The 144,179-nt window shown below is 40.9% G+C and overlaps 1 protein-coding gene across 1 annotated transcript; it reads left to right on the top strand.

Annotated features, from left to right (window-relative positions):
* The first annotated feature begins 78,475 nt into the window (after positions 1–78,475).
* Positions 78,476–143,513, top strand: PTCH1 (patched 1). Its single transcript, XM_084225096.1, has 24 exons — positions 78,476–79,433; positions 80,954–81,146; positions 102,754–102,943; positions 104,225–104,294; positions 104,407–104,498; positions 105,919–106,117; positions 106,756–106,877; positions 108,189–108,336; positions 109,179–109,310; positions 109,611–109,766; positions 110,378–110,476; positions 111,738–111,863; positions 119,377–119,495; positions 121,407–121,806; positions 122,302–122,611; positions 127,838–127,980; positions 129,907–130,090; positions 131,575–131,855; positions 133,358–133,495; positions 135,445–135,587; positions 138,540–138,639; positions 139,981–140,235; positions 141,294–141,828; positions 143,314–143,513. Exons 1-23 carry the CDS (start codon positions 79,233–79,235, stop codon positions 141,825–141,827), a joined length of 4,335 nt encoding a protein of 1,444 aa, XP_084081222.1. The 5' UTR covers positions 78,476–79,232; the 3' UTR covers position 141,828; positions 143,314–143,513.
* Positions 143,514–144,179: the final 666 nt, after the last annotated feature.

The following is a 144,179-nucleotide window of genomic DNA, read 5'->3' as shown; positions in this document are numbered from 1 at the left end:
TTTTCACAGGAATTTTAGGTGTTTTCCGCAGAAATTAAGTGAATCAAAGCAGATATTTTTCACAACATTTGCTTAACCCAGAAGACATAGATAGAGCCAAGGTTTTAGTCCTCCATCTGAATCAGGCAGGTTTTCTGCACTGTAGATGGATATCCTGAATATTTTTCTCCAGTAATACAGCATATTACTCTGTGTAACTTGAAATACTCTTCTTTTTTTCCCCACTCATTTGAACTGGCACACATTTGAAAGTTTCATTTCTGTAATTTTTTTAAGTCTAAACAGACCACCTAAAAACATCTGACTGGTTCTAATGAATGCATTTTTTCTCTGAGTTTTCAATCTGTTGATTCATGTCCAGTAATCTCAATATTGTCAATGTCCTTTCACTAGGTATCCTGTTCATGTCAAAGGATCCTGTGGATAAGTTACAAAAGTTTTACCCCTGTGCTCCAATCATTTCAATTGGCTTTTAGTCAAATTAAAAATACAGTTTTAGTCAGCATTAAATTTGCTGTGTCTAATTTGGCTTAAGGCTGTATGTGAACAAGTCCTCTCATAGCAAGCACAAAGGTACTGTTTCACCAATCTTCTGTTTTATCCTAAAATCAGTTTTAACACACTTACTTTTCAGAACTGTGGAAGTACTAAAGGGTCATTAGGCATTTGAATAAAGGGGTCTTATCATTCAATTCATTAACTTCTGGAGAGGGAGGCTGTATCTTCTGTTTATGTTCAAGGAAATGAATGTCAAAGATTGCCATGTGTGTGGTGTAAATAAGAAAGGCCACCAGTGTAGAGCTTCCATTTTTGTGATGAGAACATAAAAGTCAGTTGCTTCTGCTCCAGAGGTGATATTTTACTTAGACATCTGCTCTGTTTGCAGAAAGAAGGCAAAACATCTTTTGTTACTGATTTGCAGACTGAGAGGGTTTGGACATCAATTAAATGTAAGCCTTTTGAAAGTCCTTCTATAAACCTTCATGTTTTACTGATAGACTGAGTAGTTCTTTGTTAAAATAAAATTTACATGAGAGACAGAGGAAGTAAAGCAAATAGAGGGTGTGAGTTATCATTAAAATAATTGCACTACATCCCTGGAGTACTTTGCTGCTCATCATTAATTTTCTTAGACTGTAATTTTACTATGAAAACTTTGCCATAGGGAATTATAACATGGTCTCTAAAGTATTAACCATAGAAGAAAGCAATTCTTGTATATGTTCACCGAGGGAAAAAAACACTATGAGTCTGGCTGTTCAGAGTAGCCAAGGGTGACAGAATTTTATAGGAAAAAATTTAAGGGATTTTGCATGATCCATTCTTCTTGATGTCTCCAAAACAAGGTCCTTATTCTTTGCAACAACTTTTGAATTAATAAAAGGAAAGCAAGCATTGAACATTGGGATTTCTATTACAATTATGTGGCTCAAATAACTGGCAATAAAGACAAAAACATTATACTTAGTTATTATATATTTACTCTACACCATCATCATGCAAATAATCTATAGAGTAAAGATTCTTTATGTAAAATTTACTTCAATCTCTGGACATGATTTACAAGGAAGTGGTAGATGCTTGTGTTCATTTGAACACAGACTTTGTAAAAATCCAAAAAGGAGCAGTCATTCAATGCATGCAAGAAACAGTTTGTAAGAATACTTGAATTTCAGGTCTTTGCTGCACCAGTCATCATGAGACTAAGAGTAACAGTTCCGATTTTTTGTTTCTATGCTGCAAGAATACTCTCTGCAGCTGTACTTAACTCCACTGTCAGTATCAGGACCACAAATAATTTTATTAGCAATTGTCTAACCAATATGTTCTCCATGTCCCTACTACTAATTCTGTTTGTAAAACTAAAATCAGCCTGGCTCTTTCATTCCTTGAACCTTTGAAAAATGACGCTAAAGTAGTATGAAAATAGAATTTTTATTCTAGTATCACCATTAAAATTGAAAGGATGCAACATAATCCAAAATCAAGCTCTTTAAAATTTCCCTTTTGCATTTGATGCAATATTTTATGTCGTTATGATACACAAAAGAATCTATTGCACTATAGAAAATACAGGCACATCAAACTACTTGTAAGATATTTTTAAGGATATTTTATTCTACTCATATCTCCTAATTTAAACAGTTCAGTCGAAGAAAGAAATACTAAATACAGAGAGAAGGCCTAAAAAAAAAAACACAATTGACTTTGCAGAAAGAGAATGTGCTAGAATAAAAAAAGTAAAATGAAGGCCATGGGACAATGACTTCTGATGCCTTAATGTCTGCCCCACTTGGTATTTTTAATGCAACTCAATAAAAAATTGAAACAGGTATAGTTTTATGTTGTGATGAACATATAGCAATACAATTGTGAGAGGTAATTAGTAATACTTACTGGTAAGCAATCTGACCTAAACAAAGACACCTATAAATGGTCTGCTGCAGTAAACTCACAACTATATGTTAGAAATAGATTATGTGTTTGTCATCTTTAAAAGTAATGAATATTACTTAATTAAAAAAAAAAAAAGCTCAGCATGTAATGCTCAACAAGCATATAGAAAACACTTGTGTTGTCCTTTTGAGGCATAAACATTCTTCAAAAAGGAGAGCAACAGACAAATATTTTTGTTTTCTTTAAAGAATAAAACTAATTTTATTTTCTATTGGGACTAGATAGAAACAATAATTATCACATGGGTAAAATTCATTTTCTTCTTCATATAGCTATCATACACACTTCCCCTTGAGAATTTCTCATTTATGGGAAAATGAAGTTACCTGAATTTCTTCTGCAAAACAGCAAGCAAACTGAAGTGTCCATATTGCCCATAAAAGAGGCAGCAAACTTAAGTGGATTTCCAGAAATTCTCAAGAATTTTACCAGTCTGTTCTACAGTCCTATACAATATATGTAAGTGGATAAATAGCCCTTTTTTCCCTATTCAACAATAACATGTTAATTAAGGTCTAAGTACATACAGAGAGCATTAATATTGACAACAGTGCAAGTGGCAGAATATTCCACTGTGAAGTTGTTTTTCAATGTTGCAAGTAGGGATAAATAATTTAATTTGTGATCTAAGTTTAATATGGAAATAACTGAGAAAGAATTGGCAGATAATGCTTTAAGACATTTTGCATATTTTCCTATTTTCTCCTTTTCCACTCTAAAGTGCTCAACTGAGTCTGAATTTGAGCTTTAAATGTCAAAGTGGTTTCATAGTAGATGGTGCAATGAATGGACAGTTCATGAGCTAGTTTTGAAACTACTTTAACACTGGGTCTTAATTTCTTGAACCAAACCAAAAGAGATTAAATGTTGTGTTTCTATTTCCAGTTTTTTTAAGTGGGTTAGGGGCCTTCTCCTTTGGAGCCGTTTCTAGTTACTCTCTGTTATTACTGCAACACGAATACTGCTGAGGATTGGGTTCAACTGGCATTCAAGTTCACAGTCCACATTGTGGTTGCTTGAAACTCTTTCTTTCCTTCAAGGATTATTTTTATTTAATTGCTAAAAGCCCACAAACTAACCATTTCAAAGGAGGAGATCTTTCTAATACAGAACAGTAAATTCCCCCATAAAAATGGAGTAAAAACAGTCTTATGTGTCTATAAGAACCTGAGGAGAGTTTAGGACCAAAGTAACTCACAGGCTTCACACTGCAGTGTTTTGCTTTCTTCGTGCAGAGGAAGGGAAAAAAGGTGCCATGGAAAAGAATTAAAGAGTTACTGTGTCTCTGTACACTTACAAAGTGGAGGGAAAGGCAGCTTACCTAGAAAGACCCAGAAATGTCTAGAATTAAAGCACAACAGATCCTGGACACACCTAATACAGTACGACTTTATTTTATGTTTTACTCAAGAGTGAACTGTGTCTTACTCAGTCAGCTAGAGAAAATTAAATTAGTTAGTACCTGATGGAAAAAAAGCATTAGAGACTGTCTCTCAGGCTCAGCAGTGTCTACAGAGAGGGCAAAGTTCCCCCGTCTGAATTACTTTGAATCCAGACAGTGAAGTGCTGTTTTACCAGCAAGACTGGTTTGCTGTGAACACAAGGACTGACATGCTACCAGCAGCAAAATCGCCAACTGTTTGTTTCTGTGTTTAAAAGGTTGGGGAAGCTTTCAAGAAACAATGAGTCCTGCCTTTCTACCCCAGCCTCAGGGAGTCTAGCAGCAAATTTGCCTACTTTACAGAATGTCAGTTCTGGGATAAGATGACTGAGTCCTGCATTGGCATACATGAGCTAAAGTAAACATAACTGTGGCACTTAGTATTTCCATTTAAATTTAAGTAAATGTTTTTGTTATGATGCTCATTTCCAAAACAATAAACCAGAAATTGTTGGAATATATGGAGAGTTGATTCTGATGTTAGTGTTTACAGAGGTAAAAAATTTGTATGTGCATTCTGTAAAAAAAGTTGTTATATCTCATCATTACCTCTCACTGGGCAGCACATCTCATTCTTTTGAAACTTTTGAGTGAGACCAGCATTTTTGTAGGTCTCACTATGACTAACTTGTGCTTAGCCAGGCAGAGCATTTTAAGAACTCCAGTTCCCAAACCACCCAAGAAATATCATGAAGAAGAGGAGAAAATTAAAAGCATTAGCTGCAAGTTAGGAGTTTCCATATATTGTCTTTGTGAATGTACATTGATCTCAAATATTGATGTCTGAGATGTTCTTTTCATGTCTAAGGCAGAAACTAAGTGTCCTGTGAACTGAAAAATGAGGGTTTAGAGGAAAAATGTTAAATAGCTCTCAATGGACATGGATGGCTGCTTTTAATTCCATGGAGGCAGGAGAGAATATCAATGTTGTCTATATTGAAATAATTAAGAATAGAAGATATTATTATAGTTGGTCTTAAATGCAGCAGTTCTAGCTTGAGTCTGCATTATTTCTGCAAGACACTGTAGTTGGAGTCCTGCCACTGGGAAATCTCCCAGCAGTTCATATGGCTACTGTTTTACTTTGCTTGGCTCAAAAGAAAGGAAAAAAAGCTGTGTGGAAAAATCATGGCTCGTAGGAGGAATTGCAGTGCCTCTGCAAACTCATGAAGTGTGGGGCCAGGTAATTATCTAGAAAAGCTGAGAAACATCAGCCAGCAAAGCAGAGCAGCTGCTGACATGCCATGCAGGAGCCGTGCTGTACACACCACCAAGATAAGTAGTGGGTGACTGTCACCTGGGGGAATAGGACACTTAGTTTCATGTCTACAGAGTGGTACAAGAGCCTCTGATCGCTGGTGGTTACCACCTGCAATGTAACAAAGAAGTCGCTAGGCACAAGGTTTTCCAGGCACTCCAAATCTATAGGGTAACACAGACCTGAGTATGTGAGTGACTTTGTATGGGCTTGTATGTGTTGGGTTTAACAGCTCCCTGATCAGAAGACCTGTGGTATTTAAATGCCACAAAGTGGATGGATTCTTATCATGAAACTGAAAGAGGGCGAGGTAGACATTTGAGGCCAAATCTTCAAAGCAATTTAATTGATACATTTTTCTCAGACTTTAAGACCGTTTTAGTTACAGGTCCTACTCAGAAAAATATCCTTACCTCATAGTCAGGATTAATTGCTTTCGTACTTACTGTTCTTTTCACAGTAAAACTATTAAAATTACTTAATAGTCAGCTAAATTTCAATAATTTCAGTTTGAATTTTTTATCAAAGACCATGGCTAAATTTATGTCTCTGTGATGTTTTCAAACCTTTTTTTTTGTTGTAATCTGTAGCTACTATTATGTATTTCAGGTTTCTTAAAGGGTAATTTCAGTGTGCATTTGTAAGGTGCATGGCCAGATGTTACAGACATAGTCATGGACCTTATGTCCAAACGCAAGGAGCCTGCAATGCCAGTGTACATGATTCAGTTTTTGCAAAAAGATTAAGCTTTTATATAAATACAGGAGTAGATGGAGGAATATAAATGAGAGACTTTTCCCATATCCCTTTTAGTAAACCTTAGGTTAGAGAACACCGCGTGTTCATCGTATAGTTCAAGTGTTTGCTGTCTGCTTTTAGCAGAACATGTTGAAAATGTGTCTCATCCTTATTAGAAAAATTAGTTTGTTCCAGGAAAAGTGCACTTATAAGCTGTCACTCTCTAGCAGAGATGTCAGACATCACCCACAAACTCAAATCAACCTACTTCCCAAAAACATGTCAGCAGAAGATGGGAGATTTTGTTTCCCACATTAGCACCATATAACACCTGCTGACCTGATCAGCTTTCCAAAATGGGAAATGCTCATTGGTCAGCAGCAGCTAAAAGGAGTTAAGAGCTGATGAACATGGGTTTACCATACGTAGGAAGTAGTGTCAGCAAAAGTCTGTACTGCTGGTGTGATGCTCCTTCAATTTGAAGAGGACCACCGCAGAAGGATTATGTGTTTGTAAGAAACATACTGTCCTGGATGAGAAGACTAGGAAAGGAATTTCTCACAACTCTTTTCTTTTTCTTCACCCAAATAGACTTTGTTTCTACAGAGGTGAGATTTTCTTCTGGTTTTCTTTTCATTGCTTTTATAATATTTCCAAAGACTACGAAACATATTATTTGTGCGTATTCAAATCCTCAAAAAAAAATTTTTCACAGCAAAAAACTTCTGAGACACCAACTTTTTTCCTCCCTTTTCAAAATGTTTGTATGAAAAAACAAAGCAAAACCAACCCACAAATTGCTCAGCACTCTTACAAATCTTCTTAGTAGGGCAAATGTCCCACCGGGTTCAGTGGGACATCATTGTGTGGTTTACTTTGGATTAATTTAAAAGGGATAGTGCAGGCAAATCATAACCAAAGTAGATTTCCAAAGAACATCTTGCTTGATGTAATCAAAATTTGTCATAGTTGTGCATGCAACAGAACATACAACAGTTTTGCCAGCCTGTGGGAAGAGTAAGCACCCTCTCACACTGAGGTTTGTAGCACTGTCAGATACTTAATATGTCATCACTTTAACCACTGCAGTGCCCAACTTTTAAGTACCTTAAGTACCTGCCCTGGAACACACTGTCCTACCTTTGGGTTTCTGGGTTTCCAAAAGTCATGCCTAAAATAAGAGAGAAGGGTGTGCAATCATTGAACTAGCAATAGCCACCATGCTGTACAGAGAAGGGGACCTTCCATTGTATTCTGCTAAAGATGCTCCAGTGTCAGGTAGGACAATTTAACAAGACTAGAAGCCAAGGATGTACCAAACAGAATTTCTCAGTCTTCTTGTAGCATAGGTGATGTATTGTTAAGCTGTTCCAAACTGCAAAGTTTCTCTAACCCAGAGACTGAGGGTGTGTCATACAAACTGCTCACTTCAGCTTAGTCTTAACAGAAATGAAACTGTCACATAAACTGAAGAAAAAGTTACACAGGAAAAATCTCTGCAAAGCAATAAAAGATATCTGTGACTTCATAAAACATAAAATCTTGTTTTGCCTCTAAATTTTTAGAATCTGAAGTGAAGGGAGAGCTACTGAAATTGATACAGATGCTGAAGGAGACCTGAAGGTACTAGGATGCCCTTTTTCTGCAAAGTCCATAAGAAATTGATTGGAAAACAGCCTGTTGACTTGTACAAAGCCAACTCAGAAAATATTAAATTCTTGACTTACTAATGCTGATTCCTGCAATGATCTCTAATTGCATATAAAGAGTAAGTATTTGACACACTACCTTTTGATTAGAGAGGGAGGAGAGGTCTCTTTAGGACTCAGTAATACCATAAGAATTGCCTCACATGTACCCAGAATTTACAACAGAACTTTGCCCATATTAATGACCTAAACTCTGAGCACCTCAGTGTAAGGAAACTCATTTCTCAGAAAGCTTAAGCATAACCAGTGTGAAAACCCTCTTTGGGTTTTCTTTCTTCCTGTCAGCTATAGAAAGTCTTGACTCATTTGCTGGTTCCTTTCTTTAGTGTTGGCTAGTGTTGCTTCTGTGTTTTCCATGCCCACAGGGAACAACTACTGTGGTCTGCACTGTGAGATACTGAGAAAACCTACAATATCCTTTCAAAGAGAAAAATTCACATGAATTTTTTCTAAAATTTGGTGATTTTGTAACTGTGAATTTGTTTTCTTAGGATTATTAAAATAAGATTTTCTTCTCTCAGATTCTTAGAAGAGGATCTTTTATTTGAAGACTTCTCTTTGTTAGTCTTAGCCATGTTGTAGACCAAGTTTGCTAGATAGTCAAGGCATACAGTTGGTTCATGTAAATTAAGACCAAGGGACCTGAAAACACCTTTAATTAAGAGGACTGTTGCACTTGAGTTGAAGGATTTTCAAAGTTGAGTAGATTTTAATAAAATCTTGGTTTCAGTGGTGATATTTAGAATATTGTTAGTGAGATTGTGCAAAAGCTTATCAATACAAGGATAAGGTTTGTCCTGTATATTTAGATCATACTGTCATACTTCTGAACACATGCAGCTCACGCATATTCGGATGAAAAATTCTGAGGAAATTGTTAGGTTTTGCTTGTATTTAACTCACTGTGTAACTCACAGCTATTTGTACATTCCTGAAGATTTTCATATTTTTTGAATAATTTTTGCTTCATTGCATAAAACTGTTTGTTCATGCAAAATAAACTACATTTCTAAGCTGTTTCTTTCTAAGCTGATATTTCCTAAGTAATTGCTTACTGCCCAAAAGCCAGAGCCTTGGAAAAATGTAGAGAGCAGATCTGGAAGTGGTGGCCTAAAGTCTGGGAACCAACCAATAAAGAGCATAATTCTCACTGGCAACAACCTTTACTGTCTTGTGACTGATGGTAGCTACTTCAATAGGCATTTAGTCAGCCTGTAAAGAGATAGGCTGTCTTTTTCCTACAATACTGCTTGCTGCCAAGCACTTCCTATGCTTCCTCCTGATGAAGTTGCCTGAATATGTCTACTGATAATTTCTCTTCAGAAAACATCACATTTTGGTATCACCTATGCTTAGCTCCCAAAGACTGTGACAGGTTTGTTCACACTGGTATATTTCCATGGAGGTTGAGCATTTGTTAATTTACTATATTTATGCAGACTTTTGTTGTCAGATGTTTTTCCTGTACTAATACTAAAAGCTCTGTTGCTCCGTTCACAAATTTAAAGGGAGAAAAAAGTGGCTTAACATTGCCTAAGGATTTCAGCCTTCATTTCCTAGTCTGTATTGTCCAGTCCACTACCAATCTCTTCTGTTCATATATCTTGCCCAAATTTTTCAACTGATTTTTAAGAAGGCTGTGGCAAGATGTACAAAATGTACTACCATATGATAGAAATTTTCCTTCCTTCCTTCCTTCCTTCCTTCCTTCCTTCCTTCCTTCCTTCCTTCCTTCCTTCCTTCCTTCCTTCCTTCCTTCCTTCCTTCCTTCCTTCCTTCCTTCCTTCCTTCCTTCCTTCCTTCCTTCCTTCCTTCCTTCCTTCCTTCCTTCCTTCCTTCCTTCCTTCCTTCCTTCCTTCCTTCCTTCCTTCCTTCCTTCCTTCCTTCCTTCCTTCCTTCCTTCCTTCCTTCCTTCCTTCCTTCCTTCCTTCCTTCCTTCCTTCCTTCCTTCCTTCCTTCCTTCCTTCCTTCCTTCCTTCCTTCCTTCCTTCCTTCCCTCCTTCCCTCCTTCCCTCCTCCTTCCTTCCTTCCTTCCTTCCCTCCTTCCTTCCTCCTTCCTTCCTTCCTTCCTTCCTTCCTTCCTTCCTTCCTTCCTTCCTTCCTTCCTTCCTTCCTTCCTTCCTTCCTTCCTTCCTTCCTTCCTTCCTTCCTTCCTTCCTTCCTTCCTTCCTTCCTCCTTCCTTCCTTCCTTCCTTCCTTCCTTCCTTCCTTCCTTCCTTCCTTCCTTCCTTCCTTCCTTCTTCCTTCCTTCCTTCTTTCCTTCCTTCCTTCCTTCCTTCCTTCCTTCCTTCCTTCCTTCCTTCCTTCCTTCCTTCCTTCCTTCCTTCCTTCCTTCCTTCCTTCCTTCCTTCCTTCCTTCCTTCCTTCCTTCCTTCCTTCCTTCCTTCCTTCCTTCCTTCCTTCCTTCCTTCCTTCCTTCCTTCCTTCCTTCCTTCCTTCCTTCCTTCCTTCCTTCCTTCCTTCCTTCCTTCCTTCCTTCCTTCCTTCCTTCCTTCCTTCCTTCCTTCCTTCCTTCCTTCCTTCCTTCCTTCCTTCCTTCCTTCCTTCCTTCCTTCCTTCCTTCCTTCCTTCCTTCCCTCCTTCCCTCCTTCCCTCCTTCCCTCCTTCCCTCCTTCCCTCCTTCCCTCCTTCCCTCCTTCCCTCCTTCCCTCCTTCCCTTCCTTCCTCCTTCCTTCCTTCCTTCCTTCCTTCCTTCCTTCCTTCCTTCCTTCCTTCCTTCCTTCCTTCCTTCCTTCCTTCCTTCCTTCCTTCCTTCCTTCCTTCCTTCCTTCCTTCCTTCCTTCCTTCCTTCCTTCCTTCCTTCCTTCCTTCCTTCCTTCCTTCCTTCCTTCCTTCCTTCCTTCCTTCCTTCCTTCCTTCCTTCCTTCCTTCCTTCCTTCCTTCCTTCCTTCCTTCCTTCCTTCCTTCCTTCCTTCCTTCCTTCCTTCCTTCCTTCCTTCCTTCCTTCCTTCCTTCCTTCCTTCCTTCCTTCCTTCCTTCCTTCCTTCCTTCCTTCCTTCCTTTCCTTCCTTCCTTTCCTTCCTTCCTTTCCTTCCTTTCCTTCCTTTCCTTCCTTTCCTTCCTTTCCTTCCTTTCCTTCCTTTCCTTCCTTTCCTTCCTTTCCTTCCTTTCCTTCCTTTCCTTCCTTTCCTTCCTTTCCTTCCTTTCCTTCCTTTTTTAAAGTCTACTCCCTTTTTGTCCAGTTCCTTTGGTCTCTCATTATGTACAATATATTAGAAAATCTCTCCATAAAAGTAATATACCAGCATCCTCAGTCAGCTCTTGAAGTGTCCACTTTCATGGTGATAAGAACCAGGACAGCCAGAGGAGCCCTGGTCTTTTATAGTCGGCTGTTTAAAGTACAGAATGTCTTCATGTCTCTATTGTGTGACAAACATAAAACAGTAATAGGCCTCACTTCAGAAAGCAATGTTAATTAAAAAAATATTTGTACCATTATTTTATTTGCTAATAAAAAGCAAAATGGAAAACTTGAGCCATTTGAAACACTACTGTATAAAAATAAACCTTGAGGAGTAGATCTAAACCTTCTCTCTAGTGTAAGCATTTAATTGATTGCTTTCAAACATTTTTAATAAGGATCTTTATGACAATCTGAAAAAAAACCCCCACAAACCTATGACACCAGGATTTCTCTGAAATAACTAAGTGGTCAAAAAGTAATCTTTAACTAGAAATGTTCTTCTAAGGTGTGGGGTTTTTCTCATAAGTATTATAAATCTCATTCTTTGAAAACAAATACTCATGTACCACAAGTAAAACATAGTCAGAGATGGGTTTGAATAGCAAACAGTGAAGTTCTATTCAGAAGAAAGTTAAAAAAAAAGCCAAAAAACAGACAGAATGTATCTACTCAAAACTTATACTCAAGAAATTTCATCTTTCAGAAAAGTTGTGTTTTCATGAGGGCTAAAAAAGATGTGTATGTGAGTAGTATTCTAATACCACTGCTCTTTATAATAGTAAGAGGCAATTTTACAATACAGACAAAATTTCTCTGACTTTATGGCTTAAACTCTCTTTCAAGTTTAGCATCTTCATTACTTGTAATAACATAAACCAAATTTAAAAAACAAAAAACCCCAGAAAAACAGAATCTTAGAACTTTTTTTTTTTTTAAAGAAAAGACCTTTAAGATGATTGAGCTCCAACACCCCTGCCATGGGCAGGGACACCTTATACCAGATTATTCAGAGTCACATGGAGCCTAGTCTTGAACATCTCCAAGAATAGAGACTCCACAACCTCTCTGGACAACCTCTCCAGTGACTCACCACACTCACAGTAAAGAATTTCTTCCTAATATCCAATCTAAACTTGCCATCTTTCAGTTGTTCTATCACTACATGCCCTTGTGAAAAGTCCCTCCCCAGCCTTCTTGCAGACCACTTTTTGGTACTGAAAGGCCAAAATAAGGTTTGTCTCTGTAGTGAATAACCCAGTCTTATGATTTCATAAGTCCTCGGATCAGCCTTGTGTCCCTCCTGTGGAATTGGTCCCACAGGTCAAAAGCCTTCCTTTTCTGGGGGCCCTGGAGCTGGATACAGTACTCCAAATAGAATAGAGAGTAAAGGGAGAGAACAGAGGGGAAGAATCACTTCCCTTGACCTGCTGGCCACTCCTTTTGATGCAGTTCAGGATGCAGTAGTTCTGGGCTGCAAGTGTACATTGCTGGGTTATGTCAACATTCTAGTAAACCAACACCTCTAAGTCTTCCTCTGCATATCTGCCATGACTTCATTAGCTGTCCAGCCTGTATTTGTGCCTGGTATTGCCCTGATACAAAGCCTGCACTTGGCTTTGTTGAGCTTCAGGAGATTTACACAGGCCCACCTCTCAAGCCTCCCAAGGTCCCTCTGGATGGCACCGCTTCCCTGGAGCGTGCCTGTATCACAGAGCTTGGTGTTGCCAGTGACCCTGTGTCACTGGCAAAGACACTGAACAGCACCAGTCCCAGTAGTGACCCTTGAGGAGACCACTCATAGCTGCTCTCCACTCCCTAGTCTTGGAGTGAGACCATCCAAGTCCTAATCCATCAAGTGGCACCTCCATAAATTCCATGTATTTCCCTTTTAGAGATGAGGATGTCATGTGGGACAATGCCCAGTGCTTTGCACAAGGTCAGACAACTGATATTTGCTCCTCTTCCCTACTCACTTAGTCGGTAACACCATCATAGGCAGCCACCAAATTTGTCTGGCATGATTTGCCCTTAGTGCAGCCATGCTGACTGTCACCACTCACCTCTTTATTTCACATGTGTCTTCACATTTCCAGGAGGATCTGCTCCATAATCTTGCTGGACCTTGAGGTGAAAAACTGCCCAGCCTCTAGCTCCACATGTCTTTGACTCTTCCCTATTAAAAATGGGTCTCAGATTTCCTCTTTTTCAGTCAGTGAGAACTTCACTACACTGTCATGACTTCTCAAAGATGATGGATAGTGGCTTAGCCATTTATTTGGTGAGCTCCCTCAGGACCCTCAGAAATATTTCATCAGGTTCTGTCAACTTGTGAAACTTCAGGTTCCTGAGATGTTTTTGAACCTGATCTTCTCCTAGAGCAGGCAGCTCTTCATTTTCCTGGTCCCTGCCTTTTCTTTCTGTCACTTGAACAATGTGACTGGTTCACTTGCCTGCGAATATTGAGACAAAACAGTTATCGAGTACATCAGCCCTCTCAACATCATGAGTAACCAGGACTCCTGTTTCCTTCTGGAGAGGGCAAACTTATTCCCTAGTCTACATTTTATCCCCACCATGCCTATAGGGGCTTTACTTGTTCCCCTTGACATCCCTGGCCACATTTACTTCTATCAGGGTTTAAGCTTTCCTAACGTGATTCTTGTCTGAAATTGTCCTGGACAGTTTCTGTGCATTCCTCCCACAATGTTTCCACTGTCTGTAAGCTTCCTTTTTGTATTTGACTTTGTCCAGGAGCTCTTTATTCATCCACACAGGCCTTCTAGCATTTTTACCTGACTTCCTCTTTGGAAGTTGCATGTTGGAATGCATTGCTCTTGAGCTTGGAGGAAATGATCATTAAATATCATCCAACTCTCTTGGGCTCCTCTTCCCTCCAAGGCTCAATCCCAATGCCACTCTATCAAGAAGGTCCTCCAAGAGGCCAAAGCCATCTCTATTGAAATCCTGTCTGCTCTCCTCTTTTCCCTAAGGATCCTGAACTCCACTGTTTCACAGTCACTGCAGCCCAGTTTGCCCTTGGGATTCACATTCCCTACCAGTCCCTTCTTGTTGGTGAGAATGAGGTCCAGCTTATTGCCTCTCCTCCTTGGCTCCTCTATCACTTGGAGAAGGAAATTGCCATCAGTGCATTCCAAGAACCTCCTGGATTGCTTATGCTCCATGGTGTTCTCCGTCCAACAGGGGTTTGAAGGTTCCTGAAGTGCCCCATGAGGATCAGGGCTTGTGAGCACGAGGCTGCTCATATACATCTGAAGCAAACCTCGTCAGCCCTGGCTCCTTGGTCAGGCAGCCTGTAGTACACCCCCACCATAAAATCACCTGTCCCTGCCCTCTCTTTAGTGCTAATCCAGGAGCTCTCAGTCACCTCATCATCCATTCCCAAGACGGAGCTGCAAGCACACCCACATCCATCCAGCGGATGACACTTCCTCCTCTTCTCCCCGGACAAGACTGCCAAGAGCAGACAGTCTGACAGAGACCATCAGGACTGCACCAATCCACCTGGGAAGGTAAACCCAGGGCTCAGAGCTACAGCAAGGCAGGCAGCTTGATAAGTCAAAACAGCTTCTCAGGTAAGGGCTCAGAACAAGGAGGGTACAGCAAGTCTGACTCTGGAAACCACACCAGCAATGAGACTTGCTCAGTGATCCCTGAGCAAGTTCACAGGGACAAAGCAGAAGTCAAACCCTGAAGTAAAGACTGGGAAGGGTCTGAAACAGCAAAGTGTATGGCTGAGCACTGGCACAGCTGCCATGGAGTTCAATTATCAACTGCCTGAACTTATCTGCAGCTCCCAAGCAAAGCAAGGAGCCCCTACGCTGCTTTTCCCCACTCATTCACACAACTTTTTACAACAGCCTCATCCCAGGCTACACAGAGAGGATGTCAGAGCAGAATCAGTCTTGAGCAGAGGCAGCCAAACATGTAACAGGGATAAAAAACCTAGTATACCAGGCCTCAGTAAAACTTTTGAAGGTGCACTGGACTCCCACAGGGAAAGTATTTCCTTTTCACATCATGAACTTTGTAACTTGTCCAGAAGAGCTTATTCATCCATATCTCCCACTTTGTCACTTTACAACAATGTAGTATAAACATACCTGAGGACAAGCAACTACATCAAAGAGTGATTTGAGGTGCAGAACTGGAAAAGAGCAGAAGTGACCAAAGAGCAGTTCTGGTTCAGTACATTTTCAGTGGCTTACTTGGTTGTTTGAAGTGCAGTATGTTCAGGTTTTATTTATCAGAACCAAGAGAAACAAAAACAATATCGTCGGTTAGAAAGGATCAGCTGCTGCAGTGGGAAGGGAATTTATTTCTGGAATCATTATATAGACAGGAGAAAGGAAAGGCTTCTTTTCTTGCACTTAATGTCTACTTCTTCCTGCTTTTTGGCAAAACCCCATTAGGTGGGAAGAAGGAAAACTGTCACAGAAAAAAGCCTGCGCCATGTTGCCCCAAGGTAGGACAGCAATCCCCATGCCTGAAGAAAAAGAACGTATTTCATATTTCCATAAGAGAGAAATCCTCAGGCTTATCTCTTCTCTTAGCAGGCCCAGCTTAGATATCCTCCTGCCATTTTCAGAAGCTGCAGCATGGGTAGATAAAGGTGGGGTAAGCCACACACAGTTCTGTCTCTCACAGTAGTGTTTAAGATACCTCATTTTCAACCTTGCAACTAAGCCAATAAAAAACATGTGAGCTGGACGTTCTTTTCAAAGTGATAAGGAGTAAGTTCTGAGAATGAGAGAAATTCAGCAACGAAGTCAGAAGTCTGTCAAAATTCAAGCTCAATTATTTTAGTTTTTTTAAAACTTACTCAGGATATTATATGTCATCAGAGACAAAGAAAACTAGATAGATGCAAGTCTCAGGGTAATGGTACTTCAGTAGTTCTACTGCCATGATGTGGACTACCTCTATGCAAATATAAACTAGTCTGCAGTGTGTAATTCTCACTTTGGAAATGTCATTTATTTCTTTGTTTCTCTATGGTGTATGAGCATATAGTTCCGTTCAGATAATATGGGGCAGCTAGATGATCTACAATGGATTGAAGCACAAATTAGAATTTTGCTTGTCTATAATGTAAAAGTGAAGCTCATCTGTCCCAACACTTTGATGACCAAAAGATTTTATATATCTTATATGCATGGATAAGTAGCTAGCAGTGTCCTCCTGTCCCTCTCAATTTCTATAATATGATGACCCCACACTAACACTTTGCTGAGAAAAATTCAAATAGCCATTTCAGCAAACCAGGTGCAGTCACGGGATGTGACTATTCTTTGTTAGACACATTTCAAGAATAGTTTTTAAACCAGCCAATGAGACTGGAAACAGACCTGCATGCATAAAATGAAAAATTCAAACTGAGCCTATAAACAGCTCTGTGTTTTTTATTTAGCTAATTTAATTACACGAACTTAAAACAGACTAAACAGCAACATTCTTCTATAACTTGATGTATTTTAGATGCTGTGAGTTTTTTCTTGTGGGAGAGAGAAGAGAGGCACACAGAGCTCTCTCTGAAGGCAATTAAATACTAATAACAGAGAGTGACATCATGCTGCATGACTTCTTCAATTAGAACACCAAGCCGTTTCTGACTTAATCATTCCCACTTGTTAATTTGTTCTCTAGAAGTCTTAGCAGACCTGCTTCTTGTCCCAATTTATAACAGGATTTCTGATTCTGGCACCTTTAAAACAGAATTTCAGTTGGATGCATCCTTCTACTAAAACAGAATCTTGTATTTTTTTCTACAGTAGAACAGGACATCGATAATTCACATGAAAAATTAATAAAAAGTAAATAAATTTCCATAAGTGCTTTCATTTGCTATTTAGCAAGAGGTGGGACTGAATCCCCCTTCTACTGAAACTAATAACAAGTTTTGCCACTGACTTCAGCAGAAAGCAAATTTAGCCCAGTTTATGCAAAATATTGTACAGCTCCCCAAGAAGGCTCCCCATACTGTTTGTAAGAAAATTGTGATTTTTTTACGTCTGATCATGTAAATTAAGTACTTGGGGGAAAAAAGGAGAATTTGTAACACTAAACATTTAAAGGATACTACCAGAGTAGGAATAACCAGGGACATTCCTATTAATTATGAGACAGTAACTATGTGTGTTGGGTCTTGCTATCCATAATTATTTTTCGTTCTCTAACCTGAAGATATTTCCCAATTTGTGTTCATATTTATGAATATCAACATGTTGTTGAAGGCTTCTATTTTTCAATCTTTTGTGCTCTAAATCTAAATGGCTGACATTTCAATTACCTGCTTCAAAGTAGTACAGCAACAAGTTTCTTTAAAAGTCATTAATACCTTTGGAAAGATAACTTCGACAACAAACTCTTGTTTTCCATCCTCAGAGCAGGTTTGACTTGTAGGAGGTAATTTTCCATTGAAGTCATTGTATACTATTGATTCCAAAATCCTTTCTAATAATCAACCAGGCTCTCTAATAGTTATTATAGCCCTTAATCTTGCATATGATTTTGACTGAATTGACAGTGTTTGTCAGGGTAATTGCTTACAAGGCTGTCAGAGCTATAACTGGGCCTGTGATGTGTACTGAGGTTAGTCTGAGCTGAAGGTGTCCTGGACAGTGTAACTGAAGACAAAAATTATAAATATTATGATTTTTTTGCAAAAAATGTTGAAAGAGAGGAAAGAAAGAAGAAAAGAGGAAAAATATAGGTGGTGAATAAACAACAAACATCAAAAAGAGAAAAAACCCCCCAAGATCTACAGCAGTTTTGGAGGGAATAAAATATATCATTGCATTGGAAAGGGATAATATGGTTTTAAAATATCTTTTCTCATGAAATTTTACAAGCTCAATATCTTTGAAATGAAATTCAGATAAATGCAAGAAAAATACTAGAATTTCAAGACCTCACCTGAGCTGAAGGCTCTATCTAGTTTTTTTAGAACATATTAGTTTCTTTTCTCTGTGAAATACTTCAGAAACTTAAGCCAATAAGCCCTCCATATAGCCAGGGAAAATATAGTGTATCCCTGTTTTACCCCTGAAGAAAATACACAGTATCCCTGTTTTACACCTGGATTAGGCCACAAGAAAATGATGCTTCAGAGCCAAATTAGAGATTTATAGTTTCTAGTTCTGTGCTCCGGCCATTGAATCACATCTCTCCATCCACCCATGACTATTAACAAACTGACTTCCAAATTAGCAGTGAAACACGATCTTGCAGTCCTGCTGCAGTGTCCCTCTTCCCACTTCTTCCTCTTCAGCAGAGTGCTCGCAGACTTTATTTCCTAGTGAAAGCTGAAATACCGGGGCCGACTCGGGGCGTGACATTAATGTGGAAAAGTCCCTGTGCGACAGAAGTGGTCCAGAGCTTTCTGCAGTGCAGAAGGTCGTGCATCTGGCATCTGCACCTGGCGAAAAGCTATTCAAAAGAAAACAGTGGAGCCATTTTCCAAGGGCTGCATGTGCACCTCCCACAGAGAGCTGCAGCTTCTGGCTCAGGATAGGGACAGGAACTCTGTACTTTTCCAGCAAGAGAAACTTATAAACGTATAACAATTTAGGTGCCTCTTTGTTACTAAGTATATTGGTCTGTTAGCCTGCTGTGCGTTACCTTTTTCCCAGTAAAAAATCTCTAGTACCCATCTTCATTTATTATCTTTCATTTCACAACTGAGTGTAGACACGGAAGTGAAAACGTTCCAGTTAGATCAACTAATGCTGAATTTTTCAGATTACTAAAACCTAATAATTCAATGAGCAGCTTCTAAAGATTTGACTAAATATTTTCTTCTATTTTTCTCTGTCTAATCACTTATTTTTATGTAGCCATTTTATTTCCATTTGACCCGTGTGGGAAAAATCCTCATCCCTTTGCTGTCAAAGGCAACAGTGAATATCTCCTTTTGCATTGAGGTTTTGCCACGTGCATGTGATAAGTGTGCAATGCTCAGTACCAAAGCGGCTTGCTATGTTAGAATATTCCAAATACACTGTCTTTCTCTCTGAGAGACAGATATCTGCTATATACTTCACAGCAACAAATTTTCTGGGACAGATGGAGAAATTGGTGTTTGAATAATTCCAGTGGAGTAATTAGAGTGACACAAGGACAAAGCATCTTTTTCAGGAGGCGAGAGCCACCCTGCCAGGATGTGAAGAAATTAAGATTTTACCATAGGAAGAAAACTAACATATTTGACTCCTTTCCTAGGCTTGCCATATCCTACAAGGAGTGTCATTGGTGGATCACAACTGGGTATTTTAATTTGGAAGAAAGTACAATCTACTGAGCAGAGATATACAACGTACTGTAATGTGAAGAAAGTACAAATCCTGACTTAGAAAAGCTCAGAATATAGGGGAGAGGAGAAGGAGGGAGGTGTATAGACAGAATGATGGACAGGTAGATTGGTTATAATAACAAATCACTTCGGGGCCACAGTTTTGAAAGACATTCTGTGAAACAAAAGTTTTTCTGACAAGTAGATGTCCTTGCAGAACACGGAGAAATTTTTTTCTGAGCAAATATCATAGTCTGTTGGGCTGACTGAGGTGAGGCCTGCCTCCAAGCCTTGGGGTCTGGATTCTCTCCCACTCACCACAGCTGCTGCTGGACTCAGGAGAAAGCCAGGCCCAGGTACTTAATTCCTGTTAATATAGCACATTAGAAAAATTGCATCCAGCTTTGCTGCCAAGGCAGAACCACAAGAAATTTTCCAGTTGTGCCAACTGGTATCAATCCCATCCTTCTCCTCCTTCATTAAGTTACAAGACAGTTATTAAGATCAGAGGACTGGGTTTGAAGAAGGTATTGGAAATGCCTGAGTCACCCAGAGCTTTGCCTGGGTTTGAGGTGCAGGTGCTGCAGTCCTGTTGGGTGCTGCTGGTGACACAGTTCAGCTGGCTCACCAGGTGACACTATAGCACTGTTTCTCAGCACAGCAGTGCACAGTGACAGAGTGTGTATGCATATTTGCCTTGAGATTACCCTTGTCTTACCTTTGACATGACAAAATTTGGGAATCTAGAGTAGAGAGGAGGAGCTGCCTTCAGAATGACCCAAGTGCTGGTGTCATCAGAAGACTTTTTGCCAAGTGGTGCGGGCTGTATGCTTCTGTAATCTAAAAGAAAATTATGATCTTTGAATTCCATCATATGCTTATGCGTGTTTTTTCTTCTGCTTTTGCACCTGAGATGCTGCACCAAGTAGAGGCTGCAAAACATGACATCTCTGAGAGCTTTGTGGGTTCTTAGTTAGTGGGAACCCACCAACTTAGGGAAATTTTGTAGACAAGCCTTTCGAGCTGGAAGGCATAAATGCATCAGCCTAACCAAAAGGATTTTCAAGTGCATCCAACAGCAGCTAGGCTGAGGCTTTTGTTGTTCCCCAAATGAACGAGGAAACCCTGATAGGGGAGGAAGGATAAGCTCTGCCATCCTTACTTGATTAGGTAGCTATTTTATTCACAGGCATGTAAGTTGCCAGTAGCAAGTTAAGAATTAGAGGACTTACGAGTTACAAACCTCATAAATGGAGCAATGAATTAGTGAATTAATATATTAGACTAGTCTACAAAGGGGATAGAGGCCCTATCTAAAATATTTGTATATTGCTTTACTAGAAAAAATTCCTAATTTATGGAATATCTTGTCTTTTAAATTTGAGATGCAAATGGACTGTGATAGTTGTTGCAATTTTCTATAACTGTTTCTATAACTGTTCTATATGAAAATATAAGCTGAAGGATTTAGAATAATAGAATCATACCTTGCATCTCAAGCTGCAAGGAATCCATAAGTACCACCAAGTCCAACACCCTACTCCTCACACCACTACCTAACATATTACCAAGAGTGTTGTCCAGACTCTCCTTGAGCTCTGACAGGCTTGGTGCCATGACCTCTTCCCTGGGGAGCCTGTTCCTGCCTCTTCTTCTTCAGGCAAAGAAGCTCTCCCTAATGTCCAGCCTAAATTTCCCTTGACTCATCTTTGTTCCATTTTCTCTTGACTTATTTCTGGTGGCTAGAGAGAGGAAATCATCACCTCTCACTCCACTGCCCCTCTGAGGAAGCTGCAGACTGCAATGGGACCACCTCTCAGCCATCTCTTCAAGCTGAACAAGTGACCTCAGCTGCTCCAAGTGACCTCAGCTGCTCCTCATAAGTCTTGCTTCTAGACCTTTCCAGCACCTCAGTCATCCTCCTCTGGACATAATTTTATTTCCTTATGTTGTGACACTCACAACTTCCCCCAGCCCTGGAGGTGAGGCTGTCCCAGCTCAGAGCAGAGCAGGACAATCCCCTCCCTTGCCCAGCTGGCAATGCTGTGCCTGGTGTCCCCCAGGACAGGGTTGGCCCTCCTGGCTGCCAGGGCACTGCTGACCCATGTTCAGCTTGTCATCAATCCAGGACCCAGGATCTCTTTCCCTGGGACTGCCCACTAGCCTCTGATCCCCCAGTTTGTAAATATAATGAGGATCCCCCACCCCAGGTGGAGAATCCATCACTTGGTAAATTGCATTCAGTTAATGATTACACAGATCTTTTTTCTATCCTGTTCTCTCTCCACCCTCAACAGAGTCTACAGCTCCTCCCACTTAGTAACACTGGCAACCTTAGTTAATGTACATTCAACTCCTCTGTCCAGATCATTTAAAAAACACTGGGGAGCACTGGCCCTAAACTTGAGCTCCGGGGAACTCCACTGGTGACTTCTCCACAAGCCCATTGAAACCTCCTTCACTACCTCATTTTGGACCAGACCTGTTCACCAGCTGTTCAACCATCCTGTTATAGACTTGTCTAGTTTATGTGCTTTGTGAGACAGTATCAAAAGCTTTGCCAAAATCCCAAACTGCCAATCTACTGGCTTCCCTTGGCCAGTTAGATGGGTAGGTTAGTCACAAGGAAATTAAGTTGGTTAAGACTTTCCCTTTGTGAGCCTGTCCTGTCTATGACCACTGAAGACTGCCTTGTCACTCAAATGTGTATCTATAAATCTCAGGAAAACCTTCTCCCTAATTTTGCCATGCAATAAAATGAAACTGACAGGACTGTATTTACCAGGGTCTTCCTTCTTACACTTTCGTGAAAATTGGGACACTTTATAGGATCACAGAGTTATAGAATGGTCCTGATTGAAAGGACCCTAAAATCATCTAGTCCAAAATCCCTGCCACGGACAGGGGCATCTTCCACTCGAGCAGGCTGCTCAAAGACCCATCCAGCCTGACTTTAAATACTTCCAGAGGTGGGGCATCCACCACTTCTCTTGGCCACATGTTCCTCACCACCCCCACAACTACCTCACGTTTGCCAGTTGAGTCTTCAGGCTGTTGAAAAGTAGTGGATCTGATGACATCAGCCAGACCTTTCAGTGCCCTGGGATGAGTTCCATCAGGCTCCATAGACTTACATGCATTCAGCTGGATCAGCAAGTCACAAACAAGTTCAGAGTTAACTGGGGGTTTGAATTCCTCCTGTTATCTTCCAGCTCTCCCAGCTCTGGGACCCATGCTCTGACTATTACAGTGGTGTTCATGTCAACAGTAAAGTTCCTATTGATGTCATTTGTGTCCAAGCATGTCCAGTAAAACCCACCTGGCTGCTGGATGGCATTTCACACACGCTATTGCCAGGAGCAGCCCAGGGGTGGTGGCCAGGACAAGAGCCAGGGCAGACCTCCCTGCTGAATTTTTGAGTTTGAACTTGGTCATGTCATGGACAAGGTGAAATCAGCTGCAGCAGCTCTTGCTTCTCAGAGAATGGTGTGAGGTGTTTGTCCGTCACCAAGGCCTCGTCTTCTCCAGACGTGGTTAATCTGATTCTCCTGCGGGTCACCTGTCACAGACCTCAGGGAGAGCTCCTGAAGTTGGGCATTTTTCTCTCCTCACACAAAATTCTCCTGAGTACGAAAAAACACAGTTTTGCCAAGCTTCCAAACATACAATTACCTAGTAATTAATGAAAGACTGGTTTTCTCATGTTGGCCTTCAAACTGAGTGAGTAATTAACTCTCCTGCTTTTGCTAAAAGGAGTATTTTCTCAGCTCCAAGTCAGACTTCAGACTGTGATTTATTTAGGGTTTTCACAAGAAGCCAGTGAGAAAAGAAGGATCCTAGAGTCACTGTAAATACATTTCCCAGATGTCTCACACTTCAGTTGGGATTTGTACAAATGGCCTTTGAGACTAAACGAACCCCACTTATCTGCAGTGCAAAGCTGCCTCTATTGCATTTTCTGTTTGTTACCACAAGCAGTAGAATGACAGTTTGATTACATTTATGATGTTTAAGGAGCCAGGACTTCCCTTCTGTTACCAGACGAAGAGAAATCACTTGCTTTGAAACAAAAGAGCCTGTAAGTTCATTTTTTGAGCCTTAATCAATAGCTCTTCATGAGTGTTTTTTTTTAGAGATTAGAGGAAATTATCTCAGGTTAAAGGTATGTGGTTATGCATTAGCATGAAAAAAAGTGGTATTCCACACTAGCACACCATTCAAGGACTGCAGTTAAAACCAAAAAGAGTAAGTGTCACCAAGCCATAATTTCTGTTCACAACTGCAAACTGATTGAAATGCATGACCTTCTTGTACTACGAGTAAGAGTCAGCCTTTCTCCAGAGGACGCAGCAAACCCAAGTAGTGAGACTCATAGAGCATGTAATTCGAGAAAGAAGTAATGAACTTAAAAGGAAATGTAATTCAAATAATGGCTGCAGTGTATTTTAAAATTAGAGTCTGCCTTCACTGCTGTTTCAGAGCTCCCACTGAAGTCTCTAAAGTAGGCAGCAAATAGCAGAAATATGGGGCTTGATCTTCAAGTGACTGCTACAGAAGGGACAAAACCTCTAACTAAATTCATAATGAAATGAGTATGTTCAGCAGGACATTTTCTGGAGAATGAATAAAGCATATCATTTGGTACTGATTTTAAGTGGTTAATCATATCAATAATTCTTTTGAATAGTCCTTCTGCTTATCAATCAGATTAATAATTTTTGGTGAGAAGAATAAATTCTGCTGGAATCAAAACAAAAATTCTCATCAGGAGAGGTAAGGCTGCATCCGTAAATGGCTTAATCCAGACAACCCTATCCATTTTATTTAGTATTTGTTGCCTCATGTCAAAATTTCTTCATGTCTGTGAGAAGGGAGGCAATGGTTGAAGAGGACTATGCAGGTGATAATCTTGATGAAGATTCTTGAGTCTTTTCCTCAGTTAATAAATCCAGCAGTGTCATCTCATAATGTCCTTTACTTTAACATGTCTTTCACGGTTTATCAAGCTGTTCATGATGGATGCATTCTTTCTGAGCATACTAAAACTATATACATATATTAAAATGCAGTTTAGTTATGATGTAATTCCCAGAGCAGGTAAGAATTTATTTGGTAATACCAGTGACATCTGTCTACTGATTTCCTCTTTTAATTTAACTCACAAAGTACTCCTTCCTTCAGAACTCATGAATGGCTGTTCAGCAGTCTGGTACTTATTTTATTAAGGAGAATAGTTTCTTAATAAAGAAGAAAAGTTAGAACTTCTAATTAGTTCAATTAGTTTCTAATTGGAATTAGTTTCAATTGTGATAAAACTTCAGATCTCAGAAAAAAGGCTCCCTTACAATAAAATTCTTTAAAAACCAAATTTTTTTAAAGACAATGGCAATTAACCCTGTTTTGAATTAACAAGAGTAGAGAGGAGAAAAGAACATGCAAAGGCACATCAGTTATACATTAACCTAATTTGGTTCCTGCAGGCCCTGGTCACAGTTGGCTAGTGACTTAAGTAGGGATAGGTATCAGTCATTCATGGGAATCTTAGCAAATATAGACTTACATATCTTGAAATGTAATTATATAATAATTATATATAAAATATATTACAAATATAATTATAAATGTAAATATCGTTCCTGCAATGAAAAAATACATAAAGCCTTGCAAGAGAAAAAACACTGAAGTTTTCCTGTAATTTGTGAGGCAACGCCGCTGCTTCTTCAGGCAAAAGCAGAGAAAGCAGCATACAATATACAATAATACTTTATTATATATTTTTGCATATATTTTCATTTGAATCTCGAGGAACTAACTATTGCAAATCTATCTAGAGGTACTAATTTTTTGGTTTCTTTGACTTGTTTCCAAGAAAAAAGAAGCAGGATTAAAATCATCATTACTTCCATGCGCAAATAATTGCCTCTGTTCCATATTTCAACTCCCTTTGAAGGTTAATTTATTATTTCCAAGATTGTCTATTTTAAAGATAAAGAAGTATATGACAGGAAGTTACTTTGGATTTAGCCAACAGATAGTCTCTACCAGATCTAGTTGTTCAAGTTAAAGATGACTTCTTTTTTACCTTCTGTTTTACTCTAACATGTTTCGCCAGAATTTCCCAAATCTCGGGAATGTCAGCAGTCAAGACATCAGCACCACCCACGCCTTTCCCCACCAAAGGGTCAGGGAGAGGATTGGAAGGGTAAAAGCCTTCATGGGCTGAGATAAATACAGTTTAATAGGGAAAGCAGAAGCTGTGCAAACAGGCAAAGCAAAGCAAGGAATTAATTCACTGCTGCCCATGGGCAGGCAGGTGTTCAGCCATCTCCAGGAGAGCAGGGCCCCATCACACATGACAGTGACTTGGGAAAACAAATGCCATCACTCCAAATGTTCCTCCTTTCTTCTTCATTCCCTCAGCTCTATAACCTGGGCATGACCTCATACAGTCTGGAATATCCCTCTGGTCAGTTCAGGTCACTGGTCCTGCCTGTGTTTCCTCCCAGCTCCCTGTGCCCCCCACAGCTTCCTCACCATCGTGGTATCCAAAAAAGCAGAAAAGGCCTTGGCTTTGTGCAAGCCCTGCCCTGCTCAGCAACAACCAAAACATCTCTCCATTATCAACCCTCTGTTCAGCACAAATCCAAAACTCAGCCCCATACCATCCACTGAGAAGGTTAACGCTACCCCAGCCCAGAGTAACATTTGTCTTCAGTCTATTCTGGGCAAAACCAGGCAGATAAACACCACCAGCCTATGAAAATTTGGCAAATAGGTGGTAGTGAAGAATCTGAGGTTATTATCATCAGTTGGAACCGTTGTTTATGAAATGAGTATTTAATCAGGAAGTGAGGAAAAGAGAAGGTTTAATATGTTTAAAGAAAAATGTTGTGAACCCGAAATCCTGCAATGATGCATTTTCAGTCCTGCAAAAGACACGCATGGCTTAGTGAAATTAAGTAGTTCCTGTGTTTTGCTGAGCCATGCGAAAAAGACAGGCACAACAGTACCTCAGCAAATACAAAGCATCATAAATTGTAAGTATAACTTGGGTTATCATAATAATTTTTTTGACATGACATCAACATAAACAAAATCCAATAGAACAATCTTCCTGAGATGTGCTAAACTGTTGTCCTTATTGCATAGTGTATGAGTAGTCGCAATAATTTTTTTACTCAGAGTTTAAGTGTCTTTTTGCTTAATAGCCATGCCAAAACCAATGGTAGTTTTCTTCTATTTTCTAATGTTTTTAAATTTTATTTCAAGGTATTAAAATATTTTACAAAATAGGTACTAACTGTGATCAGTTGAGGTTTTTATTTATTCAGTAATAAATCACACATTAAGGGCTGTGATTTTTTGCTATTATAGTTAGTTTCAGCTAGTTCAGATCACATTTGTTGCAGGTCCCAGATTATTTGAGCATGCAGCAATATTACTGACAAGAATACTTAAAATTCCAAACATAAATGTTCATCTCCATAAGTAGTTATGAATGGGACTTAAAAAGTTATTCTTTTGTACCAATGTTAGTTAGTTGTGTGAGTGATAATAGTAGGTAATAGAGATGAAGGGGAGATAATATAGACCAAAAGTAGAAGTTGCATGGTTTTATATTCAACCATTCATTTCAGTACAGTAGAACTATATGGCTATTTTAGAAACAGTTTCTCCATATTCTTAGGATTAAAAACTCTATATAAGGATAATCTGCAAAAAGGAACAGTCAGTCTGCAGTTTAGGAACACTGCCTGGAGCATGCAGGGTTGGTGCTATTCCTGATTATGAGCCACAGCTCAGAGCTGGCTTGTAGAGTGGCTGCTGGCAAGAGGTGACAACTTTATCAGTGCAAAAGTAAACCAGGGAAAAAAACTGGGTAAAGTCCTGTGAAACTTGCTTTGGGCAGGCTAGATGGAATGATCTCCAAAGTCCCCTTGTAACCTGAATGATTCTGTGATGCTGTGAATGTGCAAACCAAGCAGCAGTAGCCTTCCTCAAAACTATTCTAGACAATTCTACAGCAAAGCATTCTTCATTCCAAACTGCTTTTGTCAGCAGAGAGGTTTTGTTCTTTGAAAACATTTTGTGCTTGAAGTTGCCTTTTTAACCAAATTCAACGTTCTGTTTTGCAAGCTCCATTCCTTGAGGATATCACAGTAACCCTTTTGAGGGGTAAAACATTCTTAAAAGCATCCCCAAAAGTGTTTCTAATTAGAGCACACAGCAAGTAAATGCGTATTACAATCTCACTGAACTTTAAACATGTGAATAATCAACAGAGCAGTTCAGAAGGTGAAAGTTAAAATCATATTTAGGTGTTAGGTTTGGAATACAGTTCAGGAAGGCAAAGGGAAACAGCATCATTGGTCCACCTTTGAGTCTGAGGAATTGCAGTCTTTATTGTAAGGTAAACAGTTTGGCAATCTTAGTACATGAATGTTTGGTAGTCACAGGCTAGAAGTCCAGAAAGAGTTAGGAGGAACTTCTGCAAGGTTCTCTGAATAAGATACAGCTCCTTGCCATCAAAAGTTATGAGCTTTTCAAGCCTCCAGGAAAATTAGGCATGAAAGTGCATCAGAAACCTTGTTGGATACACTAAGGGAAAGAAAAAATGGATGTAAAACTTACACTGCTAATACAATGATATAAAATACAAGTTTACAGTGTCTTAAGACAAGAATGGAACTTGTATCCAGGAAACTAAATGAAAAAGGCTGAAAGATTATATAACTCCTCAGCGAATCCTTAAAATTCTAATAAATAGGATTAAGCCTGTGAATAACCTCATCTGGAATCATACAGCTCACATCCCTACAGTGGAACAGAAACTAATTCAGAGACCTGAAGTAGGACGTAATGTTTTGGAGAATGTGGCATATCAAAAGCCCCAACTCAGCCTTCCTCAAGAGGAAAGACAGGACAAACTGCTGTTCTCACAAAGTATTATTGTTTATTAGACTATCAAATTGTCTAAAAAGAACACTGCTATAGAGAAACCAACAGTGCTGTAAGCAGTTAATCCCAGCAGATCCCAAACTACTGTTTTGTCAGAAATAGTAGAACCATGATAGAGGTTTAGCAGTCTTCTGATTAATCTCCTGAACCTTTCTGAGTGAGCAATTGCTTTGTTTCCATCTGATGAGGGCAGATAGCTGTTGATTTTCACACTCTGAATAGGTTATCAGTAAGACAGAGGATTTCCTGGAAAGGCTGAGAAGCAAGATTGGGGGTCCAGCTTTGGTGTCACTGGATGCAAGACTGAGGTAGAACTTTGAGGTCTCTGGAAGGCCTGTGACCACTCAAAGGTTCAAAATGGGTGGATTTGGTCACTCAGCATCTCATAAAAAAATGTCTTCAGTCTGGGACTACAGTGAAGGTTAGACACCATAGTGTAGGAGGAAATCTAGGATAGACTCCTGAATTTTTACAAATATAGTTTTCACTTATAGACATATCAAAAATTGTTTGAATAAAGGAAAACAGAAAGGAAAAGAAAAACAAAAATTTCAGCTCACATAACATCCACATGGCAAAAACCCATCTGGCATTTATCTTTGTTATTAATTGACTTCACAGCTAAAGACTTCAAAGAGGGAAGTGTGGGAACTGGTAATAATGTTATTTCAAAATTTGTTTTCATTTAAACTCAAATCAATGTGCTATATTTAGAAATTTGCATAAAAATGGATTTAAATAAATAATTTCAGTCTTGTAGTGTTACTTTAAAAGGCTATCAAAACAGTCCTTCTTAATTTTGATAGGTTTCTTCTGTTTTCTTTTTTAGTTGTTGAAGTATTTTTCAAATGGACTTTCAGGTTTCTATTAAAAGAAAAAAAATGAGAATATTCTCTTCAGACTTTTGAAATATTTCATACTAGTTTATTTTGTTCTGCCTGCCCAGTCATTACATTCCAACGTTTCAGGGCAGACTGAGAGCCATTCACTTTCAGTGAAAATTTTATGAGATCTGTCTACATGGAATCCGCTTTCTAGAGGATGCTGTCAAACAATCTTTTAAAAAATAAATTCTAGAGATATTAGTGCTGACAAATATCTCTAGACATTTGTGCTGATTTGTGCCTCTTCTTTATTGGCTGATATCACCAAAATTTCTTGTCCATACCCTATGGATGTTCCATCTGATCTGTGCTCCTGCCTGATCAGTTATATCTTCCTTAGGCACAAGTGATTCTATCCTGCCAGTTCTGGAGCATTTCTTTGAAACTGGTTGTATATTATCTACAAAATAGGCCTGATTTTGTAATGTGTTCAAAAGGGAATGGCATACACTTAGCTTGCCTTTGTAAAGTTGCCTTTACTGAAGTAGGCTAGTACTGCTTGTTTTCAATTGCTTTTGTCTAATTTTGTTTCAGAAAGCCAAAACATGCCATTGTAATAGTAACAACCTTCATTTCCAAACCTTAAATTTTTAAAAATATGTATTTCCTTGGTTTTTACAAGGAAAGAAAAAAATCATCTTCAGTGAAAACATAAAAAGTTTCCAAGTCATAGCTTTACTGGAATTTAGAACGTGCAAAATTGCTTTAGAAGTTACTGTGCGTTTTCAACCTTAGTGGAAGTGTTGCATTGCAACTGCAAAATTCAAACATTTTATGTGATACAGTGTTATTATATAGTAAATTCTATGCTTTCCACTTTACAGATTTGAAATTAAAAAAATTAGATTCCACTTTGTCCCTGTGACAAGAACTACTCACAGAGCTTCTAGAAGTGTATTCCCCATGTGTCTGTGATGCATGCCAGAAACAGTAAATGAATGTCATTTATGGTGGCTGTGTTGTTATCTACAGTTACAGAGACCAGAGGATAAAGCTGTGCTTTTGAAAGTTTGTGAGAGGCTAAAAGTTTTGTTTTAGCTAGAAGGGGAAGGGTAAGAAACAGGTAACCCATGAGGGGTTTTAGAGGAGTGACTAGGATGTAAGTGTAAGCTAAAATTCAGAAAGAAAAAGCTTCAAAGAATTGCAGCATGTACAGTAGCTGCTGCCAATACTGTGGTGTATGTGTACAAACCCACACTGATATACAAACCCAGATTTTCAAGAGAATATCCAAGTCTGGGACTACATCTTTTATATCATCTGACCCCAACTGTCAGCACCACATAGGCGAAAATCTGGCCCCATGGCAAGCAGACAGCATACACACCACCCTGTTTTTGTTTTATTGCAGCTTCCAGATTAATTGATAGTGTGCAGATCACACTCATTTTTAGCAAAGGTTAAGAAAAAGGTGCTAGGATAATCCAGCTGAGTCCCAGTGAATGTCTGAGGCCCGTGGTCACAGCAAATGTGGGTGGGCAGTCCCAAGCTGTTTATGTATGCTGGCCAAGCGACACCACCAGGAGTGCTGCTGGAAACCAGATGAGAAAGCACAGCCAGCTCAGTGGTACAAGGAGTGTTTTCTCTGAAGGAAGTATTACAAGAAAAAGATACAAGTCAAAGTCCCATCATGTGTAACATTTTGAGACCTTTCCTGAGCTTTTGACAGACTGCTTTCAAAAAATGTTATTTGTCCAAAATCATAGTGATTAACAAAAAAACTACAGTGCAGCTCAGTGCAAAAGTAAAATAAATGGGAACTGTGGGGAAGTCTCCTATTATTTTAAAATGTGCTCATAAAATTTTAAGGTAGAAAGGCTAAAGGAGTTGTTTCTGGGGATAACATATTTCACAATGTTTTTGAGTTGTTAGCTTTTTCTCATATACTCCTTAGAAGAAAAAGGGGAGGGACAGAAAATCTCATTGAAACTGTATTTCTTCACAAAAAAAAAGGAAATAACAAAACTTTTCTCAGAATTCACATGAAAACAACTCCAATTGGGTATCTTTGAAAATTTCTTCTCTGGCTAATTAGGCATGAAGAAAGGAAGTGAACCAGCATTCTTTTGCTGATAGCATACCCATGCAGATGAGACTAAGCCACAGCCCTCAGTCAAAGGCACCTCTCTGGAAAGAGGACTCACTGGAGGGGACAGAGAATAAGGGATGGGTACGAATTTACTCTGTCACAGTACTCACACACTGGTATTTAAGTTCTGACATGGACAAAAAGTTAAACTTTCTAGAGAACAGGAGAGATAAAAGAAAATCAATCTCCAGGAGGTTAAGACTGCAGTCATAACTGAATTTATTATTTGACGAGGGAGTGAGCTTTCCTTTCCTTTCCTTTCCTTTCCTTTCCTTTCCTTTCCTTTCCTTTCCTTTCCTTTCCTTTCCTTTCCTTTCCTTTCCTTTCCTTTCCTTTCCTTTCCTTTCCTTTCCTTTCCTTTCCTTTCCTTTCCTTTCCTTTCCTTTCCTTTCCTTTCCTTTCCTTTCCTTTCCTTTCCTTTCCTTTCCTTTCCTTTCCTTTCCTTTCCTTTCCTTTCCTTTCCTTTCCTTTCCTTTCCTTTCCTTTCCTTTCCTTTCCTTTCCTTTCCTTTCCTTTCCTTTCCTTTCCTTTCCTTTCCTTTCCTTTCCTTTCCTTTCCTTTCCTTTCCTTTCCTTTCCTTTCCTTTCCTTTCCTTTCCTTTCCTTTCCTTTCCTTTCCTTTCCTTTCCTTTCCTTTCCTTTCCTTCCTGAACTTCCCTGAACTTCTCCTGAACTTCCCTGAACTTCCCTGAACTTCCTTTCCCTGAACCTTCCCTGAACTTCCCTTCCCTGAACTTCCCTTCCCTTCCCTGAACTTCCCTGAACTTCCCTTCCCTGAACTTCCCTTCCCTGAACTTCCCTTCCCTGAACTTCCCTTCCCTGAACTTCCCTTCCCTGAACTTCCCTTCCCTTGTCCTCTGAGCAAGTCACTCCATTTCCATATAAAAAAGAATTTTTAAGGGACGCAGAAAATGTATCATGCAAGTAATGATAAAAAAGGCCAGGGATTTAATTCTCAGAGAGGATTTCTTTTTTCCTAGGTGAGAAAATGTTTATATTGGATCTATATCAATATACATTTTAAGCTAGAATCGCACTAGTAGACTGTGGCTTCAGACTAGCTTAAAACTATTCCTCAGCTACTCTTTACTTGCCTTTAAAAGTAATCATTGGTAACAGAAAATTCTATTTGCAGAACCTGGGCTCCTGTGCTGGCTGAAATTCAGTGCAAGATAGCTGGCTTGGCTAATGCATGACCAAAAAAAAATTATTTAGCTATGTTGATGTTGCAGTGTTAATTGCAGTAAAATGAAAGAAGGAAAGTTTTCCTCAAAAAAGCAAATACATATTTCCTCAAGCATTTACTAGATAAGCAGATACATAAAATTAAGAATATTTTTACTTTCTTAATATCAGAAATTTCTGTAATTTCCATATTTCCACAGCCACATTTTGTTCATTTTAAAGAAACATTATAATCACAAAAGAAAAATTATATTTAAGAAGCTATAGGGAAACAGAACTCTGCAATTCTGAACACAAAAAAGCTGACGTGGACTTCTACACCTAGGCTAGAGGAGAATCATCCTGCATCACCAAAATGTGAATCAATGGCTACATTTTAGAGAGCTACTTTCTCAAAATAGGCCTGCCTTAGAAGTACTTTGGTAAGTCCTCATAGACTAATGAGCTGCTTTGCAATAAAATAGCTAGTTTGAAATTATAAGGCATACTAGGATTGTGTGTGGTGCAAAATGGTGGTGAAAGAGTAAAGATGCTGTGAAAATGACCATAGCAGGGCGTTAATCACCTATCATAATAGCAGTTGCACTCTCAGTGAAAGGCTGATGGAGACCACCAAGTGGAGAGGGGAAAAAAAAATCGCTCTTGATGAAAAACTTAATGGAAATAGTAAAGAATATATTTAATTTATAGTGATTGGAGATAGGATGAATTGAAATACTAATATTTACTACATTAACTTTTGTAAACAGCAATAAAACATCACAACAGGGGTTTGACAAAGCTTGCTTTTTTTTTTTTTTGCCTTTAAAAAGTGTAGATTAATTTCAATATTTGTTTGTATTTTCATTTATTGAAAAAGACTTTAGCAACTGACAGACTTGCATCTTCCATAATTCTGGAAGCAAGACATTCTTTGATAAGAAGCAGGTTTTCCCCTCTTAATATCCTTATTCTTTAAAATTGTGGGAAAAAAATTTAATTGTGGGAGAATCAGCAATGACACTGATAAAAATAAGAGGCTACAGGGAAAAAAAAATTGCTCAGTCTCTCTTTTTCTTCAGTCTTAAAAACAAATACTTGGCTTGTGAACACTAGGTAGGACTAGCCCAGATCCAGCACATAGAAGGCATCTTTCTAGAAACTCCAACGAACACTGAATTCTGAAGAAATGTCACAAGCCTCCAGAAAAAGTATGGCCCTTGTTTCATCACAAAAGCCCAACAGTCTAATTAGTAGCAATATTCTAATTAGTGGCAAATAGCGAGCCCCCTCATAGCCTCTCACCCATGGGAATAATTCATGCTCTGGAATGTGGAATCACTCCACAGCCACTAACTCTGCATCTAACCAAAGATGCTGCAAGTGCATCTTGGCTGGAGGTGCAGTTGTGCAGGCAGAATGTGCTGTTGAAACCAAGAGTGAAACATAAGATGAATGTCCTTATGCCAAAGGCTGGCAAGGGAATAAGCCAAGCTGAGGGGAGACCATGGAGAGCTGAGTGGTGGCTGTGAGGTGGAAAGGGTGAAATTCATCGAGTGGTCTTTAAGAAGGAGTTGCCCCTGTCCTGTGGAGGGTCATCCCCTGACCCAGACCTCTCTTGCAGGCTTAAAGACTCAGAATTAATCTAAATTGCTCTTTCACTGCTCTTTGCAATCCACTACAGTGGCCTGTTGCCTGGTTTTCTTAAAACCAGGTATTATTTTCTTAAAACCTGGCATTTTCTTAAAGTCACAACACTCTGATTCATTACAAGATGACACTGCAGAATGATGTCCATCTGCTCCTTCATTTTTGAAATAGAGGTTTAAAGACACATAGTCTGTCTTCTAAAGTCTTCTCAGGGAGACCCAGGGGCTTCCATGGAATGGTTACATGGAATATCAGCACCATACAGCAGAATCTACTGCTATTGGATCTGATTAATGTACCTGGTGTTTGTATCAGTCTTTCTGTTCCAGAAAAATAATGAAATCTAGCCACACTCCTTGCATAGTGCCAGGGCTTTGCTTATTTTCAATAATAATGTCTAGGACAAAGTAGATTTTTAATTGCATAGGAGTTCCATGCTGGGTAAAAGATACTGAGGTATTTAATATGATGTTTACATGAGACTAGAGTATAACCAGCATTTTGGTAATAGTTCTAAGCAGCACGTTTTTCTAATGTCCTTGATATCCGCAATCATGCACATTTATGCGTGATTCTATTGGTTAAAAGCAACACTACACATATCAAGGTGTCACTTTCTTTCCCTTCCTCTTTAGATCCTTTTCATAGAGACTTCCATGAATTAAAAGTTCAAAGTATTATCAAATCACTTAAAATGCACAGCCATGTAGGTAACTTCCTCTCTTTTGAGTAATTGTCAGTAGCAGCACCTCTTTCATAATTTTACATGAGACAGTATGTTATAATTATTTAGCCAAAAGTTAAAATTGTTGCCAAGATGGTGTTACTGTCATACATCACTTCCACATCTCCCTGCTGGCATTGCTTCCACAAGGACAGTGCTTGGACCAAACCTGGCCAACCCAAAAGATTCAGATGTTTAACAATGTGAGCAGGAGTCGGACTTCTACCGTTTGCAATTAGATGAATCTCTATTACACACAGTGACACAAAGGTAGTGTAGATTTATCCATAGTAATTCAGTGGAATTCAAACCTTAGAAACACTAAGGCAGTCTACAATCAAAGTACTGATTCAGTTCTGAAAGAGTAATATTAAAGAGAAAATATTACAATCTCACAATAAGCTGGAGGTGATTCCAAGAAAGAAGCTTGTTTAAAAATAGAGGTGTCATAAAAAATGATAGGCAGATAATTATTTCGAAGGACCCCAAAACCTGAGTTTCAGATTAAGCACAAACTTTAGCTTTTATCTAACAGTTACCTGACGCAAAGCTGATTTAATAATTTGAAATATATAGTTTACACATCTCATACAAAGGGATACCATATCTCATATATATTCAAGTATATATTAATCATTTTAAACCACACACCAAACTCCAGTCTATCATACTTTTCTTTAAGTTTGCCTATATGTTAGAATAATAAGATTCCAGAGTGTCAGTGTTAAATTACACTGCAAGTAAAATGTAGGTTTAAAAGATGTTATAATGAAATGAGATGTAAATCTACAGTTACAAAAATCTAAACATCAATTCAGTGGAGAAAAATCACAGCATTTTCTGGGATCAGAGAGGGTTTTGAATGTACAGTAGTTCATTTGTTAATGAATGCAGAATAGCCAGGAAATAAGAGACCTGTTTCATTATGGCTGCCCCCCAGTTTCTCAAACCCTTATATTGCAAGAGCATGAAGAGAATAAAAACTTCTTAAGCTGGTTGTCCTTTACTCTGAGACAGGATAATCTTTGAGAAACATTTTACGGTGCATCTTTTGAAGAAAAGTGCATTAGTCTTTACTGAAAAAACATTTGGTTGACCTTGAAAATAAAGCATTCATGGGAAGTATGAGCAGAAGTTTTCATTATTCCTTAAGCCCTCCCTTCAGAGAGACAAAAAATTCCTCCCTCCATTGCAGCTCCACAATACCCAGTTGCCAAGCAACTGATCTTTTATGGTGGATCTCCATGGCAACTGATGTAAACAAAATCATAAATCCCATTACCTAACTAATACTAAGGCTGTGCTATAAAAGGAGAAAGAATCATGCTGAAGTTTAAAGACATAATATATAAGAGTGACAATGAGATTAAAAAAAAAAAAAAAAGCTGTTGCTGAAATTATAGTTAATATGGTTCTTCTTACCAAACTTTCTCATTTTGCAATTTTCTGAAAGCCATTCCAAATAAATTTTCTCCTAATTTAGTAAGTGCATTTTCAGCATGATTATGCTGCATGAGGAAACCCCTGCACTTGACAGGTAAAACTGCAGTTACCATTAAGACCAGGCTGTGCATGGAAGAATTGTGCTAACATTGTCATAGTGAGTTGAAGAGCGTTTAGGGAGATAAAACAAAGCTGATGTTGACTGGTAAACCAGGGTGCCTAAGCAGGTTCCACCATTCTTGCCTGTGAGAAAGTCAAAATAGAAGTTACAACACAAAGTCTGACTTTGCTCTCAGTGAGAAATTCAGGCTGGTCAGAACCAGGTCAGAATTTAACACAAGCTCCTGGACTCTTCAGAAGGGTCTTAAAACTATGGCAAAAAGACCAGAACAAGGCAAAGCTCTGAACTATTCATGCAGCATTTTATCTCAGTGGTTGTAGCACCCACTTGGACACCCTCATCAACAAGCCATCTTAGCAGAGTCCTTTAAAGATAGAAAAAATGAAATTTTGTGTCTTTGAGTGGAAATAAGCTTCATTTGCATTTCTTTGTTCTACTTATTCTCTATTTCTATGCTTCCCTGTATATCACAGACCGCAAATACCTGGGGTTTTTCTCTTCTTAAAGGCCTCCTTCTCAATAGACTCTGTCTTTTAAATATCAGTCGGGCATGTGCACTCACAATCTCCCCTAAGATGGAACCTAGTTAGATCACTGACTTTGATTACAAATCCTGCATCTAAAAAGCGATCCATGGCTGGCACTTTTCTGACTGATTCTACTTTTAAATATGATCAGCTTGCAATACATACATACAGATCTGTGTATTCTCTTTTAAATCTGATCATAACACTTCTTTCTTGAGCAGTGTGTGTTCAGGTTATCCTTCCAAGAAGGAAACAAATTTTTGTACCCAAAATATACATCACGCTTTTCTTATCTGAATTTATAGTACAGATGAAGTGATCAACTTTAGAAACAAGTATATGATTTGTTTTACGTGTTTAACAATTGTTTTTCAGTACACAAAAGTTAAAACAACTGCAAACTAATAATAGCAGCAAGGGCATTACAGTTTTGAGTATATACAAATTATTCTAAAGTACTGACTATTCCTTGAGTGAACACCTGTAGTCTTTTAAAAGCTATAGACATTAATGGATTTTGCATGGAGGAAGCAATAAAAAAAGGAAAATTGTAATTTATAGACACCTTCCCTGGAAGAGTTTGTGTATTTCTTCTGTCCCTCATTGGCTCAAAGCAGTATCTTTTAAAATGGATTGCTGAATACTGAAGCAAGGATTGAAGAATCCATATGTTGAACCTTAGGTATGTATGCCCTAGGTCAAAAAATATACTTTTCAGATACATGTTACTGTATTATGGCATTCCATAGTTCAAATTGGACTAACCAGTACATTTCTTTTAGAAAAAAAGAGTTATGTACATTGAATGTTTCTTTTAGAGACAAAAGCCCTTTCAGAAATGTTAAGTGAAATTCACAATAGTCCTTGTCAATGATAAGTAAATCCTTTAGCAACTTTCTAGCCTCTAAAAACTTGTTTTGATAGTAACATAGACATACCAGAAATTCCCCCAAGTAGCTCTCTAGGTCTGCCTGAGGACCTAGAGAAGAATGAAGAATCTGGGTATTTCTGTAAGAATGTTGTGTAGTTTGTGTGGTCTCCCTTTATCAGTTAAATTACTCACTAATTGCTCCACAAATACAGTTTGAGTTAGAAAAGTATTGGAACAGCAAATCCTCAGAATCACAGAAAAATAGGATCACAGAAACATAGAATCAGACAATGGTTTGTGTTGAAAGGGACATGAAAGATCATGTAGTTCCAGCCCTCCTGCCATGGGCAGACACACCTTCCACTAGACCAGGTTGCTCAGAGTCCTCTGCAGCCCGGACTTGAACACCTCCAATGATGGGGAGCCCATAACCTCCCTGGATAACCTGTTGGAATGCCTCAATATCCTCACGTAAGGAATTTCTTCTTAATATTAATTTAAAACTGGCCTCTTTCAGCCTTAGGCCATTTCCTTTTGCCTTATCACTGCATGCTCTGTTGAAAAATCCCTCTCCAGCCACCTTCTAGGACCCTTTTAGGTTTTGGAAGGACGCCACAAGGTCTTCCTGGAGCCCTCTCTTCTCCATATTGAATGACCCCGACTGTCTCAACCTGTCTCCAGTATCCAAGTGGAGAGCAGTGGCAAGTGATGTCCTCAGGGGTCAGTCCTGGGACTGGGACTGTTCCACATCTCTGTGGGTGACACGGACAGTGGGGTTGAGTGCGCTCTCAGCAAGTTTGCTGATGACCCCAGCTGAGTGGTGCAGTCAACATACTCAAGGGAAAGGATGTCATCCAGAGGGACCCTGACAGACTTGAGGGGTGGGCCCATGCTAACCTCATGAGTAAGGCCAGGTGCCAGGTTCTGCTCCTGTACTAGGGCTATCCCAAACCCAGGCTGGGCTGAGAATGGATCAAGAGCAGTCCTCGAGCTGTTTCTGGAGGAAAAGCTCAATATAATTTGTACATATGCACTTACAGCCCAGGAGGCCAATTGTATCGTGGGCAGCATCCAGAGCAGTGGAATCAGCAGGGTGAGGGAGGGGACTTCCCCCCTCTGCTGTGCTCTTGTGAGACCCCATCTGGAGTGCTGTGCCCAATTCAGGGGCCCCCGACACAGGAATGACAAGAACCTGTTGGAAGGAGTCCAGAGGAGGCCACTAAGTTGATCAGAGGGCTGGAGCATCTCTGCTATGAAGACAGGCTGAGAGACTTCTGGTTATTTAGAGAAGAGCATGTTCTGTGGAGACTTTACAGCAGTCCCACAGTTAACTGGAACTCTTTGAATATGAACACCTAGCAAATTCCTAATTAACTAAGTGGTCCACCCAACAAGTCCACATTTTTCCAGTTTAGAGTAAAGGATGAAATGTGGGACAATGCCCAGTACTTAGCTCAAGGCCAGGTAGATGACATCTGTTGCCCTTCTTTCTTCCATCATTGATGTAACCCGGTCACAGAAGGTCACCAAATTTGTCAGGACATGTTGGCCGCCACCTTCTTATTTTTCATGTATTCTTATTGCTTTTTTTTTAAATCAGGCTCCAGTTTCCCCCTTTAAAGTCAGTGGGAACTTCACCAAATCACTGTGACTCTTCAACTATGATGGGCAGTAATTTAGCCACTTCCTTGGCCAGTTCCCTCAAGGCCCTCAGATGCATCTTATCAGATCCCAAGGAGTTGTGCACCTTCAGGTTGCTTAGATGTTTTTGAGCCTGATCTGCTCCTGTATAGGGCATTTCTTCATTTTCCCAATCTCTCTCTCCCTTTCTGCGACTTGGGCGGTGTGCGTGGAGCACTTGCTGGTGAAGACTGAGGTGAAAAAGTAATTGAGTACCTCAGCGTTCTCCATATCTTGGGTAACCAGGTTTCCCATATCCTTCCTGAGGAGACTTGCATTTTCCCCAGCCTTTCTTCTATTGCTAATATAGCTAAAGAACCTTTCTTATTATGCTCAATTTCCTTGGCCAGATTTACATCTGGCAGTGGTTTAGCTTTCCTAAACATCTCCATGGCTGTTCAGACAATTTCTTTGTATTGCTCCCAAGCTACCTTGCCTTCTTTTCATACTCAGTAATCTATCTGTTTGTGCTTAAATTTGTCCAAGGTCTCCTTGTTCATCCATGAAGACCTCCAGGCCTTTTGCCTGATTCTTCTTTGTAGGGATGCGCTACAAAACTTCGAAGTTCCAATATCATCCAGCTCTTTTGGGCCCCTCTTTCTTTCCAGGCTCTGTCCCATAGCACTCTACCGAGGGGATCCTTCAAGAGGCCAAAGTCAGCTCTCCTGAAATCCAGCATATTCATCTTGTTTCTTTCCCTCCTCATTGCCTCAGGTATCTCAAACTCCACGGTCTCATGGTCACTGCAGCCCAGCCTGCCCTTCAAATTCACATTCCCCACCAGGCCCTTCTTGTTGGTGAGAATGAGGTCCAGTTTATTGCCTCTCCTCCTTGGCTCCTCTATCACTTGGAGAAGGAAATTACCATCAGTGCATTCCAAGAACCTCCTGGATTGCTGAAGATCTGCTGTGTTCTCCCTGTAACAGGTATTGGGTGGTTGAAGCCCCCCGTGAGGACCAGGGCTTGTGAACATGAATCCGCTTCCATCCATTCATGGAGTGTCCCAACAACTCTGTCTCCCTGATCAGGCAGCCTGTAGCAGATCCCCACAATAAAATCCCCTGTCTCTGCCCTCCCTTCACTCCTAAGCCATAAACTCTCAGTCGGTTTATCATCCTTCCCCAGGTGGAGGTCCATGCACTCCAGATGGTGCTCCATGCTCTCCAGTCATATGTCTTCTCACTCTGCTTGGCTTTCTAACCACCGCTATGATGGATGAAGGTTTTTCTGACATTAGGTAAAGAACCTTCCACCTTCATAAATCAGTAAGAAATTGTAATAAGTGGTACTGGGTTCTCTAGACAAAGTAGCCAAATACTTACATTTCCACTTGCCTGCACATTGTTTGGATGAGAATAATTATAAAGTCACATAGCACCAATTGGCAGTTCCCTATACACAAAACCACCACAGAACTTGGCAAAAATCAACAGTTTCTGTTTCTGTGTGAGCCAGGGCTGGAAACATATTGATGCTGTAGATCACATATTTATTAGCAGACTAGGTGCAACATAAGGCTATCCTTTTGCAGTCTGGTCAGTACAAAAGGACTACACCTTTAAGTAAGTGTGGCATTCTCCCAGTATTTTGAAAGGCAATGAATAGTTTGGGGTCTTGGTGCTAAATTTGGGTCAGTATTACACTCTGCACTAGCTTCCAGTTTAACTAGAATACCTAGAAATGAAGTATCTGTGTCAGAACCTCTGTACATCTCACCTGTGCTGATGCACATGAATTAATAGAAGAGTAGAACAGAACCTGGAAGATATAATTCAAACAATGGCAAGTGAGGCACTGAGAAACACATGCATTAGGCGGAGAGCCACAGCATCAAAAACTCAGAGGCCCTTACAGTTTTCAAAATTATGAATTACTGTTCTTCATAAAAAGGAGAAGTATGTTTGTTATTTTGGTTGACTCAGACTCAGACTGCAGTCAGAAATATCTTGATTTCTTCATATTTAGGACTTTATTGCATATTCCTGCTCATTTGATTGGGAAAAATGTATTGACTTCATATGAAGGATGCTTGAAGGGGGTTGTCACCTTTCCTGCTACTATTATCCCCTCCACCAAGAGATCATTGGATACTACAAACAGGTGAGAAAATAATGTGGATTAATCATATCCTCCTGCCTTGCTGTAAGGTCAAACCCTGCCCTGCTAGTCATTCCCCAAGACCTCTTTTCTCCCCGTTGGTAAAATGGCACCGAAATTGTAACCTAGCAATGAAGCCCCCATGCTCACTGGGGACATTCATCGAAATTGGCATGTGGCTAATTCTTTTGGTGGATATAACTTTGCAAAACCCAAACTAAAACAGGAAATATTTCAGCCTTTGAGCCCCACTGCAGAAGGCTGAAAAGGAGAGGTTAGTCTGCCTTTCTGCAAAGCTGAATGGATCAAGCCTTGTATGACTTCTGTGTGCTCAAGTGCAGACCTCACAGGCAGGCGTGAGTGTACTGAAGATTCAGAGGATTATACAATTTGACATCTGCACCTCAAACCTGGCTGTACCACTGCAAATGTTTATGAAAACCCTAAATAAAAACCTTGTCTTCAGGGAAGCCCCAGCATGTCCAAGTAATTCCTTACAACTACCCTGCTCATTAGAAAATCCCACGGGACCAAAAAGAAAAAAAATGAGGAAAAATATTTGTAGAAATCTGTAATAAAGAATAGCCACTAAATTAATTCCTACCCTTTTGACATGTTCATTGTTCTCACTCAAATTTTGTGTTTAAAATTGTTGTCAAAGGGATTTTAAAAATAGAAATTATTTTTGTTCTTTTTTGTCAATTCAGTCATATCAGAAAAAAAATGTGTTGTTTATAGATAGATTTAAATATAGTAAGATTTAAATTATTTAAACCTTTTTAAAATTTAAGTAACAGTAATACCTCTGTAAGCTCAATTTCTAAATGCAACCAGATTGACACCATTATGTGTTCATCTGACTTCCTGGATGTCAAGGAGTTAAACTGTATTCTTACTCTCATGGTTAAATCAGCTTTGCTGCAGCTGTAAAACTTCTGCCTAGGAATGTAACTATGGTCAGCAGCAGAAATACCATATTAGTAACAGTTAACTTTACACACAGTCTTCACAAAGTTTGAAAAATCTCAACTTGTAATTGAGTATAGAGACAGTATATCTGTAGGGCATCACCAAGTACCATTTAGACTATCTCTTTAGAATTAATTGTGCCTCTCCAATGCTATAGAATAGACTGCTTATTTTAATTTGTTGCACGACAAGTTTGCCTCTAGAAAGTTTCCCCCTAGTGTCTTCTAAGTACTTTTTAAAATTATCTTAAGTTTTTCTAAGAATAGATCCGCCTTTTAATATTAGATGAATATTAGATGAAAATAGAAGGAAATGCTTGATCACACAGAACAAACTCTCTTTTGTATTCAAATTGCAATAACTATTCTGACCAGTCCCGAGAACAAACACTCCCTTAATAAATATTAGAACCCATCTTTTATGTCTCAGAGATGGACAGAAGAGGGAGTGGTTTGCCGTCATCTTTTTAAGAGTTTTTTGCCTAATCTCAAAGTGTCCTTTTAGCAATAAGGTAAAGGTGCTTTTGACCACTTTTTCCTATAAAGCTCAAGGGAACAGAAAGTAAGGTAAAAGGAACACACAAAATTCACAGACCAGTCTTTAATTCCAGAAATTAACCAAATTTCTGAAATTCACAGCATACAGCTAAGCTCTCAAATACCACTGCATTTTATTTCAGAAGAAACATGGAGGGTACTGCACAGCCTAAAGGTGATTGTCACAGACCAAGCATTAATCTCCAGAGAAATGTATCACACCTCCCACCAAAAAAACCAGGCAGACACACTATAAATCCAGATGGTTCCCAGATCAAGTAAGGTGAAAATATGTTCTGTTTCTTCCAGCACTTCAAGCGATTTGCTGGAAAGGAGGTGGTCTATTCAACTAAGATGAATGAAAATGAATACTGGTAACAACCAAATACAATTAAGAAAATATTTTTCATAGTCATAATTCCACTCCTGTCACTCAGAGGAGGTGTTCCCAGTTTTTCTGGAAAACTCCACCTGTTCAGTAGAGGTACTGATTTTGTGGTACTTTAAAACCTTCCTGTTTCTCTTTCCCCACTGTACAAGTATTAGCATTTTTTTTCTCTCCATTCCAACATATTGCTCTACTGTCTTATTTTCTCTCTGTGTTTGACTCAAGCATGCCTTGCTCAGTAGCAAGAGATGGCAGCCTTTCTTGCTCAGGTATTATATTAAGCAGCATTACCACAGTTAAGTAAAAGCAATTACACTAATTTTTAGTTAGGAAATTTATCAATTTCCCTGCTTCTTCTCAAACTTGCTGGAGGAATACTGGAACACAAGGTTTTGTCTACATTTTCCACCTGTAGCATGTCATATAGCGAGATAAGACCTTTTTCTATAGTCTTCCATGACAAAAATCTCTCTCTACGCTAAGAATAAACAGAGTATATTGGCTAGACTCATCTTAAGCACATACAGTTCGTATCAACATTTTAATATGTTTTTAAGTTTAAGACAGAAGCCCTAAATAACTGACTAATTCAGTAAATTACACCTCTGTATTTGCTTTCAAATGCTTTCAAGGGCAAGAATCTTTTCTTCTCTACCCCTCTTGCACAACTGCATAGTTCTGTGGTAGTGGGAGAAATGTTGGGATATGGCAGAATAAAAAGTGAGCGTGAGGCTACGAACTTAGCGGGATTTAAGAAAGGATTATACATTTATATGAATAATCAGACCATCCAAAGTTATTTTAAACAATAAAAATTAAAATAATATATCTTAATTCTTAATTTCTGATGGCAACCACTACGTACTTAAGAACTGTGTAAAAACTTTTACCAGTAAGAAGGTTACAGCAGAGTTATGTGACTAGCCTGCTGTAGCACTAATGTAATTTCTGTATTCCTTTATGGCTGTGCAATCAGGCCTGCTTTAGTTGCATCAGTGCCAGACTGCAGTTTGCCACCTAAAAAAACAAAAAGGATACAATTCTACCTTGAAGAGCTGTTATACTTTGGAACTACTAAACCAGTAAGGTTTTCTGCAGAAAAAGTGGCAAAAATGAATGTGATATGTGTACTGCAAATATAACAATACTTGCATTTTTTGCAAAGGAAAATTTTTTTTGGTGCTAAGTTCTAAAAGCCTCCTGTTCTCTTCTATAAACCGTCAGATTAGAAATAAGATAAAAAATAAAACAAGCAACAGAGTTAAAAGAAATTCAGCCTGGAAAAGAATTATACTCTTTCTCAGAGTCATAAACAACAAGAAATATTTGGTGGTTTTTTTCAAAAATAGTTCCATTTCAAAGATGTTTTGTGATTTCTGACAAAATTAGATTACAAAATCTTTTTTATTTTTCTGTACTCCCTCCTTAAAGAAGAGGGAAGCCAGAACAAATGAAAATACAAGTCACAAACACCTCCCAAAAATGCTTGCATAAGGCTTACTTATCTTTTAACTAGCATTTGTTAACCATGGATTAGTGGAACAGCCTCTTGTAATTATGGTTGCTGTACCATTTGTGGCTATCTTCATGAGGCCAGTGAATCTTTAAATTACAGGCTGACCACCCGGGAGCACAAGTATTGAATCAGCCACATCTCCATAGGCACCACATTTGGATGATTATCCCGAAAGATGACATGCTAACACACACATACACAACAAAGAAGGTTTATGCTCACAGCTTCAGAGTCACTTTCAGTCCCTGTAGTGGCTTTGAGTTCAATAAAACCAGGGTGGCCCCTGACATAAAGCGTTCCAATTTAGTATGGGGGAAATGGCTGTTGAAGATAGTCTTTGTTAAACACCGGGCATTCTGACAGCTATCACGGCATCCTTCGGCTATAACTCAGACACTGAGCTGCAGGGGCAGTCAGGAACTGGACCAAAGAAAAGAGGTTTGTTTGCTTAAAGGTTTGTTGTACACGTTTGGCTTGCTGTATATATTTGAAAGAGACGTACGTTTATGTTTCGTGTATACGCATATAGATACACATACATGCACATACACACAAACATATACACAAATGTATCAATCAAATGTATCAAATGTATCAAAAAAAGAGAAAAATGTTTTTTGTTCCCAGGAGTCTCTATAGCCAAAGAAATTTTAATGTATGTTTGTTGCTTTCTTTATTAATGCCTCAGGTCTTACCATTCAAATCACAACTTCCAAGACAAAAGACTTCATGGTCTTTATTGCATGGAAATTCATCTTTCAGCCTTAATCTGAGTCCCTTAGGATAAGATCACAGATCTAGTTCTCAAAAATCTGAGTCCAAAGAAGTTCAGTCAGCCAGCAAAGAACGTTGAGAGACTGTGCTGAACCAGCCTTCCTTTCTCTCACATCTCCGTGGAGTTGTGCTGGCATCAGAGATGCACCCAGATGTTGCCTAAAATACTTATAAAAAAAGTTATTCAATCTTAAACTGAAATTTATGATGGCCACTTTATAAATATGCACAAATTCTTGACTAAAGGCCTTTCTGCGAGCCGTACAGCAGATCTGGATACTTTGCCTTTGCCCAGGGCGTAATTACAGGCAGATAAGCAATGTCATTCAAAACCAGTTCTCTTCTTCTAGAAAATTTGCTCTCATATATCTATTGTCCAGTAAATAATTCCTTTTGAATAAAATGTCAGAAAGAGAATCAGCATCCTTCCAAAGTACCACCTTATGTAAACAGAGGCAAGGAATCTGGCTTTTACTAGTTTTTCATTCCTTGTTTACTGTACTAATGTAATGTGTGCAATATATACACACTTGCAGATATATTTTGATGGCATCTAAGAATTCAAAGAGTATTTGGCTCCCCCTTGTAGAGGTCACCATAGAAACACTCTTTTATAAGATGGTCCTTTCCCCAGAGGCCTTACAAAATAATGATAGACCAATGGATGCTCCCCTGTCTGTGCAAAGTCAGCTACCAAACAACTGTCAAATTGCATACGAGCAATGCACATCGGAACAAAAAATGTTTCAGTGTAGAGAGTTCCAGGTGAAAAGCGTAGATCTGCTGTTACTTTGCAACTGCAATGTGTATTCCAAATTGCTTCTGGAACGAGTAAAATTTGTCTGCTGAACTTTAAACAGAGTCCTCTGTACTGTGAGTGAGGATTTGGCTCTTTGTTTATCTAGTGTTTCTCCTTTTGAAGGGAAGAGGAAGGGGAGTCTGCTTGTTTGACTGTGCAAAAATTGTCACGGGAATTTAAAACAGAGGGTGACTCTGCGTAGTGTAGAGTAGGTCACTCAGAGTGTGTAGGGTAAACCTTGCCCAGAGCACACCTCCTTTTTACCTCCTAACTCCACATCAGCTTGGGATCTGAGTGTGTTGATACCACACAGTGGTCCCTGGCTCTCTTTGGAACAGAAACCTAGATGGGAAACAGCCCTAGTTCACCTCAGTGGTTCCTCTGGTTTGGCAGAGCAGGGGCTGAGGAGCACTGGGAGATCACCCCTGCCCTGCTGCAAGGATGTCACCCAAGGCAGTAGCAGGTACCCCAGAGTCCTGGTTTTCAGCAGGAGCCCTGAGGGCAGGAAGACTGGAGCCATGTGGGCATGTCTGGGTTGTTTTTCTATAGCCCTTCACATCACTGCTCAGGGCAGAAGTACAGGATTCCCATTTCCTGGAAGAAGGTGACATGGCTTGAGGTAGGGAAAAAGGCATGGTGGTGGGAGGGCCTATGCACCATTTTTTTCATTGTCTTGGGCTTTGATGAGCATTTTTCATGTAAATCTCTGTGCTCATCTCTGTGAGCACTTTTATTAGTAGTATTGTTGCTGTTACTGTTCACTTTCTCATCTCATTTTGATTACAGCAAAATGTTCTTATTTCAGCCAGAAATCTCTGCCTTTTTTTCTGCCTCACTAAAGGCCAGGAGGGTAATGCTCATGGTTTTCATTTTAGTGGTAGTACCAAATCTGGGAATACCATCTGTAAAACAGGACAGCTTTTACTGGTGCCCAGTATGGCTCACAAAGGTTTGAGGTAATAACAGATCTGCCCAGAGCAGGTTGGAAAAAAATTTGATCTAAGGATTTGTTGTATTACATGCAGAGCAACTGATCACAAGGTTGTCTGTGCATGTGGGGGTGAAACATAACCCAGTACACATTCCCATATGTACTCCCCACTGAACTGTTTTTCACCTTTTCTTTTTCCACCATTGCTTTGCGGCTCTGCTGTCTGATATCAGCTTATGATCTGGTAACATCAAGGGTAAAGATGATATGTGGGATTTATACTTGTTTGTAATCTGGGATGTGTATTCCATATTGCACTCCTGCCCTGGCCTTGCGTGAAGCCTCTGGAAATTCATCAATGATTGTGCCCAAGATGTGGGGGGAAAGGAAAGGATAATTTTCCACAGCCTGTCACCCCCTTTTCCTCTTCAGAGCTGTTACAACAGCTTTTGAGAATTTTAAATTCCCTTTGGATGTTAAGGAAAGTATGTTCTTGTTGCTAGGTCTGCATGGTCTCCTCAGCATAATTCACATCACGTTCAGAGTGACCAAAGCTGTTTCTAGGAAGGTCATTCACAGATATGTCCTGAGGGTTGATAGTCATGAGTGGCATGGAATGTAGGAGAAAATGGGCCAAGTTCTGGAAAAATTTTCTGCTCTAGTGGTTTGGAAGTTCACTCCTGAGTAACTACAGGACCCTATTAAAGTGACAGAGTATTTTCATGGATAGTGCTGTGGTGACTCCAGACAGGAGCAACTTATTGCAGTGTGTTGGGCCACAGCTCCTACTTATTGGACACTGTTCATCGCTAGAGAGACCCCTCCGGGGTAGGAGAGGAAAACAGACTGACAGGCACTGTGGCCACTCAAAGTGCAGTTGTGGAACAGCTCGTGCCAGTAGTGGTCACACCCATACAGAAAAATGCAAGAACAAATCAGATAGATTAGTGAGGGAAGAAGAGAAAGCAGGGTCCCCAGGAGGAACAGGAGGAAGAGACAGGGCCAGAGATAATCACCCAGTTTCTGCGTCTGGCTGAGCTGAGAGATACGTGAATAGATTTCAGCTTCCACTTGGGAGAGATCCGAGTGACCTGTCTGCTCTGATGCTGGAATTTCTTACATTTTGGGATAGCTGCTGTGGGGACGGAGGAAATCAGACAGATGGATACCTTGCCTGGTCTCTCTTCTGCTGTGGGGCTGCTGAGGGTTGAAGAACAGCAGGTACTGATCACTCCCACGTCACTGCGCTGTCAGCAGAGCTGCACCAGCTGGGACTCTCTGGTCCCCAGCCATGAGATGATTTGTGAGCTGGAGACCCAGGGAGTGGTCAGCAAGCCTTCCTCACCCTTTACCAGCCCTGTATGGCCAGTGGGTAAGTCTAGTGGAGAATGGAGACTGACAGTGGAGTGTCAGGGCCGGAATGAAGCCACGCCACCTCTGAGCGCTGCTGTGCTGGCCATGCTGGAACTTCAGCAGGGACTGGAGTCCAAGGCAGCAAAGCGGTGCCACCATTGACATCTCTGATGTGCTTTCCTCCATTCCTTGAGCAGCAGAGGTTCAGTCAGGCCAGTTTGCTTTCAGCTGAAGGGCTGTGCACTTGGAATCGACTGCCCCAGGGGCGGAAACACGGCCCCACTCTTTGCCATGGATTGATCCAGACTGCACTGGAAAGGGGTGAGGCTTCAGAACGCTTGAAGTACATTGAAGACATCACAGTATGGGGCAACACAGCAGAGGACGTTTTTGAGAAGGGAGAGAAAATAATCCAAAAGTCTGGTTTTGCCATAAAACAGGGTAAGGTCAAGGAACCTGCCCAGGAAATTCAGTTTTCAGGAGTAAAATGGCAAGATGTACATTGTCAGATTGTATGGTCAACAAAATAGCAGCTATGTCCCCACCAAACAGCAAGAAGGAAATACAGGCTTTCCTAGGCACTGTGGGGTTTTGGAGCCTGTGTATTCCAGATTACGGTCAAATTGTAAACCCTCTCTGTTACATGACACAGAAGAAGAATGGTAACCCCTGGGCCAGTCAGGACAGGACAAGATGAGAAAAATATGTTCTACACTGCAGACAAAGGAGCATGGTCCTTCCTGGAGCCACTGGAAAAATTACCCAGGGAGACTTGAGGATAACTCCCAGGATTCTGCAGCAGGGGATACAAAGGATCCAAGGTTTGCTGCACCCCAAGAGAAAAAGGGACATAGTTTGTGAGGAGGTTTGATCTCCTCCAGAATTGATTGACACCCAAGCACAAGTTCCTCCTGGCATCCTGACTTCCAGTGTTGGGCTAGACGCTCAAATAGAAAGTACCCTTCAAACATCATGACACTGATGATATGGGAAGTAAGAGCATCACTCTGATCACACAGAGAGCTTGAATAGGAACCCAAGTCACCCAAGAATCTTGTAAGTCATCATTAACTGGCCTGAAGGTGAGCATTTCAAACCATCGTCAGAGAGACGGAGGAGGAAAAGGTGCAGTGCTGAGGAGCTCCCACAATATAGGCAGCTACCTGAAAATGAAAAGCCATACACTTTCTTCACTGAGAATTCCTGCCAAATTGTAGGGATACATCAAAAATAGAAAGCAGCTATGGAGCCCTGTGCAAAGAGTCACAGAAGCAAATGAGTGACAAGGTGGATCAAGTCATGTTGCAGAGCTGAAAACTGCCCAGCTGGCTTTAGATGTTGCTGAATGAGAGAAGTGGCCAGTGCTCTACCTCTGCTGACTTGTGGATGGTGTCAAATGCTCCGTGGAGGTGGCTGGAAGGAAGGAAGGAAGAATACCAATTGGGAGTGCAGAGACAAACCCACCTGAGCTGCTGAACTGTGGCAAGATGTGACTGCCTGCATAGAGAAGGTGGCTGTAGAAGTTCATCATGAGATGCAGATGTGCCCAAGAGCTGGGCTGCTGAAGGACATCGCAACAATGGATGAGTGGATTGAGCTGCCAAGATTAAAATGTCTCAGGAGGATCTGGACTGGCAACATAAGGGTGAATTATTCCTGACTTGGTGGGCCCGTGATGCCTCAGGTCATCAGGGAAGAGACGCAACACCCCGATGGGCTTGTGGTCAAGGGGTGGGCTCTTTATCCCAGGTTGTCCGTAACTGTGAAAGGTGCTGGGATCAAGCAGGCCAAGAAAAGCCTCTGTGGTATGGCAGGGGATGGTCAAAGCAGAAATAAGGGGAGGCCTGGCAGATCACACTCCTGCTGTGTGCACTTGGAAACAACCCCTGGACAGCTGGAGAAGTATCCTGTGCCTTGCAGCACTGCCTGGAACACCACCCTGGGCCTTGGGAAGCAAGTCCTGTGGTGACCTGGCACCCCGAGAGAACCGAGTCCGACAAGGGGACTCATTTCCAAAACAACCTCCTGGACAGCGAGGCCAAGGAACACAGTATCAAGCGGCTGCATCATATTCCCTGTCACTCACCAGCCTCTGGGAAGATAGAAGAGTGCAATGGACTGTTAAAAACCACATTGAAAGCAGTGGGTGGTGGGACCTTCAACCACTGGGCTCTACATTTAGCTAAGGCTGCCTGGTTTAGTTAACACCCCAGGCTCTACCAGTAGAGCTGTCCCTGCCCAATCAAAACCTCCATGTATGGTAGAAGGGGTCAACTTTTTTTGATGCATACAAGAAAAGTTTTAGGGAATACAGTTTGGATTAGTCCTGCCTCAAGCAAAGGCAAACCCATCCTTCGGATTATTTTTGCTCAAGGACCTGAGTGCATTTGGTGGGTAATGCAGAGGGAGCAGGAAACGTGATGTGTACCTCAAGGGGATTTGATTTGGGGTGAGGAGAGTGTGTAATACTGAATTGTATAATATTGCTGAATGACACTGCCAGTGTATGCCAGAACTACCAGGAACAACGAGTATGGACTGCTCCAGCAGTCATAAGCTCCTGATGCAGACTGCAATCCCAACAGTACACCCAGGCTCTCCTGCCCTGGAAGACATCTAGGATGGAAAGAACCCACAATTATGGACTTAATGAACTCAACAGACAACTTGGAGGGATGGGTGTTGACTAAGGAAATGATACCTGTTCTTATGTGTGTGTATGTACTTATTTGAGAGGTGTGGGTCTGGGCAGGAAGTCTATGGTATAGAATAAAAGGTGAATAATATCCTGGTTTTCAGCCAGGATGAAGTTAATTTTTTGCAATAGCAGTGAGAAAGGGGAGCCTGGAGCCACACAGGTGTGTCAATGCATCTGGGTTGTTATTTTATACTACCTCAGGTCATTGCTGGGGGCAGAAGTATGGGACTCTTGCTTCCAGGAAGAAAGTGGCTTGTGGCCAGGTAAAATTGTGGTGGGCAGAGGGCCTCTCTGCCATTGTTTTCCATTGTCCTGGACTTTGCTGAGCATATGTGCACGTAAATCACACTCTCCTTGAACACTTTTGTGATTAGTGTTATGTTATTATTACATTGCTCTTACTGTCAATTTTCTTTTCTAATTGCTGTTTCCAGTAAATTGTTCTTATCTCAACCCATAATTTCTGCCTTTTTTTTCTCTCTTACTGTAGCAATGAGGAGAGCAACTCCTGGTTTTGTCTCTAGCCAGAGTGCTAAATTTGAGAATGCTATTTTTAAACCGCAACATCCAAGAGCGTAGCAGAACTTGCCATGGCTACTCAGCAGATTACAGCCATCATTTTACTCACTGGCTGTTTTCCTGAGGGCAGCAGGGATGTAATGGGCAGCAATGAGAGCTTGGTTCTCCAGAAGAATTGGCTTCTCTTCTCCTTCTTTCTCCTATTGAGCAGTCTGTGAAACGTCGCTGCCTGTTCCCGAATCTCATGTCAAGAATGCACATAGATACAAAATAGTAATTCTTCTTAATTAGTCCTCTGCTACCATTATAATTGCATACCACCTGCCTGCCTCCCTGAACTTTTGGGTCTGGGTTCAGGGTGCAGTCATTCACAAGTCATATTTCAATTCCTACATGACCTTCCTGTAGAACAGATTTTCCTTGTTGGCAGTCAGTAAACAAAACACTGAGGCTCGCAACTTCATCCTGTTTATTCCTTGGTCCGTGTAGCCACAAGCGTATTTATCTAGCAAGAATGTTACTCCTCAGACTGTTTCACTCTGGCAACAAAATGATGTGTATGGAGAAGAGCTCATTCTATTGTTTCCCTATCCAAAATAATTTGGGGGAGGGACAAAAGATGTGGAACAGTTACAAGATGAGACAGCCACAGTTGTAACTATGCAATAGTCTTCTAAGGCTGATGCAATATTTAAAAGTAGTTTGCTTTGGATACCAAAAAGTTTGAAAAGCATTATCAAGACATAATTTACACCAAAAATTACTTCTGTCTAACAGGAGAGATTAACTAAGAAGGGCCAAAACTAAGATTGCAGTTAGGGACAGAGGGGAGCTCTATCAGTGGATGAGAAATTAAATTAACAACTGTCCTATTAATAAAAATGCATGTGAGCATGTTGGTGGTTTGACATGGTCAAAAATATCTTTCAACATAATTCAAAGGCAGTTTCCCTATCTTTTTTGTCCTGTGAGAGTGCCCAAGTGCATTAGTTTCACAGATTCACCCATACTAAAGCTACAATTTGGACTATGGACAAAGACCTAGCAAAAAAAACCCCCAGATTATAATATTCCCATGTTGTTGTTGCAGATATTTTGTCAGATGACTGAAAACCTGGACTAGCATCCATCTGCCATAAAAGTAGCAGAAGGAGTTGCATCTTATTAACTTTTCATGTTGAATTGGGAATGGACAATCACATATGGCAAAATATCACATATGGCAAAATCTGTTTTTTCTGAAATATGTAGTGGCCATCCTTGGTGAAGGGAGTCTCAAGAGCCTTTGCAGAGTACACCCCTGAGTCTTAGTGATGTAGTGGTGTAGGTAAGCAGGAGAGCAGCTGTTTGTAGAAGGGTATTTTCTGCTCTGCTTGTTCCCCATTTTGTAACTGAGAGAAGGATGGTTTGAGTGTCAGCAACTGGCAATTGCTCTGAAGTTGAAGCTTGAACTAAAATTAATCTTAGAACCACAAACTGTTTCATAACATCTTTCATAATAACAACAATTTATTGCCTTATGATGCTAAGCCCTTCCCTGTTTCTTCACTCTGCAAAACCTCTATTGTACTGGTTTCTTCCTGTTTCATTGAAGGGAACAGCTTGAATGAATCAGTGATGAACCACTCTGCAGAGTTATGAATACCCAGCTATCACTCTCTGTCTTGACTGTCCAGAAAGGCCAGAGCTGCATCTTCAAACGTCTTTCCATTCTTCCACTCTTTTCCCTCTGTGTAGGGAAGACGTGGCTGAAACCAGGGTATTAGCCGGGCCTGTGTGCAATGGAATTCAGGCCAGCTAATGGCATCAGGACCACATAGCTGTCAGTTTGTGCTCTATATTCTGTTAAAAGACATTTCTGCTTCTGTAAGGTTTTTAAATTCCTTTTAAAGAAAGCTGAATTCCCCGTTGAAGACAGGGTGTAGTTGAGACACCCTTACCCAACCATGGGATTTTTCACTGAAACTTTAAGGATTGTCTGAAGACGCCATTAAGTCCTGCAATACACAAACATCAAAGATATGAACTTAACATCTCAAGAAACAAATAGATAAGTAAGCTGGTAACAAAAATTGTATCACTTATGAACTACCAGTCTTCTAAGAGATTACGCTGTCTGTTTTCAGATTTCCTGGTTCATAAGTACTCTGGAAAATTTTGCCTGGCTTAGCAATTGCCATTGGCTTAGCAATGTTCCTAAATTCTTCAGTTCCTTCTTTGGTGGTGCAGAACCTCCTGTTAGGCCTCTTTGGCTTTTGTCATAACCAATGATTTCCCAATCAAACTGAATGAGCAAATGAGTGAACCTTACAGGTTAGCATAAACATGCAATTTAGAGCATGTATTTTAAAAATGAAACTCATTACTAACATTGCTTTTCCACTCAAACCAAAGTAAAATCAAAAATGTTAAAGGGAGGATATGACAAGCTCATCTACAGGGCTTTCATAGTTGGTTACAGCCTAATACCAAGAGCAAAGCGTTTGTTACGTGCAATGCTGGACACTGTAGGGTTTCATTGTGAATCTGCAAGAGAATGACTGTTCAGCACTTGGATGGAGTACACAGACAACTAAGATTACCATCCCAGAAAACATGGGACATGAGAAGAATATTGTTTTCTGACCATGAAAAGACCACACACAGAATTAATGTGGAATGCACACTGGACCATCTTCAAAAACATAGAAGTTGCATTCTTTGTTATGCTCACAGACTGGTTTAATTAAATATAGGCATTAGGCAGTAAATGTGTTGGCAGTTTCACACTGAAATGCTGCTGCTCTACAAGTGCTGTTCTACTTCCTCGCTGTAGTTTATTATTTTAAAATGGTACCACATTTTTTCATTCTGCTTAAGACTGTAGAGCTTCCAAGGAAACATATTTCTAAAAGTCAGAATCTTTAAAAACACAACATGAAAATAATGAATTCATTAATTAAATTAATAAATGTTTAAAACTTAAGTAATTAAAAACATAGGTGTTTACAAGGCTTTAGCTTCAAAAGAGTGATATTATAAATTCAAGTGTTTATTGTTTTATATTTCAACAATTAATTTTCTGAGGGCAGGATTTTCTCATTTATGCTATTACTTTTATATATACTTGTATATTTATCTATATATTTACATAAATATAATCTACATTTTATTCAGTTTACAGTGTCAAAACTAGACTGTGCCTGAATAACTTAGGTTAAAATGTCTGTGACCAAAAATGTAGCTAATAAAAACTTAATATATGAGCTTTTTGGAACATAAACCTGAGCTACTTGACAGTGCATGAGTTTTTAGTCTTGAAAATTCAATTTGTTTAATGATAACACCAATTTTCTTCTCTCAAAGCATCCTTCCAGGGATAAAAGTAATCATTGCTAATTGCTTTTCCTTCTAAGGTACTTTTTCTCATTGCGAATTAGATATTTGTCTAGCACACTGCTACAAAGTCATGACCTCTACGGCTTGTCAACTTGTATAGCTGCAAGCTTAAAATTATGTCAATCCTGTCTTGAATAAGCATATTTAGAAAGGGTTTATGAAGGTCATCTTTTCCATTTTTTTTCCCATTAAAAGCAGGAGATACAGAACCTGACTGATGTGTCCAGGCTCAGGCCACAGTCACTGGCTGGGTTGCCCATTGAAATGATGCCTTGCCTTGAGAAACCTTAAACTCTGCTTATCCAAGCTGCAGTTATGTATGCACATCCTCATCAGATAAGCTCACAGATTCCAATAAGACGAATAAAGTTATGTCGGGCTCATGGACTCAGGAAGCAGCAAACTTCAGGCTGGAAAAACTATTTTTATTCCTGTTTTAACCTGCCTGCAAAGATTGAATAGGCTTTATTTTATGGGTGTATATTAGCACAAGCTAGCCAACAACACACTGCTGGTGAGATGTAGACACCAGGAAAGTGAACATGGACAAGGAAAGATTTGACATGAGCAGGGATAGAAGGCTTTCAGGGCCCGGAATCAGTTTACCATCTCTGTAATGCAAGTAGCACCTGCTGAGCTGTGGAGTAGGAGAAATCATAATTTCTTCTATGCTTTCTTCAGCCTTGCCATTTGTAGCCAAGGAGTTTATCTGTGGGATGAAGTAGCGACAGAAGTAATGTTATGTGTTCTTCTAATAGCAAATTTCATTACTTCTCTTTTTATATTTTCATTTGGAGACTTAACCTCTGAATTTCGGTCAGGTCTTGCTAATAACCTGAACAACAGCTAGCAACCCTCAGCTTCTAGAAGCAACATTGCCAGGTGGTTTAGCTTGTTTTCTCTGAACTTGAGGGTGTAAGTGTTTTGTAAGGCATATGATTTGAGAGGGTGGGAAGAGAACACAGTTGGTTACGTGTTATTTGTATTGTTCTGACTTTACTAGCTCTACTGTGGTTTTAAAACTCGGAATAAAATTCTCCTAAATTTACTCTTTTTAAGCTGCTTATTTGAGACAATTCCTATTAATTCCATGTGGTTGCCAAATCACATCCAATATCAGTGTGTCTTCACTTGGGATACCTCTCTAAGACTTCCCACTAGCATTATTGTATAGATGAGGTGACGTCCTGTGGGCTGTGGACTGGCGTCCATTCTATGGACTCAATCCCCCTTAGTGTATCCCAGAGATCCTGAACCTGTCATGAAAGACACCAGTGTGCCTTACAACCTATTTCCAGGCTACTCTGGTAGATAAACACATTGAGCAGTGCAGTTGGTGTGCTGAGGTATAGCTAAGGTAGCAGCGCTGCTCTGAATGAGACATTCACCCTCCCTGGTAAGTGCGGATATACATCACTGTGTAAATAAGTGCTCCTCAGAAGGCACAGCACTGTTTGCTCCTGCTTTGAGGAAAAAGGTTATTTAAATAGACGGCATAGATGGAGCCAAAATATTTTGAGGAATGGAATGACTAATTCAGTCTTAACAACTTCGGTTGCGCCTCTCCTGCAGATTGCTGATCACGGTTTGCATAGTCCTTGGGTCATGGTGTCCACTGTTTTTTGTGATGTACAGGGACAGGGCCATTGAATAAGCAGCCTTTTTCTCAATTTGACAGCAACATATTTTTTCTGTTCTGAGCCTGCATCCACGCACATCTCAAGTCAGCATTTACTATTGAAAACATATGTTGTTTTAATCTGCTTTATGTCTTGTATCAGTAATAACAGCAGCAATATAACCCATTTATTTTGCCTGAATGAAAGAAGCCAAAAGCCACTCTTTTAATGATTTTTCCATTCCTGCTGTTTATATTTTTATAGTGCCTATTAATTGGAAACTATTAGTAAAACAATACTGTGTACACTGTTTAGGAGGCACGGATAAAAAGAACTCATTAGCTGACAAGTTGTTACAGAGAAATACTTTGGAAGTTAAAATAAATAAATAAATATGTGCATGCGCTCCAGCCCAGTCTTCAGTGGCTGGCATTGAAAGGATTTCCCCCGTTTTCTGAAAGCCCTTCCATGGGGGAGAGTGAGCTTACTTCCTAAGGAAATTACTCTAGAGGTGTCTGTAAGAGAAAACCAGGCACCACTTTGCAGCTCTACAACTGCAATGAGAGTAATCATGAATGAACCCTGAGCCAAAAGAGTGATGCATGTTTACATTATGCTTACTATATTAAGCCTGCAAATGCATAAAAATGTAGCTGCCATGAACAACTGCCATGTATAGCACTTAGTATTCAGGAAAGCATTTGGTTCTGGATATGGGCCTCTGTGTTGACCTTCTGCTTTAAAAAATCCTCCTCCAGTCATTTGCAAGCTTAGAGAGGTGAATGCTCTGAAATGTAGTGCACACAGCAGAAGATGAGCCGTGCCTGTGGGTGTGTTTCATTTAAAGAAACCCCACTGGCTCTTAGGCTGTTCTGGGACTTCAGAAGGAGCCAAGTTTGCTTCATGCCAGGCAGTTGCTTTGCCCTTCCCCCAGTGGCACCCGTGGGCAGGGAGCAGGGGAGCCAATGGACTGCATGTGTGTTTCCTTTGGCATCAGGAGAGGTTCCTCCTCCTCCCTCCGGCCTCATCTGGCACAGGTTATGCTGGTGCTACTCTGTGGTACTGCATGAGTGGAATGAGCCAATGACTGTGTCAAGTCGAAAATTACCCTTAAAAAAACAAAAACAAACCTGTGTTTTTAACCTGGATGTACTACCTGATTACTTTATCTCATGGCTCCATGAGCACTTGAACTGACACCACTAAAAGGGCAGGAAAATGAGCAGGTGGAAGATGCTTACATGACTTGGCTACTGAGAAACAGGCATGTGTAAACCATACCCATAGTGTGGAAAAGAAAATCAATCCACAACTATTTGTTTTGTGATTTTTTTGGGGGGATCAGTGAAGGTTTAAGGGGTTTTTTATATAACAAATTCTCTAATTCCTTCTAGCAAGAAGTTCCCAGAGTGATACACTTAGAGGAGCTAAAGAACCTTCAAAAGTTGGTTTAGATGGTTGCTAAAGAACCAAACACATTTATAATTACTTTCAAGGTTAACAAATCAGCCTCATAAGGTTGAGGTTGTGCTACCAATTCTGTAATACATGGGAATATTGGAGACCATTAAAAGCAGATGAGTTTTGAAAAAAATATTGTCTTCATTAAGTTGATCTTGGAGAAAAAGTATTTTCACAATCAATTCCTGCATTCTCTTTTGCACATTCACTTCTTGACTAGTGTATTATTAGTGTATTTTGCACATTCACTTCTTGACTAGTGTATTCCAACATTCATTACTCAGAAAATGCACTGGTGACTGACTCCATAAATAGAACCAAAAATGCAAGTTGATTAAATTATTTTGAATTCCCTGACAAGAAAGCAAGTATTATGAAAGGGTGCTGAAATGAAATTGTTCAAGTAGTGCTGCATTCACAATCTAATTACGTAGGCTTGCCTATTTCCTTTGGACTTAACTTTTAAAACCCTTCCAGTATCCCATGTAGGCTGATAGAGAACAAATTATCCTGAGTGTGAAAATAGACGGCATTCAATCACACCTGTAAATCTTGGCAGAGGTAATTCACCTACTGGGAAGGTCTGTGGTCAGCAAAATAAGGGTCTGCAGGCAAAAAGGAGCCTGGTAAGTGCTGTGCCTCATTTCTGTAAGCATTATGCAACTTGACTAGCCAAGTGTTAACAGCGTCCTGTGCTACTGCACAGGCACAAATCCCTCCATCTACTGATGGCAGTGTGGTGGAGGGAAAAGAAAAGCAAATGGCTTCTGCCTTCACCCAAACCCAACTTAATGCCTGGTATCTAAAGCTTGGTTATGTTATACCATTCTCCCAAAAAGACCTTCAATTTTTCAAATATTCTGTACTTGCATCTTGTAGCTAACTGTAGACTAAATACATGTGTCAAGTGATTTTCAAATATTAGTATTTTGCACCTAGCTGATGTGTATGATTTTTAGCAAGTCTCACTGACTACCCTCCTTTGTGTAGAAATTCAGAAAGAAATCATTGTAAGTTCTTTGCTGTCAGTTTCCTCACCATTTTGACAATTAGTCCTGTGGCTTTTCACTGACAGTACATTAAAAAAAAAAAAAAATCTTTGCTTCAAAGTCAGTCTTGCATGTGGTACTCTACACTGCATGCTCCATGCCAACGTATCAATGATGTGAACCCTGCAAGCACCACAGAAAGCCTGGTGGCACCAAGCTCCCTGGTTCCCTGGTCACCTTGGTGCATAAATGTGACAGAGAAACACGTGGATTGATGAAAAGCTGATGCTCTTCAACAGAACGCTTACATATTTCTCATCAGAGAAGTTTTAGGAGCAGAAAACTTTTAAGAGTCTCACTTTGAGACAATAGGCAGAAAGAAAACAACAGCTGGGAGATGTAAAGGTGGTGAGAGAAAAGGGTCAACAAAGGTTTAGATAGCCTCAGGTGGGGAAGCTGGCAGGCTGCACCAATTGCAAAAGGCAAGACAGGGAAGTAAGGATGAAATATATTGTTTATAGCCATATTCTGCAATGTTCCTTGAAAGGCTGGTTAGAGATTTTCCTGCCAAACATTCAAATCTGGATTCTTTTACATCCACATGGAATGATGTGAAGTGCCAGGTGGAGATCTCAAGAATTTACCTCTGTGTTCACTTTCAGCCAGTACTGGAACGATAATTTTAGAGGTCCAGGATACCAGCTCTGAAGGCAAGGAACCCTGAGGCAATTTTCATATAAAATGTTAAATCACTTCAGAGCAATCTAGTCAAAGACCTAATTTGAAAGATTTACTACTGAGGATTTTCCTAAAAATCAAATCAGTCCCAACAAAGATTTTCAGTGATGAAAGTATGAGTTTTAACAGAGAGACAGCTTGGAAGAAATCTAAATATCATGTTATTACAGCTTTCTTTTTTGTTGATTTTTAAACTGTATCTTCCATATTTTCTTCACAACAATGAATCATATTGCTAAAGTTTGCCCACAAAACCTTCCATCCACTAAGAAGATTTTTTTCAGCTCACACTATGAAGAGATGATCATGGAAATAAATAATAGGCTATGACTCGGGCAAGATGGGGCTACTTCTGCCCACTTTGTTATTTGGATGGGAAGTCATCAACACAGTGTTAGCTGTCAGGAAGACACACAGAGCCTTCTGCAATAAGGCAACTTGTGAACAGAGAGCCATCCAGAAACTGAGTTAACCATCTTCTGTGGCAAGGACCGCACTTGAGTGTTGTGCAAGTTGTGTGAAATCTAGTTCTGCCCATTAAACCACACTGAGACCTGTTGTTACCTTACCATAAGATGCACATGCCAGTCCCATTTGCCACATGTGGCTGCTACCTGAGTCCACAGTGGTATTTGGGATAGTAAGCCCACATAAACCAGGAGACTGAGAACCAATATCCAGAGGCCTTTGGCGCTGGCACACAGCAGCTCCAAACACCTGTGAAATCCCCATTGGCAGAAGCAGCCACACTGTAAAATACTTCAGGTTTTTAGCGTGTGTAACTCCTGTTTGTCATGGGGCTGTTATTGACTAAGGCACTGCACACACCTCAGTAGTCTACAGCTCAGTCCTGGGGAGGGTGGTCTCAGTGAGCAGCACTTTCAACAGTAGGGATTGACCACAAAGGACACACAGCCATTCTCGGGAATCTTGCTGAATAACACAGAGCTTTTGCAGCTACGGGGAAATTACTGCAAGAAGGCTAAGTAAAATTTTGTGCAAACAGTGGATCTACTAATTAGTCTTGTCATAGACCGAACTGCACAAAACTAATGCTATATCTACAAAGCCTTCTTCAATCCTGTCTCTTAAGGAAGATGACCACATTATTTTAATTTAATTTTCTAAAGAAATGGGAAGAACAGAATTATATAGTCTAGCTCTTCCCTGATTTTAACCAGATTTAAGTTTTGCTGAGTTTTGCAAAAGAGCAAAATATGTCTGGGAAACCAAGATTCATTAGTGCTCAGTTGAATAAAGCAGCTTGTTTATTTCCATTTTCAAAGGCACTCCATTTGTCATCTAACTGATACAGTCAGAATGGAGAAGTTTTGCTTCTCAGCTCTGTAGAGTGAGGCGCTGAAAAAGTGTAGGAAAGGCAAGACAGCCATTGAATAGACTATGCTACCCTTTCCATAAATAGATTTTATCTCATTTAATTTTTTAAAAGGATAATAAAAATAGGTATGTAACTGTTTTTTCTGATAAATTACTCAGAAGCACCTGAAAAGTTTCTTGTTGATTTGCTACATTATGCTCCTTGCATAACTTTTCTATCAGCTATGATAACCATTGTGATTTTCTAAGCCTTCCTACAGGACCATTCTCCTCACTATGGTCTGTCTATATGGACTGCTACCTTCTTGTGTTAGAGTGAAACTGCTGATTTTCAGAAGCATTCCCTATTTCTCTTAGCACATGTTAAAAATACAATGAGACAAGCAAGTAGAATATAATAACAGACTAATGCACTAACTTCTGGATGATGTTTGAAGTGCAGAAGCTAATATTAATGAAGAATTCATAAATCCTGGAACAGAAATTATTCAATTCTGAACTACTGCAGTACCCCCTGGTAAAGGGGGTACTGATTATATTAGAGGGTACTGATTATATTAGGGGGTACTGATATCCTTAATAATTATTGACCTGAGTCCTTAGTGGAAAACAATATTTGGTTTATGAAGGCTTGGTATTTAAAACAGCAGAATTTTACACAGTTCTTTTGCCATTTCTGGACACAATCCACATGATCAACTGGTCTACACTGAAAGCCAGCAACCCCATTTTAAGGGCAACAAGATTGGCTCATTTCTTTACGATAGATGATGAAGGCTACCTTTCTTTCTCCTCTGACTTCATATCAGCCTTCCAGATATTTAGATTCCCAGCTGCAGCCACTCATCACCATGCAGGCTTCCAGTGTGGGCTGTTGTCAGGGGGCCATCCTAGTGCTTCTTCCTTGCTCTGGACCACTTGTGCCAGCTCCGGCGCCTGTACACCTACAAAGTGAAGCAGATTAAAAAACTGATCTGGCTGAGAGGTAATTGCAACAAGAAGAAAAACTGGTTATGAGTCCTCAAGAATTTTGCTTTGTCTGGCCTGCTCTCAGGCCTTACCTGGTTCAGAAGCTAAGCAGTTATGTCACAAGAACACATCCCTGCTTACTTTGCTTTAAGCCATGCACTGCAATCAGATAATGGCCTTGGACTGACCTTTGTACCACAGGACTGCAGGAGCTGCAATGGTTTGTCACATAAAAATTTTTCATTTTCCTAACATTTCTTGTTCAACATTGTCTTTTGAGCATAACTTCTTGCAGTCATAACTTTCCTTCAGTCTGCTAGTGAATTGACTTTTCCACCAATGAGTTTTCAGAGGAAGAAACTAATTACAGAGATGTGGATACATATTTTATTACCTCTGCTTAGCTCTGTTCTATGAGGAGGAATATTTTCTAAAACCCATTCTACTAGGACTCAACCCTCTTATTCTAGACATATTGCAGCAAACTCAGTACGTGGTCAATTTTAGAAATCAGAACTCAGATATCCTACAGGAAAATAAGATGCTCAGGCTGCTGTACAAATGAAAAAAGAAATACAGCTTTGAAACTATATTTTAAAACTCTACTGTAACATCAAGAAATGCCAAATTAAACATAAATTTTTAACCTTCATTCCTCATTTTAGGGATACATAAACTATGATTTACCAGTAGAACATTGTTGCAAACTTAAGTAAAATGCCTATATGATTATTTAAGAAGAAATCTCTAGCAAGAATTAAGAAAGATAAAACTGAATGAGCTAAAAATTTCAACATTCAGAACTTTCTATTTGTTTTAGATTCAGAAGAAGTTTGTCAGATTAAACACAGCCTGCATGCTGTCAGTTCAACTGGATAAATTCTAACTCAACTGATTGTTTTACATAAGGTGTAGGAAGTGAGCATAGTCTTTTTTTTTACTTTAAAATAAATTAAATACTTGGATTATTCAATGATAACATGTTTTTAAAATGTTTCCCTTTGTGTTTAGCAATCTTAGCTGTAATGGTTTCCCATAGTTTTCAAAGCGTTAACCACACAGAGCTGCACAGAGTGGTCACGGTATTAAATTCAATGATCAGGCAGAAAGAACTGCAGAAATGCCAAATCTTTGAAAATACAGAATTTGGTCTAGCTGTGTAGGTATAGACCTAAGCACCAAAAGATACACCAATCTGATCTCTACATAGCAAGCTATGAGCAATCTTGAAAGTACATTTAATAGAACATTTAATGCTTGACCATGCAATAAAAGGCCTTTCCAAAAATGGACTGTAGTATAGAATTTTTATAGGTCTTTGTTGCTAAAGAGTAAAAAACACCCCATTACTTGCTATGCTGTACATCACACCTGTTTTTTCCTTATGACTGAGTACAGATGGAGAGCCAGTATTCCTAGACAGGAGATTGTTAACGCAAAGAAAAATACTTCCTTTTCAAAGATAAGCTTCTTCAAGAAAAGTCTTAGAACACTTTTTAAAACACTTTAAAAAGTGTTCCATGAGTCCTTAATTCATGCTAAAGAGAACTTCCTTCTGTAGTACTGTATGTTTACTGGCTAGTATCTAAAATTACAAAGCTGTGTCTTAGTTTCATGAAGCACCAAACAGAAGCAACCATTGAAAACCAGTCAAGTCAGTGCTAGCCAAATATAACCATTGATCAGCCCTATATGACTCTTAAATTTAGGACTTAATCCCTTGTATGATGCCTAAGAAACCTCTACTTTATTTTGGTGAGTTGTGCCCTTGAAATCTATTGCCTTCTTCACCACAGAAAACAATTGATGTCTCTCCCCCTCCCCTTCAGTTGTGTCACACCCAAAATTGTAAGCAGAGCTGGAGTTCAGGACAAACACAAGTTCAAAGCAAGCACTGCTGGCAGTTTAAAAGGCTGCAATTGCTTTCTTCCATTGTTTTCCTTGTCTTTTTTCTATTTTTTCCCCCTAGTGCTGTATGATTCCTGCAGAGACTGTAATTGGAAATGGGGAAAGAACATAAGAAAACCTGTTTACAGAGAACTGTTAACCTACTCAGAAGGACCCTGGTACACATCAGCTTTTCAGTCCAGTTTTACAAACTGAAGAACATTGTCAGTATTTCAGAATAGCATACACACACCAATGTATTATTATTTTTATTTGCTTATGCTGTGGCAAGAGGAAGAGATCACACAAGATTAGGTAAAACACAAAAGAATCTCTTTCAACCTTCAGATTAGCAATTGGCTTTGATATAGTTGTCATGTATTTATTTTTATTGCAATATATTAAAAGTGTAGGGAATGTAAAACTGTAACCCTCCTAAAGAAGATATGAGAAAAAACTTGATTAGAGGTAAAGAAGAGAGCTGTCCCCAGATAGATTTCAACTCTGTGTTAAGCTGTGTTCTACAGCATCTTAATTCATCCTGGAAATCCATAAACTGAAAGAGAGGTAGATCCATTTGTTCCCCAGTGAGACTGTGCACAGCAAAAATAATCCAGAAAAAGCTGAAATGCCATAAACTCATATAATTTCATCTGAATTTACCTCAATCTACAGACAGTCCCTATCCTACACCTCAGTTTAGTACCTAAACACAAAAATGTTGGTTCAAACCGGTGTCTTAAATCTAAAGATTCTTCACTTCACCACCACTTGCCCATCGGTTACCACAAGCACTCTTAGTGTCTTAAAATCCTGCCCCATGGTATAGATCTACAGAATGTCCTCTGAAGATTTATGTGCCACACTGAATTCAGCCTCATATTTGTATTATTTATGTTTTTAAGTATTTTGGAAGTAAAATAAGAAGTATTATACATTTGTGCTTTTTTTTTCCCTTCATAACCAATTTACATTAGAAAACATAAGTTCAGAGCAGCTTCCTTTTAGTCTCATACAAAAGTCAGGGTGACTCAATCAGCCAAGGGGCTGCTGCCTACTGTAGCAGCTAAGGATGAAATACCAGGAATTCTAGATTGGAATGCATTTTAGTTGGTGTATTTCCTACTTTTCTTTTTCATATAAGAAAAGCCTATCCCAAAAAGACATTTATTACTTAGCAAGAGTTAACAATTACTCCCTAGTGATACATATATATAACTTCCATGACAGCTTTGCTCAGTTTGTGGGTCAACACCGTATTCCTTAATGAAAGAAGGAAAAAACAGAGTTGCTGTTATGACGCAGGTGCTGAAATCTTGGTAACAGTTCCAGAGCAATATGAAACCCCTGTAAATCATTACTGCCTCACAAGGCAACCAAGGCAAATATTTTCCCAAACTACTCTTATTTTGCTAAGAGTGTCATCTTGTGGAATTCTTGGAACATTCTTCAGCCCTGATTGGCAGCTGAAGAGGAGGATTAGTTTTCCTCCTGGTGGAGTAATCCGTTATAGCTGAAGGTGATTACTTTTAAGAAAGCAATGTGTCAACAAAGCCAATGTTCCCTGACATCTACCACTAATGAGACACCATTCTTTTGTTTGCTTTCCAGTGGCATTTCCTAATGACAAAGTCTGGGGTAGTAAGAGTGGGGAGACTAGAGAGGCATTGGGTTTGTTTAAGCCACAGCAACCACACAGACTTTGATATCAAACTGTTGTAATCTCCACTCAAAAGACACTTAGCACACATAGAACTGTACAGACTTCCTTGCACCTGATGGGTCAGAGTCTCCCACTCCCACTACCGCAGTTATTCTCACCCACAAAGCTCTGTAGTGCTAATAGCAATTACCCTAATCAAAGCATAAGCTTTCTTCTTGATGCCACACTACCAGAGGTGTTCCTTCAGATTGTCTAATTTTATCAACCTTTCTCTAATGATTGACAGTATTTTAGGCCATTATACTTACCAATTAACAGCAGAATAAAGGAAAAAAAAAGTAAATTCTGAGAATGAAATTTATTTCCTGTAACCAAAGCTATAATCTGTGGCAGTATGCCAAAAGGCATTTATATTTCTCTTTAATTATCTAAAGCATTCTTTTGAAGTAATATGCCAAGAAAATATGGTTTAGAAGCTTTAATGATTTTATGTATGTCAGCAGACAAAGGCAGTTTTCAAAGCACAGCTCAGCGCAACGCACTGTATAGTTGCTTAAAATTTCAACTGGTGTCATTCAGCCCACACAGCTTCTGTATAGGATATATAGGTAGCATATAGGCACCTGGTTTGCAAAAAAACTGCAAATCCCTACAAAAAAATCCCCACCCCCAAACCCCAAATAAAATAAAAGAAAAAGAAGGGGGACAAAAGACAATATTTGGAATTGTCACTCTTGCAGGATCCATGAGCAGGTCAGAATACTTTATTAGTTTTGAAAACAAGCAATGAACTCTTTAATTAGCTTGTAATACTAAGACACACAGATGGGAGAATTCTGTTGAATAACTCAACAGCACCATGGTATTCAACAGCAATTAATTCTCAGAGAAGTCAACACTGCTGGAAATAAGCTCACGATTCTAACAGTCTGCATTTTTCTAAGCTCTTCCATCCAAATATCATGTAGCCTCAGTTTGCAAAGGAATTGTTGCACAAAAAATTACCACCATGTGGTTATTTTAGAAGCATTAATATCTCCCTAGATATGAACACTCACCTTTCCTATGTCAGGCTCTGGGATTTTAAAGTGGATTGTTGTTTGTTTGTTTGCAGAGGGGTTCTTGGGAGCGTGTGAAGTGGACAAAAACAAACATTTCCCACAATCAAAAATATTGTGCATGAGAAGAGAATATAAGTCATAAGTCTTTAGTGAACCAGAAGAGCTGCTCATACTACTTGCAGTACAAACTGGAAACAGCCATTTGCAAAGCTCCAGCCACCCATCCAGAGAACAAAATCATGATTTTTTCAAAGAGAGCACAATGGCACTAGTAGCAATAAAGGTGATATACAAAAACACAGGTAAATATTAAACATAGATTCATAAATGCTCACAAGTGTGTCTTTCTGTCATGAATGCTATACTGCTTGTCCAAACAAGTTGTTACAGACGAGTACAGAATTCTCAATAACACATCACTGAACATCACTAACACAGATGCTTCTGTTGAGTTTCACACATTGAGAAAATATTTACTTAGCATAATAGCATACTGACTGCTAAGACTTCATTTTTGCATTTACTTCATAGTAAATAACATCATTAATAAAGAAAACAAAACTGATAAATGTAAAAAAAAAAATGCATTGTGTTGCATTATTTTTAGAGAAAGAGGGAAAGAATTGCTCTGTGCATTTTTGCTTTGCAAAATAATAGGCAAAATTTTTTCCATTGTCATTTAAGAGAAAATATACTCTTCCATAAGTGTCTTGGGTTGCAATTTGCCTCCGCCTCACTAAATATAGTAGAGAAGGCTAACTGGCTGCTCTTCCCCCAGTGGAAGTACTTGACAAAATGAAAAGGCAAAGAAAGCATACAAAACACAGCTTCATCGTGATACTGAGGTATGTGTATCTGGGCAGAAAAACCCTAAAACCCTACAGCTAACCTAGCTAAGATAAAATGTCAAGAGCAATCTAACAATTCTTACACCTCAGGGCTTAAACATATCAGCAAAGGACAAGAAGGATTTCTGTCCTGACATCTGTAGATAAGCAACTAAAAGCCTAACGAGAAGAATGTTAGGCTTCCTGACAAGCAGTTTGGCATTCAGAAACACTGGACTTCCTTGTTGCTGAGCTGCTAGTTTGTTAAAATGGGAAGGTGTAAAGGCAGAGATAGTATTTTTTAATTAGTCCAGCTTATACAGCTGGAGAAAAAAAGGACAACTTTTGGGTGCACAAGCCCTTCAGTTATGAAAAACTCCCTTCAAATAACGCACTTGGGAGCTGAAACTCATAGAAAAGGAAGACACTAGAAATCCTGGATTCTTTAGGGTTTAGGGCATACTTAAGTGTGTATATAAGATGAGTAAAAAACTGGCTTCCATTTTCTCCTCCAGCTCTTTCCAAAAACCTCTGTGTTCTCCCTAGGCAATAAATTCCTGTTTCTCAACTAAATGAGAAGATAGCACCTCTTAACTCCTCTCTATTCCAGAGGCTCAAATGCCTTTCTTCTCATTTCTAATTAAACTCAGCATAATTAAATTCACAGGCACTGTTCCTAACATGCACATAACTTTGAAGTTCATTATTTCTGTTTCAGAGCTGAAGAAATACTTGTGTACAAATGACTTTGCTGAGATTTACAACTCTTCCACTTGTTCCAATTTATTTTTAAAATATTGCCACAACCTACCAAACCATCCTTGGGCTCATTTTTGCCACATATGACCCCAACATCCCAACACAACTCTCACTCTGTTTCAAAGGTGGAGTCAAAGATGGTTATTAGCAAGGGATGGCATAGGAAATCACCTCAGTCTTGGTGATCACTAGTGTTCCAGGAAGCACTACAGGGCGAAGAGCAGATTGTTTAGCCCTTTCATAACATTTCTTCATGTGGCAGACAGGTAGGAATGACTTGCCAGCAAAACCACAGCAGAGTTCCATGGCTTACCATGGCCCCCAATGCTCATGTTCCTAGAGGATTTTTCACCAGGTTCCAAAACTCTCTTGGATGAGGTGTCACTCTCCCACAGAGAGGTGTAGAACTGGGAAATGCTGCAGTAGAAACAGGATGTTTGTAGATTGGTACACACTTCAACACCTCCTCCTTGATCATGAATCCTCTCATTAATCACCATGGTTTCAGTAGGTACAAGGTGTGATTCTGTCTCTTAGATCCAGATAAATTCCTGTCAACCACTCAGACACACGGTACTGTTCCTGTAACTTTTCTGCACCACATGAAATTTGTGGTCTCATGGACATGTCTTGCACCATATTTAGGATGATGTGTAGGCTCAACAAAGGGTCGTGTACAGTGGCACACATATCTGAAATTTCACAGCTCCAGCTTTGAGACTGATGGAGAAGAAACTATACAGAAAATCCACTTCTCTTTTGCCTTCTGACACTTGCATTCTCTCTGTATTTCCTGTATGAACACACCAGAAACCATATGTGCTAGGTAAATTACACCAGTAAACATGAAAAAGTTCTTAGGCCAGGAATGGCCATTAGCCCATGGATGACCTAAGAGGTTTCTCAGGTTTATCAAGCTCATATCAAGCCAGGGATGACCTGAGAATGCAGCTTAAGGACACAGTTATTTATTTTCTGCAGAGTTTTCTTCAGCTCTATAATTCTGTTGGTATGGTAGGAATACTTGGAGTGCCATTGGGTCTTGTGCCCTTGGTGCAACTTTCTGAAGTAAACTGTCAGTCTTAGTCAATGAATTGGCCATGTAAATCACATACTGTTGAAGTCTTACAAAAGATGGGCTAATTTCTAACAGCTGAGATCTAATATTTACTAATCATTGTAAAACTTTCTATCAAAAACTTTTTAGCAATATTTTTTAATTAAAATTAAGTCAGTGAATTTTGAGTTCACTTTTAAGATTAACAAATTTTTGGGGTTTTTTGGGGGTTTTTTTGGGGTGTGGGTTTTTTTTTTTTTTTTTTTTTTTTTTTTGGTGGTTTTTTTTTTTTTTCCTGAAAAGGCCCAACACAGTTATGGTGTTAATGTGCTCATTAATGATGATGAAATTTTTACTGGAATACTTATTTTATTGCACTATGATATCAAGGAAAAGCAGATATGAAAATAATATTTCATAACAGCTGAATATCATACATAAAGGTGTAATAGAAATGTTTTTCAGTGACATACTGACATGTTTGAAGGAAAAACTTCAGGGAAGGAGGATGCAGAAAGGGATCTGGGGATTATAGTGACTTCTAACCTGAGCACAAGCAAAAAAAAAAAAAAAAAAAAAAAAGCCACAACTACAAATAAGGTGAACTTCACACTAGGGTCTGTTGGGAGGTTCTGTGCGACAAAATACACCAGTGGAGAAAGGCAGAATTAATTGCCTGAAGAGTAAAGATTGAAGAAAGGCATGGATAATATAACTAGCTATTTTTTATGTTATGAGAAAGGAAATAAATTCTATGATCAATGCTAAAATGAAAAAGAAGCAATATGTCTAAACTATAGAAATGGGAAATTTGGGTTAGGCATTGAGAAAATACTAACACCTTTTCAACAGCCAGAACCATACCCCCTACTATTTGAGCAGAAAAATTGTGGAAGGAGATTTTAAAGGTCAGACTGGGCAACCATCCTCCAGGAATATCATAGGAACCAGTCCTATTTTCAGAAAAAGGACGAAGCAAATTATCTAACACTTCTGGCGGTAGGGTTTTCTGAAGAACGCAGGGTTTCTTGTATCCCAAGCCATAAGGAAGATACATTTGATACAAGTACCAAAGGACTATCAGACTTGTATCCATGGCTTCCATGTGCTTCCTCTGCATAACAAATGAAAACAAAGTTAACAAAGTAAATTAAAACAGTGTTTCCCTTCTTTCTGCTTCAGAGAAGAACCCGCTTCTAGCTGAAAACAACGTGGATTTTAAAGCGCTGGGCGGTGAGGACACGACACATTATCTTGACGGTGAGGGTCAGGACTGGAGTAATAAGGGACTGGTTTTATATAAAACAAACAAACAAAACTCAGAAACTTGTTTCACTTTAGATCAAATCTGCAGATGCTTTGTACAAGACTCAGTTGTCCAGGCATGAGGCTTTCTGGCCTGGCCAAGACTATGAAGCAGTTCTCTTAGCTAGCTGTCCGTCTAATTGTGTCTCAGACAGAGGTGCAACACATGGTTATTGACAAGATGGACTTGTCACATGTTCAAGACTGTTTTACTGGCAGAAACACCCCATAGCTGCAGCCCAAATAACTTTAGTGAAGACCTTCAACAGTGGCTTCAGAAGGAAAATACAGAATTGGATTGAAATATGGTCTTTTTCCATATAGGAGCAAAGGGGAATAAGAGGGGATAAAACTGAAGCACTGAAGCATAGGGCTGCTTAGAGGGAGGATGTCTGGTTTTCAGCAGCAAAGTCAGTTTGGGCTTAGTTTTCTCGGTTCCCTGTCCCTCCCCTTCCATGTTTTTCATGTATGCTTTAAAAATCCTGTAAAATGTATTTTCCTATGCTCTTTCAAGTCTTTGTCATTGACACAAGCCCCTGTCATGTAAGTTCTGTGGGGAAAACAAATATCTTTCTTGCTCATTATTTTGATACCTAGCCTGGTTTTATGCAGATCATTTATATGATTATATAATTAAGGCTGCGTAATGCAATTGGATTATAAGAGGTTTCATTACAGTTTTTCTTATACAATCTTTTTATATTGTTGATAATGAACACATGACTGTAACATACACATTATTTTATATTAGTGGAATTCTCTAACAGTAGAGTGATATAAAATATGGCTAAGAAGTATTCCGAAAAGTCATGTGAATCACTGAACTCAATCATGAAGCACATTTTCAAAACATAAGACAAACAGAATTTTCTGGACAACTTGAATGCAGGACTACAGCAATATAGAATGTATTTCATTCTCCAGATATGTTCTAGAAATTCTAAACCTAATAATAAATCAAATGTTACTGGCTGGAGGAAAAGGGTCATCCATAAACAATAAGTGACAATCTTCCAAAGACAGGTAATTTATTCCTTGCAATGTACCCTAATTCAGGAGGAACACTTGACAACACTAGTGTCAGATCCTGCAACAATATCAGCCATCATAAGCTCCAGAAAAGTGGTAGTAAATTTCTGCTTGTATATACCGCTTGTAACTATTCAAGAAAATGTTGCTTTTAAAATAAAATCACTGTGGTCTTCCCCAGAAACGTTCAGGAATTATTTACTGGTGGTAACTTCTTGCATTGCCCTGCTTCACTTGAAAGATGCCACTCTAGTGGCTTCTACCAAAAATGAGGAGGACGGGCATAAAGGTTTTAGGAACAAACATACTAAATCTGGTGCAGTCTGGGGTACGCAGCAGCCAGAAGGAAACTCCTTCTCTCTCCTCTCTGTACCCATCCGACTACGTATTTCTTTTGACGAGGAAACCGACCGGGTACCTTTCACACTCTTCCTCGCCTCGACAGCCCAGGTGGGAGCAGGGAGGAGGCAGGGGCTACAGGAGACCCGCGGGCTCTGGTGTGCTGTGCAGCTGTGGGGAGCGGCGGGGCGGGCTCAGCGGCGCGGGGCTCTCCCGTCCTTCCTTCCTTCCTCCGCTTTTTCCCTAAAGTTTATTGTAAAGGGGCAACGCTCGAGGGTCGGTCACGTGACCCTGACAGGTCCTGCCTATTGAGAGCCAGACCACCCACATAGAGGACGATGGAGCTGCTTAATAGAAACAGGCATGTAATTGTGAGGCTTTCCAGCACTCGGCAGAATGTCTGCAACCTAGGAGGGTTGTTTTTTTACATTTTCAGTTCCTTCGGCGTAAAGGGGAAGGAAGGAAGGAAGGAAGGAAGGAAGGAAGGAAGGAAGGAAGGAAGGAAGGAAGGAAGGAAGGAAGGAAGGAAGGAAGGAAGGAAGGAAGGAAGGAAGGAAGGAAGGAAGGAAGGAAGGAAGGAAGGAAGGAAGGAAGGAAGGAAGGAAGGAAGGAAGGAAGGAAGGAAGGAAGGAAGGAAGGAAGGAAGGAAGGAAGGAAGGAAGGAAGGAAGGAAGGAAGGAAGGAAGGAAGGAAGGAAGGAAGGAAGGAAGGAAGGAAGGAAGGAAGGAAGGAAGGAAGGAAGGAAGGAAGGAAGGAAGGAAGGAAGGAAGGAAGGAAGGAAGGAAGGAAGGAAGGAAGGAAGGAAGGAAGGAAGGAAGGAAGGAAGGAAGGAAGGAAGGAAGGAAGGAAGGAACTAAAAAAGAAAAGAAAGAAAGAAAAGAAAGAAAAGAAAGAAAAGAAAGAAAGAAAGAAAGAAAGAAAGAAAGAAAGAAAGAAAAGAAGGAAACGCACTGATGTTCCATTTAAGCCGTCAGTAACAGTGAATGAGGGCGCACCCAGACCTCCAGCACGGCTCAGCCCGAGCGGCTCCTGCAAGGGCAGCGATGGTAGGTGCCTTCCCTTCGGCGGGGCGGCTGCGGGCCGGGGCCGCGGGACCGCCCGACAGGGCCCGGGCCCGGGGCGGTGCTGGAGGGGCTACACGGGCCTTCGCCGGGGCCCGGAGGGGGCGGGAGGAACCTACCTCTCGCAGTCGGGGGCCGGGGCTATCACCCGGGCATCGGATGCGACCCGAGCGGGAACGACAGCGCGGGGTACGGCGGGCGGGGTGGGACGGGGGCTCGGCGTGGAGCCGGGGCTGCGGGGCTACCCCGGAGCCAGGCGCTGCTCCCCCTCGCCCGGCTTGGCGGTGAGGTGTCTCAGAGCTGCGGTAGGGATGCGCGGGGGACAGGCCGCTGATGGGAGGTGGCTCCTGAGGTGATTGCAGTGCCGCAAGGGACGGCCGTGTCTGCATTTCGCACCTGTGTGAGCTCTGGTCCGAACAAGCCGCCTTGTGGGGAGCAGAAACTTCTTTGGGGCTAGGTTCTAGAGGACAAGGGCGGCCTTAGGTTGAAGTCAATATTGGCTTCAGCCTCCGGCTTCAGGACTGGACCCCTCGTGTGACTGGTACCGGGCATCATCAGGATCGGTACAGCGCTGCTGTAATCGGTCTCGTCGTGCTGTCTCACTGCTTCCGGGGACTGGAGAGTGGGGGGATGTTCAGTGACAGATCTCACCCTCTCCGCTGCCTTAACCCCACTACGGCAGGTAGACCTGGGGGAGGCAAAAGCGAGGAGGTGAGTGGGGAGACATCTGGTATTGTCGGATGGTTTTAAAAAAAGTTGGAGCCAAAGTGGGTGTTTCACAGCTCCTAACCAGATAGCCTTTACGAGCTAGAGTCTCACCTTGTTTCAGCACCAATCTCAAGTTTCTGGTTACGGCTACTGGGGGCATTGTGCGTCTGAATTGTAATCTGACATTGTATCTGGACAGCAGGTAGCGTTGTTTAGAAATATTTGAGCTGAGAAGGGAGGGGAGGAGAAGGAACCTTTTAAAATCTGTTTGATTTTTAAGAGCCTGTAGATATAAAACTGGCAGCCCACTCTGAATTAAAATGTCTTAGGCTTCTCTGTTTTTATCCTTATTTCACACACACATGCACACGCACACACACACTCTCACACACACACACCTTTTATTTTGTTCTGCCTTTGCCACAGTGTATAAAGCCCTATTGAGACATGTAGGCGTGATGTGTAAACCGGATTAGCAGTATGAAAGAAAGACATACAATGAGCCTGAATTGTTTTACTTCCTTTTCATTTCTCACGCCTATATCTCTAATAAATTTGTTGCTCCAGCAGTGGGTCAAAGAGATTGTGTCGTTCAGCTTTTTTTTCTTCAAGGCCCGATGGCAGAGATCATGGAAATGAATGCCCTGCCTTCTGGCACATGCAAAACTTGAGCTCTATCTTTACACAGACCCGGTGTTGTCCAGGCTAGCTAGAAAAGCTTCAGTCTAACTTTCCTCTCTCAATGCACATTAATGTCCTGCAAGTGGCGGGGCATTTTGCCAGGAAAAGAATCTGATTTGAAGAGTACTCAGGTTTATAGAGGTAAAGCTCCTCGTGGAATATGACAAAGTCTGCTAGGGCTGGGATGTCCTCGTAGTTTTGGACGGAGAGGGCTGTTCCTCCATCCACTGCCTTCCGCAGCTTCCCATGCGCTCTTCTCCTCTGGGACTCTGCTGCTGTGCGGGAGGAGCCCAGAAGCCTCGGAGACTCCTCTGGAGGCACATTTCCCCGCAGCCCTCCGCTGAAGAAAATGCCAGCGCTCCTGGGTTGGTGCTGTAGATCCCTCATTTGCTCCTTTGTGGCGTGCAGAGCAGCTTTCCATTAAAGGAGATCAGGGGTAATTAGCCGCATTATTTTGACAAGTTGGCTCGAGCAGTTCCCTTTCTTCCAGGGCTGAGGAGGGGGAGAGGCCGCCCGCCTCCTTCCCCAGGCGCGGGCGCTGAGCGGCGGCGCTGCCCTGCGGAGCGGCTCCCGCTGCGCGCCGCCGCCCCCCGACGGCAGCCCCCGCCGGCCCGGTGGCCAGCACGGCACTCCGAGTGGAAAAGGAGAGGGCGACTCAGACTACCCGGCAGAACCCCGTGACTGTGATCTTATGTCATAGCCAGAATCAGGTGTGCTGGCGGAGCACAGGGCCGGGGCAGACCTGTGCACTTGTGTGATGCAAACCTGTGTGAGGGACAAAGATTTGAGGGAATAGAAAAAATCTGATTATTTTCCCACAAGTCGATCTTCCACGGTCAGTGCTCTTGTAAACCGTACAAAAGGAACCCGAAGTGGCTGCACTTCTTTTCTGTCTTTTCTTTAGTAGGGTAATCCGACGCTCCAGCGATGCAAATGTTTTTGGTGGGTGTCTGCAGGTGAAGAGCAACCTGGAAAAAAACGTGTTAAAGTAACATCACTGTAAATATCTGTTACCCATTGTTAATCTCTATTGGATTGATCCCTTACCTGGCTGGAGAAGTGCTCTGGAGCATCAGGGATTATGAACACAAAGGGAATGTATGTAAGAGACAGATCATTACAAAATGAAGCCACTACGACTAAAGTCAATGCTGAAATTCTTGTACACCAGCCTGGGCTGTCTAGGCATTGAAAGGAACATGTAGGAATGGTTGTAGATTGCCGCCTCTCAACGTAACGAGACCACTTCCTAGGCCCTCACCACATAGCATGTCCTAGATAAGAAATCTGGGAGATCCCTTCGAGTTGCTGACTATGGAGATAGCCCTTGGTGTGGAGAAGCAGTTGCACACTCAGGGCGTGCATATCACAGTCAGCAGTGCTTACAAATGTAAATAAGGGCAGATTGATTAGGAACAACATTATTGCCAGGAATGTAGCAAGCAGGCATCAGCTATGAGGCAGACGGGGCAGCCACTGCTCTGACCACCCAAGTGGAGACTTTTACACTGACATTTCTTCCTTGAGGGGAAAAAAAACCCCAACATACATACACACACCCATCCCAGAAACAAGACCAATTAGATCTCTGCAGTAATTAATCTCTTGTGTATGCTTAAAAAAAAAAAAAAATCCTTCCAGACCACAGGGAGAGAGAGAGGGGAGATTAAGACAATGCTTGTTAAATTTGAGTCTTCAGATAGAGTTTTGGAACCAGCAGTGAGATGGGCTTTAGGCTACTGTGTGAAGACAAGCAGGCAGGAGGTACGTAGGACAGTCCTGGGGATTCCAGGTGTTTCCCTGGTTTTGGAGCCTACCAGGAGGCTGAACCAAAATGCTTCTGTGCCCATCCCTTCTTTCTCCATTCCCCTGCCCTGCTACCCGATCAGACACAGTGAGGTTGAGCACTTCCAGAAGCAGTGTCACATCACTTCCTAGCTAGATGGACGGTCACTTGTGTAAGTGGAAACTTGAACTGGAGGTGGCCGACTGCACCCCAGGAACAGGTTTAAGCCTCAAACAGAAAACAGCCTCCAGCTGCAACTGCTTCAGGTTTCCTTCTCCCATACCTACGCACCTACGTGTGCATGCATGACAGCTTGCTGCTCCTAGCAGCTTTCCTGGAGGGAGTCCTGTGCGGGGCACAGGGCAGGGCCTTCACGGAGACAAGTTTCCCAGTGTGGGAAAAAAAGGAGCTGGGATGAAATCAAAGCAAAAAGGGACTCCCTAGCCGGCGGGTCTGGCCCTTGAAAGGTCCTGACCGTTGGTGCCTTTAGGCAGTCTCACGGAGAAATCGGTGCGGTGCGGTGCGGTGCGCAGCTCGCTCCCGCCGGCGGTCCCGGCTCCCGGGACGCTGCCAGCCCGCGTTGCCGACGTCGGGACGGCCCCGCTAAGGGCGGTCGCCATCCCGCCGAAGGGAGGAGGATGCTTGCAGTGACCAGGGGCTCAGGGGTTTTGCTCAGGACCACTGCCCCAGGTACACGCACGGCGGGGCTGAAGGCAGAGGTGCGCAGTGCCGGCGGGTTTGTCGAGCCGGGCACCGCACCGGGCAGGGGCTGCACGGGGTTCTCTTCTCTTCTCACCTCGGGTCTCCGTCCCCCTCTCTTCTTCGCTGCATTTCTCCCACCCGCCCTCCAGCTTCCGAACTCTTTACAGCCGCGGTCCTCCGCAGGCGTGTAACAGCCGTCCTGCAGGAGGGCAGCCCCCCAGAGCACCTCCCCGGCCCGGCCCGAGCCGGGGGCGGAGGGAAGGGCTGTCGGCTGCCCCCCGCCCCGGTGCCCATAGGTGTCCGCCACGGCCCGTAGCTGCTTCCACGGGGAGCAGCGCTTCGGGCCGGGGCCGGAGCTCGGAGCTGGGGGGGACGCGCGCAGCTCTAGAGGCAGCAATTAATGGCTGATTCTCAATGAAAAGAGACGCGGAGAAGCGGTGCCAAAAAAGTAAACAATCGCGTGTAGTTCGAGAAATGTTTAGCGCGGCCAGGCAGGCTGCGTTTCATGGACTTTTACACTAAAAACATTAGAATTGGCTTTCCTCAGGTTTCAGTTTAAAAATGAGTCCTAAGTTGAAACAGCTAGCTACCGCGCGGCTTTAAATCCCTTAAGTGTTAAATTTTCATTGTGTTTTTCTAACTGGACGGAGTGGTTTTCTTGCAAGGAACAAAGTCTCCTCTTTAGTTAAAAGGAGAGGGGAAGAAAAATCTGGCATTTCTACCGCAATATCCACCACCCTGTCATTATTCCTGCAAGCCTGGGAATTCAGCTCGGACCTCCCAGTATTTGTTGCAGCTCGAGGCCAAGGTGCCTCTAAAAGGATTTTCTTTTAAGGCCTTTAGAAATCGTTTAATGCTGCTTTTTCTTCGTTTCCCTCTCCTCTTCTTAAAAGGGAAAAATGTATTTCTATATGTCCCTGGCGAGAAAGTTCCGCGCGTGTATTGCAAGCATCCCGGGCGGGGGTCGGGGGAGGGGAGTAAAGGGAGGGGGGAGTAACGCTCTTGAAAAGAAAACGAAGAAGAAAGAGGGAGAAGGCATTCCTTAATGGAAGTATTGCATGCAAAGAAGACTGGATCTCTTTAAGGCTCCCCCTGAAGCTGGAGATGCACACACAAGGGTTGCCGGCCTGGGTGGTCTCTCTACTTTGGTGAGCTGTTGCTAAGCAGCTAATAATAGTCATGTTTGCTGAGTAATTTCTGCCCTCCCCGAGCCAATCACCTCGCAGAAACCCAAGCCATCTGACAGCCCCGGGGGCGGGCTCTCAGCCCCTTTTTTTTTCCCTCCCTCTCTCGCTCTCTCTCCACTCATACTCCCCCCACCTCCCCCCCCCCACCCCTCCTCCTCCTCCTCCTCTTTATCCAAATGGAGAGAGTCCTTTTTTTCTTCTTCATCTCATCTCTGGAGCCGAGGGGCTGCAGCTCGGTGCTGCCGCGCACACACCGGGGGAGAGCGCCAGGCAGCCGCCCGCCCGCCGCCGCGGCGGGGCCAACCGCGGAACCCCGCCGGCCCCGCGGCCCGCGGGAAGCACCCCGGCCCTGAAGCAGGATGGTGCAGCGCGGCGAGGCAGCCCAGCAGCAGCAGGAGCAGCCGCGGCCCGCCGCGCCGCCGCCCCGCCGCCGCCGCTGAGCGCCGCCGCGGACAGCAGCTTCCCCGAGGCAGCGGAGGCCGGCCGGAGGAGGCGATTTCAACAGGAGCGGAGGATAGCGCGGCGGCGGCGGCGGCGGCCGGGGGATCCCGGGGGTCGCGCCCGCCCGTCCGCCCGCCCTCGCCGGGCGCGGGGAGCGACCGCCTGCAGCTCGGGGTCCGCGCGCGATGTGGCAATGGGAGGCGCGGGGAGCGACTCGGCCGGAGCGGCCGCGGCGGCAGCCGCCGCCCCGCGCCCCGCGTGAGGCGGCCGCGCCGCACCAGCCCCAGCAGCAGCCCCGGCGGCGGCGGCGGCAGCAGCGGCGGCAGCAGCCCCCGCAGCAGCAGCATCAGCCCGCGGCCCGCAACGCCGCCAGCCCCCCGCGGCCCCGCCGCACCCCCGGGGCCCCGGGCCCCGCCGCGGCAGCGCCAGCGGCAGCTCTCCCGTCCCGCCGGCGGCGGCAACATGGCCTCGGCCGGTAACGCGTCGGAGCCGGAGACCAGCAGCAGCGCGGGCGGCGGAGGCCACCCCGGCCGGGCGCCGAGAAACGGCGGCGGGAGGCGGCGAAGGACTGGAGGGAATCGGCGCGCCGCGGTGCCCGACCGGGAGTATCTGCAGCGACCAAGCTACTGCGATGCGGCTTTCGCCTTGGAGCAGATTTCAAAGGTGCATTCAATCTCTCACTCTTTTTTCCAGAGATACACGCTAGTGGTAGTGCTGCTTTTTCCGCGGGGGAGGAGGAGGGAGGTGGTGTGTTTTCTCGCGGGGGTGGAAGGAGGAGATGGAAACGAAACGGCCACCAATAAAATGCTGGGAAAAGAGAGGGACGTCTGTGACTCTTCAGTGCGGGAGAGAGTGCCCTCCTTCCCTCCCTGCTCGCCTGTGCCTGCCCTGGTGCGTGCCTGCGCTGCGGAGCACTTCTCCTCCTAAACTTCCCGAAATAGCCTCGGCTCGGTCCCGGCCTCCCCATGGCTAAGCCCAGGCCCGCTCTCCCGCCCCCCCCCTCCCCTCTCCGCTTCCTTTCTACTTCTCCATCCCCTCGTAGCGCCTTGCGATCTCGGCAACACCCGCTCCCGCCCTGAACAGGGGAGAAACTGGCCGGCTTCTTGGCAGAAGTTGGGCTTTTGTGAAGTTTTCCGCCGAGAGCCGAGACGGCGGCTGCCCTGGGAGAACGGGGTCCCCCAGCAAAGAAGGCAGAGGTTTTCTCCCTTGCCCGGCGGCCGGAGGGGGAGCGAGGGCCATAAACAAATTGCCTCCTTAACCCTACCGCGCCGGTACCCGCGGAGGACTGGAGGTGCCGGGCGGGGCGGGGGACAGCCCCGGCCGCCAATCTCCGCTGGCCAAAAAATGTTCAAAGTAAACAATCCCCAAAAGCTGCCTTGCTGCAGGGATGGTTTCACTTCAGGGAGCGGATTTCTAGGCTTTGTAAGAAGAGGGAAAGGAGGAGGAAAAAAAAATCCATGTGGCTGCCCTCTTCCGTTCACAAATATTGTCGTAACTTACAGATGGCTGCTCTACTTCCTAATTCAGATCACACAGCGTCTCCAAACTCTATGGAAATGAATTACTGCAGATGTTACAGCGCTGCTCACCACGTGGGTCTTGCCTCAGCACCAAGCCCCTTTAGGAGCTGGGAATGGGGGAAACGGCCACTGCTACCCACTATCTGTCACACAATCCCCCCGCCTTTCCTCCCAGCCATTCTGGGGTTCCAAGCAGAACAAGAAAAGGGACTTTTCTTTCTTGTGGTTGTTGAGGTTTGTCGGAGGTGGTTCCTTCTTCCCTGGAGCCACGGGTCTCGCCAGCGCGAATGCTTTGCACCCTGAGCTGGTGGCGATGCCTCGGGCAAGAGAAGAGTATGGTGCGTCGGCCCCACAGGCGAGGGCCCGGGGGCCGACGCACTGCTGTCACCCCCAAATCCGCCTGTTGGTCTGGGGCAAGGATGGCTGACAGCAGGTACATCTTGTCCCTGTGTGCGTGCTCGAGGGTGGCTGCTCGGCAAGGCCGCGGGGCAAGGGGCCCTGCTGGAAGGATGCCTGTTTGAGTGAGCTGTTCGCGGCGCTCCATCCTTCCGGGGACTGCGCCCCGAGAGACACGAGCTGTCCCGCTCGTGGGAGGGCTGGGGGGCTCCCCCCACTTCTGCGGCTGCCGTAGCCCGCAACTACTGACCTCTTCTTGCTTTGCAGGGGAAGGCGACGGGACGGAAAGCGCCGCTGTGGCTGCGAGCAAAGTTTCAGAGACTGTTGTTTAAACTGGGCTGTTACATTCAGAAAAACTGCGGGAAGTTTTTGGTTGTCGGCCTCCTGATATTTGGGGCTTTCGCTGTAGGATTAAGGGCAGCTAATCTCGAGACCAACGTGGAGGAGCTGTGGGTGGAAGGTAAGTCCGCGGGGGTGCCCCTGCTTTCTGTTGCCGTCCCTGCCCGCCTGGCGGGCCGGGTAGAGCCGCCCGGGGCCGCCCGGCATGCCCGGGAGGAGCGGCCGCCGGCGGGGAAGGCGGGCGGCTGTCGGGGCGGGAGGCAGGCACTGAGCTGGGGCGCGCAGCCCCGGGCGGCGCGTACCACTACTCCGTCCGTGGGGGGCCGCGGCGGCCAGGCCGTGCACTCGGCGGAGGGCCGCCGGGACAGCTCGTCTCCAGCACCCCGTGCCCTCGCCTCTGCCTCGCCTTGCAGTGCGGGCGAGCTGCGGGCGGCGGGTTTCCGCGTCCCCGCCGGCGGCGGGAAGTGGCGGCGCTGCCGGGAGGCCTCCCCTCCGCCATTTTGGGAGTGCGCGCGGCCGCGGCGGGGGAGGGGCGGGCGGCGCGGCGGGGCGGGAGCCTGTGTGTGGTCCTGGCCTTGGACGGCTTTCAGCTGTGGGGAGCGCGGGGCGCAGCGCTGGAAAAAAAAAAAGGAAAATAAGAGAGGGCGAGAACGAGGAAAAAAACCCCAAAAACCACAACCACGAAAGAAAGGCAGCCGAGGCGAAGCGGAGCTCGGAGTGGGGCAGCCAGCCGGGCGGCGCACCCCGCGCTGAGAGCCATGGCTCCAGGCTGTCGCGGGTTTGGGGTTTAGGTGTAGTCCTTGATGGTGTTTTTTTTCTTCTTCTTCTTTTCTCTCGTTTTCTTTTTTTGCTTTGGTTTTGTTCCCCCCCCCCCCCTTTTTATTTTTTTCTGGGGGGCAGGGGAATACTGTTTGTTAAGGATCACGTTCCGCCGTTAGCTGCAGGGTCGGCGTGGAAACAGAGTTCCTTGTCTGCAGCAATTACTACTCTAGGATTATGTCAAAGTAGCTTGCAGCAGTATTTGGCTTATAAAAGTTAATATGAGAGGCTGCATAAATAATAATTTCTAAATAGCTCTCTGTATGTGTATGTGTGGAAAAGCTAGGGCTGAGTGCAAACAAAGTCGGTGCCTGTTCTGAAGGTGGTCTGTCCTGCCCGAGGGGAATTAGAGCACACAGGGTCGGAGTCCATCCTTGCAGATGACAGCCGTATTGGGGTCAGGATTGGATTCGCCAGTCATTTAGTAGGTGTTGGTTTTTTCTGTCGTGGAAAATAGTGATTTTTTTTTTTTGGTCCCTTTAGTGTAGACCAGGAGCTCAAAATACGATGAGGTCTGCTGCCAGCAGTTCTGCCTGAGAAACAGAACAAGACACTGCTGGGTCCCATCTGTAGGCAGGACATGCCATCAGGGTTTGCACTGGTCACTAACTGCATGACCTTAAACACTAATGAAAATGACTATGAATCTTGTTTTTCTTTGCTGTTAATTTTTCTTCCAAACACACTGTGAGGTTGTTTTGGAGAGGTTTCGTTTGTCAATTTTTGTTCTTAGGTATTTTGTTTCTGCTTTTCTGTGTTAGATAGATTAATATGTGATTGCAGTTCCATCCCACATGCTCCGCTGACATTTATTATCCTGGCGTTACTGGTGTTTGCTTGCTTGGAAGGGTGATCCTATTCAATTAGTGCCACCTGCTTTTTGTAGCCAAGAAAATACTTGCTGATGATGCCTCACTGACTGGCCTGTCAGTAAAAATACAATTCTCAAGGAAAAAAAATAGGATTTACAAAATAGTTGCTACACTGGTCTCTTCTTATGTCAGTATTGTTATAGGGAAGGAGGGGGGGAAGTCCCTAGTATAGAATCTAGTGGAAGTTGATCTCGGAGGCTTTTATGGACAAGATGAATTTATAATGCAGCTAGTTTGACTAGCTAGAGTTGATCTATGTCATTTCACATCTATTTAGTTTAGTTTTTTCACTGTAAAGAAATTAAAACTCTGCATTTAGAAACTGTTGCATTTCAAATCTGACCAGCAAAAACTAGTAGATTAAGGCAAAATAAAATATTCTGGATTAAATTAAATTTACTTTCTAGTTTTCCAATTTTAGCACTACATGACCATTCACAGAAAAGAGCTTGCAATAATGTGCTTTCCTGGTAGAGGCTCTGTAAATGTTCTGCTCATGAATCAGGGTGTTGTACAATTAAACCTAACAGATATCAATTGCATATTTTTGTTGCTAGACTACAAACAGGAGTACAGATTGAGAGTTTGAGATGGAACAGATAGCATGGAGAATGCCATTCTTCCTATGCAGAAGTGCAAAGCAGCACCAAACTTTTTCTTCTGCACTTACATGGATCTGGTCCTAACAGCTTTAAAGTACCTTCCATGGAGGTTGGTACAGTAAGGGACTCTATAGATTGAGGTTTCTTAGTGAAGGAGTGGCTGAATTGTCCTGTTTATTAAAACAGCTGTCTTACTTTACCTTTTATTTACTGAGAGTTTGGATGAACTAGGCAGTGCTGGCCAAATATAGAATCATAGAATTGTTTAAGTCGGAAAAGATTCATAATATCATCAAATCCAATTGCTAAGCCAGCACCGTTATGTTCACCACTGAACCATGTCTTTAAATGTCACATCTAAACACCTTTTAAATTCCTCTAGGGGGATGGTAATTCAGGGGTAGCCTCTTCCAGAGCTTAACAGTCCTTTCTGTGAAGAAGTATTTTTGCTATCCAATCTAAACCTTTCCTGGAGCAACTTGAGACCATGACCTCTCATCCTGTCACTTGTTGCCTACATGCTCCTTTCAGGTAGCTGTAGAGAAGGAATGAGGTCATCCCTAGGGTGCACTTCTCCAGGCTAAATTACCGCAGCTCCCTCAGCTGCTCCTCACAGGGCTCATGCTCCATTGCCCTTCTCTGGACTTGCTCCAGCCCCTTTATTGTAGTGAGGGGCCCAAAACTGAACACAGAATTCAAGGTGTGACCTGTGAGTACAGCCATTGCCCTGGTCCTGCTGGTCACACTGTTGCTGATTCAGGACAGGATCCCATTGGCCTTGGCCGCCTGGGCACCGCTGGCTCATGCTCAGCACCCCCAGGTCCTTTTTCTGGGGTAGCTTTCCAGCCACTCTTCCCCAAGCTTGTAGTCCTGCATGGAGCTGTTGTGACTCAAGGACAGGACCTGACACTTCACGTTGTAGAACATTGTATGAACCTCACACCATTGGCCTTGACCCATTGATCCAGCCTGTCCAGTCCCTCTGCAGAGCTTTCCTGTCCTCCCGCAGATCGACACTCCCACCCAGCTTGGTGATATCTGGGAACTGACTGAGGGAGCATTTGAACTGCTCATCCAAATAATTGATAAAGCTATTAAAGAGGACTTGTCCCATCACTGAGCCCTGCAGAGCCCCTCCAGTCACTGGCCACCAGCTGGATGTAACTCTCTCTGGGTGCTGCCATCCAGCCAGTTTTTAACCCAGCAAACAGTGCACCTGTCCAAACCATGAGCAGCCGGTATCACCAGGACAATGCTGTAGGAAACAGTGTTAAAGGCATTATTAAAGTTCAGGTCGACAATATCCATAGCCTTTCCCTCATCCACTAAGCTGTAGAAGAAGGTAAGATTGGTCAAGCAGCACCTGCTTTTCCCAACCACATTCCAGCTAGGCCTGGTCCCTGGACTGTCTTGTATGTGCTGTGTATAGGTTACTTAAAATATGCTTCAAGTAACTGTTTTGATTTGGTACTGAAACTTTTTTCAGTTATTATTGCTGAATAAATTGGCAGTATTTAAAGAGAGAAATTTGATATGGTCTGTTTCTGAATACCATGGAATGTAATACAGCTCTGAAGTTTGCTGGAAGTAAATGGTTGTTTTAAAATCATAACAGAATTAATTAACAAACAGTAAAGTGAACTTTGAATGAGTTTTAAGACCATGCACATTCCAAGTTAAATGATTAGTAGTCTGAGCCTGCAGCTGTTATGGTTGAAATATTTACATGAGTTTAGAAGCTCACCTGGTAGGCAAACTTTCCAAGAGAGATCTTCAAAACATCATTCTTTCAGATTTCCTGTAGTAGTCTTCCTCCTTCAAAATTTATGCTAGCATTCTTGGCCTTCTCTGAGCCTGCTGATACCAAAGTGGCTTTCCTCTCAGCTTGTTTCTTGGCACTAAGTGTTGTAGAGTAGCTTTTTGTTTTTGGGGTTTCTTTTAAACATAATCCTCTTCTGGCTGCTCTTCAGAATACTTGAGTCACTACTCCATGTCCCACAGTGGCTCCATTTATGTTGCTGTCTTCTAGACTTGCTCTCAGTAATCTTTGCCTATCTTTTCTGCGCATGAAAAGATAGGCAAAGAGATCTGTCATCCGTGTGGCATACCTTGCTGCTGGTGGCAGCGGGAAGGGGTTGTCTGCCAGGGCAGACAAATTCTGTACTGGCATTTTAATGACAGTTCTGTTATTCAGCTTGAGTTGGACTGCTATATGTGGGTGTCCATGCATTCTGGAGTTATGGCGACTGTTTAGCATTGTTATACATTGTACACACCGCAGAGAGAAAAAAAAGGCTTTGCATTGATTTTCTCGGTGACTGAATTTTGCTGGACACAGATGTGCTTTTAGAATCATCCATTCATAGCTAAAGAGTGCTCTGGATGGAAAAGAAATCATGCTCAGAACTGTATATGTTTATTTGCTACCACTCTAAATAGGCAGTCTAAGACCCAGTGTGTCAGCAGCAGTCACACATGTAAATTCACAGCCTCTGCTTCTGAAAGAAGGTAGTTTTGTGGCTCCAGAGAAGGTTCTGTTAAATGGAGCTTGAAATTTGGCTACTGCAATGCCTTAAATAATGTTAATTGGAACAGCTTATAATGGGGGAGATGGTCTGGTCTTGTGCTTTGGTATTTCATTTCATGTCATCATTGTCTTGGGATTTTTTTCTCCTCATTTTTTTTCATTAGCTTTCTTCCTTAAGTGGTCAAAGATCATGCTGTTCTTCCCTTCCTTTTTCTGCCTTCTTCACATTTTGCACTAGCTGAAGCTCAGTCAAACTATTTCCTCCTTAACTAGTCTTCTTCACAAAGCTTTGTGAAGCTTTGTGAGCTTGAACTGAGCTCTAACATGCGGGGCTCCTTCTTTAAGCCAGATTGAAGGAAGAGGGTAGATGATACAAATGGGTAGGACATCTTGCAGAGAATGCCTCAGAAGCTGCATACTTCAGGTATGTGGAATAAAGTGAGTGTGTTCAAATTGTAAGTGAATTAGGATTGAGTGTGTACAGCAGAAATACTTTGTAAGTCAAGATTTGGACTATGTGTAGTATTATTTCCTTTTTCTCTTAAGGGACAAGAATCAGGTTGCTCTATTGTACTTATGGCTGACCCTTTTAAAATATGTTAATCCACCCATGCAAGTTAAGAATGAGGTGAAAATGAGGAAAGTGTGTGAATGATGCAGGAACCAGTATTATTTCTTAGATTCTCAGTTTTCTTAACCCAGCAAGATTAAGTGCAGGTTTAGAGAAAAGTTGTTCATAAGTTCTGCCTAAAGGCACCAGTTAACTTTACACTAGTATTCTTTGGAGAAACAGAATAGTAACAGAACAGATCTGCGTGAATTTGTTTTTTCATGGGAGAAAAATTTATGCAAATGGACTGAAGTAACCTCCTTGGTTTGAGTATAGTTAGCAGGACTTCACACAGTTAAGTACAATTCCTTTCTCCCACAAACATACATTTGTGGACAGCGGCAGGGAAGTATTGTATTAGATGTGCTTGCTCCTGTATCACCACGTTGGCCTGGTATAGAAGTTGTTACAGAAGTTACTCTCCTCTTCAGTCTGTCACAGCAGTTGTTGGCAGACTCTGTGGCAGTCAAGACATTGTCTCTGATCACATCACCCAATTCATTAGTTTCCTGTGAATCAGGTGACTTAAGATCTTACTTATCCTCGAATGCTGTCTTACACTGTGTTGCATTCCTCAGTGCATATTGAAAGTTCACTGGGAGGTGTTCATCTAGAAAATTTCCAAGCCACTATTTTGTCTGACTTCGGTACGATTGTTTATTACATCTCTTTTTTTTCCACATGGTAGCTGAAGGATGGTCATCTGAGCAACATGTTTATTTAAATGTTTACTGATGAAGCACAAAAGTATTTCATGTTTCTGTTTTGAAAAGGAACATCAAATTCTAAAATTTACATGATATTTGTGGATAAAAACATCAGGGCAGTTGGTGTTATGTTCCTTTGAATTTGAACTCTCTGCTTCTGTGTATTGAAAGTTGTTAGGAAAAGATGTTTACAGGTTTTACTTATATGTATGTTTAATTGATTGTCATCTCTCAAGAGCCCGCTATTAAATTCAAAATCACTGAAGACCTCTGTTAAGTTCCATCTTGACAGGTATCCACCTAATTGCTCGGAGTTGGTGCTCCATGATGAAAAGCTTGTACGTGAAAAAAATCCCTGTGGGTTCAGTACATAACATTCTTCTTTTATCTGTAAGAGTTTTAATAAAGGGATTGCCATTCTTTGGTCAGTAAAAAGGTAGAGGATGAAATCCTGAATTCACTGAATGTAGTGGGAAAACTTGGGATGACTTTAGTGTGACCAGGCCTTATCCATGTTCAAAGCCAGAGCAGACTAACAGTGTGCCTATGTTTTAGCCTCTTCAGGGCAGAGAAAGAGAAGCTCCTCCTGTAGAATTGGCACCCCTCTAAGCAGTAAGTGCATTGTTGCATGGTTCCTTCTGCCTTTCAGACTTCAGAGGCATTTAATTTACTCAAGGCTGGAGAAAATTAATCTTCGTTGTTATTTCCAAACTTAACAGTGTTGCCAATGCCCTGCTAGAATGTGCCCTACAGATCATTGTTTGGAAGGATCTGTTTCTTTCTCTGTTGGAATGTGTGCTTAAACAGGGTGGCGCCTGGGCTATGCCATTGTGCTCCTGAGCTTTGAGTGTCATCCTGTGCTCTGGGGATTTTGCTGCTTATGAACAGGGTTTGAAGGCATTTCTGTAGCTCTGGAGAGCTTGCAGATATTGGTACAGAAGTCCTGGAGTGAAATAGAATAGTTGAAAGCAACATTGCCTTACTGTTGTTTCCCATGCTGCTGTTGCTGAGCAGGAACAGGGAAGTGTAGGTAAGCAAAAGACCTGAATCAGCTGTAGGGCTGGCTGCTACTGAAGCTGTGGCACTATGTGGATGTGGTGGTGAGTGGTTTGGGCCCTGTTTACTACCAGCTCTTGCTACCTGCTAAGTGGCCTGGTTTTATGTTTATTTGCTTGTTTTTGTAGAGAAATGGCCTTCCTTCCTCATTATTCATCAGCAGCCAGTGGGTTCAGGAAAGAATGAACTCTAAAAGCCATGGGTGCTCAAGCTTGCTTTCAGCATAGAATGCATTAAGGTAAACCTGAGCTGCTCACCCTGAATCTGTCGATTTTCATGGTTTTTTCCTTTTCTTTTTTGCGGTAAGAGGTGGTCAAAGCCCTACCATTACATAATATTTTTGATGTTTCCCCAGAAAGTCATAATATGATGTAGTGTATGCATGCAACTGTTCTTGACCACTCAACAAATTACATCCAAGTGAATGCTGCACTTACACATAATTGTTACGAGGCTCCAAAATATGACAGCTTCCAGATGTATGAACCAACTGATCCTTTTATTTAGATTAGGCACCACAGCTGATGCCTAGATTAGTGCTGGCTGGACAAAGCTATGGGAGATTTGCCTGATTTCCATAGTGCCATGTTTATATTTCAGTTAGATTCTTTCTTAAAACTGACCTCCCTATGACCTATTGGAGCTGTGTCCACTAGGATGCTGGTTTTGATGTGTTTGCAACTACTTTCCTTTTGGTGTCTAATGGAACATGTTCTCATTTTCACACTCTTGGACTATTACGCACAATCTTTTTAACTTAACTGTTAATCACCTGCTTCACCCTATAGCCACTCAGGTAAAACCATGCTTGTAAAGTTCTTTGCCCCACAGCTAGTTTTTTTCTGACTAGTTAAAACAGCATTTTGCTTATAGATCTTGTCAGGCTGTTACTTGTCAGGTGTTTTCTTCTGTATACAGAATAAAGTCCAATCCTTTGCACAGTGCTTTTTCTGTCTACAGACGATGGTGTGTGTATATGTGGCTCTAGCTGCTCTATTTTAGAGTTCAGCAGGATCTGGAGTGCAGAATTTTATCAAGAAGTTCACTCTTCTTTGTATATACTATTCAGTTATATGCATTTTCTCAGCCATCCTTCTTTTCTTCAGTATTTGTCTTATTTTTCTTCAGTATTTAAGGCTTTTGTTCTTTTAATTTCTCTGATCTCTGCTGCGTTGTAATACGCAAGAAGTCTTGCCCCCGTTATATTTGTGTGTTACTCTTCCAGGGAAAACCTGAAGAAATCAGTAAAACTTCTTAAGGTCTGCATGACAGTTCTATTATAAGAATGTAGTCACGTATCAGAGTTCAGAAAAGTAAAGATGCACAGTATTCATTAATACTTAAGAAACCATGCCATTTTCTGCCTTGTTCTGCTGATGATTTGCCGGAGTGGCAGATTCCCAAGACGATGCCTCATGACAGAAAACTCTGTGCTTTAAAATGTGATATCTGTGCTAAGAATGTGTGCCGTGTTATGGCCCCTTCATTTCTGTGTCCATGAATTAAGGAGAAGGGGAAAATATTTTACTCCAGTTTTGCATAAGCTGTGCTATTTTATTATCCACTCAGATTGTATGACTGATGAATACCATGTACAATAAATTATGTTCACCCTTGCTCTTAATTGAGTGGCTTTTGACTTGGAGTAGTTTTTCATTGTACAGTACAGTAAAATAGATAAAATGGAGTTGAAAGGAGTAGTTATTAATTCAGAATTTAAAAATAAAACATTTTTCTTTATCCCTTTTTTATTGTGTAACCTTAGTTTAATATCTGTAAATACAATTTACTTGTTCTTGGTTTTGCTCTGTTATTTTCATTTACTATCACCTCAGTTACTATAAACAGACTGATTTTGGCAGCAGTAGTAGTTTCATGAGGTAAAAAGTTCTTTATGGAAACTGCTGACCATATACATGTTTTGATGTATGGAGAATTTTAATTTTGGTTTTTAGAATGAATGTCTTGGCTTTAACTTCTGCTTGGTTTTGGGAAACTTAGTTATTTCAGTGCTTGAGCAAAATATACAAGAGGTAAGGGAATGAAGAGAACCATAACCTGATTCTTTCTGCAAAGGTGCTGCTTCTTTAGAGAATTATACTGAACTTAATTCCAGCTTCAAATATACAAGTAATCATTGTGCATTTGAAACATCTGTATTTTGCTCATGTGCAAGCACATGTGCAGTGTTGTACACCCCTATTACCTGAAGCTGAAGCTCAGTCATTAGACTGTAATACAGTCTTTTATTAACAGTGAGATAAATTATAAGAAACAGTCTTCTCTTGTTTACCAGTATGATGCATTTCTGCCTTTCAGTCAGTAATCAAAAGTTAAGTGCAGCAAACTAGAAATGAGCACTGTTGAGTCAAGTTGTATGATTTTTTTTCCCCTGTTAAATCATTGCTTAAGGGCTTCTGGCCCCTAGCTCAGGAATCCTGCCCAAAAATGCCAGATGTATTACACAGTCAAGTATTGCAATGTAAATAGTGTTCTGTGCCATGAGAGCAGGGTGGTCCACCTCCTAGTCAAAAAAAAAAAAAAAAAAAAAAAAAAGGGCAGAATAGGGGAAAATCCGCATGCTCTGAAATAAACAGTAGTTGTAGTGTTATTTCTGGTTTTGGCTGCACAACCAGTGTTTTGGAGCTGAAAGAACACAGATAAATTAGTGCTTTGGACTAGCAGAGAACTGAAACTGAGATGCTAGAAAGCAAGATGTGTCTTGGCTGAGGGTCTGTAGTGTAGTCAAGCAGGCAACGTAATAAGTAAAATATTAAAGTGAAGGCCATTGCTGACAGGCAAAACGTATTACTTTACCTTATTGCGAGCAGCAATCTCTTGCATGTGGAAGTAGAGTGGACAAAGGATGGGAAGTTGGGAAGGCACAGACATAGGGATCTTCTTGACCTCATGCTGTGACTGGGTATGTTACTGGACCTTCTGAGCACAGACATTGCTGAGCTGTTCTTGTTTTTAATTAAATCCTTTGGCTGTATATTAAAAATGGCTTACCTTCCAGAGTACTTACCTTATTCAGATGCCATAGTGGATATAGAAGGTTTATTTGCACATTTTGCTATTTTGTGTATGAACATGCCATTTCATAACATTTAAAACTAGTAGAAAAAAGATTCCACAAATCTAACCTGAAATGAAATTGCCAAGGGTGATGCTATAATCAGATTTACGTTTTGGTTATCTGAGAAATCTGTGAACTACCATAGCTTCCTTGGGTGTGTGCAGAGGAGCAGGGGGTTATAGGAACTTACTTGGGTGATAAACCGTATTTAAATAGCTTCAGGAATGTAATCCCAGTGCAGATCTTGGTGTAGTCTCCTCAGTGTGATACTCAGTAGAATGATGAGCTTTAGAGACTCAATTAAACATCTCCCTTTCTGCTGACACTAGGCATTAAAAAATCCCTTTTCCATTACAACTTTCATTTTTTTTTCTTTCTAAGTTACCTTTTCTGTAATAGTAAAAAAAGTACTTAAAGAAGATACTCACCAGAAGAACTGGTGCAATAAAGTATCTCTTGGGCATTTTTCTTATTTGCCTCTCAACGTGGGCCTCATTCTGATTTCATTTAAAGCCGTCTTCACTAACTTTTCAAAGGGTTCCCATAGTCAGAAGAGAAGAGAAGCCCTAGCTGTTTAGAAGCGGATGCTGTTTAAGCAGTAGATAATAGAAAATGTAATATTCTAGTGGAAATTATTAAGATCAAGAAACAAAACCTGAAACATGTTTAGTATCCAACTGTAGATAAAAGGGAGCAACTTGAGAGAATTGTGAGCAGGTGTAAATATCTATTAAACTGTTCTTTCTAGAGATTTGGGGAAATAGGATGACCTTTTTCTTCTTTTTTCTGTCTTTTTTTTTTTTTTTTTAAGTAGGCTACAGTTTCACATGGCTTGCAAAAGAAATCTTTCTCCCTTTTTGTTTCCCACACCAATTGATTTATCATTTTGCTTGCAAGCAGACTTAGAATGTTAGGGCAGGAACACACTCACTTTTTTCTCGTAACTTTTTTGTTGCGGACCGAAACCAGTTGACTTGAATAAATTTTTCTGTGGTCTGAATGAAGCCAGCAACGTGGAAAAATCTTGCCATTCAGAGCCGTCTGAATGTACATTTCAGCCACACAGTAAGCTGTATTGGTAGGCAGTGGACTGCTAAATACAACCATTTTTCGCAGCAGAGAGTTAGACAGGTGATTAGCATAATTAGCACAGAGTAGGCTATACATATGGTAATGTTAAGTGTGTAAATGCCAGCTGCGGTGTAAAATTTATGTCAGGGGTCGACAGGGCTGTGCGAAAGTATTGTGTTACAGCTGCAGGTCAAAGCCTCCATTGCTTTAGCCCCTTTTCTCTTGTCGGTGAATGCGCTAAACAGAAGAGAAAGACAGAAATATAACAGATAAGGCTTTGATTGAACAGCCTGGTTCTGTGCAAGAGGGACTTCTCCTAAACCACGCGCCCCCCCCAAACTCCCCCAAAACTACACATGCAAAACAAAAGTCCCGCTCTTTCATTATAGATTTTATTTTGCATCATGCTAGCTATAAAAGTGTTGCAGTCTTTGAGTGATGTCATTACGATGGGATGAGGAGAATCTTGCTCGGGGGGAGGTGGGGGAAGTACAAGGTGGGTAATTATGCTTTAAAGAGCAAAAACAAACAAAAAAACCATTTAATTCACCTTCTTCTTTCTTCAATCCAACCCTCTTTTTTTTTTTTTTTTTTTTTTTTTTAATGTCTCTGTTACTTACTGCACTTAGGGGGGTAGGAATTAAATAGTCTTGAAGGTGACAGCATTAAATGTAATAAAATCTCAACAGTGCAACAATCTTGGAGCTGTATGACTGGTTTTAAACTAAGTGCCAGAAGTTCCTCTGTGGTTTTTGTGTGTGGGTTGCTACACTTATTCCCCAGGTTCCTCCCACCTCCTAAACCACTAAATTCGTTATAAATTAAAAATTACTAATACAGGTTTCTTGTTTTAAAGGAACGCAGCGTTGAAGGGTACAAATATTTTTAAGCATTTGAGGGGGAAATCGGTAAATCTTTTTGTTGCTGTAAACTGTTCATTCATATATTTCACTTGCAATTTCCTCCTTCCCCCACCCCCCCCGCCCCCCCCTTTGTATTTTTTGTAGCCGGCTATAAGGAGTGGTGGTGTTGACAGAATATAGTTCACACCACACTGACCTTGTGATGAAACTTCCTCACAGCCGCAGGGGGTCCTTATGAATCGGCCCCTAATCCAGCTAATCCCGCTCGCAACAAAATCGTGAAAGTGGCTCCCAGCGATGTGTGTTTCCCTGCGCAGATGCCGCGGCGAGGAGCGGCGTTGGGAGCGCACCAGCGCCTCGGGGCCGGGCGGCCTTTTGTGCTCGGGCCGGAGGGCGCCCCTGGGGCAGCGCTGGGGCTGGCGGCGGGGTCGGCTCCTGGCAGGGCTCCAGGTGGGACCCCGCCGTGTGTTCCCGCGGGACTGCCGGCTCCACTCGGCCTCCTCCCGCCCAGACCTTGGAGCTGCCGCCCAAGGTCCAGAGGGAGCGCGGAACTCCGCACTAGGCTCCGTAGTGAAAAACCACCAGCACGGTCACAGTGGCCCAAAGCAGAAAATAAAAGCCGTACTGATGGATGTGCTTGGCCATTTGTTTGGCTTTTTTCCCCGACCTTTCCTGCTTCAGCATAAACCTGGCCATATGGTCGCACGCTCAGAGTGTCTGACGGGAATCTCTGAGTGCATCCCGCACAAAGTGGGACGCACTCTGTCCTGCTCGGTGTCAATGGCATGGAGCGATGAAAAATGGGCCTCCTGACAGATGCAGCGCGGCCTCGGGAGCTGGTGGCCAGTAAGAAATATCGAGGTGGGGGAAGCTGTGACAGGCAGCAGGTTCGGTGCTGGGGGGAGCGCTGACCTGACCTGATTGTGTCCAACAGTGAGAGCAGTTCTGCTTCAGTGCAAAGCCATTCAGAAGGAAGCTGCTTAGGCAACAACAGATGGTAGAGCAAGCAGCTGGTAAGGAAAACTTGAAAGAGCTGTACCCTGCGTTGTAACGTGTTCATTCCTTTCATTTTTCTATGTTAATTTTGCCATCTCCTAAAAGTGCTATTTAGGAACTGATATCCTCTAGAAGGTTCTGGATGCTGTTTGCATCTGTTTGCATTGTTGTTTGCTGTTCCTTTAAAAAGATTGCATTCAAATTTTGTGCTACTCCGTGTACAGATGAAATTTGTGCTATCCCAGGAGTACAGATGAAAAGACCTAAAAATGATGTTTTTAACCACACAGGAAAACAATTACATATTTGAGGAAAGGGCACTGAGAGGTTAAATGAAAAGTTTGGCCTAGAGGAAAGCTGACTGCTGTGGAACAACACAGCAAATTGTTTGTAACATATTACCCAGCAGAAGTTCTTATTCTACCTAAAGTAACTTAAAGAAATTATATTCAGCTGTTTTGAAATCCTTAGCTTTAGACCTTGAAGGCCTTTGCATACCCTTCTCAGCAGCACTTCTCTAAACTTTGCCACTTTTGTGTATATAATTGAGGATTTTTGCTTGTTATGAAGCATGCTTGGCTGTTGTCTTAAACTACTGAAGAATAAAAATTCAGCTTGCTCCTCATGGGGTATATACCATTATGTGACCATAAACTGTTCAGAGAATTGCAATAATCTGTATTAACTGTTGAAGGCAGCCTCCTTGTTATCTAGGAAAAAGCAGAGTCTGAGACCCTTTTGCTACTATTCCTTTGCTACTTGAGCCATAAAATTCAGTGATTGGGCTTCTCCACTGAAAGCTATGGTTTAGTTGTGATGTGAAGGGACCATGTCTTTGGAAGGGAGTATAGTTTGCTCTCCATGCCCATTCATTCCTCAGTTTCTTTGCTGGGGTTGGTCAACAAGGATGCCTGTTGTGACAGTGCTGTTTTATAATGCGGACACCTGCCCCATAGGAAATGGACTGAGACCACCAACTCATTTCACATAAGTTAGCAAACAGCTGTCAGATGGTAAACAACTTGTGGTCACTATTGTTCCTGGCTGGATTAGGAACGGTGACCCAGAGGTGAACAGCTCATATCCTGTTACCAAGGACATGTGTCACAGCTCAGTAAGCAGCCACTGCATTTTATGTTAAATTGAAAAGTTTGAATTGTGATGTACCAGTTTTGTATATTATTGTGTATTTTAAAGCTCATTGCATGTTGGCTTTGCTTCTTTTTCCTTAAGTTTGTACCGCTTAATTTGTTCATTTTGGTGTGCTGATTTTTTTCCCTGCACTTTTCCACTCTCTCAGCCTAGACGGACACTAAGCAAGAAATCAAAATAACTCTCTTTCTTTAGCAATCTATCTGTTTTACCCAATCAAAAAGAATATTTTTCTGCCTATAGGCAATACAGATGTGTACATGCAAAACTGGATTTTTAGAAAGAAAAGGTTTTAGTTCCTAAAATTGCAGGGAAGGCTTCCCACTACAAGCAGCGGCAGCTGTGGTTGGGCTGTCTCCTGAGTATGCAGACAGCTTTGTGTCCTTGTCACAGCTCTAAACTTTATCACACTGTGACAGAATGAAAAGGCAACTTTGATGTGTGTTTTTATTTTTGCTATTCATAATCGTGTCAGCGTTAATGAAATTTGTGGCAGCAACACTGGAGCCATCCCCAGCACGTTTAAGGAGTGACTTAACTCATATCATATGATGTCTTGAGAGATAAAAAACAGCCTTTTGAAGTGCTTTGTTGTTGGGTATTTTTTTGTCAGCTTTTTTTTTTTTTGCATTTGTAGGTTTTTATCGCTGCCTCTTCTCACCTCCCCTCTGCCCCCCCCACTTCTTTAAAGCAAAAATGAAGAGTCTGGTGTTATCTTATTCTCAGTGTGATAGAGCTGGTTGATATGGTCATATTGCTTTTACATTATCCTATAGTCTTTGGCACTAAAGAGATATTGATACCAATATCTTCTCATTGGGATATGATGATGTTCTAGACGGTGTCCTTTTGTTAGACAGCATAACTGGGGAGAGGGATAAGAGCAGAGTGTCTATCTGTGTGTTGGGAAGGGAGATGGTAGGGTGCAGGCTGTTTTAACCTGGGTAGGCACAGCAGCTGCTGCATGTGTGCTATACAGATGAAGAAATGTGTATTCAGTGAATGCTGTGCAAGAAAACCTAGACAGACACAGCATGCAATTTCTGACTGCCTGTAGGGCAGTGCTCGCAGAGATCATGTCTGGTTACATGATTAATATGATATTTTTTTATTGAGCTGCTGCGCAGCCCGCTGAATGACCATGTAATCTCTTTAGACACTGATTGTTAACCACCGTGTTCTAGCTCTTGTAAGCTCACCATTTCTCAACAGATTTTATTTGGTAGCTCAGTTTCATTCACTTTCTGTGAAGCCTTTAGTTTTGCATTACGTTTTTATAACGTAATCCTGATGGATTTATGACAGGCATCCTTAGCACCATTAGATGTATCAGTGTTTCACAGCTAATACATTCAGAGATCAACCATATGAACCAATAGCAAATGTGGCTCTACAAGCAGGAGACGTTTTAAAAGTTTAAAGAAGTGGACATTCCAACCAATCTCATTTCTGCTACCAGCTAAACTTGGACTTCCAGAAGGTGTTTTGCACTTTCTCCCAGTAAATGGTTTTGCCTGTCAGGCCTAAAGAATGATAATTCGGAGGAAGGTGCTGTCTTCCCTGCTCTTCTGTCAGGATGCTGACTAAAACTGTCTGTGTGCAGAAAAACTATATTCTGTTGCTGACAAAGAGCAGCACCAGACAAGCTCAAACATCTGAGAGAACATGAAGACAGAACTCCCTAGAGAGCAACAGGAAGCTTTAAATCAAAAGGCCATTATTTTTCTGTGCCCAGTACGAGACAGGACAGTCTTCATATCTGCTGTAGAACTTCAGCTCTTTATATCAGTTTCTTTATAGGAGGTTTCAACCCTTTGTGAATAGTATTTGGCTGCTGTGGTTTTTTGCTCATGCGGTCTGTGTTCTTTATCAGTAAAAATGGAGATTGTCACTGGTGCCATTAGGAACTGCTTTCTGCCCTGAGGCATGTGTGACTGCTTGTGACTGTGGTACCAAGTTAGGATGGGGAAGCAGAACTGTGTCTCACTGGCCTTATGCACGTACCACTGTGATGGACTGAAACTAGCTTCATTGCTTAGTGTTTGAGTAGCACCTGTACACATGTGTTACAGAGATGCTCATGGGAACAGCATTCCATGAGGAAGTGGAGTAGAAGAAAGCCCATAATGGCAGTCAAAGCTGAGGGAGATGGGCTGTGCAGGGTGTTGGGGAGAGAGGTATGAAGTCCCTTTCTGGTTCCCATCCTGGCAGAGAGAGGGTGCTGAAGGGTGAGAAGGCAAGGTGGAGGCAGGATGTCTGTTCTCCATGTAAGTCTAGCATCTTTCTCTGTACACTGGTGCTTTTTGGGTTGGTTGGTGAAGGCTGAGACCCAGGTGAACACATTGGAATATTATTCAGTCTTTGTATGTGATCACTGAGTTGTAAGGGGTTTTTATTTCCTATACCTCCTGCTGTTGTGATTACAGGTATTGCAAAGGTTGCCTGCCTTGGCTATTGCCATAAAATAAGCACTGCAAGGGATAATTATCCATATGCCTGCTTTATCAAAAATGTCAGCATCTTTCAAAGACATAAAACAAAAGCATTGTTTGTGTGAGATGGCCATGACTATTAGAGGCATGATTCTGTTGCTTTGAGTTTTCACTGGCACAAGGTTGCTGAATTGCTCTAATGCTACCCATTAGAGCAATCCTGAAAAAAATTTTAAAAGTGGTGTTGCTCAAACAAAGCAGAACTGTGTCTTGCCCCTCAGGTGCTCAAATGGAAACACCTTGAGACCCATAATCTTCAAAAGGGAGGTTCCCCAGAAAATTGTTTGTGTACCCAAAATTTGTCTGAGAATTTAGGTTCCAAAACTAGTATGTATTTGTGGGACTGTTTTCTCAAGGTCTGTCCTCCACATTGGTAGGCGAACATTTTTATCGCAAAGGTTTCTCTCGGGAATGTTCTTTTTTAGAGAGAGCTTGCTGTCTAAGCTACTGGTTGCATGGTAGTGCACAAGGTAACTATTGAGTGGTTAATAGAGGTAATGTTCATGTCCAAGAAAAATAAAGAAACCTCAAGCTATGTGATGCAATTCCAGTAACCTGAAATGAAACATTGTAAGACACTCTGAAAAATAAGTATTTAATGCCTTCAGAGCCACTGGACAGTAAATTAATAAGCAGTGACTTCTGGCTATCCCTGATGGCTTGTTCTAGCATTGATTTCTAAGTGTGACAGAGGTCAAATTTACTCCTCAGGCTACTTGGTATGGAAGGGACTGCAGTGATGGATTCCATACTTCTTTGTCAACATGTTCATATAATGCCATGTAAATTTTCACTTAGGCTGTGAGAAAGGTGTAGATAAGACTGACATTCTGAATGGAATGAGCACATGAGCTGAATGACACGGGAACTTCAAAATGGATACTAAGTCAGTGGAAGGAAATGTGTCAAAAAATGTGCCAATGAAAACAATCACAGTCTTATTCTTACATCATTGAAGGGTGTATCAGTGTTATGCACCAGTCTTAGCACAAACTACCTTGACCTGCTTCCGTTCCAGTTGGTGGGGAGGCTCAGGAGGAGCAGCAGCTTGTTTCATGGTGTAGGATGCTGACTTGCTCAAGGCACATCTGGAGTGTTCCGGCAAAGAGCTAAGAGGGAAGCCTTTGGATATCAGAGAGGGTGGGGAGGAGGAAGACTCTTTCCTCTTCTCTGAAAAAAACCCCAGCTTTTTAACAATAACTAACCCTCAGCAGTAGAGATGCTCTCAGTTACACTGTTTCATGTTGAGCAATGGCCTTTGAATGCATCCTTGAGAATTAGAAACAGATACATTAAATGTGAAATAATGCCAGGACATTGGTGTTACTGCTTTGCTGTTTTTTGGGGGGTTTTTTTCCCCTTAAAAAAAAAAATTGTAGCTAAGTCACACGGATGGCATGGTAACTCATTTTTCATGGGCAGAAACCCATGACCCTGCTGGAAGGGTAGTGTAGAAGCCACTACACTGTCTTATCACCAGTCATGAGACTCTGCATTGACCTGTAACTTAAATCATCTTTTGATTAAGGGAATTCTTGCCACTAACTCAGCCCTCTATGTACCTAATCATAAGGAATCATGTAATAAAAGACTAGAATGCCATCAAGTGGCTTTTTGTATATCAAAAAAGGACAGTGATAAGTGAATTTTTTCATCAGAATATTAAAGTGAGATGGTTTTGTTTGTCTTTGATATGAAATAGAATTGGAAGTATGTATGCCATACATAAAATTTCTATTAGTAGCATTTTGAGTGTAAAATGTTGATGTTACCAAACAGAAGAAAACAGTCCATAAAGGAAAACCATGAAACACCAGCATTTTGTTCATTGATCATATTTTCCATTATATTGTTTGTCCTGTGGTGTGGAAATACTATCATGACAGCAATGCTTTTTTACAAGTGCAAGGAATGAAATCCTGCAGAATGTGTAAGTCTTGCAGGTAACAGATATATCCAGCGCAGCGCCTTTAGTATATTTCCATGACATTTTTAGTAATTTCTCTCCTAAGTTTTTGCACTACTTGTGGGTAATTGGAGGGTGGGGGGGGGAAACATGAGCAACAAGAGGCTTAATTTTAAAATAATGCCTGTTCAGCTAATTGTGCTGTTTGTGTAGGTTGAAGATATGTGAGTATGGCAGGCTCCATTGATCTTTGCAAACTTTTAATTGAAATAAATTGAAGCACAACTGGTAAAAACTTCCTTTTTTGGGGGGTTTTTTTTTGGTTTTTTTTTTTGGTTTGTTGGTTTGTTTTTTGGTTTTTGTTTGGTTTTTTTTTTTGTTTGGTTGGTTGGTTTTTTTTTTTGTATTTTCCTTCCCTTTTGCTCTCTTTTACTCCTTATATGTTGAAAGACCACTGATGCGTTCACTTGCTTCTGGTCTGTCCACATGTTTTAACGTAAGCTGGTTTTGCAGATGAAAATGCTGTCAATGTACACTTGTGATTTTTTTTTGTACCTGACTGCTACATTGTATAAAATATTTGCAATGTTTCGAGCTACTTTTACTATGTTTGGCGGAAGAAATGAGCATAAAGGACCGATCAAAGGAATAGTTAAATGGTGTAATGTCTTAAGTAGAATGTGAAGCAGATCTGCTGATGGGTTCTGGAATCTGTGCCCAGCTTCTTGGGTGGTTTTGCTACTCCTGGTTGAAAGTTAGAAAGGGAAAAAACAGCTTCTGTTCTGATGACTGACTTGCATGATGCAGTTTTGATTAGCTAGATCTGCCTTGTTCAGTGAAGTTAACATGGTTTGACAGGACCTTGATTAGGAAGCGATCATCTCTGTTGATAGTAAACAGTTGGTCACTTTCAGCAGAGGTGGGAATGATGCCCTTTGTCTTGCATGAAGTATGATTTGTTGGTTCAAGTTCTGGTTAAATTCAAAAGGAAAGTGTGGGTGGAATGGGAGAGAATATAGTGCCAGGAGTAGAAGTTTGTGGTAGACTCCCCAGTCCTCTTAACATTGGGGCTTTATTGTCTTGACTGGCATTGAGAGACAAAAGAGGGAGAGTCACTTTGTCTTTGAAGCACTTGCAGTGTAAAAGGTTGTGAAAGAAAGGTCTGGTTACAAGACACAGAGATTAGGATAACTCTGCTCCCTTATTTCTCATATTCCTGTAAGATGAATTAAAAATCCAAGTATCAAGGACTACTGATTGGTTGAATACCGTGGAAAGACAGCAGTGAGCATAAACCTGGGGCTGATGAATGAAAGTATTTTTAGAGTTTAAATCTTGATAAAAATTAGCAATAGCATTTTGTTACCATGCAAATGCAGTCTCAATGATAGTATGTTCTGTCCTGTCACTGTAGTAAGAGTGATGTTAAAAAGTTCTAAAGGGACTCTAGGTAAAAGTTTGTACTCTGATTTGTTTTGTTTTGCATACTGTGAGCTAGTCTCTGTTCCATGGTATAAAGGAGGTAATCCCACATGTGACAGGCTGAAAAAAAAATTGGGTGTGTTGTGGAAACACTTATTTCTTCAAAGAATCCTTGAACAAGAAATTAAGCAATCCTTCGTGCCAGAATGTCTGTATGGTTTAATTGTTGAGGGTCTCATTCTGACAGTTTTATGCATGCAGGGGCCCAGCTTCTTGCCTGGTGGTCGTTTTAGCCCCAGGGGTGTTACGGGTGGGTTGAGGGCCCAAGTGATTGAAAAAGTATGTCCCTGTTCAGGCTCAGGAATCTCATCTCCCACTCTGCCAACTGGTTATGGATCAGTCTTCTGTTATAAGACCTAGGAAGAAATAAATATATGTACTTAATTTCTGTTCACACTGTTGCAAGCTAAACTTGGCAGTAATTCAGATCACCAGTGTCAAGCTTACTAGGACTGAGAAAAATGTAACAAATTAGACCAGATCTGTAGCTTGGATTTACATTCTTGTCCTCCTCATCTGGATGTGGTCTTGATTCAGCTAATAGGCTGAATTAATTGACGTTGCCTCCCACATGCATTGGCTACAGAGACTACAGGGGAGGTTATATGAAGTCTATGAACTCTAGCTGGCTGGGGTTTTTGTGGAAGGGAGGACAGTTTTCCATTCTTATACAATGTTTTCTGGCAAGGCAAATTGTGTGTAGCTCCCTCTAGAGCCTGTCCACTCTGCAGTCTCCCTCTGCCTCTTTTTTTTTTTTTTTCCTTTTTCTTTTTTCCCCCACCATGTTTTAATACGGAGCACACCATTCTGCTCATGTGGGTTTAGAAACAGATGTTGCACATGAGCAATCTCCTGCATCACAGCCAGGTACTGGGCCACTGGAGTAAATTAGCTGTAGACAAACCTTTCTGGGATGCTCAAACTGCATCTCTTTATATGAACCTGCATTTTTTCTTTTTTTATTTAAGGCTGAAAGAAATACTTCTGCTCACTTACTCTTTCCCTCCCCCCACCCCCTTTCCTTTTTTTTTTATACCAAAGAGAAACATTTGCCTTCTGTCTTTGCCAAATTATTTAGTAGACAAGTGTAAATTAAAGCCATTCTCTTGAAATGTGCTTTTGGAGCAGACTACACACAAGTATAAGAAATTGTAACATAGCATTTCTTCTGGTCTGCTAGGTAAAGTTTTTCCTTTTTTCTTCCTCTTCTTTAATTTTTACACTTGGGATAGTGGTTATAATATAGGAAAAACAGAGGCTCCAGTTTATGCATCGATGTTTCAGCACAGTAGCACTAAAGGTGTTGTAATGAGGAATGTGGGGTTTTTTTCAGAGATACTAAAAGTTGTTCTTTGTTTTAGAGTTACACAGCGATCAGTTTGAGAAAGAATAGGCCCTGAACAGTCAGGGTTTTCTGACTAGAGGGTGTTCATCAAGAGAATGCAGAATAAGCAGGTACTGGCTAATACGCAGTCCTTAATATTTATCCATCAGTTGGTGGACGAGTGAGTCAGGAGTTAAATTACACACGGCAGAAGATTGGAGAAGAGGCCATGTTCAACCCCCAGCTCATGATCCAGACGCCACAGGAAGATGGTGCTAATGTACTAACAACAGAAGCACTCCGACAGCACCTTGAGTCTGCGCTTCAGGCCAGCAGAGTACATGTCTATATGTACAACAGGTGAGGGGAAAATCAAAAGTTTTCTTGATCGTATGTAGTAGCCGAAAAATGGGCTCGTGCTTTCCTCAGTGTGTTTTTAAATGGTTAGCACTTCCGAGCCTTTCCCTTGGGGCTGTGTTTTGATTTGAGTGTCCCTGGTTTCTGATAGCTTGATACTGTGGCATGATAGCTGTGATAAATTGGCATTTAACAAGTAATATGGGGGAAGTGGTGCTATGTGAGACATGCCACAGCATACAGCATTTCTTTAGGTAAAGGCATAATGTCTGTGATGTTAAATGTAGAACCTTATGGATAGGATTCATAACCCTGAAAATCCTTCCATACTAAGTTGAATTCACTTGCTGATGTCATAATGAGGTATATAATGGCTGTAAACAGTGGCAGAGGCTAGTGTTCTTCCAATAGTTTGTCTGTAAAGGGAAATGCAGATGTGTTGGAAATGTCAGCAGGTGGAATAAGAGCTGTTTAATAACATAGACAACAGACTGTGCCTTAAAGACTGTCTGTGGCCCCACACTGATGGTAGGCAGTTGTGTGTTGTGCAACAGAAAAATAATAATGGTGCACCCCAGGACATCAGGAAGGTACCAGCACAGGGCTAGGATGTCTCCCTGAAAAATGGTTCTGCCAGGGTTACTACTTACACAGTGACGTGCCTAGGAGTCCTGCCTGTGAGGCACAAAGCTCCCTCTCTTTCAGCAGATCTTTTCAGCACACCCAGCTGGTTCCTCCATGAGCTACTGCTACGGCGCCAATTATCCTTTACGCAGCTCCTGCCGAAGTCATTAGAAGCCATGGTAGTGGAAGTTGTAGTACAGCTGAAATAGGAAGGCAGGAATCTTAATGGTTTATTTTCCTCTGCCTGTCTTGGTCCGCTGACTATACTTGAGTCCTCTGAGCTGGAGGTGGCTTTTCTCTTACTGGTGTCATCAAATGATACCTTAAGTCACAAGCAGTCTTGTATAAATGAGACTGACAAAAATACAAAATGTATTTTGGTCCCATTAACACGTGTTGACTGGTCTGTGTGTACAAAAGCACCTCCCTTATTTTAAATGAGTTATACAGAAAATATGGAAACAACTGAAACAAAGAAAGGCTTTTTTTTTTTTTTGTGAGGTCTAATATATCTATTTTTAATAACATTTGCCGTACTCAATAATTTACTGCTTGAGGCCAGTGTGTGTATATGAGTCACAGCTTTAAACGTTACATTTTCAAAATTACTTCTCAGTAATTGTGCAAGAAGAAAATATTTGTCCTTCATATTTCTTACAGACAGTGGAAATTGGAACATTTATGTTACAAATCAGGAGAACTCATCACAGAAGCAGGTTACATGGACCAGGTATGTGTAGCAAGCTTTTAATTACAAGGTTTGTGTATTTTCACAATTCAGCTTGTGCTGCACTGATTGTATTCTCATGTGACTTTGTTTTTCCTCTTTCTGATTTTGACAGATCATAGAATATCTTTATCCTTGCTTAATTATCACTCCTTTGGACTGCTTCTGGGAGGGAGCAAAGCTACAGTCAGGAACTGCCTATCTATTGTAAGAATGTTTTTTTCATAACTTTCTGATCTGAATGTTTTAAATTGTATAACTGTGTACAGTATTTGTTTCATTTCCATTGTTTATTCAGATTCTGATTTAACAGGAAAAATAAAATATGAAGCGTAGTGTATCTGCATAAAAAATATCATGGATTTTTTTTTCATTTAACATAAGATTTACCTATTTCTGTGACATTATTTGTAAACCTCAATTTAAATCCTCTATTGTTTTTCCTGTGTTGCTAGCATGTGAATTAAAATGTAAATTCTGAGTTGGAGTTTAAGAATTTTATGCTTTGCCTTTTTTTTATCCCTGGAACAAAGTTGTTTCTGGTGGATTTTTTTTTTCCCCATAAAATACAAAAACATTGATTGGCTGGGAATTTTAGACCTAAGAAAATGTCTTGGGTTAATTCCCAAGTCTTCCTGAGGAATAAAGAACAAATCCTTTGCTTCAGAGACCATTAAAGAAACCATATAGTATCTTTTATGGATGGTTTCTCACAGTTTACGAGTGTGATATTAGATGCCCTGAGTTCTTTAAAGAGTTAATTGTTAATCTGTGCAGGCATTTTCTGTTAATTATGCAAGAGTTAGCATTTGAGTTATTGTTTCTGTCCTGGTTTGCATGTCTCTGCAAAAGCAATTTGCAATGGCCATCTCCTAACCTTTAGTGTACAGTTTTAGATGGGGAAATAAGGGGGTTTGTGTTTTCTGGTTGGGAGATTCAGAATAATGACTTAAGCCTGGTTAAGCAGATACAGTGTGGTTTGAACCACAGAATAAGGCAGTCAAAAGCCTTTCTGGTCTGTCAACATCACAAATTCAGAAGTGGGGGGTGGGAGACGTGACAGTGATAGTGGTGACAGCCATGGTAGCAGGAAGGCTTGATGGTTGATAGTCAAGCTGCCAGGGCATTTGAAGGAGCGCAGTATTGTTACAGATAAACAAAGATCAGTTATATTGATTGATTACATTTGCAAGATGATTATTAGACCAGCAAGAAGTAATCTGATACTATGAGAAAGGCTTTCTTTCCTCAGCCCCCTCTCTTCTGCCCCTTTCCCCTCCCCCCTAATTCTTTGAAGCAGCAGTTGGCTGCTTTTTTGTTATTTAGGTTCTTGATAATTTGTTTTGCTTTGTTTGTAAGTGAAAGTATTTTTAACCAGTTTTACAAGATAGCTTTGTAAGAACCAAGTATTTTTGTTCAAATTACAACTGGGCTTCAAGAAAAGTACATAAACAAATCTAATTAAAGCATGCCTTACATTTTATGAAACAACTTTACCAGAAAAAGTTTTAGCTCGTAGCAGAAAATAACTCAGTTATTTGTTCAAACATTAATTTTAAAGTATGTTTATTTCAGAACTTCTTTTGTCTGTTTTCTATGTGTCTTTTTCTCCTGGTTGCTCTTGCAGAGGGAAGCCTCCTTTGCAGTGGATCAACTTTGACCCCTTAGAATTCTTGGAAGAGTTAAAGAAAATAAACTACCAAGTGGAGAGCTGGGAAGAAATGCTGAATAAAGCGGAGGTTGGTCATGGTTATATGGATCGACCCTGCCTGAATCCTGCTGATCCCGATTGCCCAATCACAGCTCCCAATAAAAATTCCACCAAAGTAAGTTTGCTTGTCCTTGTGCATGTCTTTTCAAGGGAGGCTGGGGGGTGGGGAATGTTGAGGGGGAAGGTCAAACAGACTAGAAGAAAGTACCATTTTCTTCCAAGCTGTATATAGCTTGTATTCTTGCATGATGTCATTTTTCTGTTCCTGTTACCCACTGTTAGCTCACTGCCATGGATTTTGCCTTGTTGTGTGATGCAATGCTTAATCCTGAACGTTTAGAATGAAAGTACAGTTGTCAGCTGTTGCTGTGGCACTGCAGTGAGGTGACATTTCTGCAAACCAGTGCCTCAGAGAGACAATAGCCACTGCTGGAGCACAGCTGCTGCTGCACCCCCATGCCAGGCAGAAAAGCCTCTCCTCAAGTAGCGCCAGTTTTGTTGATTTTTTTTGTGATGAATTAGAAGTCATAAGCCTTGAATTTATGTTTCCCTTTATCAGTCACATTTGACTTTGGAGAAATTGCCATTTGGTCAACAAGGTGATTTCTTAGCTTGATTTGTTGAATGCCTTTCTTCTAATAGACTACCTAGAAGGCTTTAATATCCATGATTCTAGTTCACTGGGTGCTGAATTAAGGTATGAATTTATAAAGTTATGAAACCTGTTAACTGCTTCTTTATAACTTTTTCTAGCCTCTTGATGTAGCCCTTGTTTTGAGCGGTGGATGCTATGGACTATCAAGAAAATACATGCATTGGCAGGAGGAGCTGATTATAGGTGGTACAGTCAAGAACAGTTCTGGTAAACTTGTCAGGTAAAAAAAATATTTAAAGAAAATGTCAGTTTTAATTTGTTAGGATTCATTTTTTGGGACACATTAGGAGGATGATGCAAACTCTATTGCCCTTCACATGTATTATAAATTTCGCTTCAGGGTGACACATCTCGAGGGAGCAGAATTTAAAAGAATGCTTTGGCTGTTGTTTAAATATAAGGGGGTGTCATCATTTCCTGCTTCTCATCTCAGAATGATGGTGTATGTCAGTCAGAAAGAAACATTTTTACTGGCAGCTATGTTGTTTAGAATGTATGTATAAAGCATTGAACAGTGTGTAAAGCACTGAACACCTTTGATCACATTTTGAAATATGATCAAAGGAAAAAAGAAGGAAAATACTGCGAGTAATGTACTAACTCATTTGACTTCTCTCAGAATTCCAGAATATCCACTGAATTTTTTATTCAGGGACAACACAGAGAATGGTCTATTTTCATTCCCTGTATTGTTAATACAGCTTTGAGTAGTAAAACAAACTCAAACCCTTTGTTTTTGGCTTCTGAATGAAGACATAGAACACTGGACTTGTGGGGGAATCAAATGTGTAATTTACTGCTCTGGAAAATGCAGGCCATACTAAACAAAATGAAGCATAATTTTTCTCCAGAGAACTTTTAGCCTTTTTAGCCTTCACACAATACATTGGTACGTCTCTCAAGAAAGAGCCAAGTGAGACACTTCTACTTAAAAAGAAAATGCTTCCTTCTCTTACTAATTAATGGTTCCTTTTTATTATTAACTAATAAGAGCTTCTGAAATTGTTGGTTGGCGTTGCATACTGTGGAAATTCAGGATGGATTGCCTTTGTGTATTCCCCATAGTTTATTGGGCATGAGGAGTTTAATCTACTACTTCTCTCCAAGGGGTAAAAAAGACCAAGGTCTTCAAATGACATTTTGCCAGCATTTAGAAGACCTCATAGAAATAACTGTTACTGTGGCATCCTCACAGCAATCTGTCTTATCAAGCGTGAACTTTAGAACAGATTTGTAGGGTTATATTCTTTTCTCCTGAAACTAATCCTACTGAAAATAATGTCAAGACTCTTATTAACTTTAGTGAAAACAGATTTAGCCTCAATACTTGCATGGAGCAGTACAACTGCATCAGATACACAGTAGAATAATTATACTCTGTACAATTTTAATACAAGCAAGTGCCCTATAAAATTAAGAACTCAAGCAAGCTCCTGTTAGAATTGCATTTGGGATGTTACGCCATGAAAATATTGTCCTGAAAATGCTCATTTTATGCCTGTTTCTCCTCTCTCTTCTCTCCATGTCACAGCGCCCAGGCTTTGCAAACCATGTTTCAGTTAATGACCCCTAAGCAAATGTATGAGCATTTCAAGGGGTATGAATATGTTTCACATATCAACTGGAACGAGGACAAGGCAGCAGCAATTCTGGAAGCCTGGCAGAGGATGTATGTTGAGGTAAAATTGAAAACAACTTAGATGCTATACTATAAAGTCCTACTAAGATCCACTGCCTACTTTTTATAGTATTTCCTTACGGAATATGCTTAAACCAGAACTGAGTCATTGCCTCCCTGTTTGTAAGAGTTCTTTTGGTGGTTTTTTGGTTGTATTTTTGGCTTGGGTTTTTTTTTTTTCCCTTTTTTTTTTGCTGCCTTTTTAAAAATTTTTTCCAGTAAGAAGCTGCTTGGTTATTCCTATATGAGAAGCCCTGAAAGTTTTACTTTTTGCTGCCTGGGACAATTTTGTTTAGCTGGGGCTAAGAAAAAAACCAAAGAGCTAGCTGGAATTTAAAAGCTTTTGGTTGGTCTGATTATTCTAAAGGTGTCTGGAAAACATTTGCCACCCGTGGGCTGCTCCCTCAGCAGCAGGCCAGGTGAGGAGGCTGTGTGACAATGCCTGCCCTCTGCATCCCAAACCCTGCGCTGTTTCTGACCTCTGCAAAAGGCCAGGCAGCGAGGGGCCAAGAGATGGTACTGGTACTGGGTTGTGGAGTTACAGGAAGGGGCTCAAGTTAAGTGTTTGTAATGAGCTGGGCGTGCAGTAGGCTTTCCTGAAGGGTGAAAGTTCCGTCTCATAATCAGCAGATTGCCCGAAAAAAAATGAGGAAACACCTCAGTGTTGTATAGCATCACTGTAATGTTTGTGTAGAGCATGGGCTTTAGCAGGAACACTAAGGCAAAAAGACTGGATTTCAGATGTGTGCTGTAGAAGATGGTAATGACTTTTTTTGACTAAATGACTAAAATAAAACTAAAAAATTCTTTATTCGCGCAAAAGTTTTATTTTTCTTTTCATAGGTTGTTCATCAAAGTGTTGCACAAAACTCTACTCAGAAGGTGCTTTCCTTCACTACCACCACCCTGGATGACATCTTGAAGTCATTTTCTGATGTCAGTGCCATTCGAGTAGCTAGTGGCTACTTACTAATGGTAATAAAATAAATCTATTTAATTTTCTTTGGTAGTAGAACAAGGCTTTAAAATATATTTTATTGCTACCAGTTTGTCATCCAGAGAATTTTACAAATATTTAAATAAAACCCACAGTTTGTAAACTTTACCTCAGGGTTCTTACCTGTTCCACTTTGTAACCTCTGTGACTTGTCTATTCTGATTAAAAACTGTGTAAGGATCTGTAGGTGGGTGGGGAGAGACAGCTGACAGAGAAGGATCCATTCTAATATTTTGGTTTTTTTCCCCCAAATTCCCCTCCCTGCCTCCTCTCCTTAGCTTGCCTATGCCTGTTTAACGATGCTGCGGTGGGACTGTGCCAAGTCTCAGGGTGCTGTGGGGCTGGCAGGAGTCTTGTTGGTTGCACTCTCTGTGGCTGCAGGATTGGGCCTGTGCTCGTTGATTGGAATTTCCTTTAATGCTGCCACAACTCAGGTATTTAGAAGACACAAGTCTGCTGTTAAATTGCAAGTGCTCTGTTAATGAATGAACAAAAGTGAATCTTTGAGAAATAAAGTACTGGAAAAATACCTTGGCTCTAGATTTTTACTTGTGCCATTTTCCTATTTCCTAGCTTAGGCTGTGATAAATTAAATTATCATGCTGACAAGTGATAATGAAGAAAAAAATGGGTATTATGTAGTCTGTATAATTCTTGTTTGGTTTTTCTGCGTCCCAATACAAGTGGAGGGAGGCATCCTAAGTACCTTAGTAGTTGCAGATTTTTTTACATCTGGAATATACCAGGATGTTCAAGTTCTGAAAATATTTGGATTGTAACTTGAATTATTATCAGATATTTGTCTATCCAGAACTTGAATTACTTCTGGTGAGAATTTGTACCTGTTAATGGTATTTTTTAAATTCCTCAGCTACATTCCAGAATAAAAGTTAAGACCTGTATTGCATCCTTTCCATTTTCATTTTACCCTTGGATTTGTGCGTAGAGTGTAATATAAAAGTTGCTATAATTAGCCATTTAATGGCTAGCTGCATGGCAGATCGTAACACAATATATTTGGGTTTTGTTTTGTTTCTTCCCCAAGGTTTTGCCTTTTCTTGCTCTTGGAGTTGGTGTAGATGATGTTTTCCTTCTGGCACATGCATTTAGTGAAACAGGACAGAATAAGAGAATTCCGTTTGAGGTAATTACAAAATGGACATTTGTGGGAAAACAAAACAAAAAGTTTCATATAGGAACAGTGGAGTTGGTTTTTTTTAATAGCTTTTCCTGGGGTCTAGAAATTCTTATTTCTATCAAAATAGGAAATTATAGTAATACATATGGTCCTAGGACATTTTTGAATGTACAGATTCTTGTTTCTTTTTTTTTTTTTTTTGTAGTGTCTTAGGTTTATTTTCTATTGAAATTTGAATTTATAACCATTTGCATGAAGACAGACTTCCATAATCCAAATTCTGCCAAAAATTTCAGTAAAAGTTAATACAAATCTAGGAAGAAACTCATATAGATGTCTTGACAATGAGATGACAAAATAATTTTAATAAGAACACATAGAGTAGAAGAGATAAATAAGGGGGAAAGAGAGGGAAGACAGCTACCTTTCCTTTTTTTTTTTTTTTCCTAATGGCCCTAAAATTGAGTTATTTTCTGTATTTTCTCTTTTTTTTAATTTTCCAAAGTTTATAATTGACCTCGACATTTCAAAGCATAACACATATCGAATAGGAAGTCTAAGGTGTCATCAGTTTTATGACCCTTTATTAATATTTTTATTCTTGGTCCAAATTTTCACATCCAAAGTACATCTCATTTAAAGCTAGTGTATATTTGCTGATTTTGTTTTGTATGAGCAGTCTTCCATGTGTTCTCTCCAGCTGGTTTTGTATGCAGGCAGTGCAACCTCACTCTATAATCTCTGCCTGCTTCATAATAGCCTGTTGGGTTAGGAAAGGGTCATGTGTTTATCTTGATTTCTTGGTAGGTTTTGTGTGTGGTCCCTAGACTTGGTGGAGTTCTTTTTGTTTGTTTTGTTACATATTTGTTCAAGATGTGTGGCTATGTCATGCCTCTGTGCTGTTAATACATGCTTATTTTGTCTGAAAAATGAGGACGCCGAGTGATTCCACTGGTAAAAATTAAAACCTTCTCAACAGCAGATTGAGATGTACTTGATATATTGTCAGTACCCATTTAGTTTTGTGTTCTGAAGCTAGAATCAATTCTAATCATGTCTTCTGCCCTCAAAAACTTGAGCACTTCATCTGTGTTCCTACTGAACAGTAAACTTGGTATATAGTTTTCTTGCATACTCTGAATTTATATTCAGAATTTAGTTGTAATAATTTTTCACTGCTACTGTGTTACATCTGTAGGATCACCCCTTCATTTGCAGGACATCACCTTATTCACTTGACTTTTAAGATGCATCCTTTGTTTTGCAGGACAGAACAGGTGAATGTCTGAAGCGAACAGGAGCAAGCGTAGCCCTGACATCTATCAGCAACGTTACTGCTTTCTTTATGGCTGCCTTGATTCCAATTCCGGCTTTAAGAGCATTTTCACTCCAAGTAAGTTTATACCCTGTTTTGTTAGCTCTGATGCCCTGTGGAAGTGTGATGATGGTACTTTAGTGGGGGCACTGAAGCCTGATTTTGGTGCTCCAGTGGTTCACTGAGTCAGAGCCTCGCTGCAACAGCACCACAGACCTGGGCAGTAACAACTGCTGCCTGCTCTCCGTTCTCCTGCTCCTCTTCTCAGGCACAGAGTCTCTCACATCCTGCTAGCAGGTGAAAGAATACTCTGTCCCACCACAGCTGGGCTGAATGCAAAACCCAGGCTACATGTAACTAAGAAGAAACAAGCTCCCAGATGGATTTGTGCTCTAAAATCAAGAGGAGTAGGCTGTGTGTAGGAGTGTGTACTGTAATGTTTCTCAGCAGCAATCCTTTCATTCATGTTTGTCCAGTTGCTGCTCTTAAAAACTACAATGACAGTAGTACATATGAATTTGTAATTTTAATAATTACTGTAGCACTTTTTACTGCCTTACTCACAGCAATTTTAACAAACTTGGAGGAAACTTTGTAATTATGTCTTGAGGATGGATACAAAGAAAATGTGAATTTTATGTGCTGAACTGTGCATTGCTTGCTCTGCCTTCCTCTGTCTTCTTGTGTTTGTTTGCGATAATATACCTTCATAAATATGAAATATTTATGATATTGGAGAAGGATTTCTTCTAAAAGTGAAGACTGAAGAAAGATTTGAAAGTTTCTCCCCGACACAAGCAATTTATAGCACTACAGACCACTGTAGTATTTCAGTAGTTATTTTTCTTCTTCTCTGGCCTGGTTCTCCATTGATTTTTATTCTCATTGAGCCCTTGGCTACCCAGAGGAAGCAGGGCTGCAATTTTTCCTAACACATGTGGCAATTATTGCTGTTCTCAGAGATTTAAGTATGCCTTCATTAAACTGTAAAATGGTAAACTGTTTGTGATTGCAATTATGTTGCTAGTAATACAGAATCTGAAAAATACAAAAGCTAAAACCTGAGGCATTAATAATTTGTTCACATTTCCTTCTCAACAGACAATTTGATAGAGAATAATAGAGAATGTAAAGGCCTCATTGGTTTTCTTTATCATTTAGCAGATGCTTGTGGCAACTAAACCTAGATGTTTAGCCTTGAATGGTTAGCAGTGTTTAGCTCTGCTGATTTGCCAAAACCTAGATGTCTCTTCTTACAGACCATATGATAGTGAATTGTTTTATTTTATAGAATCACAGAATAGCTTGAGTTGTAACAGAGCTTTTGAAGGTCATCTAGCCCAGCCCTGTCCCCTACACCCTGAGCAGGGACATCTTTAACTAGATTTCTCCGGGCAACTTGATCCAATGTTTTCCTGTATTCCAAATTTTTAAAAACCACTTCTTTCTTATATCTAATTGAAATCTACCATCTTTCAGTTTAAAGTCATTGCTCTTGTTTTGTCACTACATGCCCTTCTGAAAAGTCCCTCTCCAGCCTCCTTGTAGCCCCCCTTTAGGTACTGGGAGGCTGCTGTAAGGTCCCTCCAGAAATTTCTCTTCTCCAGGCTGAATAATCCAAATTCTCTCAGCCTTTTATCACAGGAGAGGAGGTGTTCAATCCCTCGAATCACCTTTGTGACCCTTTTCTGGACTCACTCCAACAGTGTCCTCCCTGTGCTGGGACCCCAGAGCTGGATGCAGGTTCCAGGTGGGCTCTGACCAGAGCAGAGCAGAGGGGCAGAATCCCCTCCCTGGCCCTGCTGCCCACGCTGCTCTGGATGCAGCCCAGGACACGTTTGGCTCTCTGGGCTGGCTGTGCCCATGGCTGGGTCATGTCCAGCCTCTCACCCACCAGCACCCCCAAGTCCTTCTCACAGGGCTGCTCTCCATCTGTTCATCCCCCAGCCTGGGCTGATACCGGGATATCAGGTATCAGCCCAGGCTGATATCAGGTACAAGGGCAGGTGCAGGACCATGCACTTGGCTTTGTTGAACCTCATGATATTTGCATGGTAAAGACTAATTTTTATACGTGAAATACTTTTGGTAGTATATCACTTCTTCCACTGGAAGAAGTTATTTATGTCTCCTAAGTCTGTGTCTCAGTTTCAAATATCTGACAGGTACCTTCAGCAGCTAACAGAATACTGGAGGTCATCAGACTAGTACCTGCTTTACAGAAGTTACATCAGCCTAAATGCATTTCATAAAGGAGTATTCAACACAAATTGTTGTAATCCCACTGCTCAGCTGTTGAGTGTGGGACATCAGTATTAATTCTCTCCTATATGATCAAATTTTGCTCATTTTTTTTACTAATTTTCACTCTTCAACGTTGGAATGTGACAGGTTGTCTTTGGAACATATGTGGAGACAACAGCTGTAATTGGTAGTATAATCGGTTAACTTACTGATTATAATTCATTTTTGCCTACTGCTGTGCTACAGACTGAGTCACTGAAAGTTTAAAATAAAGTCTGCAGAGCAAAATGACAAACAAAAAGTTTCCAGTGAGATTTCAACATTCTGTATTGTATGTACATGTTGCTATTATTCAGAATAAAAACATCGTCTTTTATAAGGCAGTGATTAATATGGAATTTGTGTAGGAACCCACATGAGTGTCCAGAAATTTGGGGTTCAATTACTCAAACTTTTCTCACTTGGTAATTTGTCTTTGCTGGAACACAGTAGCCCTGTATACATATATAAGGGGTGAAACGTGCAAAGGAGGAGCAGTGGGAGACTTATATTCATTGATGTCAGAGCTACATATATGACTGATACACTTATAAGTTAGCAACCACTAAAATGAAATCCTTTTGTTGTTAGGAAAAAACATCTATTAGTTGCTTTGCTTAGCTTCACCAGGTAAAATCAGGTGATACTTTGATCTCAGCACTTGGAATCAGAGAACCATGGCAGTTTTGGTGGGGGGTGTGTATTTTTGTATTTCGTTATTTACCGTCTCCTTCCTCCCTCTTCCTCTTACTCAGACTTGTTTAAACAAGAAGTCCTTGCTGTCTTTGATGGTTTTCTAGCAAAACTTAAAAAGCAATAAAATACTGCTGCATTTACTTTTCACAGATACTACCATCCTTTCATCTAGATAATGAATTTTTAACAGAGGGGCTTGAAAAAGAAGGATTGCTCTTGACCTTGTTTTGCTCTTCATTCACTTTTCTTAAGACATTACAAGGTAATTGTCAACCTTTGCATAATTTTGAGGCCCAGTATTGGTAAAATAACCTGGTGGTGAGGGAGAATAAATTATTTCCTGCATCTGTAAGATAAACTTCTAGTTAGAAACTCATGTTATGCACATCAGTGCCTTCTTCTGTCTCAGCTTCTGTCATATTCTGCCAGCTAAAGCAGTTCATTAATACCTCTGAGTTGTTTATTTACTTTATGGAACTCAAACAGTTCAAGTCTGATGCTGTCTTAAGAGTCTGCTACGGTTAGCTCTTTCCAAAACTTAAAAAGTGGAATTTAGTTCTTTTGAAAGTGAGATCTTTGAAGTTAATTACATGCACAAGTAGGGACTGTTTTAGCTCTTTCCCTGTTCTAATTTTTTTTTTGTTTGTTAATCTTATTAACCCCTTATTTAAGCAGTTTTAGGGCTTTGAGATTGCTGAATATGACCTAAATACTCAGTCATAAGAATCGTCTCTAAGAGTGCTCAAGACTCTGAAGGAGTGGCTCCTGAATTTTCAGATGTATTTTGTTTCTTAAAATATTGGTGAAGGAAGAGGTTATTGGAGAAATCCACTGAAAGTCTTGAAGCTTACAATAGGAATGTCTTAAACATAGCCCTTTGTTTTGAGTATAAGTGAAGGAAGTCATGGTGGAGTCTAACTACTTCTGGTCTGTATTATTTTTTAAGGCAGACTGTTCAGAGACTGTCACACAGTAAATTCTGCCCAGGAAAGATAAGGTAAAAAAATTATCAACCTCTTCTTTCTTACATCAGAAGCTTCCTTCCCTAACAGCAGAGGAGTGGTGTGGATCCACTAGTGAACAGAGGTGAAACTTTTCCCAAGAAGTGTTAGAAATAACTTTTTCCCTCACCACAAGAAGGACAAGTTTTTTTTCCTAAATGTAGAAGTCCATTACCAGGTGGCAGTGGTGGATTTCTGGAGGGAAAGAATGTATGCTTTTAAGCTCATTCCATTGTCTTACTCTGGTTCGTCTCCCAACTTTATCCACACCATTTACCTTTCCCTGCCCCTGACATGAGAATTTAACAAGCAGAAGTAAAGCCTGAGGGAAAAGGGGGCAGGGGATGAGGCTCTGAGCCTGTACCATATCAGGAGGGAGTTGCAGATAGAGAGCAGTAGGGTGGAAGTTTTCCTGACAGACCTCCTCATCTGTTCATCACCTCTGGCTATGCAGCACACCCGGTCTCCTTGGGTGGGCTGCCAGGAATGGCACATAGCAGCACATACTTCAGCGGGGCCCCAGCACATACCTACCAGCCTGGCTCCCTGCTCCCTTGCTGCCTCCAGCACAGACTGCCATTCTTCTGTCTCCATTAACAGTTGCAGCAGCAATAATATTTTTAAGCTGTGCATTATGAAAAGATGCAAAAACCGTAGCATGTTTCTCAGGAAGTGACCAATATAATTTTTTTTCTGATTAATGGAATTTTTTTACTGCTCTCTGATCTCATTTCACTGAATGCCTTCATTTTACACCCTTGAGTAGGTCCCATTTTATTCCTTCTGGACTAATCTTTCATTGATTTCCCAAGGAAAAGGTCTGAGGCCTTTTTCTCTCCTGTTTGACCACTGGTCTCCAAAGGTGTGAGAGAAGATTCCTTGTTCTCAGAAATCCTAAGCATGTTTTCAGCCTGGGTGCTGCTTGTGCTTGGGAAGCTCAGCTGCCACAGTTCCTTGTTGCTTTTACAGATTGTGGCTGTTGTCAGGATCTCACTCCTCGTACTTTCCTATTCCGCAGCGTTGTGTATATGAATGGCATTGGGAGGGCAGGAGTGGCAGATGCATCAAGTCAGGGACTGAATCACTCCTCAGTAATTCATCCTTTCCTCTCCTTATCAAGTCAGAGGGTGGGGTTTCTTTGATGGGACAACATATTAGAATTCACACAAGAACCTATTCAGTTGTGAAAGCTGACAACAGTTAATCCTTGTAATGCTGAGTTAAGGTGGGTGAGATAGAGTGTGCAATATATAGGTTGTGCAATATTAAGCTCTAGGAATCTGTTGAAGTTAAAATCAGAACAGAGACTGCTTGGAAATATTTTACTTGCAGGGTAGTTAGTCCATCAGCACTAGGATGGCACAGTGGAAAATCTAGTTGTTCTAAAAAGAGATGTAAGTAGGCAGATTTACTGTGTGTTGTTGGATTGGTTTTGATGCTTCCTAAAAACATCAAATGTCAGTATAACTAACTTTAATGGCATCTCTACCACACAGTTAAGTATTAGTTTTCAGATTCAGTAATATTGGCGATTCAAGGATGTTGGGGTCTAGAAAGGGAACTGATATGGCGTGAAGTATTTGCAGTATATAGAGCAGAAACAGAGGACTTCTGTTAGTTTTTCAGCCATGCTGAGAGGAGTAAGAATTATTGACTCAGACCTCAGCTATTTTTTCCAAATCTCAGTAAATCTTAGCTGATCCTTGATATAAGATCTTGGTTAGGCACAACTAATTATTCATGTTATATGGGTGATTCAAGCTTTTTTTGGTTTAGCACCAGCAAAGAAAGCAAAGTTGTAAGAACGAAGTCCAACAAACACCTTTCTTTCAACAGCAGCCATTTGTTTTTCTGACAGATTGAATTAATTCTAGAGCAGATCAAAAGCAAATCACTTAATTTTAAAGTATTGGCTATGACCTTGCATACCTTTCTGTGTGAATATTTATAAATAGTCAAATAATCATTGGATCTTTTCTCGCAAAGATGACTAAATACTAATTTGACTTCAAGTACCGGGTAAATTCTGGTTTAGTAGCCATGTCTGCAGACAACCAGCAGTACTAAAATCTTACTTTGAGCAGGCTGGAGACCAGGAAAGAGAAACAGCAATAAAACCAGCTTTTGCATGCAGTATATTTATGATTGAAATTACTAGAAAATATTTCCATAACTAGTTGATTCTGTCATTTTAAGAACAGTAAAAAAAAATCTAAGCTTTTTATCATAGTCTATTTAAAAACCATAAAAATCATTCAGGCTGTTATCACTTTGATTTTTGCAGATAAATTTAAGCAATGTATATAATTTAATTGAAAAGCAACTCAAGAATTTTTAAAACATGGATTTTGGATATCACATTGTTCGTACTGCCAGTTTTGAGGTCTAATCTCTCAAGATCAAAAGAAACCATATATTTCTTTTGGGAAAAAAGACATCACATTTATATTGGGTCATTTATGTAGCCCAACTTTTGTTCTTCTTTAAGACTGTATTAACCAAGTAGTCATTATTTCAGAAGTTACAGGTGGAGGCACTTGATAGTTTATATACAGATAGCTTAACATGAAACTGGGCTACTATTGAGATAACTGCTGGTTACCAAATGAGTAAAGCATAAGGCTTTCAAAGGGTTTTTTTCTTTTCATTGGTTGGTGGCTGAACAATGTTTTTTCCCAGTGTTTCTCCTACCCTTACAACTGTCTTCCAGTTCCCAGTGCCCAGCTTTTCTTTGTGATGGGTAGGGCTCCTAGCAATTCTGCATTACAAATAAATGCTATCAATAATAATGATAGATGCTGCACCACATATGTTTATGGAAATTCTCTGGGAATCTCTGTGTGGGAAAGGGTTTGGAGTATGGTTTGAAAGGGGGTGGGCGGGGAGGTTGTTTTTTTCATTATGTGATACTTGCTTTACAAATTAAATCAAGTATTCTTGTTCCAATTTAAGCCTCATTTTGGTAGACTGGCTCATTGTTAAACACAGGCATATTAATACATATATTTTCTGTGTGGTGTTCATTTAATTTTGATTGTACTTTAAAAATAATCCCTGATAAACTCAAAATATCGCTCTTTCTTGGCTAAACTTTTGAGTAAGACTATCAAGTGCACAGTATTTCACTAAAGTGATCTGTTTTCTTAAAATTTACTGAGGTCTTATTTTCTGATTTAATAACATGCTTCAATATTATTGTGATACTTAAATTGCTTCAGATCCCATAAATGGAAGACCTTTGGTTCTAGTTTCAGGTGTTCCATTTTATTTTGCTTTGAGACTCTAAATATGTCAGTATTTATGTAAAAATATGATTACTGAGTCAACAGACTGTTTTTCCTCTTTAAAAATAACCACCATATATCCAGGCAAGAATGTATTATGATATTACAAAGTTGAAAATTAAATTAAGTTGATTCACCACAATAATCCTACCATAATGAACGGGAGTGTAAATATATATCTCTCAGTTTGCTCCGGCAAAAGCTTGAAAGCATCAGATGGATTGCAATGGTAAATGGGGATGAGAATTTAAAGGGATTTTTATGCCTTGTAAAGCCGATGCCCTAAATGAAGTTTAGCAGCATTATTTATCCTGTGATTGTCTCTAGGCAGCAGTTGTGGTGGTGTTCAATTTTGCTATGGTTCTACTGATTTTCCCTGCTATCCTGAGCATGGACCTTTATCGTCGGGAAGACAGGAGACTGGACATATTTTGCTGTTTTACAAGGTGAGAGTTAGCAGTAGCTCTGTCCTTTCTGTGGTCACCAATCAGTGCATCCATTCCTTGTCAGGAGTGGGAATTCTTCACTAAAGTGGGGTCAGCATGTTGTTGTTACCATTTCATTGCTACTGACTGGCTTATATTTGCTACCTTGTTTTTCACCTGCCTGAAGGGAAAAGCTGAAATATATATGTCTCCCTCTCTTCCCCCACATCCCCTTCCCCCCACACTTTTCCCTTCATTCCTACCTATGTTCATTTTGACTGTTGGAGAACAATGTTCTGAAAGCAGATGAAAGATCCACTATTTAGAAATATCTTGAAGTATTTTTAAAAGGTTATGACTTGCTGCAAGGTGTCCAGTGCCAGTACTGGCTAATCTCGGAAAGCTGTACATAACTCAGGATACTGAGAAGTCTGATTTACAGTAAATTTTTATGCTTTTATGCTTTTAAACCTAAATAAATAAACTCTGAATTACTTCCCCTTAGGTGAGTTTTTCATAGCACTATAAGGAATAATCACTACCACTACAGGATAATGCTTGATAAAGTGTCCTTTTTGGCTGCAGTAGTAAAACAGAATGGTAATACTGCCATTCTAAAGTGTGTGCAAACATACTCTCACCTGATACACAGCCAACTCTGAACCTATAATGGAGGCTAGGAGTCTGCTGTTGTCAGTGGAGCCACTGCTTGGACACAAAACATCTTTTCTACCTTAGTTTTTGCTTTTGACTGCAGTGAAGAGGGTAAGCTACACTTCTACACATGTACTCCTACTGTCATAACCAAGATGTGGAGAATCTGCATTGGGACGTTTTAGCCTTTTACATGCATCCAGGAGCTGATAGTTTAATATTTAATGTCAAAGGAAGAAGAAAGAAAACATTTTATTAAATTTGTCTCTGAGGGAATGGTTAAAACAGGGAGTAGATCCTAAGCTATTTCTTATTTAGTCATAGTTCCAGAGAACAGCTGAATGTATTACAGTATTGGAGCCCCAATTCAGACCTTCCATTTATTCCCTCATCAAAAGCTGCACCAAATGTGCATCAGAATTCAGCCCCTTTGCGTGTGAAGAATCCAGTTAGTGAGAGCTTGCTTTGATTAGGTAGGCAACATTCTGAATTCCTCTTGTTTTTGTAGGATTTGTGCACTTGGTGAAAAATGTCTGATACTGTTTAGTATCATACATTTGCCATTTCTCATGTGCAGGAATCAGTTTGTCTCTGATAATTATATTTTTTAATATAAACTGATTAGATAACTGTTAGGGTCTTGCATAGACTAAAATAAAGGGAATACTTCAACTTCTGTGGTTTTGTCTCTTCATATGGCCCATCCTTCCTAGAAATCAATCCTTTCATTAATACTTTAATGTTTTCCTGATTTATAAAATATTCAGTCAGTATATGGCAAATCATTTCAACCTGCCTCCCAAAAGTCTGAGATCTTATCCAGAAGGCTCAAATATTTTTAACAGTTACTTCATTTGTTCTAAACACAGGAACTAGCTATGTCATGCATTTCCCTCTTCATCTAAATATCTTAATTCTCAGCACGGGCACAGAGATGCAAACTCACAGACTTACTGTGCATTCAGACTGTACAACTACCTGATGAGCATGTGTAATTAATGGAGTGATGTATGTATATGTCAATGTCTTCAGACAGATGCTGTTTCCTTCTTCCTGGAGGACAAGAAATTAGCACATATTCTCAGGGGCTTACACTGTGAACCATGTCTTAGAGATGTTTCCTAAATGCACAGAATGAAATTAATATCTAAGTGTTACATGTAATTAGTAGAAGTAGATAGAAGTAGGAAAAAATCTCAGATGAAAGCATGTTGTCCTATCTAGCCTGATTAAAATAAGGATCTGTCTCAATGCGATGGTTTTTTTCTTCTCTTACAGCCCGTGTGTCACTAGAGTGATTCAGGTTGAGCCTCAAGCATATGTGGAAAATGACAATACTTGCTACAGTCCTCCACCCCCGTACAGCAGCCACAGTTTTGCACATGAAACTCAGATTACAATGCAGTCCACGGTGCAGCTGCGCACAGAATACGACCCTCACACGCAGGTGTACTACACCACAGCAGAGCCTCGCTCCGAAATATCCGTGCAGCCAGTGACAGTGACGCAGGATAACCTGAGCTGCCAGAGCCCAGAAAGCACAAGCTCGACGAGGGATTTGCTTTCCCAATTCTCAGACTCCAGTATACATTGCCTTGAGCAACCCTGTACAAAGTGGACACTCTCCTCTTTTGCAGAAAAGCATTATGCTCCGTTCCTCCTAAAACCAAAAGCTAAGGTAATTGGGGAAGTATTTACCTGGTTTTCAAAATTAGATTTCTGCCTCGCCCAGTTAAAAAACTATCCTAGCAATGGTTTTAAGTATAAGGAAGAAATATAACTCTAGTGAAATAACAGTTTTTAATAATTTACAGCTGATTTCTTATTTTATAATTTTATCTTGCAAGTGCTATAGAGACATATGTAAAATATATGTTACAAGTGAGGGTTCTGGTGACTTTTAGTAACACAAGCTTGTGAACAGTGAAAGTAATGTCACTTTTAAAATAGAAATTTCTCATCCATGATGCAGAGCCCCTTCAAGGAAGAACAAATTATCTTAGTCATGTATGCATGACTTAGTATGTTATATGCATTAAAAAACCACCAGAAAAATAAAACCTTGAAAGTACTGATGGATGTTAATTTTGGATTTGGCTTTGTAGTATGACATTATGAATTTTTAGGTCCTTTAGAAGCCTAAAACCAAATACATCTCTGTTTTCTGTTGCAGATTGTGGTTATTTTTCTTTTTCTGGGTTTACTTGGGCTCAGCCTGTATGGAACCACCCGGGTAAGAGATGGACTAGATCTCACAGACATTGTACCACGGGAAACACGGGAATATGACTTTATTGCAGCACAGTTCAAGTACTTTTCATTCTACAACATGTACATTGTGACACAGAAAGCAGACTATCCAAATGTCCAGCAGTTACTTTATGAACTTCACAGAAGTTTCAGCAACGTGGCATATGTTTTGTTGGAAGAGGATAGGCAGCTCCCCAAAATGTGGTTGCACTACTTTCGAGACTGGCTGCAAGGTAAGAGAGCGTTACAGAAACTTTTCCTAGTTTGTCAGAAAGAGCAATTGCTGACAGTGGTATTGCTGTAACACAGTCACACAGTTAAAGGCTCTGAGCAGTAGGGAGAATGCCCAGGTGCTGCTTTGAGCCCACGTGTGGGCTTGCTCTTCATCACTTATTTTCTTTGTGTTTAAGTTTGCTCCCCAGTAACACAGTTTTGAAGCTTTAAGGGATTTATATCCATGCCAATCATGTCTAAGCAGTTGATGAGGCGTTATGCATTATGGCCAAATATGGCCCTGTGTCTTGCAAAAATAAGTATTTGGTGAGTGTTTTCAGAGCAGTGAATGAAAAATCCCTGTCCGGTGAAGTATTCTGACACAGACTTAGCTTTCCGCTCTTGAGGGATCTTGTTGGCTTCAACTGGGACTGCTGGCATGAAGAAAACTCAGTGTGGCTTATGTGTTTTATTGGGCTAGGAATTTACTGCATAGTCCAGGTTTCTAATCAACTACACTCACCCTTTCTGTAGTGCTGTTTTTCTGTGCTGAAGTGTGACAGGGTGGGGAAAGACAAGAGAAGGCATGGCCTTTCAGGTACTATGATGATAATTATATTGAAACCAAGTAATTGAATATTGAAGGTACTTTAACAGCCAACATACCCTGCCCTGGATTACTTTGGTCCTACCTATGTCTTTCTATTGGGAGAATTTATAGGAAATGTTTGCAAAAAAAAAAAAAAATTGTACTGACCTGGTGAGACTGTAAATTTTAAACTTAATTGTGTACAGATGTGATTCTTAGAAAACATATCAGTAACTGTCAGTATCTGATGTATTTTATTCCTTCTGAAAATATGTTGAACAATATTAGGAAAGCAGATGCATGTAAGTGACAAATCTATACAAAATGAGGTTTCCCATGTGTTTAATGCATTCCTAAATAACGCAAAGCAGTATTTCAGCTATTAGCTTTGGGGGGTTTTAATGGTTTTTAAATACATTGGATCCATTCATTGCAGTCTACTTACTGGAAGCTTTATTTAAAATATTTTGCTCACATAAGCATATTTAGCTGTAAGGGACGGCATTACTGGCAGGAAGAAAATTCAACGTAGCTAGATGTTTGCTGGGTTGGAACCTTACTATGCTTGCTAGAATTCTAAGCAATCGTCCTTCTACATGCTTTCCCAAATTCTCTTAAACCTCTGCTGTTTATTTTGTTTCTTTTGTGGTTATTTTTTGCTGCTGTTCCAAAACAGTAGGAAAAAGTGTATCTGGTGTCCCCCCTTTCTCTTTTCCCGCCTCCCCCACGAGGGAGATGGAAATCTGAGATTGTGTTCAGGAAGCTTTATTAGTGCTCAACCTCAGCACAGTCTGCCAGAGATAAAGTCAGGAGGAGGTGCCCTTGGATCTGCTCCCTTGCGGGCTGCTCCAAGTGCAATGCTGGAGGCTGGCCCATTTGGTGCTACTGCCAGGAGCGCTCCTCTTCCCAGTGCCCCTCTGTCAGGTGCACCACATACTTCCCCAAACCTCTTTCACCTTGGGTGTCTCCCTGTCCTCTTTGCAGTCCTCTGTGTCCCTCTTGTGCCAAGGGCTGTTTGTGTGGCCAAGGGCCGGCGTGTCCCCTCACTCTGTGTGTCCCTGCTCGTGCCTGTTCTTTGCAGACATGCTCTTCTCAGAGCTGTGCTCCCATCTGTACTTAGCTCAGCACAGAGTTGCTTTTCCCCTCCAGTCCACATTAGCCAGCCTATCCTTATCTGTCCTCTGCTTTCCTTCCACTGGAGCAGCTGTGTGTATTCCCGGTGCCTGGGGCACACTGGCAGGCTGCCTGGAGCTAAAATGTTACAGTGGCACAGTCAGGGTGACACAAAGAAGCTGTAGTGACTTGCTGCGGTCCGTGTGACATGCCAGTCCTGTGACAGGCTGTGGATTGGCCTTTTGATCACACACAGCTTTAGAATTAATCATTTTGATTATTAATTAGCACTTTGGTCTGCATCCTTACCTCTCCTCCCCACCTTTTCTGAGGGGGTGACAACTAATACAACCCTGCTGCTTTGTAAAGTCGCAGGGCTCTTAGCACAGAGTGTGATATTGCATTCACGGGGCTGTAAAGGAGGATGTTGGGATGTATCAATAGAAAGAGATTATATTTTCAAGTGGTACAGGGAATTGATGTAACAGGGGGGAACTGGACTGTTGTACTAAAAGCTGCTGTGCCTGTCATAGTTGGGGAATGATCAAAAGGTGCAGACTGACAGGCAGAATAACACCTGATTGTTACCCACTGTGGCTGATGCCAAAAGAGTCAAGGGAAGGGAAGATGAAGATAGAATTTACAAACAAGGTACAAGTTTAGGCTGGATTCAGGGAGAATCCTCTGTGAGGTAGAGCAGTTCTACTGGCATGGTTTTATGCACTGGAAGGAGCAGATAATCAAAGCAGGAACAGCTTTGACCTGCATGTCTAATTCCTGCTGACTTGACTGTGAATCCAGTGCCAGAGGTTAATGGCTCAAGATGGCCTTCTGACACACACACATTTGTCCAGCAGAATGAAGGATGCAACAACATGTGAACAACCATTTTTTACCAAGAAGGCACCCTTGGTTTAGCTGTGCATTCTTCCTCATCTAATAGCAGTGGAGTCTGCCTTCTGCCTCATGCACTTCTCTTTTCAGAGACCCCTCTTATTTTGCTTTCTAGTATTGTTTATGTCACCGTATTTTCTGTTACTTAAAATGCAACAGAAGAAAAGTTCACGCTAATCATTCATTTAAGCTGTAAATGTTAACATTGCTTTTGTTAGTGACCAAATGTAAATGAGGTAGCTTGGATTCCCTGATGGCTTCTAATTAGGCTTGTTTTTGCAAAGGGAGATCTTATCTGGTGTTTCAAGGTAGCAGCTGCTCACATGAGCCAGGAGGAATTCCTTCCTCAGCCCCACTCCCACATAATTTTCAATATTGTCACTTTCTTCTGAAGCACGAAGCAAAAGCGACTGCTTATGTGAAAAAAATCCATTATATAAAGTTTTAAAAATTCCCTTAATTTCTATAACTTTTCTGCAGAAAGATGTCAGCAAGATACTTTCATCTTTCTGCCCAGAAACATATAGTTTATCCCATTCATGATAGATTAAATGTCTATTAAAATAATTGTTATGATCATGTTTGCTGTGAAAACAGCAAAGTCTGCTACAAATTTCAAAGTGTAATGGCAAATTTTACTTCTTGCAAGATTGAAATTCTTCAGAAATTAAGTACACCTGCCAGTGGATTCTTAATATTCTTTCTGTAGACTTTCATTTTCAGCAAGGCAAGTTATAAAATCACCCGAAACATAAAGTGTTTTAAGCTAGCTGAAGAATAAAACTGTAAAAGGGAGGAGGGTTTGAAGGATGACCAAACTTGTGAGAGCAGGGGAGCAGGAGGATGTGGTGGAGATGTAAGAGAGCTGAGTTTTCACCCACTACAGTAATGTTTCAAGTACATGCCCTTTTTTGCAACCTCAAACTGGTATGTCGCATGCCAGTGGAATTATTTATTATTGTGTCTGTGGAGCCCCCTGACAGGGGTGGGATGTTTATGTGAAAGCTCTGCCCTGGCATGCTGCCTTTCATAGAGTTTGTGTGTTTCTTCTGTGGAAGGTAGACACTTCTACTGGAAGTTGCACTGTTCTTAGATCACCTCCTTCTTCTCCATGTGCTTTTTTGACAGCATCCTCTTCAGTTTCCAAAGTCATTGTGTTTCTTGCCGCTGATATAATAGCCCAAATACTCTCACCTGGCCACTTTGTGAGAGCTGGACTTGGCACAGATGGGATGGATTGGTATTTTTGCATACTCTTACCAATGTTTCCCCTCTCTGCGGTGCCAGCAAATGGTGCTTTTATGAAAGGGAACCTCAAAGTCCTTTGGTGATGCCAGAAAACCTGATGGCAAATTGTCCTCCTCCTGGAGCAGTGCTAGAGGACTGCATGCAGAGATCTGGCAGGCTTCTTTCATCACTTGGTTGTCAGCCTGTTGGCTGCACATGGTTTAGTGAGACAGCCTCGGAGGCAGTTTTCTAAGGAAGAGAGGATGAGTTTGTCAATGGGAATGGGTACTCTGCCCAGGAGTCAGTGTCAGCTGGGAGCACTTTCTCTTCAATGCTCTTATCTCAGCACAGCTGTAGCTAACCTATCCAGCCTGCAGTGATGGTTTTCATTACGGCTCCTCAGCCCAGCTGTGAGGTGGGTCGATGATTTCCTCCACTGCCACTCCCCCAGCCTTTTTCTTCCCTTCCCTGGACATGCGGTTTGTCATCTGCTTGCACAGAGCCTCCTTGTACTGGGCTGTGGCTTCCTGTACTAAATCTGATCCAAATTTCTGCTGTGAGGTATTCCCTCCCCCTTGAAGGGTGGCAAGGAGGAAAATAACAGTTGAGAGTGAATAGGTGTTGGCTGTGATCTTTACATGTGCTGGCAGCAGATCCCATGACTTGTATTAGCTGCACAAGTTGAACAGATGGAACAAATTGACAAAATCGTGTTCACTCACGCTGTGCTTGAGGAGCAGCTGAGTTGCTGTTTGAAGTTGAAAGTTTGAGTGTGTTTTTCTCCCTGCTCGTAGTGGAATTTCTGGTTAGAGTGTAGAGGCTATTGCCCCAGTGCTCTGCAGTAGCTCAAAACAGTAATGAGAGCGGTGTGTGTCCTCCTCTGTGGCTCCATGCACTCAGACAGGGTCTTGGTGAGGCAGAGGCAAGTAAGGAGAACGTTTCCCTTCTAGGTAACAGACTTATGCCTCCTCTGGTTGAAAGATGGTGAAGCTGGATGAGGGCTGAGCTCAGCCCTTTTCTGTGCTAGACAAGATTAACTCTTTCCCATACACTTCTCCAAGTGGAATGCTTGGAGAAGATCTTCAATTTCTCTTAAGGGAAAGCCATTTTTGGCAGTTCACAAGGTATCTGCAGCTTGCTAGCTCAACTTCGCTGGTCTGCACAACCTGGGGACTCCTGGGGCTTCTACCTTGTATTTCCTTGCTTCCCCTGCCTACATTTGGGCAAAATATTGGACATGCAACTGACACTTACCACACACTGACAGCATGGAGCCCCAAATTTAGGAGGCACCAGGTCAATAATTTTCATGCTGATTCAGTATGAAGAAGCATCATTATTCTTTCTCCTTCTGAAACTTGTTTATAATAGTGATTATTCACCTGCTTATTCTGCCTTCTCCTTGTCTCTCTTAACTCCTCAGGACTTCAAGATGCGTTTGACAGTGACTGGGAAACTGGGAAGATCACTTACAACAGCTACAAAAACGGTTCTGACGATGCTGTTTTGGCTTACAAACTCTTGGTACAAACAGGCAACCATGCAAAGCCCATTGACATCAGCCAGGTAGTGTACAGAGTTTACACAACAATGCACAAGCCATCAGGAGTGGGGGGAGGTGCAAAGTCTACAGAGGTTGTAGTATCATTTTTCCAGCTCAAGGAGCTGAATGCCTGAATTATTCCTTTCTTGTATGGCCTTGCTGAAGCCACTCCTCAGATGCAGTGTGGCCTATGTTACTAAGTGTTCAAATCAACATGGCAAATACCAGTCCTAGATTGTTACTGGGCGGTGTGCATTTTGTGCTCCCATGCCAGGCATGCTCAGTTTCTGTGGAAATTGTGAAAAATACCTCTCTGCATCCATAGGTGTATGGAGTTTAGTCCTATGTCAGACATTTGCAATTATTTGTTTTGTTCCTACTGATCTGTTCAAAGAAGAACATTTTTAAAAAGATATTGATGAATTATAGAGGAAGGAGACTGAAGTGATCACATGCAGTAGCAAATTCTTGTACCACCATCACTAAATATATCTAAAGTGCTTTAGAACTACCAATTGCAGTTGTTAAAGCTGACTAAATAAAATATGCCTGAGGTTACCACAGCATACGACTGCATTTGCTGCAGCCATTTGCAAGTGGAAATACATTAGGAATGACTCCTTAAACTAAAATCAGATTTCAAATGCTGAAGAAGAAATTCTTCAATAACATGCCTTCTCCTCTCTGAGAGTCATCGTCAACTCACTGTGCTTTCAGGCAGAAAAATAGTGTTTTTAATGAGCTTCTTGGCAGTTCTGCTTACTGTCTTTCTTTTTTCTTCCTGGCATTAAAGGTGACAGATTTACAGAGTATATTGTTCAAAGTTACTGTAGTGTGTGAAACACACTGCTGTATAGCAACATGCAACATGCTGTCAGGTCTGAATGAAGCTTCACCAATGAATTAGGCAAAGAAAGGGAGTTGAAGAGAAAACCTTCAGTGAGATTTTGTTTAGCAGAGTGTACCAGGTACGCTGTGGAACAAATGCAATTGGACTGCAGCTGCTGATATAATTTCCTGTGCCTGGGAGGGAGAAAAGTGTGGTGCACCCACAGGGGTTGAGTGCTGTACTGTGCAGTTCCAGAGACAGCTTGAAGACATACAGTTGTTGCATATCCTGTGGACTAATTGAATCCAGATCCTTGGAATCCAACTTTTTTTTTTTTTTTTAACTGCTGTCACTGTTGTTTTTCATTTCATTAAAAAGACCTGGAACTGGAGCTCAGCCAGAATTTTAAATAAACAAAACAAAAAGTCCCAGTAATACTTTTCACCCATGGAGTCCTCTGCAAGAGCTCTAGCTCTGCAGGATTTGGCTAGCAGAACCCTGGAAGTATACCACTGCTGTTTACCCCACAAATGCATTTGCCCACAGTGACCCAAATAACAAGGGGCAGTCGTCTGCTTTTTTGACGCTGGGCATTTTCTGAATATGTAGGTCATAGGAGGCAAGTGTTAGCAAAATTTATACAGATGTTGTTTTATTTTTATAGCTCTCCTCCATTTACTGGGTGGCATTTCCTTCAGTGTTAACAACAGAGGTTAACTGCACACAGACATGTATAGGGACTCTTGCCAGGTTTTCTTTCCGTGTCTTTAAATATGTTTCTCCAGCTTGGTTGTTTTTCATTCTTGGCTGCAGTCTTTCAGAATTTGGATTTAATTGGTTCAGTGTATTCTGGAACCATCTGTTGATTTACTAGTTATTGTAAATATTATATGAGTACTAATTTATAAATAACCACTGTCACTGCCTTTTCTTAGATTTTGGTTTTATTGTCCAGCAATAGTCTACTGATAAGTCCCTTCAAGTGAAGATTTCATCTTCTTTTGCTTTGACCCTCCTGTACATGTGTTGCACCTCCAGGCCATTTGTTGAAAGCATTATGGCAAGAGCGTTGAAAGCAAAACTTGTTCTGAAAGGTTTCTAATTTTTTCCCACTTTGCAGTTGACTAAACAGCGTCTGGTGGATGCGGATGGAATCATTAACCCAAATGCTTTCTACATCTACCTGACAGCCTGGGTTAGCAACGACCCTGTGGCGTATGCTGCCTCGCAGGCCAACATCCGCCCGCACCGCCCCGAGTGGGTCCACGACAAGGCAGACTACATGCCAGAAACACGGCTGAGGAGTAAGTAGTGTTTCATCCTGCAGTTTACATGAGTGTCCCCACTCCTCCCTTCCAGCACCAGTAACCCCTGAAGCTGCACAGGGCCCAGAAGCATAAGCAGGAGAAGACACTGTGTTGTGCTGTAGTCATAGGAGATACAAGCGCTGCTGAGACTGTGACAGCATTGCAGGGTTTTATCATGTTGAATAATGAGTTATAGAACAGTTTAAAGCTCTAAAATTTTATAGCAAGCATTGTTTTTTTAAAGTGTTACCTGATAGTTCTATCTGTGTGAGAAACCTAGGCATTTCATTAAATTCCTGCCTAAGTTTTTCTGAAATTTCATTGCTGAAATTCTATCATGGTTGTTCTCAATTCTTAATATCTAAGAAATTTTTACCAAGGTAACTCATACACTAAGCTACTGCACTGATAAGTGCTGACAAGAGCTAGAGGGACTAGGGGAGAAGTCCCACTCCACACCATTCACTGTTTTCTTGGCACCAATACCAAAAGCTGGCTTAGATTCAGCTTTCAATTGAGGATTGCTAGTTGGACACCAGTAGGGAAGGAGAGAGGGCATATAGGGGACAACTGGTGCACTTGGAAATGTGGTTGGATAACCATGCTTCAGTGTATCCAAACGCTAGAGCTTTGTGGCAGTCAGCCAAGTTTTGTCTTAATGAAAATTTATAACTGAGATTATAATAGGGCAAATCATGTTAAGCAAGTCAACTGAATGAAGCTGCAGGGCTGGAACACACAATGGCAGTAACCAAAAGCTTGTTGAAGTAGCTTTTTCTTTTCTAGTCATAGAGTAGACCTTGCATTACACTCAAAAAGAAGTATGGAGAGTGTTGATTTGTCAAATTATTAAGGAATAATAAGTTATATATTTCCTCAGTAAGCCATTACTTCTATATTATGGGGATTTTTCCTCCACTAATTTCCATCTGAATGTGGATTTCTGCATCTGAATTTCTAAATATTCGATGGAAATCTTTAAAAAACAACCAACCTGCTCAAGCCTAATTTTCCTCTAGTTTTGTGTCAGTGGATGTCAGTTAATCTTAGGGAAATTATCTTTGATTTTGAAGAAACTGCATAAAAGAGGAGCATTTGGATAACATTTTTAATTATGTGATTGTCTACTCCTATGTTGCAGTTAGGGATTTTTGACTAGGTATTCTGTAAAAAGCACTGTAACACTGATCAGGATTAAATACATGGATTTAAATATAACTGTTAAATTATATATAACTGTTAGGGAACTTGGTGAGGGTGTGTTTTTCCCATTACGCTGTATGATAAAATAATCTCACATACTGCTTCCAGTTTCTCTTTATTGGAGAGTTTTAAAACTATAATTAATTCCAAACAAGTAAATTTAAATTTGTCACCTTTTATGCATTTTGCCGTGAAGAATAAAATGTTTTGCTAACTCTGGTCTCTGTATATCATCTTCTTCCCAAAAGCGCATTTTAACACTGCTGTCATTTTCCTAGTTCCAGCAGCCGAGCCCATAGAATATGCTCAATTTCCTTTCTACCTCAATGGATTGCGTGAAACTTCTGACTTTGTGGAGGCTATCGAGAAAGTGAGAGCTATCTGTAATAACTACACCAGTTTGGGGATCTCCAGCTACCCTAATGGTTACCCGTTTCTCTTCTGGGAGCAGTACATTGGACTTCGTCACTGGCTCCTCTTATCCATTAGTGTGGTTTTGGCTTGCACGTTTCTGGTGTGTGCCCTCTTCCTCCTAAACCCCTGGACAGCTGGGATCATTGTAAGTTTATTATAAGGGTCTTTGTTGAAGTCAAATTCCTTTCAGCATAGCTCTTGCCGTAGTCGGGAAGGTTTTGTTTATGTCTGGGCCTCTGGTGGAGTATGTATATTGCATCATTCATTATATATTTATTCAACTTGAGGGGGCAGGGTTCATGCTGAAGGTACATACCTTAATAACCTTAATCTTCTGGCTGCCTTTTTTGCAGGTTTAAAGGTTTCTTAGAAAGCTACATAAACTTTTACCCTTGCTCAAATGCATATAAGAAATAAAGACACAGAGGAAAATTAGGAGCTTTATTGAAATAATTTCTAATTCTGTATTCCTTCTCTTCTTTTGTCACACATAATTTTTTTTTAAGGCAGTTGCTTATGACTAGCTTGTCTGTAAATTTTTGCAGCCATTCCTGAATGCAATATTTCTGGAAAAAACTGAAATGCTCATGTTGTACAGTACAGACTGTGGAAAGCTGGTAACTGAGAGAGGAGAAAGAGCATAAAATTGTAAACTGCAGAGAATACTCCTCCATGCTTTCTGCAAGGCACCAAAAGCCTCTCAGTAAACATTCAGTTAAATTGAATGATGATGTCCTTATGTTTAAATTCCATAAACTATTGTATGGTTTATAAAAAGCCAGAAGTAGAAAAGTATAAAACAGTTACTAGTTTTTTAAATGTACATTTATATGACAGGTATGTTAAAAGGTAAATGTTTAGTCTAGAATATTTTTCATAGCACCTTATCAAGCAATTTATGTTATTATGCTTGATTCATTTGCTTATAAAATCATTTATTGTAGTGCATACTTTTTCTTCTTTGGAAAAGGAGTTTTATTTTCAGAGTCCACCATTGCTTTTATGAATGTGTCTATTTTTTTTTTTTTTTCCTCCTGCTTGGCTTTAGCTACTTTTAAAGTTGATGCTCCAGATTTCCTTCCCTCCCTTTTCCTCAGTTTTTTTTTACAAGGTAGATCAAAGAAAAATAAAAGCTTCCTCTTATATTTAACTGTTCACTTTGTCCATGTCAATCCCCTCCAAATACCTTAAAAGCTGAGAGTCCCTCTGTAACATGAGATTCATCAGCTGATTATGGCATTCAGTTTCTTCTGTGCTTTAGACATATTGTCTAAAGAATAAATTAAAATATTATAATAAATTTAAAAAAATAAAGAAGTGTTGTCTGAAAGATGGGTGGAAAAGAAAAATGTACCTTTTGGGAGTATCCATGATAAGGAGGAATAAATGTTTTTTCAGCTCACTGATGGATTATAACCAATACAAAGCTGGTGCTTCACATGTTAACTGGTTCTTAGGGTGTAATTTAGACTGGCTGTGCAGCATTCATTGCCATTGAGAGTAATGAAACAAGTAAGAGCACCTTGTCTTTGGGAATATAGGATGGCTTTGAGGAATATGTCCTGTGGTAACCACGTTCTTTTGAAATGTCTTTCTCCTCATTGTCTGGAGTATAAGAAATACTAATAGATGTTTGAAATCATCTAGGTGGTGGTGCTGGCTCTGATGACTGTGGAGCTGTTTGGCATGATGGGACTAATTGGAATAAAGCTGAGTGCAGTGCCTGTGGTTATCCTGATTGCTTCTGTTGGCATTGGTGTGGAATTCACTGTTCATGTTGCTTTGGTACGTAAAATCAAGAAGCATTTTAAAAACATTTTAAAATAAAATGGTGGCAATGTTCAGATCTCAAATCCTTACAGTTTCTTGTCAGTGACATGATTCTCAGAAGGCAAATGGTCACGGTTTTGTGTACCTTTCTGTTTGTCTCAATGGAACAAGAGTTGATCTTCATGAGGTGGTTCCTAGCTATTCAGTCAGTCCCCCAGGAGACAAGAGAGCATACATTAGCCGTGATACCTGTTTGTCTGATTAATACAATTATATAGAGAAAACAGAGATCTTAAATCACCTTGCTTCATTCCAGACTCTCATGATCATTGTCTGAAGCCTCCGTGTTGCTGCATCAGTGTTACACAGCTTTTTGATGCCTCTTGCATGCAGATTCTCTGTTTCACAAAAGTGAATTCTTCAGAGGAACTTTTCAAAATCAGATATTGTGTCACTTGGTGTTTCTGGACTTCTTGAATATGAACATGTTTGAATTAGTGTTCCATTTAAAATCTGCACCTTCTTTTCAGAAGCCATTGGCTAATAATAGTGGGCACAAACATGCAGTCTTTATGAAAATATTTTTCTACTGTTTAGCTAGTGGTTTAGATGATGTACAGAGTTAGGGCACATAAAGTCACCCTAAATGAAAAGAATCATTCTGAGAAAAACCCAAGTGGAAGTAGGATAAGGTTAAAGAGGAGCAATTGGATTCCTCAAGTGATGACATGTTTTTTTCCCCTGCTGGTACAGATAGACTTTTGGAGGTAAATGAATTTGCTAGGACTTGGAATAGTTTGGGAAGTGTTAGTGTAGATGAGGGAGAAAGAAATGACAGCTTCTTAGTATTGAAGATTTAAAACAGGAAAAATGGAAAAAATAAAACTTGTTTGTTGACAAAACAGTTGTTTCTAGATGGGAAGAAACTCATTTAATTTACAGGACTTGTGCCTGACGGTAAAATGCCAAGCAAACTGAAAATAGTGGTTTTCTCACATTGACACCAGAGATAAAAACTTTGGAACACATAAATAGTCAAATCAGTGTTGTATAAACAAAAAAGGTAGTGCTGGAACTTTTAATGCCAAATTTAATTGAGTTTAAGAGTGATTCACAATCCAGTTGTGGGTCAGTTTTCTGATATTGCTTGTGAATTGTGACCTTGTTTTTTTCCTAGTTCTAGAGAAGAGAGACCTAAATTCCAGGACTGTGAGGAAGACAGCTGCTTCAGCGCGTCTTAATAGCCAGTAGGGAATTAACTAAAAGAGAGCTCTTACAAATCTCAGTAACAAGATCAGTCAGGTTCTTGTTTTCTTAAACCATTAAGTCATACACAGCGTAGACAAATTTATAACAAATTTATAACAAATTTATAACAAATTTATAACACCAGCATTTGCATGTTCTTGATAAAGCTTATTCATACAGAGCTGTAAAGATGAAGACAGTTCACTAGTGATATTATTGCTCAGGCACTACCACATTCAGCACTATTCCTAGCATAATTTTATATATATAGAACTACTAGCTTTGAAGTACTAAAAGTTTCAAAAATCTTGAGTGAAATGAAAATGTTAAAAAAAGTCATAGAAGCCATGGACCCACAAGAATGAGAGGAGCAGCCCTGCAATTTTCACACCTGTAGTCCTTTCACCAGGATATGGATTCTTTCAGGTGGAAATAGGCAAATCCAGAGACAAAAGGCCACTGTTTTAAGTAGGCATTGCTTCCAGAATGATTATAATCTGTCTCTGTTATCAGTGCTTACTCTGGTTGTGTGACTTCAGCAGCTGCTGTGGTATATCTGCAGGATCAAGCCTTCTCTCAAGGGTTACCTACAGAGATAACTTTGATAAACTGTAGTTTACAGTAATTGACTGATGGAGATCTGTGTATGCTAGGAGAGAGGCTGTTTGGAAGGTTGTATACATCTGCCTAAGGAAATGGACTTTTTTGTTTTACAGGCATTTTTAACTGCCATAGGAGACAGGAACCATAGGGCTGTCCTTGCATTGGAACACATGTTTGCACCAGTGCTGGATGGGGCCGTGTCCACTCTGCTTGGGGTGTTAATGCTTGCAGGATCAGAGTTTGATTTTATTGTCAGGTAAAGCATTTTTGTGTTTTGACTTTCTCTCAAAAATAAAAATATGTGTGCTTTTAATTTTTATTCACTTCAGTGAATCTGTCATTTATTACTATGCATGGTGTGTCAAGTATGCTTATGTCATGGTCCTGCTTTCCCTCTGTTTTATTAACTCCTTGTTACTTGCTAGAAATGGTAGTGTTTCCATTGCTGACATTAAAATCTGTTCCAGGAAAATCTGAGACTTAGCATGAAGGAACACAAACATGTTGCTCTTTAGAAAGTTTGCCAATTCTGGGTTTGAATTAGTTCAAAGCATCTTGTATTGTCCAGTATTGGCTGCAGCTGACCTTTAGCCTTGAGGTCCTCCATACTTCTTGTGTGCACAAGAATTTGTATGCAAAAGACATGTGAACCTACAAACATTTGACTGTGCTGCAAATAACTCTCTCAGGGCCTTCCCCTTCTATCCTTATGTAGGTTTTACATGATGAGGAAAAGGGATGGGGGGATGTGGGAGGGAGAAGGCGCTGCCTGGGAGCTGGGGAACCATAAATATGAACACAGAACTTCATACTAAAATTTTGTACAGCAAAGCCTAAAGGACCTTCTGTTTAGAACTACAAGCAGGCTGTTTCTTGTGAATATAATTAAGAATGTGTGTTTGTCAAGTATAGAGGAAAGCAAGTCTTTTCTTGAGGGGAATTTGAGAAGTGCAATGAAACAGATCCTCTTCTATTCCAAACAACCTGTGGAGCTCTGCAAAATGGCTAATCTTAGAAGTAACACAGGCTCTTTGTGGTAAACTATAGCACACACACAAAAAAATAACCCAAGCCCTAAAATGGAACTGAGGTAGAACTGGGCCAAATAAAAATGCTCTGAAAGATGGCTTAACTACTTAGGTAGACATAAGCTGAATAGATGACTAGACTTAACTGACATCCATTTGACAACAAGAACAACAAATGTCAGGGGCAGGAACTGGGAGAATGACTGCTAAATCTCATCAGGCTTTTTGTTTATGTATGAAAGAAATTTGAAGAAAGCAGGCGGTTTGCAGTCAGATCTCATGAAACCTGCATGAAGATTATTACTATATGGTATTTCATGTCCCAAAATAATTTTTTCCCCCTGGAATCACTAATTTTTTTACTTTATTGAATTGATATTGAAGAAATATAATTTTTCTTTTAGGTCCTGGTTTTGTAAGGGTTGGAACATTTTACATACAGGTTACTGATAGATTTAACCTAAATTTACAGGGTTTTATTTTTGGTGTGCTACTTTCCTACTTAACAGATGAGATTTTGGCACTCATTTTTGTGTCATAGCAAATGGAAGATTGTAGCAGCCCTTCACACCAAATTTGGATTGGATGTGCTCTCAGTTTATAAAATGAGCCTTTCAACTTTTCAACTTATGTTATTTTACTTTTTTTGGCCATCAGTTTCTGTTTTTATAGCACAATCTCACTTCAGCTTGCTGTGTTTAAAAAACATAGTAAAATAAACTATGGGGAGCCTGAGCATTGTTAGAGTGGGCGAAGAAGATCCTAAACTTCCGGAAAGCGACAGATTAGTCCAGCAATGTGGAAGATTAAGTAAATTAACAGACACTGTATACACCAACTGGTCAAAGCTATAATCCTCCTGTTTATTCTAACATTAGATGGATGAGATGCAAATGTTTTTAATGTCTGTTGTTGATCTGTGTCCCAGTTTAAAGTTCTGGTGGTTTATGTTAGTAGAGTAGATTGGCTTGCTGATTTTTGTTAATGCAGATCAGAAATTCCCAAATGTTTACAATAGCAGGATATTTATAGTTTTACAGGAGTCTGATATATTTGATCAGATGTGGAAACAGGGAGACAGTAAAGTTTGTTGCCAGCTAGACAATGTAATCAGCAGACCCATTAGTAGCAAACTTGCCCTCTGTTCTTCTCCTTTGCCTTCTCCTTCAGGAATTTACCAAGACTGAGTCCTTGAAATCATTAGTTACAACTCAGCCTTAAGTTTAGTCTGAGCCCCAGCTGTGCCGAATACCAACTAGCAAGACTTTCCTTTTACTGACAGGTTTACCTTGGTATTCATGAAGGATCCCAGACCTTAGCCCTCAGTGGTGGGAAAGGACAACTACTTGTGCACTTTTCTCTTCTTCCATAGTATTTCAGCCTTTATGTTTGAATTGGCTGACGCAAAACAAGAGTATTCAGAGATGCTAAATTGTTCAACAAAAGATTAGCCTGCAATGCAGCTCTGCCATTGTGGAGCGCTCTTACTCAGTACAATGCTGAAGCTTACTATAGAATGGGCATTTTCTTTGCAGAAAGCGGGTTCCTGTGTTGTAAAAGAGTTGCAATTCAAGCTATTTGGTAAAACTGGAACTCACAGAATTCTAGGCGTTAAGTTTGATTAATGAACGGCAAGGAAAACCCTTACCTGATATACTGTAGATTTAATTAGACATTCTGCTGTAAGTTGCAGAAGCATTTCACAGTGGATTAGCTGCTGGGAGAAGAGGGCTTCTTTTCCTTCTACACTAAATTGTTTAAATTCTACACCCTTCACTTCATTTGTTTGCTTCTGCTGGGTTTTCACTAATGGGGGCCCCTTTTCATTGTATTTGTGCTTTCAATCCATTCAGCCATTCCCTGCACATTCCATATTTTTGTGTTTGTGTAACACATTCATAAATAACATTACATGCTTCCAGATTCTTGGAAATTAACAAATTTAATTTTTTTCTTTCCTTTTCAACTAACACTTTGTGGAATGTAGCTTCTCTCTAATTCAAAAGGTAAAACCCCCTATATTTTATATGGAAAGTGATACAATTGTTTCCTTTGATGTTAGTAATATGTTATAGTTAATTTAGTATCTGTATTATTTTAACATATGTAGGGGTAATTTGTAATCCCTTGTTTCTAACAGTGCCTATTCTCTCCCCCAAACCATTTACACTGTACTTCAGGTATTTCTTTGCTGTTTTGGCAATCCTAACTATTCTGGGAGTTCTCAATGGATTGGTGCTGCTTCCTGTTCTTCTCTCATTCTTTGGACCATACCCTGAGGTCAGTAAAAGTAATGGTGAACAGAAAAATAATATGTCTGTGTTGCTGTCCCCCTCAATCACACCCTGGTTTTAGAAAGTATTTTATAAGTTTTCTTGGGTTAAGTTTCTTGCTCTCAGGCTTCTTTATAAATTTTTATGTAAAGTGCTGTTTGTTACGTAGTTAATACTACTCTTTTTAAAGTTTGTTTTTTAATAAGTCCTGTTTTAGAGGTCACAATAAGCAAACCTGTAGTGTTATTTGTACTACTAGCATAATGTGATATGCAAACAAGCTTGTAAAATAAGGATTTCCCTCAATATTTTCCAAAAGATAGTTTGTTTTGTACACATACCTTCTGCTTTCCTAACCTCACTGGCTCTGTTGCATTCCTCGAAGTTTTTAACTGAGCAGACCACCAGGAAGGCCTGTGTGGACCAACACACACAGTGGTGGTCTATGGACCACACTTTGATAACCATGACTGGTCTGCCAGAAGGTCCCTACTGCCCAGTCGCCTCTCCCTGCGGCATTCTCCTGCCTCAAGGAGCACTTTTGATGTGGGGAAGGCTTCAGTATAAAGTCCAAGTCCAGACTCCAGGATTCACAGATACCAGCTTTATATTTGGTTGTTGGTCACTTATTACCTACCCTGTAGTTAACACAATTACTGTGTTATGTGGGGTTATCTTTATCACGTGTCAATAGAATCAGTGTGCTATGTTTTACATGTCTATATATATATATATATATATATATATATATATATATATGTGTGTGTGTGTGTGTGTGTGCAAGAATAAAACACAAGGTATGTATTCAGCACTGCTATATTTCAGAAGTGTTTGGGTTCTTTTAATATTAGTAAAACAGTTTTGACAATAATGTGTACTCTCCTAATTCCTAACAGTATGCATGACTTGTCTCTTACTCAAACAATGTGAATGTGTGTGTTATTACCATATATATTGCTGTGATGTGTGTATCCATCTCTCTTTGCAAACAGACACAGAGTAACACTGTCCCAAGCCACTGAGGTGATTTTATGAAATCACTGCTAATGCTTGCTGAAGGAGGAGGGGAACTCACATATTATTTTTATTTTTATATTTGCTCTTCCTGATACAATGATATTCAGCAGAATCTGTGTAGTCTTGCTTACATATGTATCTGCAGATGGAGGTCATGTCTTTTATACTTCCATTAATTTTTTTCAGTTCAGTATCTGTGTTCATCAGAAAACTGTTGCTAAGCTTGCTGTGGCATGGCAGGGTGTATTTGGCAGAACATTGTTTGTGTCAAGCACTAGTGATTAAAAGGGTAAAGCTGGCTGAACGTAACTGGAAGTGTTGCTGTCACCAGGTTTCTCCAGCCAACGGACAGGACAGATTGCCCACACCATCTCCTGAGCCTCCCCCCAGTACTGTGAGGTTTGCACTGCCACCTGGCCACACAAATAATGCTTCAGATTCCTCTGACTCTGAGTACAGCTCTCAAACCACAGTGTCTGGCATCAGTGAAGAGCTGCATCAGTACGAGGCCACACGAGGTCCTGGGGCACCAGTCCATCAAGTAATAGTGGAAGCGACTGAGAATCCTCTCTTTGCAAGATCCACTGTAAGTAGCTTTCATATGTATTAGCAGGAGGGCAAGAAGAAGTTTTTTGGTGTGTTTTGTTTTCTGGGTTTTTTTAAAAAATCTCTTTATTTTTGTGACAAACTCTTTCTGACTGATTGTGCTTTGTGACTTGGTGACAAAACCTGTTTGCAGGGAGTGAAGGTTCTCCTCATTCTCTCCTTTAGAACTGAGCTGGGGGTAAAGTGGTGGTACAAAAGCAGGGCCTTAGGCATGGGTAATTGCTATTACATCCTATTGGCACCAGCCACAAGAGAGAGCTCTCAGTCTGTTTGATGACTGTTTTCAGAGAAGGAGGAGAGATTACAAGATCCCAACTTCTTTCACACAGCTCCTTGTGGATTGCTATCATATACCTCTCTGTGGCAGCACATTTGGAGAGAAAGATTAGATCCAGAAGAAAGCAGTTTAAATGTTGTACCAAATCTTGGGCCTTGTTGCATCTTGCTACTGGGTTGGCATAATTGCGATTTCAAAGGAAAGTGAAAAAGCTCTGTCTCCTACCCCTGCTGATGTTGCATGCTGAGCTGCAATGTGGATCTGGTTTTGTTCAGCAGAGGCCTAGAAATAGGTACAAGCACAGCCACATTTGAAGTTGGTCACGGTTTATTGACTGATGTAGCTGCTGTGCTTCACGCTCTTTATGGAAATCAGAAAACAGATTCCTACAGTCTATACAAACTACCCCACTAACATCCTGTGTATGTTCCCTGCATGGAATAGCCTTTTCCAAATGCCTGCAATTCTGCTTGTGGAGTTAAGACCAAGTGCTTGTCACCCATCCCTTTGAAAAGATGGACCAGCGTGTAGGAAGCTTACAATAATGTTTTCAGCTGTCATCCTGTGTTTTTCTGAAGATGCGCTTTCCAGGTTTTAATAACTTCAGACAAAAACCATGGAAAAATCAATTATCAGATTCCACAACATTCCCTTTGTAGAGTCAAAGCAGTATTATAATTATTCCCAGCATAAAACATAAGCAGGCGTAGTATTTGCTCGCTTTGCTCCGTCAGAGCCGTAACCGTGCCTGTCTCTCTCAGGTGGTTCAGCCGGAAGCAAGGCATCAGCCCAGCCCTCGGATGCAGTCGAATCCCGAGCCCAGCGCGCAGCAGCCGTGGCATCAGGGCAGACAGCCCAAAAGGGAAGCGAGGGAAGGGCCGCGACCACCTCCTTACCGCCCTCGCAGGGACGCTTTTGAAATTTCTACTGAAGGGCACTCAGGACCCAGCAGCAGCAGCAGGGATCGCTCGGGCCACAAGGCTCGCTGCCACAGCGTGAGGAGCCCGGCGTTCGGGGCCGCGGGCGCCGCGGGAGCAGCCTACTGCCAGCCCATCACTACTGTGACTGCCTCGGCCTCAGTCACTGTGGCTGTGCACCCTGCCCTGCACAGCCACAGCCCTCGGGGAGCGAGCTTCCCATCCTACGAGGGACACCACGAAGCCGGCCATGCGCCGTTTGAGGACCCCCACGTGCCTTTTAATGTGCGGTGTGAAAGAAGAAATTCTAAAGTGGAAGTTATAGAACTGCAAGATGTTGAATGTGAGGAGAGGATACCTGGCAACAGCTCACAATAAGGTACGTCCATCCCGTGTAACTGAAAGCTTTGGCCTGTGTTAGGCAACGGTGTGATCAAAAGAAAGAGGAAAAATAAAGTTTCTCAGAGGTAACTTTTCATAGATAGCACCACTTACAGGTCACGCTGATCACCTTAAATCTGCTAACTGTGAATATAGTACAGTTTGCACTAGACATGAGGCTGGCTAAGATAGAGCACTCCAACACTGAGAAGTCATACTGCATTCAGACATTTACTACTTCAAAGAGCCTTGCAAAATGGAGTACATCACACAATCGTACAATCCCAGTTTACCAGATGAGGAAAATAAAGCAGAGATGTATAACATCTTCAGAGCTGCACGACTGCATTTACCATTGTGTAAGTCCTGTCTTCTGATCCCTGAATCAGGCATGCTTTAAAACATTATATAAAATGACATTGCCTAGGAGAGTGTAAAGTTGCCAGCTACTTCAGGAATTGTCATCTCTTGAATAAAATAGTTTGTGAAAAAATTTAAAGTCCATAATAAGGGCTGAATCCCTCTGGAAGGTAAGCCAAGTGTGAAGTGGGAAGTCCTACCATGCCTAGTGCACCTCTGCTCAGCAGTGGCCCCTGCTCTTTGGAGAGGCCCTCAGAGACCTCCCCAGTGACCTCGTACACTGGAGGTGTCTGAGCTGACCTCTACCGTGCCAGGGGCATCTGCAGTGGCAACTGCACGTTTGTACAGGGTAGAGCTGCCCCTTGAGTTTTTACACTGAAAACTTCTTGGGGCTTTTACATGAAAAAATTTTCTCACTATTTTTACTATGTTCTTCTCTTGCAGGGGAAAAGAAAGGGGTTAGAATAGTTACTTATCTGTGGATTGCTGTTTTATCTCTTTGCTTGTCTGAGATTTTCAGTGACAGACACCAGTCTGAGCAGAGCAAGTAATTTTATTTTGATTCTAGAATGAATATTTTGCACGTACACATGCATGCATGTGTATGCACGCACATGCAGAGTTTTGATGGAAATTTTTATGATAATTCAAAATGAAACCGCTTTCTGAATTATAAAATGTCTCTCCAAACATCCCAAAAGAGTAAATAGATGTGAATGCCTTTAGCCTTGAAGTCCAGAAATATGACAAATAATAGTTTCCACAGAAAAAGGAAATACTTGGGCTTAGTTTTTTCAAGCTGAAGTGTATGGTAATGTGAGACTCTTAAATAAACTCAGTATTCATTGTAGCATACTTCTCCTTCAACCGTTCATTGTTTTTGACTGAATTTGTCACAGCTATCTAAAACCGGGAACTTAGAAATTAAAACATCTACATTTTTTAAATTGGCATCATTATTTCTTCACAAGGAAATTAATGACTGAGATGAAAGTAGAGCCAGCATTTCCTGACTGCAAACTCTAACCACAAGAATCATGAAATGAGTTGGTTTCATTTGATTTGTTTGTTTTTCTTGAAATTTAGTGAATGTTTGCTTTTTTCTCTCTGGTTACTTGTACAGGGTAATAACTGAAGCAAAGAAGAGGCCAAAGATGGAAAACTGTATTCCAGAACTGCTTGAAGAGAAGAACTGCTGGAAGTTGTAGAAAAGGACATGCTGCATCAGGACAACAGTTCACTGTTACTGTAACCTATTGTATTATTTTGTTAAATATTTCTTTTAAGTATTTAAAAGATGTACACATATGTAATATACAAAAGAATGATGTAAAGTAGTATAGTCTGGAGTAATTTGCCTTTGGGCAATAGAATGGGGACAATATTGTGTGCTCTTTGTACTTTTTGTACATTGATATCTGTGCCACAACTAAGCTTAATCTAGTTCTAAATTTCAGCATAAGTTGCTGCTGCTTAAATATTTTATAATTTACTTGTATAATTCTATGCAAATATTGCTTATGTAATAGGATTTTTTTAAAGGTACATGTCTGTTTAAAATATTTTAAATTTGTGTATCACAACCCTGTGGTAGTATGAAATGTTACTGTTAACTTTCAAACACGCTATGCGTGGTAATTTTTAAAATAAGCAAATATGAAGAAAAGCAAGTTAATCTGGGAGGCTTAAATAGACTTAGCTATGTGCAGGTTTTGTTTTGCTGTATGTGTCCAAGTGTGCATCTGGAAATATGCATGCTTTTGTGTGTATGTTTCTGGTGTACTCTAGTTTCTCTTTTACTGTATGTTAACACTTGGTGGGCTTACAAACCCACTGATGCTGATGTGAGTCTGGCTTTCCCTGTTAGTAGGCACTAGTGAAAACTCTGTTGTTGTTTACCAGTATATACAACTATAGACTGCCATCATCAAAGGCCCAACTAAAATACTAGAGAAGACAGGGAGCTGAGGTTTAGAATTATGTTTCCCA

This window comes from Fringilla coelebs, assembly GCF_963513975.1.
Source record: "Fringilla coelebs genome assembly, chromosome: Z".
Lineage (NCBI taxonomy): Eukaryota > Metazoa > Chordata > Aves > Passeriformes > Fringillidae > Fringilla > Fringilla coelebs.
The sequence above is the reverse complement of the archived record's forward strand: the minus strand, read 5'-3'. Positions and strand labels throughout refer to the sequence as shown.

Excerpts from the sequence above, each read along its gene's own strand:
- PTCH1 (XM_084225096.1), top strand. The coding sequence starts at position 79,233 with ATGGCCTCGGCCGGTAACGCGTCGGAGCCGGAGACCAGCAGCAGCGCG. Across the intron at positions 108,337-109,178 it reads GGCAGAGGATGTATGTTGAG|GTTGTTCATCAAAGTGTTGC; the intron begins GTAAAATTGAAA and ends TTCTTTTCATAG. Across the intron at positions 135,588-138,539 it reads GAGTTTGATTTTATTGTCAG|GTATTTCTTTGCTGTTTTGG; the intron begins GTAAAGCATTTT and ends ACTGTACTTCAG.